The sequence below is a fragment of the Chiloscyllium punctatum genome, chromosome 2, assembly GCF_047496795.1.
Source record: "Chiloscyllium punctatum isolate Juve2018m chromosome 2, sChiPun1.3, whole genome shotgun sequence".
NCBI lineage: Eukaryota > Metazoa > Chordata > Chondrichthyes > Orectolobiformes > Hemiscylliidae > Chiloscyllium > Chiloscyllium punctatum.
Window position 1 is genome coordinate 10,812,142 of NC_092740.1, and position 144,179 is coordinate 10,956,320.

At 44.4% G+C, this 144,179-nt stretch overlaps 1 protein-coding gene across 3 annotated transcripts; it reads right to left on the minus strand.

Annotated features, from left to right (window-relative positions):
• Positions 1-9,851: 9,851 nt before the first annotated feature.
• LOC140494207 (polymeric immunoglobulin receptor-like) lies at positions 9,852-99,786 on the minus strand. Of its 3 annotated transcripts, XM_072593375.1 has the most exons (13): positions 99,508-99,786; positions 85,906-86,292; positions 77,151-77,498; positions 63,792-64,178; positions 54,517-54,864; positions 35,162-35,278; positions 32,221-32,260; positions 27,081-27,142; positions 22,851-22,898; positions 22,722-22,757; positions 11,566-11,619; positions 11,436-11,471; positions 9,852-10,912 (listed from the first exon to the last, which is right to left on the minus strand). In XM_072593375.1, exons 1-13 carry the CDS (start codon positions 99,566-99,568, stop codon positions 10,875-10,877), a joined length of 1,962 nt encoding a protein of 653 aa, XP_072449476.1. In that variant the 5' UTR covers positions 99,569-99,786; the 3' UTR covers positions 9,852-10,874. The 3 variants fall into 3 exon arrangements, with proteins under 3 accessions (XP_072449476.1, XP_072449492.1, XP_072449484.1); XM_072593391.1 differs by lacking the exon at positions 85,906-86,292; XM_072593383.1 differs by lacking the exon at positions 22,722-22,757.
• Positions 99,787-144,179: the final 44,393 nt, after the last annotated feature.

The window sequence follows — 144,179 nt, forward strand, 5'->3', positions numbered from 1 at the left end:
GTGGTCAGATGGGTCAGCCAAAATAATGAACTTATGATGGACAATAACAAACTTACCATGGAGTTACAAAAGATGGACAGTGATTAAAGCATGCTGGGAAATCGAACCCAGCCTTGACTAAAGTGACTGTGCTAATCCACATGCTGCAGGATCCAGACAGGCTACAGCTGCTCACAGACGGTTTATAAACAAACCTGACAGCTACAGACCCTGCAATACACACCTGAAGTTGGACTTGAATGGGACAATGGAATGTCCACCCTCGGGACAATTGGGAGCAGGGAGTCTTTCAATAGAAATGGAGGTGCATAGTACCCTTATTTGGAGGAGGCTACATGCACCCAGCACCGACCATAATGGACACCTAAGGGCCACCCTGGCATCAATGTGCCAACACCTGGTTGGGTCTGATTGATCAGGGCAATCAAACCTGGTCAATCCATTGGCAGATCGTCAAGACCCTCCCAAAAGGGCGGGATGGCTCTGAAGGATTAGAATCATCACAAAACCCCACTCAGAGCGGTAACCCGAGAATAACCACTGAAAGAGAAGACACCTCCAAGGCCATCGGAAGAAGAAGAAGACATCACCGTGTGGAGCACCGTTCCAGTGGGATGGGATACGGTCACACCAGGTTAAGCTAAAACATAGGATAGTTTGTTGTGGATTTTTTGTTAGTTTATGGTATACTTTATTGTTCTAATATTGATTGAGTTCAACAACCAAATATTTTTGTCTCGTAGGGTTAACTTCCAGTTCTTTTGCTGAATATAAGATTTTAAACACACTGTGTGGCAGGTATAACAAATTGGCACCCCAGATGGGACTTCGATATGTCGTGCCTTTGTTGCTCTGAAATCGAATCCTGTCCAACCTGACCCTCCGTGCGATTTTGCCTGAGCCAGTTGTTAAGAGGACAGCTGTCCCACACCAAGGTCAGGAATCCCAAGTGAATCAATCCGAATAGAAAGGTCAAAACTGAACTGTTCTTGAAAAGGTCAAGACAACAGGTTTTTACTTCTAGTCCAGCAAACAACTGTTTCTGTGTGTGTTTGGGGTAGGTCAGGTAAAACACCGAAAAGTCGGGAGAGACCCAGTGATATTCGGAGCAGGAAAGTTACAACAGCGGTACCCTCAGTCCATTCCACCCCCGATACTCTTTCTGTTTAATTGAAATGGCAAAGAAAGGGACCAGAGCAGAGGATTGTCCCGTATGGGAAACAAAACTGAGACAGTACGTCAATGACAAAAAGCAGCCGATTTGGGCAGAATGATGTAATGTTAAGATGGAACCAGGATCCCTCGGGCAGAAGTACTGGGATGGTCTTAGAAAAGCTCAAGGGAATCAGGTTTCCAGACTTAGTAGATCACAGTGATCATGTGCTGCTTAGGGCAGTTATTAGGGACAGAGCAGGAGTTAAAAATTGTCTGTAAGGAGCTAGAGGACGCTGCACGTGGAGCAATTTCAGCCCCAGTGTGAGCGAGGATATAGGATACTCAGCACGCAGTGTTGGAGAAAGAAGTAAACCAATGGAAGAGCAAATGTCTGGATTTACAAGCTGCAGTTAAAGTATGAGACCAGGCAGACACAAGAACGTAAGAACTCGGAGCAGGAGTAGGCTATCTGGCCCCTCGGGCCTGCTCCACCTTTCAATAAGATCATGGCTGATCTATTCATGGCCTCAGCTCCACTTACCCACCCTCTCACTGTGACCCTTAATTCCTTTATTGTTCCAAAAAAAATCTCTTCACTGTCAAAGTATTGATGAAGTCATGTCAACCACTTCACTGGGCAGGGGGTTCCCACAGATTCACAGCCCTCTGGGTGAAGATGTTCCTTCTCAATTCGGTCCTAAATCTGCTCCCCCTAATCTTGAGGCTCTGCTCTCTTGTCCTAGTTTCACCCACCAGTGGAAACATCCTCTCTATTTCTATCAGATCTATTTCCTTCATAATTTTTTAGATGTTTCTGTAAAATCCCTCCTTGTTCGTCTAAATTCTAACGAATATAATCCCAGTCTACTCAGTCTCTCCTCATAAACCAACCCCCTCAACTCCAGAATCAACTCTGTGAAGCTCCTCTGTACCCCCTCTAGTGCCAGTGCATCCTTCCTCAAGTAAGGAGATCAAAACTGCACGCAGTACTCCAAGTATGGCCTCACCAGCACCTTGTACAGCTGTAACATTACCTCCTTGCTTTTAATCTCAATCCCTTTAGTAATGAAGGACAAAATTCCATTTGCCTTGCTAATTACCTGTTTTACCTGCAGACTAAACTTCTGTGATTCATGTACAAGGACTCCCAGGTCCCTCTGCATAGCAGTATGCTGCAACTTCTCATCATTCAAATAATACTCCTTTTTCCCGTAACTCTTCCCAAAACGGGATGACTTCACATTTATTAACATTGTATTCCACCTGCCAGACCTTTGCCCACTTACTTAAGTATCTCTGCAAAGTTTCACAGTCCTCTGCACACTTTGCTCTGCCACACATCTTTGTGTCATCTGAAAACTTGGACACATGACACGTGGCCCCCAACTCCAAGTGAAGAAGCAGGCAGCTGCAGATCATATCAAGTGTCTGCAGGAAATTGACTAATTAAAATCACAGCTTTCCATTCGAAATGGGATAATGTGCCCATTCGGAGAGGTTAGAGAAGAAAAAGAATAAAGGATAGACTGGGATGAGCTCAGGGAAGACGGTCAACAGTGTACCAGGAGCACAGAGGTTTGGGGTCCATCCCCACCCTTCCCAGAGGAGTCTCCTCCTTCAATGCCCCTGGGAACACTCCCGGTCACACTGAACCTGATAACAATTGAAAGGCAGTTCGGGGACCCGAAGGACCTGCCCCCAATCACATACATCACCCCATTTACCGCTGCACAGTCTGCAGCGATCAGGGCAGCATGGTGGCTCAGTGGATAGCACTGCTGCCTCATAGCACCAGGGACCTGGGTTCGATTCTAGCCTCAGGCAACTGTCTGTGTGGAGTTGGCACATTCTCCCCGTGTCTGCCTGGGTTTGCTCTGGCTTCCTCCTGCAATCCAAAGATGTGCAGGTTAGCTGAATTAGCCATGCTACATTGCCCATAGTGGTCAGGGATGTGTAGGTTGGGTGTATATTGGGATGGGGTAAATATTGGGAAGGGGAATGGGTTTGATTGGGTAACTGTTTGGACTGTCAGTGTGGACTTGTTCAGCTGAAGGGTCTGTTTCCACATTGTACAAAGAACAAAGAAAATTTACAGCCCAGGAACAGGCCCTTCAGCCCTCCACGTCTGGAGAGGTCCTACTCTATGGGTGGCACGGTGGCTCAGTGGTTAGCACTGCTGCCTCACAGCACCAGGGTCCCAGGTTCGATTCCAGTCTTGGGTGACTGTCTGTGTGGAGTTTGCACATTCTCCCTGTGTCTGCGTGGGTTCCCTCCGGGTGCTCTGATTTCCTCCCACAGTCCAAAGATGTGCAGGCCAGGTGAATTGACTTTGCTCAATTGTCTATAGTGTTAGGTGCACTAGTCAGAGGGAAATGGGTTGGGTTGGGTTACTCTTCGCAGGGTCGGTGTGGACTGGTTGGCCCAAAGAGCTTGTTTCCACACTGTAGGGAATCGAATCTAATTCTAAAGATAGCAAAAAATATTCCTGAATTTGAACCATCCACTGATCCTTTTACATTCTATAAGAAGGTCAGGCAGCAGAACATTTTACAGAGTCTGGACGAGAGGCAGGAGGTGAAACTTATTGTAATGTGTTTGAGCCAGTCAGCACAGCCCATGATCCCAGCCCCAGCAAATGTAGGAGACAGAGCCCTTGTCAACATGAAAAAGCCAATCCTGACAGTGATCGGTTATAATAGAGGGGACCCCGTCGACGGATTGGATAAGGGTAGGCAAAAGAAAGGGACACACCCAACTGTCTTTGCCGCTTGCTTTGGTTACACATCACAGGGGTTTCTGGAGAGTTAGACAGGGGTCAGTTATCCGAGGCTGACTCAGCCAAGTGGGTGAGGACTTTAGTTTCCCAGGGCACTGAGGAGAGCAGGAAGGTGTGTGTGAACTTCAATGCTCCAGAGGCGAGACACAGTGAGGCATGGGTTCTGAGGAGAATGTCCTGGGTGTGGGAGATTAACCAACCCCGTACCCTCAATGCCAACCTTTGAGGCATCCGCACGACGGTGTCAGGCTTCTGCCTCCCTGATATAGGTCTGTGACACGAAGTGGGATGGTGCAGATTGGCCACTAGTCAACAGCGAGGTAGGAGGTCGCCCTGTCAAATTCCTTTGGGACACCGTAGATTCCGACACAACCTTGAACACCTCGAGATTTAAAAATATACCCTGGCGGACAACAGGGACTATTGCTTTAAATGGGTTGACGAGTCATGTACAGGAGGGGTACGTTACTGAATCGATAGAATTTAAACTGGGTGATATTACATGCCAGTGTCCTGCTATTTTAATCAACCTGGGGGGCGGTGGGGGTGGGCGGGGGGGGGAACCACATACTTGGCATCGATTATCTGATGAGGTGTAATTTTAGATTTGACCCAGTGAATGCCTGTATAGGGAAGTTACCTCCAGCCATTAACATCCCATCCATCATCTAAACATGTCCTTATGCTAATCGAGTCAGTACAACAGGAAAGTTCTGGTTTAATCCTCTGACAACGATCAAGGATCTGGCTGTGGGAGAGATAGCTACAAAACGCAAAGGCATATTGGCCCAGCACAAACATGACTGTGAGCATATCCCTGGACAGGTGATAATTGAGGGGCCCAACCCTGAAACCACAAAAACTGGTTTCCCCAGACAGGCAGAGGGGGAGGTGGCCAAGGTGATTGACAGTCTGTTACAGCAAAGAATACTGGGACCTGTAGCCTCCACTAATAATGTTCCCATTTGGCCAATCAGCAAACCAGATGGGTTTAACCATTGATTACAGACAGCTTCATAAAGTCAAACCCCCCCCCTTCACTGCACCAACAGTCACCACAATAATGAAGAAAGTCCCACAAGTGACGTACTTCACAGGACTTGATATCAGTCATGGTTTCTGGTCCATATCCTTAAATAGGTCCTGCCAGGACAAATTCACTTTGATCTTCCAGGAACAGTCGTACACCTGGACATTTCTATCCCAAGGATTTCATAGCTTGCACTCGATTTTTCACAGATGGTTAGCCAAGGGACGAGAGATGTTTTCCCGGCCTGATTGCCTCATACAATATGTCGAGTTTAGATCAGAGTGGTGCTGGAAATCCACAGCAGGTCAGGCAGCAGCTGAGCAGCAGGAAAATTGACATTTCGGGCAAAAGCCCTTCATCGGCTCTATTCCTGATGAAGGGCTTTTGCCCGAATCGTCGATTTTCCTACTCCTCGGATGCTGCCTGACCTGCTGCGCTTTTCCAGCACCATTCTGATCTAAACTCTAGTTTCCAGCATCTGCAGGCCTCACTTTTGCCTCATACAATATGTAGACGACCGACTTGTGTAAACAGAGACAAAGAAGGAGCACATTCAGCTCCGAGGTGAATTACTCGATCTATTACACAGGCTAGGATGCAAAATTAATCTGAAAAAGACACAAATTCTACAGTCTAGGGTCACATCCTTGTGAATGATAATCACCCACAGGAAAAGGGAAATAGACCAAAAGTGATTCGAGACCAAAGAACGACTCCCACTCCCCCGAGATGGTCATGGACTTTGATCCTTCCTTGGGTTAGTGGGATAGTGCAGGAACCACATTGATGGGTTCACCATCAAAGCAGCCCCAGTCTCAGATTTACTGATAAAGAACGCTGCCTGGAATTGGACTCCTCAACACACAGAGGAGTAACTGAGTTAAAACACGCCCTCACAACAACACCCGCCTGACTAGTTCCCAACCCTGATTTACCAGACGTCCTCGAAGCTGCAGCCACAGACCAGACGATAGCTGCTGTTCCACCGCAAGAGTGACACGGTAGGCAAGGGCCAGGAGCTTATGCCTCCAGGGTCCTACAGCCCGTGGAGCAAGGGCTTTCCATGTGGGAATGGCACCACCACACAGTCTTTTGGGCAGGCCAATACTTTGACTACATTATTGGTTTAAACCCACTGACCATACTGACTGAACATACACCAATCTAGCTCCTGCTAGACAGTCCAATCAAAGATGGCTCAGTGAGACAGATTCGAGCCACACGATGGACTCCACTGCTTCAGAGTTGGGACATTACGGTCAAACGTACCAAGGTGCCCAGCTTCCTAGCTGATGGCCTGAATTATGGAGGAGACCCACATGACTGTCAAATCACAGCCACGAAACATCCCACCAGCCCTTTTATGACCCAAACAGCAGGGAAAACGATTAGGGATGAGACAAGGGAATAACCAAGCAGACACAGCCATCGGAATTTATGTAGGTGGAGCCTCCACGGGACAGGATGGCATGTGGATCACCGGCTGTGGGATATACATGACCAACACTCAGGGACAGCTATTGGTTCAATTAGCCTGAAAATTACCCAGACAGCTCAGTGCCCAGGCTGTGGAACTAGCAGCTGTGGCTTATGTAGTTCGCCCACTCCAACCTGTTCCTCCACCAACAGATATATTTTCCAACAACATGTGGTGGGTTACGCTTCGGCGGGGCGGTGTAGACTTGTTGGGCCGTAAGTAATCTAATCTAATCTAATTTAATCTAAAACTGTGTTGGAACACACGTCCAGTGGAAGGGCCCTGGACAAACCTCCAAGTTGACTCTATAGGTGCCCTGCCTCCATGTGAAAACAGATACACCTCCATCCATGACATCATCGACACTTTTACAAAATGGATCAATACATTTCCCATTGGGACAAACACAGTGAGAACAACAGCCCAGATCCTCACACAACAGGGGTTCACGAGATGGGGTTTACCCTGCAGTATCGAGTCAGATCAGGGAACCCCATTTCACCAGCCGAGTAATGCAAAATGTGATGACCATGTTTGGTATCAAACAGGAATTCCACATCACTTACCACCCCCAATCCAGTGGGATCACAGACAGAATGAACTGCAGACTGAAAGGGATGATGAGGAAAACAGTACAACAGAATAACAAAACCTGGGAGACAGTGCTTCCATTTGTCCTCATGGTGAGGAGATACCACCCCCCCACCCCACCACCCCCCCCCAACTGATGACAGGCTGACCCATGAAAGGGGTTGTCTACCTGTTTGGACTTGACCTATCAGAGCCTGCCCCCACTGCCCTCCCCCACAAAAAGCCGGACAGCACCTCCCCCACAATAGCAAAGGCACTTAGCTGGCAGTAGCCGTCCAGTTAGGTACGAGAAAGAAACTAAGCAGGGTTTACTTCAATCGCAAAGTTAACCGTGTCGAGAATCCCCCAGGAGAGCAAGTAATGCTCCAGGTCTATGAGCCAAGTTCCTTCCTTTCCCCTAAATATTCCAATCCACTTATGGTGGCGGATTAAGCTAGCCCCTCAGTCTATAAGATTCTACTAGCCACGGGTAAAACTGGCTGGTACCACAGAAACCAGTTAAAAGCCTTTGGCACACAACACAGCCACTCTCACCACCTTAGTATATGGAAGGCAGATGACACAGTTTCAGACCAAATAACAAGACCAAGGACACCCCATAACACATCCTCAGGGCACCCACCCCTGATGGAAATGATACACTTCCATCACTGTCACCGGCAGCAGATTCCACATCCAAGGGACCCCCAACCAGTTTAAATGACCCAATAGGAGAGTGTCCAACAGATTGGCATCACACACTACTCAGTGACAACACGGACATGTCACAGATTCCCGAGACCCCCCGACAGATCGGCAAACTGAACATTCCTGACTCAGTATAACTCAGACACTTAACGGTATCCCCGCACCATGGACATGAGACTCACTCAGAACAGACTCACTCAGACTGTCAGGCAGCAGTTCCTGATGACTCCAAAAGGGGGAGTGACAGTAAACCAACAGGGAAACCCAGAGCAGGCAAGCTCAAACTCCCAGACGGTAATTCCAGATGTCTCCAATAGGGGGCATGGCACGGCCCATGTCTTGGAAGCGACAGAATGCCAGATTAAACAAAACTGACGCAAACTCCCAGGTGGCAATTCTACATTTCTCCAATTGGGGACTGAGAGCACCCCAATAGGAGAACAGAGAGTATTCGATACAGACACCCCAGAGACAAAGGATTCAGACTCTCTGTTTGGTGTCTCTTTGACAAAAGCACTGATTCAGTGATCCAAGTGATGAAACAGCTCCTGACAGCCACTCAAGGGAAGGTGCAACTGTTTCTGGTGATCAAAACTCTCATGCAGCTCACACCTCTTCCAGCTTTATTCCTCTGCACGCTGAGGAATTTAACCAAGTTATAATTCTTCAATTTTCTGCTCATTGGATAGAATCTCCAAGTCAGATTCTTCATGGTACCTTCGCTTTCATCTTCATTTCTATGACCCACATTTAAAGTGGTCTCTGTCAGTCAGGCCACCTTCATTTTGGTTTATATTTCAATGATTGATCTCTTGCAAGCCCCGACACATTCACTCGTCTTTGAAACATTGGTCTTCATGACCACCTCGTCTCAGATTTTGTTTTTCTCCTAACCACATCATGGTCAGGTCATTTAAACAGTCCAAACCTCTACCGCTAGAAACCAAGGTTGGAGCCTAATAGGCCTCGAAACCCAATCTAACATTCCACCTGGGATTCACATTACCAGGTTTTGTTTTTGTTGAAAAAAAAGTGGGAGAGGGTTAGGTCATATACATCCTGAGCATATCCATTGTATTGTGTCAAAACAGTTCAGCTATTAAACAAGGATAACAACAGATCTCTCCCCAGGGTAACCACAGACCGCAAGCAAGAGCTATTTCATCACATCAAACAATCCAGGATGCACTTATCAATTCATTGCCGCTTTCAGTGGTTGGGATAGTTTGTTTGTTTTTATCGTAAAGTACTTAAACTGACCCATTAAGAAAAGCACTTGAGAATTCTTTGTTCAGTTAAGTAGATCAGACCAGTGTAGACATCCTGTGGTTACCCCCCTGCAGTGCACTCTGTGTGGTAGGGTACTTGAAACTGACCCTTTAAGGCAAGTCCCCAATGACTCTGCTTCCACCACCACAACTGGCAATGCATTCCATACATTCACAACTCTCTGCGTAAAGAACCGGCCTCTGACGTCTCCCTTATACCTTCCTCCTTTATATCTTCAAACTATGACTTCTCGTACCAGTCAATCCTGCCCTGGGGAAAAGACTCTGGCTATTGCCTCTGTCTATTCCTCTCATTATTTTGTTCACCTTGATCAGGTCTCCTCTCTTCCTCCTTCTCTCCAGAGAGAAAAGTCCAAGCTTTTTCAACCTTTCTTCATAAGGCAAGCTCTCCAGTCCAGGCAGCATCCTGGTAAACCTTCTTTGCACCCTCTCCAAACCCTCTGTATCTTTACTATAGTAGGGCGACCAGAACTGGACACAATATTCCAAGTGTGGTCTATTACATATGGATGGATACTGTTATGCCTCACTGAGGTAGCATGTTGGAAATCAAGTTGCATTATTCCTTGTGTTGTCACAAAAGTTAGTTTCTCCTGAGTTTTAGACTAAAGATGACAGAAAGCACACACTCGGTTTCTGGACTTCACAAGGATTACTATTTATCACACATAAATAGACCTAATTCCACAGAAAAATGATGGACCACTGAGCTATAATGCCATTAATTAAAACTCTAAGATGCTCATGAACCAAGTCCCCTTAAAAGCAAGCACAAATTGTACACACACACACACACACACACACAGACACACACACAGACACACACACACACACACACTCACACACACACACACAGACACACATACACACAGAGACGCACACACGTACACGTGCACACACACACACACACAGACACACACACTCACTCACACACACACACACACACACACTCACTCACACACACACACACACACACACACACAGACACACACACTCACTCACACACAGACACACACACTCACACACACACACACAGACACACACAGACGTGCGCGTGCACACACAGACACACACACAGAAACTAAACATCAATCTTTGAGTGGAAGGAACACACAGAAAACAGTTTCGTCGATCCCTGTTCGCGGGAGTCGCTGAGATAATTCTTGTGCTGATCAGAATGCTGCTTCTCCAGATGCTGTCACTGGTTTACTAGAGATACAGTCTGTGGTTTATAAAAGGTCTGACTTACTCATTAAAGGTCAGAACTTTCTGCAGCTGCTGAAGGAAAAGACAATCAGCTGGTTATCCTCAGATTTCAAGTCGCTTTTCCTGCCAGGAACAGAGCTGATGATGAACAGGTCCTCAGATGGTGGAGGTCGGATGGCTTCTCCCTGTCATGTTCATATCCACAAACTGTTCAATTACCTGGGAACCAATCACATCGTCATTGGCAGCAAGATGGTCTTTGTCATTGATACTGGTCTTTAGTACAAAGACCAATCAGAAACTTGTTTCTGGCTGAATCACCATTTGTACATGGGCATGTCTCCAGTTCGTCTGCACCTTCTTCTGCTGCTGTCTGACCCAGCAGCTGTGTAAACAATACTTACAATGAGTGTCAGGTTACTTGCTTTCAAAGAGTGCAGTATCCCTTAAACAATCCTTGGTTTTCAACAATTCTGATGCGTTTCAGTCCACAATTAAAAATACACTAAGATAAAAAGGCACAAATGTTTAAAAAAAGTTTAAAAAACACTTTTGAAGAATAATAATGCCAAGTTTCTGAGCTGGTAAGTTCCATGATGTTCCTTGAATTTGATCTGAGAAACAATGCAACCTCAGTTACACAGGTTCAGTTCTTATTCGCTCCTAATGAGTCTTCACCACAGCTGCATAGGTTACATCCGCTAGAAAGAGACAGAAATCAGAGCTAATGATCATTATCAATTCAGTTTGAAGGTAAATACAGGAAAGGGGCATATTTACCCAAATATCAGTCCCATCACTATCAGAGTAGTTACAGGAAAGGGAAATATTTACTCCATCAGTTGTTCATTTTCCCCCTCATTCACTTTATGACGCTCACAAATACATTGGGGGAGACAAGCTTTTTGAGAGACAGTCAAGTATCATCCAATGGGATAATGGAGAGACTGTTTGCTTTCTGATTGGTGGAGTAAAGGAACACCCTAATAAAGATGAACAGACCGATGGGCCAATGACAACAGCATCATGGTGAGGGAATGGGACTTTAAGGTCATGTGATCAAATCTCCATAATGGCACCACCCAACGTTGGGGTCTCAAATAACAAGGAAATGGATCACCCAGGCCCAACTAGCACTGTCCCACACATTGGAGAATGGGCTTCAGGGATTGGGAAATGAGAAAAGATTAGAATTAGGATTCTGAAAGAACAAAACTGACTCACTCTCTTCTGAATCAGCAACCCGGAGAATCTTGCCACCTTGAAATGAAAGAGAATAGTCTGTTAGTGAGGAGGATGTATTTTAAATGTTTAGAAATACCACTATGTGGGAAAAAAGTATGTAGCTGGTTACCTTTTCTGTTGCTGTCAAACACGATGCTGGCATAGGTACAGGAATCAGGCTGAGCTGTAATACAAACAGTATTCACTCTGAAACTGCCTTACTGCATCAGCTTTCTGACTCTAGAATCAAAGAATCGTACAGAATCCTGGATTCACATCACAGCTTTACCATTGGAAAATGTTGAATGAACTGCATGAGAATCAGACATCAAACCATATTCGGAGTTATTTGGACAGGTGGTGTTCCAACACGCATGTCTTAAGGAGCGACTTAAAAGGGGGAAAGAGAGTTGGAGAGGTTTGGACAGGGATTCTCACAGTCTTGGAGATTGAAAATTAGACCCCAGTGATGTTACTATTACAGTCCGGTGAATCCACCACCACACATCTCTCTCTAATGAGTGTAGATCAGAGTGGTCCTGGAAAAGCACAGCATTCAGGCAGCATCCGAGGAGCAGGAAAATCGACATTTCGGGCAAAAGCCCTTCATCACTCTAATCTCGACTCTGATCTCCAGAACCTGCAGTCCTCACGTTTGCCGAGCTTTTCCTCTCTAATGAGAGAACAGCCCGATGCCCTCTGGGACTATGGTGAGTTTACATTTACAGGAAGGGATATGGAGGAGCCAGATTTGGAAATATTGTGAGTATATGAGGATGACAGACCCAATGCCGTGGAAGAATTTGAACCTGAGAAGGATAATCTTTAATTTTATTTCTTTTTCAATTCAGGAGCCGTTCTAGGCACCACACCTTGGGAAGGATATTCTGACCTGAGAAAGAGTGTGGTGCAGAATGATGACATCAGGTCTCACAGAGTTAAATTACAAGGTGTGGGAGCACAAATTATGTTTGTATCCTGTTGCACTGGAAGGTTTTGGATGATTTGATTGAAGTTCTCAACAAAAGAAGAGCATAAACGATCTTTCCACATTCTCCAAGTCGGGAAGTCTCAGATGCCTTCCCATGGAGGTTCCTGATTCCATGATTCCCAACCCTATCCCAGGGTTTCCAATTTTCCCACAGTCCCATGGTTCAGGTTATAAAACCCTGCACCCAGCACTCTGAGCCAATCCCCTCCATTGCAGAGGGAAACACATCCTGCTCCTCCACAATGTACACCCAGTCGGTCCATGATTTTAAAGAATCACGGTTCACAGTGTCTCAGAGATATTGTGGATCACAGTTTACATGAGGGAACTTATTGGAAGTTAAATTCAAAGTGTGCCCCTTACTCCGGCATACCTTTTATGCTACCCCTTCCAGAACCCACTTACCATCCCCTCACTATGCTAAGATATGGCACTTTGATGCCCATTGCCAGGTATTTCCAGTGAGTAATACTTTCCTGGAGATATTTTCCAAACACATTGATTAGAGATATTATTACACACCCATGGATCAAGTGGGACTTCATGGAGGCGTCCGGGCTTTGAAGGAGGGACATTACCACTATACCACAAGACCCCTAATGGTCTTAATCATAGAGTCATAGAGATCTAGAGCACAGTAAAAGGCCCTTTGGCCCATTGAGTCCATGCTGGTCAAAACCAACCATCTACCCATTCCAATTCTATTATCCAGCAGTTGCCCCAATGCCTTATACATCGACATTGCAAGTGCACACCTAAACAGGTCTTTAACATTATGAGGGTTTCATGTCTGTGTCACCCTTAAAAGCAATGACTTCCATTTTCCCGCCATTCTCCGAGTGAAAAGGTTTCCCTCACATCTCCGATAAACCTTGAACATTCATCAAAGATCCTCAGACATCACCTTCCCAACCCACGACCATCTCCAGCTAAACATTCAGTGGCAGCAGATAAAGGGGAACACCACCACCTGCAAATTCCCCTCCAAGGCACTCACCATCCTGGCTTGGAAATATATCATCACTCCTTCACTCTTGTTCGGTCAAAATCCTGGAATTCACTCCCTCAAGGCATTATGGGTCTACATCCAGCACGTGGACTGTAAGGGTTTAAGAAGGCAGCCCATCGCCATCTTCTCAAGAGGTCAACAAGGAATGGGCAATGAATGCTGGCCAGCCAGTGATATGCATGTTTCATGAATGAATAAAAACAATCGCCCTGCCCCATACCTTAAATTAATGTCCCAAGGTCACTGAACACTCTATCATGGGGAAACAATTTTCAATTCAACCGTATTTATGTCCCTCATAATTTTACGCATCTCAATCATGTCTCCTCTCAATCTCCTCCTCCCTGGAGAAAACAATCTCTCCAAATTCTCTTCAGAATTGAAACTCTCCAGCCCAGGTAACATCCTGGCAAATCTGCTCTGTCCCATAATGTGGATTCCTGAACTTCACACAATTCTTTAGCTGTGACCTAACCAATTTTTCACCCAGTTCCAACATACCCTCACTGCTCTGAATTAAGCTCTATGCTTCAACTAATAAAGGGAAGTATCCCATCGGGTTTTTTATCCATGTTATCCACCTGTCCCGATACATTAAGGGACTGGTGTACATGCACACCAAGGTCGCTCTGATCCTTGGTGTTTCCCAGGGTCCTATTGCTCATTATATCTTCCCTTCCCTTTTCCGTCCTGCCCAAGTGTATCACCTCACACTTATCCATGTTGGATACTGTTTGCTCCTGATCAGTCTATCTGACCAGCCCGTATAGATCCTCTTGTTGTCTAAGGCTATCCTCCTCAATATTTACCACCACAGCTATTTGTTTATCATCTGGGACCATATTAATCAACCCCTCTTCATTCAAGTCTAAATCATTTACGACAAACCGTAAATAGCAAGGGCCCCAACAGTGACCCCTGTGGGATTCCCCGGGACACACACTTCCAGTCACAAAAATGCCCCTCGACCATCACCCTCTGTTTCCTGCCAGTCAGCAAGTTGTGCATCCAATTTACCCCAAATTTCCTTGGATCCCATGGGCTCTCACCTTTGCTATCATTTTCCCATGTGGAACCTGGTCAAAAGTTTTGCCGAAGTCCAAGAAGACACAAGAACATAAGAAATAGGAGCAGGAGAGGGTTATCTGACCCCTCGAGGAGAATGTGAGGACTGTGAATGCTGGAGATTAGAGTCGAAGAGTGTGGAGCTGGAAAAGCACAGCTGGTCAGGCAGCATCTGAGATGCAGGAGAGTCGTCATTTTGGGAAGAAGCCTTCCATCAGGAAGAAAGATCCTTCCTGATGAAGGGCTTATACTCGAAACGTCAATTCTCCTGCACCACAGATGCTACCGATCTGGTCCTTCAACCCTGCTCCATCATTCAATAAGATCTCTTTTAAAATCTATCTCCCTTTGTATTAAAAAGATGCATCAAATTCATTCCCCGTGTCTTTACATCTGGAAACCTCTTCAAAAAAAATTCAGGGAAGTTGTAAAGATATCATTTCCTGAACAAATCCATGTTCATGATTGATCCCTGTTCCTCCAAATGCAGATCCATTCCGTCCCTCAGAATTACCTCGATCTGTTTCCACCCCACTGAGTATAGACTGAGAGAAAGTGAGGACTGCACATGCTGGAGAGTCAGAGTCAAACAGTGTGGCACTGGAAAAGCACAGCAGCTCAGGCAGCATCTGAGGAGCAGGAGGGTCAACGTTTTCGACATAAGTCCTTCATCAGCCTGACCTGCCACACGTTTTGACACCGAGTTGAGACTGACTAGCCTGAAGTTTCCTGGTTTATCCCTTGTTCCCTTCTTGAGGTACCACACTGGCTGTCCTCCTGTCCTCCAGCACCTCTCCTGCAGCCGGAGAGGAATGGATAATTATTTCCAAAGCCCCTACTATTATCTCCCCTGCCTCACTCAACAACCTGAGATACATTTCATCCTGCCTGGAGATTTATCTACTTTTTGCTGCCCATACCACTCAGCAGTTCCTCTCTATGTTAATTTCTTTCATCTTGTCACAGACTATCTCCCTGATTTCTGCACCAAAATCATCCCTCTCACGCCTGAACACCAACATAAAGTTGTCAATTACAGCCTGACGTACATCCTCTGGATTCAAGTTTCAATTACAACCATGGTCTTTGTTGTCTTTTTACCATGAATATTCCTTTCAATATTTTTGATGCTTCTTTATATTACCTGTCAGTATACATTCATATTTCCTTTTAGCACTCCGAATCTCTACTTTAATTTCCCACTTTCACATTTTATAATCCTTCAGAAATTGCTACTGTTTTGAATTCTCAGTACCTGCCATAAGCCTCCCTTTTCCCTTCATCCAGTGCTGTGTATTCCTCAGTATTCAAGGTTCACTGGATTTGTTGGTCCTACCCTTTAGCCCTGTACTCTCCTTATTTCCTTCTTCAATGCATCCCATTGCATACCTGGTCTGGCCTACATGTGACTCCAGTCCCACAAAAGGACACTGGTGTAAGGTACAGTAATTGTTGAAGAATGAGAGGGGCTGTCAGTGAGCAGATTTATACAGGGCTACAAGGTGCCACATGCTCAAAGAAGAAGCCAATGTTATCAGGAAGTGATGGAAAGCAGCAGCCAGTCTCAAAGATTGCACTGCAGCAAGTCTGCATTTAGAAACATTGTACAGGATGATTTTCCATTTATTTTGGTAAATGGAGGGTACAGAAACAGATATTTTAATAGAAAGAAACAGAGATTTGCCTCCTCTGACTCATCGAGGTGAGGAAGCACATTGTTGGGAGCTTGTACAGAATCTTCAGATTCTGTCTAGTCATAGGTCAGGTCCCAGGGCACTGGAGAAGAGCCCAACATTGTCCCTTTGTTTGAGGGCAATAGGGATAATACAGGAACTTACAGGCTGGTGAGCTTTACGTCCGTGGTAGGGAAAATATTGGAGTAGATTCTTAATGACTGGCTTTACTCAATTTGAAAAAATATCTTCGTATTAACACAAGGCAACATGGTTTTGTGCAGGAAGGTCATGTCACAGAAACTTGATTCAGCCTTTTGAGCAAGTTTCATGATTGACAACGACAGGGTGATAGATATTGTCCACATGGACTTTCATAAGGCCTTTGACAAAGTTTTTCATGGCAGGCTGATACTGAAATTGAAGTCACATGGATCTGCGGAGAGGTGGTAAGATGGATGCAGAATTGGCTTAGTCATAGAAGACAGAGAGTAGTGGTGGAAGGGTGTTTTTCTGACTGGAAATCTGTGACCATTGGTGATCCACAGGAGTCAGTGTTGGGACCCCTGTTAGTTCACAACATTTATAAATATTTTGGAGAATATTGTAGGTGGTATGATTACTAAGTTTGCAGATGACACAAAGATTGAGGGCGCTTTGGGATAGTGAGGAAGATTGCCAGACGATACAGCAGGACATATAAAGGTTGTAGACTTGGGCACAGAAATGGATGCTGAAAATTAATTTTGAGAGACATGTGGTGATGCGTAAGGTCTAATGCAAGAGGGAAGTATACAGTAAATGGTACAACCCTTGGAAGCATTGAAGAGATCTAGGGTAGTTTACTCACTCCTGGTTCAGTCCTTCCCTCACTCCTGGTTCAGTCCTTCCCTCACTCCTGGTTCAGTCCTTCCCTCACTCCTGGTTCAGTCCTTCCCTCACTCCTGGTTCAGGCCTTCCCTCACTCCTGGTTCAGTCCTTCCCTCACTCCTGGTTCAGTCCTTCCCTCACTCCTGGTTCAGGCCTTCCCTCACTCCTGCTGCAGGCCTTCCTTCACTCCTTGTGTGGACCTCCCTTAATTCCTGACATCTCACTGCAATTATATCGATCTTTGGTGAGATCCCATCTGGAATGTCGTGAACGGATCGGATTTCCATATCAACAAAAAGATTCACTTGTTGCAGAGTGAGTGTCATACACTGGCTTGAACCAGGGAATACAGTCTCAGAATGAGGGATAGGTGGTTGGAACTGAGATGAGGGGGAATTTATTGTTTCGAAGCAGTTAATCTTGGGAATTCTCTCATCAGAGAGCTGTGGAAGCTTAGCCATTGAGTATATTCATGAATGAGATTGATAGATTTCCCGGCATTAAAAACATTGAGGGGTAAGGGGATAGTGCAGGAAAGTGGTGTTGAACTACAAGCTCAGACATGATCCTCTTGAATGGTGGAGCATCTTGTCCTTAGTGGGGAACATCCTGATCCATATTCTCCCGACTCTCCTACTTCCTGTGGCTGTGGGAATCCTCCCAAAGACACACTACAGCTTTAAACCTTCCAATGGAATCTCCAACATGGCCTTTGTTGTCAGACAAATCCAAGTAAAATGTCAAACACAACACCAGGAACTCTGTATTACATTTCCCAACCTGATCACAGCAGATGACTCAGTAAATCACTTGATGAATCATACTCTTAAAAGTTGGAATGTCCAGAAACTTCTTCCAAATTTTGCAACTGCTTTGGGATGACTTGACATCTTCAGGAACGGATTTCTTCAAGGAACAGGACCAGAGTAAAGCAACGCTGTGTGATTGCTCCATATTATCTATAATCTACCAAACAGCAGCTTTGACTTCTGGTGTCAGGATTAAACACGGCCCAGATAGAAATCTCTTCAACCTCAGTCTCATCCATGCCAATAATAAAATGACCACAACAGACCCACATAAGATGCAGTATGCACTGATAACATCACTGTTGTTTTCACATTCTGCACCCGACGAGCAAGCCACCCTTGGTCTCTTCAATGCTGCAAACAAGGGACTTGGCCAATGCTTGAGTGTTGCCAAACCAAACCACAAATCATTGGTCAGTTCAATATTCTACCTCTTGTATATGCTAAGACTCCGGGATACATTTAGCACTCTCGAAAGCTTGGGAGGCACGTCCCTCAAAAGGGTGCCCGAGGCTGACATTACTGACTCTGCCCATCATTGCCAGTCTCAGTCCAGCCCATAGGTGACCACGAGGGCACTCTGCTTCTCAATGCCCATTGGGGAAGAGATCCAACACTGGATCAGCTGAGACAGCTCAACCTTCCAGAAACTATGGCAGTGACTGTTTGACAACAAAGTTCTCCACAAGGCAGCAAAAAGTCCTTGCTTTCATCATCAGTCCGTGTAAATGTTGGGAGACCCACAATGCCACTGGGGAGGGAATTCCAGGATTGTGACCCAGTGACTGTGAGTGAACGATAATATATTTCCATGTCAGTACAGAGTGGGTGGCTTGGAAGGGAACTTGGAGCTGGTGGTGATCCCATGTAACTGTAGTAAGGAACAGGAATGTAGTGACTGTATCCACACGGTCAGGAAACTGAACAGTGTTTGGACACATTCCCTGTTCTTCCAAAGATAAAAACTTCAAAATCTTTTGCCTCTGTATTTTTGAATCATTTCATTGTTTGTGTGTGTGTTTGGGACTTCTTCAATTCATTAACCAACTACTGCAGCTTGTGAACATTTGGTCATCTTGCAGGATGTTTTATAACGTTTCAATTCACAATCACCTTGTTAAATACAAATGGTTCTGAGACTCCGAGCTCATTAAGGGTTGGCACGGTGACACAGTGGTTAGCACTGCTGCCTCACAGCGCCAGGGACCCAGGTTCAATTCCCACCTCGGGCAACTGTCTGTGTGGAGTTTGCACATTCTCCCTGTGTCTGTGTGGGTTTCCTCCAGGTGCTCCAATGTCCTCTCACAGTCTAAAGATGTGCAGGTTCGGTGAATTGGCCATGCTAAATTGCCTGTAGTGTTTGGTGAATTGGTAAATGTAGGGGATAGGGTCTGGGTGAGTTGCTCTTCGGAGGGTCGGTGTGGACTTGTTGGGCCGAAGGGCCTGTTTCCGCACTGTAGGGAATCTAATCTAATCAATGAGATCCACCGGGCCCACATTTCAATTATATCACCAGCTCTGCACACTTCCCTCCAGTCTGAACTAAAACCACAGACCACAGCGCTCTGCTTCCTGGCCCAAAGCCAATTTCCAAACCACACAACCAGCAACTTTGAACCTCATCAGCTTCAATTTAAAGAAGATATGTACATCGTACTTCACAGCAGGAGCAAGCCCTATGGCCCATCGAGTTCTCTCCACAATTCATTAAGACCACAACTGATCTGGTTCTGTCTCAGTTTTGCTCTCCTACCTTGTCCCCACTCCTCTCGATAAGGCCAAAGGCTGGTAGTCAGACAGCATGTGTTAGCACCAAGGCTATAGGGATGAGAGGGAGTGATGGGACGGCATGGGGTCATTCATTGACACAAACAGTGAATGAGTTTCATCCTTTATGTTTTGAATCCACCCAGGATCACAGCTCTCTCCATGATGTCCATCACTCCTCAGACAGCTGCTCTCACCACATCCTGAGACCCACACTCAGTGCTATGTGCCATCATATACACACTCTTGAGCTTTCTCTCCATCAGCACCCCTTCACACTGTCTCAAAGCTGTCCTGAGCCCCAGTTCAACTTAATTCTCTGGCTCATTCACCCGATACCATGTACCCCCACCCTTCTGGAACCTTCCTCCACCCACTGTCCCACTTGTCTCTCCCCATTCTCCTCCCTCCACCTCTTGTTGGACATTCACTCTCCCTTCTCCGATACTGAGTACAGAACATTCAGCAAAGGTCTCAGTTTTAATCACTTTGCACTCCCACCTCACCGAAGTTCAGACACGACATGATGTTGATCTCTTCTTCCGTTGCCTTTGCCTCTGTGCCCATTTTTTTGGAGAGGAGTCCTCTGTCCATCCCACAGACCCCTTCACCCACCTCTAACTCTCTTCCTCCACCTGGACCCCTCCCTATGGCCTTTAAGCCGCACTTGACCTTTTTAATTGAGAACTGACACTGGTCTTTGTATTTCCCTGCCCTCCTCCATTCACTCCTATCTCCCACTGAACTGAATACTCTCAGGCTGTTCTGTCCACAACAGTCACTCATCTCATCTCAGATCGAGACAAAAGCTCAAAACCACCAAGGTGCAGCCATTTCCCTGTTCTGTTGCTGTCAATCTTGGCACAGAGTCTGGAATTGTCCTGATCTGTAACACAAACAGGAATGATAAGGGGATATTTATTGGTTGGTTTGTTGTTAGGTATCAACAACAGCTCAGTGGACACCACATACCCCTTGGGGTTAGAAGGTTGTGGGTTCAATCCCCATTCCAGTGGCTACATCGTAAGATCAATGCTGAGACTTCGGAGCAGTTCAAATGGAGCGCTACAATGTCTAAAGTGTTATCTTGTGGCTGAGATGTTAAAGGTTGGAGTGGTCTGCTCTCTCAGGTGGTTGTGAACAATTCCAAATGCGTTACTTCAATGACGAACAGAGGAGCTCTCTACTGTGTCCTTGTCACTCATCCCTCAACCCAGATCATTGTGTCCTCAACATCACTCACCCCTCAGAATACATCATGAAAATACACAGGCTAACTGATTGAGCACAGGGCTGTTTGTGGGACATTACTCTTCACAAACTGGTTGTTGCATTTCTCATTACAAGAATGAAAATAAATGCATTTATGCCTAACTTTTCATGATCTCAGGGCACTGAATAACCCCTTACAGCAGATGAAGCTCTATTTTTATGTTTGCAGTCAACTAATTTCTTACTGCAAGCTGCCACAAACCACAATGTGATCATGATGTCATAATCTGGTTAAAGCACTGAACAGGAGAGTTGGATTATCTTGTATTGATCACAGAGTACAGACCGCCCCGTGGCCCAACATTTCAACTCCCCCTCCCACTCTGCCGAGGACATGGAGGTCCTGGGCCTCCTCCATCCCCACTCCCTCACCACCAGACTCCTGGAGGAAGAACGCCTCATCTTCCGCCTCGGAACACTTCAACCCCAGGGCATCAATGTGGACTTCAACAGTTTCCTCATTTCCCCTTCCCCCACCTCATCCTAGTTTCAAACTTCCAGCTCAGCACTGTCTCCTTGACTTGTCCGGACTTGTCCGACCTGCCTCGCTCCTTTTCCACCTATCCACTCCACCCTCTCCTCCTTGACCTATCACCTTCATCTCCTCCCCCACTCACCCATTGTACTCTATGCTACTCTCTCCCCACCCCAACCCTCCTCTAGCTTATCTCTCCATGCTTCAGGCTCACTGCCTTTATTCCTGATGAAGGGCTTTTGCCCGAAACGTCGATTTTGCTGCTCGTTGGATGCTGCCTGAACTGCTGTTCTCTTCCAGCACCACTAATCCAGTATTTGCTTTTCAGCATCTGCAGTCATTGTTTTTACCTCAGCCTGTTCCAGACGTCTACCATTCTCTTTGTTAAAAGTTATCCTCACAAATAACCCTCAAATTTTTCCTCATTCACCTTCAATTTATGCCGCTTGTATATGACATCTCCACTCTTTGAAAGAAAACGGACTGTCCCCCCTATCCCTGCCTCTCATAAATTTATGTATTTCTGTTCGGTCTCCCCTCACCCTCCAATACTCTCGCAAAAATAAATCCAGGTTTGACCAAGTTCTCCTGATAGTTAACACACACCAAATCAGGGAACATCCTGCTCAATCTCTTCTGCACCTTTGTTTTGTGCACAAGTACCCCTATGTCCCTTCATGTTGTAGCTTTCTTCCATTTCTTTTCTCCAGACCTGCTGAGTTTGTCTGTTTGTTTCTCAATCATGACTCCTACAGACATGTCCAAACTTTGATAGAACCTGAACACTGAGGGAACTGGTTCTGAGTGGCACTCGGAACAGCATCGCAGTCACAAAACTACCCGCTCACAATAACTCAATGTCTCCCTGCTTTGGATCAATCTCGCCACTTTCCCCTGGATCCCATGAACCTTTGATTTTGTGACCAGTCTGCCTTGTGGAACTTCACCAAACACCTTGCTAACATCCGCATTGATGGACAATATCAAACACCCAATCAACCATCCTTCAATACTCCTTAAAAATTCGATCATGTTTATCAGACCCGACCACCCTTCAACAATCGTCTTCTGAGGGAATGGTACTGGGTCAGACTCGCATCATGAAGACCTCATCAGGGGAGAATTCAAGGTCAGTTAAAACTGAACTGGGAGTTCTCATTTGGGATGATTCTCTGACGGTGGCCAGGCACGAATTCTATGAGTTGACCAGTTTCCCACTGCAGCTTCAAACATCAACACTGCAACTCCTCCTCAGGAAACCAGACCCCCAGTGAAATCAGCTCTTAAAGATATGGGGGAGTGGGAGTGATCTCAAACGATACACTTTCTCAATATAGAAACAAATGTTGACTCACGGCCTTCTGACAGACTGTTTGTGAATCTCTTGCCACCTTTAACAAAGACAAAATGTTCTCTTAGTTTGATTATAGAATCTGATTATCAATTAGACAATTGCTCAAAACCTTTAAGGTGCAGCCATTTACCTGTTCTGTTGCTGTCAATCTCAGCATAGAGGATGGAACTGTCCTGATCTGTAACACAAACAGGAATGATAAGGGACCATGCATCGACAGGCTTGTCCTTAAATATCAGCAATGGCTCAGTGGACACCACATCATTCTCTGAGTTAGAGATGTGATTGGAGCAAGTGAAATATTGGACTTGCAGCATGGGTTGGTACCTGGGACTTCGATGTTGTGCTTAAAAATGTGTTGCTGGAAAAGCGCAGCAGGTCAGACAGCGTCAAAGGAACAGGAGAATCGATGTTTTGGGCATAAGCCCTTCTTCAGGAATCAAACATCCTGAAGAAGGGCTTATGCCTGAATCGTCGATTCTCCTGTTCCTTTGATGCTGCCTGACCTGCTGTGCTTTTCCAGCAACACATTTTTAAGCTCTGATCTCCAGCATCTGCAGTCCTCACTTTCTCCCACTTCGATGTTGTGGCCATTTTGGAGATATAGGTAGAGTCGGGACAGGAATGGTTGTTGCAGTTCCAGGATTTAGATGTTTCAGTAAGAACAGGGAAGACGGTAAGGTGGGGGGAGGGGGTGTGCAGTGGCATTGTTAGTCAAGGACAGTATTATGGTTGCTGAAAGGACATCTGAGGACTCTCTACTGAGGTAGTATGGGCTGAGGTTAGAAACAGGAAGGTTAGGTCACCCTGTCGGGAGTTTTCTATAGGCCTCCAAATAGTTCCAGAGATGTAGAGGAAAGGATAGCAAAGATGATTCTGGACAGGAGCAAGAGTGACACAGAAGTTGTTATGGGGGTCTTTAACTTTCCAAATATTGACTAGGAATACTATAGTTCAAGTACTTTAGATGGGTCAGTTGTTGTCCAATGTGTGCAGGAGGGTTTCATAACACAGTACACAGACAGGCCAACAAGGGACGAGGCCACGTCAGATTTGGTACTGGGTAATGAACCTGGCCAGGTGTTCAATTTGGAGGTAGTTGAGCACTTTCATGATAGTGACCACAAATTGGTTAAGTTTACTTTAGCAATGGAAAGGGATGGGTATATATTGCAGGACAAGAGTTATGAGCTGGAGGAAAGGCAACTACGATGTGATTAGGCAAGATTTAGGATGCATGGGATGGGCAAGGAAACTGGAGGGGATGGGCACAATTGAAATGTGCAGCTTATACAAGGAACAGCCACTGTGGGTCCTTGATACATATGTACATGTCAGGCAGGGAGGACGTTACTGAGCACGGGAGCCATGGTTTACTCAGGAAGTTGAATCTCTTGTCAAGAGGAAGAAGAAGGCTTATATTCAGATGAGATGTGAAGGCTCAGTTAGGGTGCTTGAGAGTGACAAGTTAGCCAGGAAAGACCTAAAGAGAGAGCTAAGAGGAACCAGGAGGGGACATAAGACATCATTGTCAGATAGGATCAAGGAAAACCCTCGGGCTTTCCATAGGGATATCAGGAATAAAAGAATGACAAGAGTAAGACTAGGGCCAATCACGGATAGTAGTGGGAAATTTTCCATCGAGACAGAGCAGATAGGGGAAGCAGTAAATGAATATTTTTCCTCAGTATACACACAGGATAAAGCTAATGTTGTCGAGGAAAATACTGAGATACAGGCCACTAGACGAAATGGGATTGTTGGTCACAAGGAGGAGGTGTAAGCAATTCGAGAAAGTGTGAAAATAGATAAGTTGGATAGGATTTACCATGGGTTCTCTGGAAAGCCAGGGAGGAGATTGATGAGCCTTTCACTTTGACCTTTATGTTGTCAGTGTCGACAGGAATGGAGCCAGAAGACTGGAGGAGGGAAAATGTTGTTCCTTTATTCAAGAAGGGGAATAGAGACAACCCTGGTAATTATAGACCAGTGAGTAACGAGGGTAACGTGTTGCAAAAGCTTATAAGTGATAAGATTTATAATCATCTGGAAAGGAATAAGTTGATTTGGGATAGTCAACATGGTTTTGTGGAGGGTAGGTCATGCCTCACAAACCTTATTGAGTTGCTTGAGAAGGTGAACAAACAGGTGGATGGGGGGGAAAGCTGTTGATTTGGTGTATATGGATTTCAATAAGGCATTTGATAAGGTTGCCCATGGTAGGCTACTGCACAAAATACAAAGGCATGCGATTGAGGGTGATTTAGTTGTTTGGATCAGAAATTGGCTATGTGAAAGGAGACAGAGGGTGGTAGTTGCTGGAAGATGTTTATCCGGGAGTTCAATTACTAGTGGTGTACCCAAGGAACTGTTTTGGGTCATGTTTGTGAATGACCCAGGTGAGGGCTTTGATGGATGGGTTAGTAAATTTGCAGATGACACTCAGGTTGGTGGAGTTGTGGATCATGTTGAAGGATGTTGTAGGTTACAGAGAGACATAGATAAACTGCAGAGCTGGGCTGAGAGGTGGCAAATGGAGTTTAATGTGGAAAAGTGTGAGGCGATTCACTTTGGAAGGAGTAACAGGAGTACAGAGTACTGGGCTAATAGTAAGATTCTTAGTAGTGTAGATGAGCAGAGAGTTCTCGGTGTCCATGCACATAGCTCTCTGAAAGTTTCTCCCCAGGTTGATAGAGTTGCTAAGAAGGCATACGATGTGTTAGCTTTCATTTGTAAAGGGATTGAGTTTTGGAACCATGAGGTCATGCTGCAGCTATACAAAACTCTGGTGTGGCTGCACTTGGAGTATTGAATGCAGATCTGGTCACCGTATTACAGGAAGGATGTGGAAGCTTTGGAAAGGGTGCAGAGGAGATTTTGAGGATGTTGCCTGCTATGGAGGGAAGGTCTTACAAGGAAAGGCTGAGGGACTTGAGGCTGTTTCCATAAGAGAGAAGAAGGCTGAGAGCTGACTTAATTGAAACATAAAATAATCAGAGGGTTAGATAGAGTGGACAGTGAGAGCCTTATTCCTCAGATGGTGATGGCTAGTACAAAGGGGCATAGCTTTAAATTGAGGGGGGATCAATATCGGACAGATGTCAGAGGCAGCTTATTTACTTAGAGAGTCGTATAAGAGTGGTACACACTCCCTGCAACAGCAGTAGACTCGCCAACTTGAAGAGCATTTAATGGTCATTGGATAAACATATGGATGAAAATGTAATAGTGTTTGATGGGCTTCAGATTGGTTTCACAGGTTGTCACAACATCGAGGGCCAAAGGGCCTGTGCTGCACTGTAATGTTCTATGTTCAATGTTGGACGCTGGTGGAGAGTTGAGTTGAGGCAGGGGGGATCATTGGAGGATGCAGGGATTGAGAAGAGAGTGAGAACAGATTCAGTAGTTTTCATATCCTTGCAAGGCACATGGGTCTCACAGGCAAGGCCAGCGTTTGTTGCCCATCCCTGAACACCCTTGAAGTGAGATGCTTGCTTGGCCATTTCAGAGGGCAGCAGGTCAGAGTCAGACACATTGCATTCAATCGGTCCTAAAAGGACAACTGAGGTTTGAAATGGGGATCTGAAGTCACCTGTCGGGCAGATTGGGTAAAGATGGTAAGTTTGCTTCCCTGAAGGAGACTGCCAAACAGAAACTTTTTTTAAGACAACAACTAATGTTAATTCAGATGGCCCCCATCACAGAGATGAGTTTACAATTCCAGATTTAATAATTAAATGTAAATTTTACAAGTTGCCATGGTGAAAATTGAACCTCTCTCCCCAGAGCATGAACCTGATCCTCAGGTTCCCCACAGCAGCCCAGCTACTGGGAGTCATTTGAGATGCGTGACACCCAACTGGACTGTTTTCCTTGACCCAAACCGAAGCAGCAGACAGACTGGCCGTGAACAGCTCGAGGCAGCAAGGACCGGGCCAAGTCAGTTACTCAGCCAGATGATTCAGGGAATCGGAAATGGTTATTGTCCAAGAATCCATCCAGGGTCAGTGACTGAGGAGAAGATTTCCATCTCCATTGCCCGAACAATAATCCAGAGTCTGGTCAGCTCCCTTAATGGAAACCCATAGCTTTTCATTCATTTACATTGAATGGTCTGAAAGTTAAAAGGTTCATCTATCAAAGACGTCAATCTGTGCAATAAGTGTGAAGGGTTAAGGATGGGGGTGGGGATAGTTTTCAACTGACGCAGACTCAATGGGCCGAAGGGCTTTATTCTGTGCTGGAGACCGGTTGAACTCAATGTAACAGTCTGTCCCTGAATATCTCTCCAGGATCCACACTCTCTCCATTCGAGTCTCTGAAGTGGACAATGATCGGTCAGTTCGAGTACAGACAGTACCTGGAGCAGTGAGCTGCTGGGCCTGATCAGTCCCGGGAATGCTGGATGAACCTGGATCATTCCTGGAAAATACACAAGGAAGATGAATATTCCAAGGAATCTAAATGCATTCTGCCAGGTCACAGAAAGGAGCATTCTGACTGTACATCAATCTCTTGCTTTGGTTACACAGAGAACAGATTCCAAAGAGTGATAAATACAGTTAATAGAATGAACTTTCCTAGAAATCACAGATACTCAGATGTCGACACAATCAGAAAAGCTATCCTTGAATAAATTGTCATGAGAAACAGTTTTGCCTTGGCATCAGAATATGGCTGGCACCCAGGGAACCCAAGGTGTAGTCAGCAGCTGTAACACAGAGAGGGCTGTGCAGACACTGTCAGGAATCACAGTGACAGATCATTCCAGGCAGCTCTGGCTCAGCTTGGAGCAACTAGTCACAGGGCAGGGAGGGAGGGTGTTGGAGCTGAGGGGAAAGTGCTTGCAGGGGCTTCCCATCTGCTGTAACTTTGGAGGATATTACAGGGCATGGAAATCTTGGAAAGTGGGGGATGATCAGAAATCACATTCCCATCCAATAGAAATTCAGCTACTTGGACAACAAGGGAGAAAATAGTAGGATACACAAAAACATCCTTTTTATCCTCAGCACTTGCTGCAAGTGATAATAGTTTAATCTTTCCCACCATATACATTCAATACAACTCAAAGTATCCACTGTGATAAAAATGAGCAACATTTCAGTTTTGATTGAGGATAAATTGCAGGTTAATTTGGCGACAGTGAATCAGGAGCAAGAGTTTTACAATTGCTGGAAATTGCTGCTCAGAAATCATTAATCTGTCATTTACCTCAGTCCATTGATCACTTTTCAACTCTGAGTGTTCGATCAGCTTTTTAAAAGGACAAACCACATTAGCAGCTCATCAGCAGGGACCTGCATTCTGTCTGTGAGCAAGAGATATTCAGGATTCTGGGTAATCCAAGATGGAGGACGGGAAAAACTTCAACTTGTAAGAGCTGCTCCTTTTTTGAGGTATTTTAGGTGCTGGAGGTGATTTCCTCAAATCCCAGGAGCAGCAATTACTGGTTTATATGCTGTTGCATTGTTTTGGAACTTTGGAAAAAAAGTCAAAAGTTAAATTAATAGCTATGGCTTATATTTTAAGTTTAATCAAGAGACTTATCTCCAAAAACATATAATCAAGAAAGAACCCACTGTACTCACTAATACAGCCTTTCTCTTGGACAGACCTAAAACAACAATTAACTTATCTGATTCTGTGCTGTGAACTTCGCCCAAAGTTCTTCCAAGATTAGTTGTGAAATTCACTGTTTGTTAATTTTCCCAAATGCACTCCGATGTCCAGCGACACATGAATTCAAAAGCAGCAAAGGCAGTAACTGTGCAGGTTCTCTGTGCAGGAAAATGTAAGGGTGTGATGGATTCTCAGGGGAACGTAGCACGAACAGCCAAGTCTCTGATATTGAGACTGGCTCTAATGCAACGAGGGCTGTCGGCTTCCAAGAGATCAATTGTGTTTGGGGATTCTGTGGTCCGAGGTACAAACAGACGTTTCTGTGGCCAGCAGAGAAAAAGCCGAATGGTTTGTTGTTTCCCTGGTGCCAGGACCGAGGATGTCTCTGAGAGGGTGCAGAATGTTCTCACGGGGGAGAGGGGCCAGCAAGAGGTCATTGTCCACATTGGAACCAACGATAAATGGAAGGGAAATGGTTGAGATTCTGAAGGGAGATTACAGAGAATTATGCAGAAACTTAAAAAGGAGATCCTCAACGGTAGTAATATCTGGATTACTCCCTGTGCTACGAGCTAGGGAGGGCAGGAATACGAGGATAGAGCAGATGAATGCATGGCTGAGGAGCTGGTGTATGGGAGAATGATTCACATTTTTGGATCATTGGAATCTCTTTTGGGGTAGAAGTGACCTGTACAAGATAGATGGATTTCACCTAAATTGTAAGGGGACTGATATACTGGCAGGGAAATTTGCGAGAACTGCTTGGGAGGATTTAAACTAGTAAGGTTGGGGGGGTGGGTGGCGGGGGGGGGGGGTGAGGTGATGGTGTGTGGCAGTGAGTGGGTGTGGAACCCAGGGAGATAGTGAGGAAAGAGATCAATCTGAGACTGGTACAGTTGAGAACAGAAGTGAGTCAAACAGTCAGAGCAGGCAGGGACAAGGTCGGACTAATAAATTAAACTGCATTTATTCCATTGCAAGTGGCTTAACTGGGGAGGCAGATGAACTCAGGGCATGGTTAGGAACATGGGACTCAGATATCACAGCAGTTACAGAAACATGGCTCAGGGATGGACTGGCAGCTTAATGTTCCAGGATACAAATACTACAGGAAGGATAGAAAGGGAGGCAAAAGAGGAGGGAGAGTGGCATTTTTGATAAGGGATAGCATTACAGCTGTGCTGAGGGAGGATATTCCCGGAAATACAAACAGGGATGTGATTTGGATGGAACTGAGAAATAAGAAAGGGATGATCACCTTATTGGGACTGTATTATAGACCCCCCAATAGTAAGAGGGAAATTGAGAAATAAACATGTAAGGACATCTCAGCTATCTGTAAGAATAAAAAGGTAGTTATTGTAAGGATTTTAACTTTTCAAACATTGACTGGGACTGCTATAGTGTTCAGGGTTTAGATGGAGAGGAATTTCTTAAGTGTGTACAAGACAATTTTCTGATTCAGTATGTGGACGTACCTGCAAGACAAGGTGCAAAACTTGACCTACTCTTGGGAAATAAGGCAGGGCAGGTGTCTGAGGTGTCAGTGGGGGAGCACTTTGGGGCCAGTGACCATAATTCTATTCATTTTAAAATAGTGATGGAAAAGCATAGACCAGATCTAAAAGTTGAAGTTCTGAATTGGAGGAAGGCCAATTTTGATGGTATTAGGCAAGAACTTTCGAGAGCTGGTTGGAGGCAGATGTTCGCAGGTAAAGGGATGGCTGGAAAATGGGAAGCCTTCAGAAATGAGATAACAAGAATCCAGGGAACGTATATTCCTGTCAGGGTGAAAGGGTAGGCTGGTAGGTATAGGGAATGCTGGATGACTCAAGAAATTGAGGGCTTGGTTAAGAAAAAGAAGGAAGCATAGGTCAGGTATAGACAGGATAGAACAAGTGAATCCTTAGAAGAGTATAAAGGAAGTAGGAGTATACTAGGGAAGAGGGAAATCAGGAGGGCAAAAAGGGGACATGAGATAGCTTTGGCAAATAGAGTTAAGGAGAATCCAAAGGGCTTTCACAAATATATTATGGATAAAAGGGTAACTAGGGAGAGAATCGGGCCCCTCAAAGATCAGCAAGGCGGCCTTTGTGTGGAGCCACAGAAAATGGGGGAGATACTAAATGAATATTTTGCATCAGTATTTACTGTGGAAAAGGATAAGGAAGATATAGACTGTAGGGAAATAAATGGTGACATCTTACAAAATGTCCAGATTACAGAGGAGGAAGTGTTGGATGACTTGAAACGGTTAAAGGTGGATAAATCCCCAGGACCTGATCAAATGTACCCGAGAACTCTGTGGGAAGCTAAAGAAGTGATTGCTGGGCCTCTTGCTGAGATATTTGTATCATCGATAGTCACAGGTGAGGTGCCGGAAGACTGGAGGTTGTCAAACGTGGTGCCACTGTTTAAGAAAGGCAGTAAGGACAAGCCAGGGAATTGTAGACCAGTGAGCCTGACCTCAGTGGTGGGCAAGTTGTTGGAGGGAATCCTGAGGGACAGGATGTACATGTATTTGGAAAGGCAAGGACTGATTAGGGATAGTAGACATGGCTTTATGTGTGGGAAATCATGTCTCACAAACTTGATTGAGTTTTTTGAAGAAGTAACAAAGAAGATTGATGAGGGCAGAGTAGTAGATGTGATCTATATGGACTTCAGTAAGGCAATCGACAAGGTTCCCCCCGAGAGACTGGTGAGCAAGGTTAGATCTCATGGAATACAGGGAGAACTAGCCACTTGGATACAAAATTGGCTCAAAGGAGAAGACAGAGGGTGCTGAAGGAGGGTTGTTTTTCAGACTGGAGGTCTGTGACCAGTGGAGTGCCACGGGGATTGGTGCTGGGTCCTCTAGTTTTTGTCATTTACATAAATGATTTGGATGCGAGCATAAGAGGTACAGTTTGTAAGTTTGCAGATGAGATCAAAATTGGAGGTGTAGTGGACAGCGAAGAGGGTTACCTCAGATTACAACAGGATCTGGACCAGATGGGCCAATGGGCTGAGAAGTGGCAGATGGAATTTAATTCAGATAAATGCGAGGTGCTGCATTTTGGGAAAGCAAATCTTAGCAGGACTTATACACTTAATAGTAAGATCCGAGGGAGTGTTTCTGAACAAAAGAGACCTTGGAGTGCAAGTTCATTGCTCCTTGAAAATGGAGTCGCAGTGAGATAGGATAGTGAAGAAGGCATTTGGTATGTTTACTTTATTGGTCAGAGTATTGAGTACAGGAGTTGGGAGGTCATGTTGCAGCTGTCCAGGACATTGGTTAGGCCACTGTTGGAATATTGTGTGCAATTCTGTTCTCCTTTATATCGGAAAGATGTTGTGAAACTTGAAATGGTTCAGAAAAGATTTACAAGGATGTTGCCAGGGTTGGAGGATTTGAGCTGTAGGGAGAGGCTGTACAGGCTGGGGCTGTTTTCCCTGCAGCATCGGAGGCTGAGGGGTGATCCTATAAAGGTTTACAAAATTATGAGGGGCATGGATAGGATAAATAGACAAAGTCCTTTCCCTGGGGTCGGAGATTCCAGTACTAGAGGGTGTAGGTTTAGGGTGAGAGGGGAAAGGTATAAAAGAGACACCTTTTTCACTCAGAGGGTGGTACATGTATGGAATGAGCTTCCAGAGGATGTGGTGGAGGCTGGTACAGTTGCAACATTTAAGAGGCATTTGGATGGGTATATGAATCGGAAGGGTTTGGAGGGATATGGGCCGGGTACTGGCAGGTGGGACAAGATTGGGTTGGGATATCTGGTCGGCATGGACAGGTTGGACCAAAGGGTCTGTTTCCATGCTGTACATCTATATGACTCTATGGCCCAGCGCATTTCTACAACCACGTTTATATCAGTCACTGATGACCTTACCTTTTCAAAACCGTGGTCGGATCCATTTGCTGTGAACCCCCTAAAAAGATAAAAATGATTCATAAATATGAACAAATTTGCCACATTGTCTCCACAGTTGGATGAGTCTCAAGCAAAACCATCCCTGACCAACAATACATATATTTTGCACAGTTAGATACAGTGATCTCTCGAATCTTATCTGATTGCTAAAGCTTTACTCAGGAGTGTCCTCCTTAGCCCAGTCCAATATCAATAATGGACCAACAACAAAAACAGAAGTTGCTGGAAAAGCTCAGCAGGTCTGGCAGCATCTCTGAAGAGAAATCAGAGTTAATGTTTCAGGTCCGGTGACCCTTCCTCAGAACTGACGGTAGCTCGGAAAATATTGGCTTAAATGCAGAAGATAGGGTGAGGGGAAGTGGTAAGATGTAAATGATAGTTGACCAAGTCAGATTGGAGTGTTTTACAATAATCAGTGGGAACAAGAGATCAGATGAAGGAAGATGTAGCACAAGTCATAGAGATGTACAGCACAGAAAAAGACCATTCGGTCCAACTTGTCCATGCTGACCAGATATCCCAAACCAATCTAGTCCCACCCACCAGCACCTGGCCCATATCCCTCCAACCCCTTCCTATTCATATACCCATCCATAAGACCAAAAGACAATAGGAGTGGAAGTAGGGCCATTCGGCCCATCGAGTCCACTCCACCATTTAATCATGGCTGATGGGCATGTCAACTCCACTTACCTGCATTCTCCCCGTAGCCCTAAATTCCTTGTGACATCAAGAATTTATCAATCTCTGCCTTGAAGACATTTAGCGTCCCAGCCTCTACCGCACTCCGCGGCAATGAATTCCACAGGCCCACCACTCTCTGGCTGAAGAAATGTCTCCACATTTCTGTTCTGAATTTACCCCCTCTAATTCTGAGGCTGTGCCCACGTGTTCAGTCAAAGAGCAGAAACAATAGAGAAAGGTATTAATATTGTTCTGATCCCAGTTGATGTTATTCCTGGACAAGTCAGGTCCCAGACTGAAACAGGTTTGCTCGAGCATATTTTGAGTTGTTTTTGTTTTTGATGAAATGGTCTCTCTCTGAAAGATAAGCGCACGATGCTGCAGAGTTTGCAGCATACTATAGCAGAAGCTCATTCCCAAAAGAAATGAAGATAAAACATGTGTCTACTTAAGACATAAGTTCAAAAAAGTTTAAAAATAGAGTCAAACTTTATCGTATTAATGCCAAAATACTTCTTTATAAATTAAAAATAATAAAAGCTCTGTGTCAACCCCAGCACTCATCCCCAGTACAGTACTCAAAAATACATCTTGTTTTATACCCAGAAAGACTACTTGGGCAAGACTAACCCCAGGGTCCATGTTTCGAACACACTGGGAGATTTAATTTTGATCATAAGCAGTCAATGAGCTAAAGTTCACTTATAAATTATGTGAAGGGAATGGTGAAGAGATACAGTTACAGATATCTGACGAGGAGTAATAGTTAACTGTAAAAAAATTAATGACATTGTCAAACTGAAAGAAAACACAAATATTTACACAAAATAAAGGAACAGGTGAGAAGATTGGACAGGATATAAAAATCATCAATCAAAGGCAACAAAATTCATAAGGAGGGAAACCTTACTGTCCAGAGAAAGTTAGGCAGTAATGTAAGAGTGGATAGTTAGAGTTTCTCGAGACATTTTGCAGGTAAGTTGGTGAAACAGCTGACTTGTGATGTTGAGCATGGATTCAATTACCACATTAGCTGATCTTACCACAAAGGTCCCATTTTTTCAACTTCAACTCTTACTTGAGATAAGATGATTATCAGGTTAAACACACCACCAGTCATTTGTTTTTTTCTCTCTTTCTCTCTGATCAGAGAACACCACTGTGGTCCTCTGGGAATATGGCAACGTTACACTGAGATGGTTTAAAAACAACAGGAGTTTGTAGAATTAGTCATGGAAATGGCAATTGCATTAAATGGGTATTTTGCATTAGTCTTCAGGATAAGGGATAAAAATAACATTCCTGATCATTATAAATCCGGAAATGAAAAGGAAGGAGCAACCCAGAAAATTCCAAACACCAGAGAAGTGGTCCTGAGTAAATCATTGATGTTGTGGACTGACAGTTCCCTGAGTCCCTGATGGACTTCATCCCAGGGTCTTTAAAGAGGAGCTGCTGGGAAAATTGAACAATTGCTTTATATTTCCCACAATTCCCAAGGTTCTGGGCTGGTCCCACTGCCTTCAACAATAGCAAATGTAACTCCTGTGTTCAAAAAGAGACTATGTTTTTAATTTGATCAACCAGTGCACAGGTAGGTCACGAGGTCAGCCCCAAAACAGATCAGTGCCTGAGCATTGCCCCCACTGCACAGGCCCGAACAGGAGCCATTGTTACCATTCCACCCCGAGATGTCTGTTACTCAGACTATCTGAGGCACCAGGTTGTCTTTTTGCAGCAAATCAATTTTAACAATAAAAACACAAAAAGGAATTGTTTCAAATTGCAGCTTCCTTTATGTTCCATCGAGATTCTGTACTGAGTGAGAATGAATGGAAAAGGTGTGGTCTGTTGGGATTCTGTCAAATGGAAGTGAATGAGAAGACATTTTGGTGCATTGAGAGTTGACAGTAATGGGGAGAAGAATGGGGATGAATCCATCAGAGTTTAATAGAATGGAGTGGAATGGCCTTGTTTGTGAAACAGCCTCAATCTTCAATCACCCATGAGTCAGACATCAGACAGTGGGTGATACTATTGAACAGGCCACCTTCACCCACCCTCCACCACCCACCAAAGACAAAGCCAGCGTTTTCAGAGAATGTACTGAAGAGGAGAGAGTCGGTGAGGGAAAATTAATCCAGGGTCATTGTTTATTGCTGTTTCAAAAACAGAACCATATTGTTTTATGAACCTCGTTCTCGACAGAACCCACCTCCTTTCTTCCTGAAGGTGATGAAGATGATGACAATGACGATGAGGAGGAGGAGGAGGATGAGCAGTGGAATGACCAGTGAATATACTGAGACATACTGAGCAGGCTGAGTCTTCACTGTAAAACAGCAAGAACAACATTGGTTAGGAATATCTCAATGTTGCTGCAGTGAAACCTGTAGCTGGGTGATAGAGTGTGAGATTAAATGTACACATTGGACATTCTTTGACAGAGCAATCCAGTTCCTCCCCCTCCCCCTGTCCATCACTATAACCCTGTAACTTGCTCCTTTCCGAATACTTATCCCTTGTTTCTGAAAGATGCCCCTGTTGAATCTGTTTCCATCGCCCTGTCAGGCAGTGCTTTCCAGATGAGGACAATTCTTGAAGGAGGCAGCTGCTTAATTCTGTGACACAGAATAGAAGTTTAGATGGATATTTCACATCATTCCACAGGGCAGTTGTTGGATCCGGTGCTGACTTGCCCGGTCTCAGCTGGATAATGGGAAGGACAGATTTAGCTCCAGCTACCCCCGGACTGAGGGTGAGAAGAATTGGTAATAGTGACTGTCCTCGGGATTTCGGCACACCAGATGTTGTCATGAAGGAATCAATAACAAATATTGCTGGAGAAACTCTGCAGATCTGGCAGTCATCTGTGGACAGAACTCAGAATGAAAGTTTTGAGTCCAGTGATCCTTCATCAGAACTGACAGCTGCTAAGGAAATGTGGTATGGAAACTGTTGACAGGGAATTGTGGGACCGGGATGGGAGTGGGGGGGAAATGAGTGAGAGGCTGGGTGGAGACTGAGCCCAGAAGGTGAGAAAGACAGTCACATAGACAAAGGGACACTGAATGGCCCTCCAGGGAGAAAGACAATGTGATAATGGGGACCAGGAAGTAGGTGAAAGCAGCTCATGTCATTACCAGGCCAGAGATGTGCTGTAGTGGGATTTGAACCCATGATCTGGGTGTCTGGATTGGTCACCCAGTGACAGTAGCAGAAAACCACCACCTTCCTTTATAACCCATGTGTGGATGCAGGACGAGGATTGGTTCCACATTGTTGTGCTTCCTCACACAGTCAGATGGACACTGGGGGAACATACTAGCATTGATGGAACTATTCCTGATGAAGGTGTGAACACTTTCATTGTAACCAAGAGGGACACATTAGGCTGTTGCACCTTCCTGCTCGAGGAGATGATCTCAGTGTCAGTATAACTTTGGTGCATTTGGAGATTGAACTGAATATTCTGAGTGTGTCAATGTCTTTCAATACTGACATCAGAATGAACCTCAAAGAATCAGCACATCAAATTACACTAAACATTGAAAAAAATCACATTTCAAACACAAAAGCAAAATATTGCAGATGCTGGGAATTTGAAATAAAAATCAAATAGTCAGCAGGCCAGCTAATACCTGTGGAGAGAAACAGTTTCATATTTTAGTTCAATGACCTTTCACTAGAAAATCAAATTGTAAAAAGTTCACACAATCTGTTCCACCCACACTCTCGACCCTTTACAGACTAAAGCCTTCATCATGGTCATTAAGTTATGAGGGTGTGACTGGCTCAGTCAGCCTTTATTGCCCATGTCTCATAGTTAAGAATCAGCCACATTACTGTGGGGTATGGAGTCACATGTAGGCCAGGCCAGGTTAGAATGGCAGTTTCCTCCCCTAAAGGACACCAATGATCCAGATGGGGATTTACAACAATCAACATTGGTCACACAGCCATCTTTAGATTCTTACTTTGACAATTTATTTGATTTCACATTGTACCATCTGCCAAGGTGGGATTTGAACCCTGGTCCCCAGAACATTACCTGGGTCTCTGGATTAACAGTCCAGCAATAATACCATCAGCTGTTGCCTTTTTTGCAGAATGATTTCTTACATGTACCAGTAGCCGGGTTTCCTTCAGGATCAGATACTGAGACTCAGGTTCTGACCTGTATTCCACCAGACACAGGTAAGTGTGATTGTCCCTCCCTCTCAGCTGGTTTATCCCAGTCAAGGCGTTTCCCTCCTCTGAGCTCGTACCGATTTCCACCGTGTACAGTTGTCCAAGTTCCCTGTGATTGGGCTCTAAATGTAATGACGTGTTGATAGGGCTTCTTCCTCATCCAGGTAACAGTGGTCAGTGTGTGGGAGTCCCAGATCCTGAAGATACAGGGTAAAGAGACTAAATCTCCCTCTGTCCCAGTCACCACTGAGACATTTCCCTGAGCAGCTGAGGAAAGGACAAACATCAGAATGGATGAGGTCAGTGCCCAGAAGTTCCAGATTCAATTTTTTACATTTCTTTCAACTTCACAATGAAATGAGTAATTAAATACCTCACGCATATTTCTCATGTGTCTGGACCAGACAATTATAGTTTCCTGAAGGATGCACCGTGTTGAAAATCACTTACGCTCCACCCCCTCATTTTGAGTTTCTCATTCGTGGGATAGTTCCAGCTTAGTAAATGGACTGAACCCACATCACTTCATTCATTCTGGGCCCAACATCCTTCCCACCTTCACTAAAACCTTTTGTTTTTCATTCCACAGCCCTATACTTCAGTCTGTGCTCCTTCACTCTGTGGAAGGGGGGGATGGGGGGGTGGTGCGGTGGGGCAGTGGTTAGGAATTAGACCCACCCTGCACCACCTTTATACATTAAAAATCCCATGAAAGAGGTAATCTCCCCCATCTCCGTCCTAATTTGAAATAAGTTTCAGATTCACCCACATCCTCTCAGCATCTACTCCCTCAAGACCCCTCAAGATCTTGCAAGTTTCAATAAAGTCACTTCTCAATCTTCAGCAACGAGCAGCCCCCATCTGACTCTGAACCAATCAGGATGGGCAGGTAACAACACTCTGACATTCTCAGCCAATGGGAGGTAGGGAGGTGACTCTTCACATATTCTCGGCCAATGAGACCTGAAGTTCCACCATGTGCTCACTCAGTGAGGGATTGGAAGATACTTGCCCTATCTTGTCCTCAGTCAATGCCAATCATTGGATTGACAACAAGAAGGAGGTCATTTTACCCATTGGGTCCTGGTTAGCTCCACATGGAACAATCCAGGTGAGACCCACCCATCTGTTCGAGTCCCCCCAAGTTCTGCCGGTTCACTTCCTTCAAGGACCTATCAGGTTTAATTCTGAGATCAATGACTGTTTCCACATGCCCCTTCGTTGCTGTTGGTGACTGTCAGTCATCAGCACTCACTTTGTAAACCTTTCCCTCTCACATTCTCTCTGTACCTCTGCCCCAAAATTTAAGGCCTGCATCCTTGTCCCAACAGTTAATGGATAGACCTTTTACTTGTTTACTTTCTCTTCACTTGTCACTGTCTCAATCAAATCTCCCCTCAATCTCCTTAGCTCCGAGGAGAATGACCCTTGCTTCTCAAAACTTACAACGAAAACCAGTCTCTGATCCCCTCCCTGAAACACCCCAAGCCCATCCCTATAATAATTCGGGTCACTCTGCAATCTCTCAAGGACATTCACATTCCTCTTAATGGGTGGTGACAGATCTGGACACAATACTCTCATTGGGGACCAGTTGGAGAGTTAACAATGTCCACAGTTGTTCGGCCCCTGAACTGCAAAGTCAGGAATGATGGGGCATAATTTTCATGTGAAAGCGAGTGTGATGAGAGGGGCTTTGCAGAAACGGTGATGGGAGTTTGGAATGCACTCCCTTGGGAGGGTAATAGAGGCGGAAAACCTGGCAACATTTAAAAAGTATCTGGATGAGCAGTTGAACCATCATAACATTCCTACCAGGGGAAAGCCATAGTGGCCAGGCCTCTGGCAATGAGCCTGGATCTGTGGCTCAGAAGGGAAGGGGGAGAAGAGAAAAGTGTTAGTGGCAGGAGACTCAATCATTAGAGGAACAAATTTTGATTTGAAGACAGCAGCTATGTTTAGTAAGTTTGCAGATGACAGCAAAATCGATGACGTCGTGAACAGCGAAGAAGGTTATCTTAGAGGACAACAGGACTTTGATCAGATGAGATGATGGGCTGAGGAATGGCAGATGGAGTTTAATTTAGATAAATGTGAGATGTTCCATTTTAGTAGGACAAATCAGTGCAGGGCTTACACACTTAATGGTCAGGTCCTGGGGAGTGTTGCCGAACAAAGAGGTCTTGGAGTGAAAATTCATTGTTCTTTGAAAGTCGAGTCACAGGTAGACAGGGTACTGAAGAGGGTGTTTGGTACGCTTGCTTTTCTTGGTCAGTGCATTGAGTATAACAGTTGGGGGGTCATGTTGTTACTCAACAGGTCACTGGTAAGGCCACTTTTGGAATATTGCATTCACCTCTGGTTTCCCTGCGATCGGAAAGGTTTTGTGAAATCAGAAAGGGTCCAGGAAATATATGGGAGGATGTTGCCAGGGTTGGAATATTTGAATATAAGGAGAAGTTGAATAGGTTTGGGCTATTTTCCCTGGTGCATCAGAGGCTGAGGGCTGAGCTTTTAGAAGGGGCATGGAGAGGGTGATTCGTCAAGGTCTTTTCCCCAAGGTATGGGAGTCCAAAACTAGAAGGCATAGGTTTAATGGGAGAGGGGAAAGATTTGAAAAGGGACCTTTTACATGAAGAGGGTGATGCCTGTATGAATAGGAGGGTATAGAAGGAAATGGGCCAAGTGCTGTCAAATGAGACTGGATTAATTAGAATACCTCGTTGCTGTGGACGAGTTGTGCTGGAGGGTCTGTTTCCATGCTGTACATATCTATACGGCTAATAACTATCACGAGAGAAAACCCGTGAAGGAAACTGACGGAGTTAAAGACCAATTAGTCCCCTGGACCTGACTGGGTGATTCTAGGGTATTAAAGGAAGTTATTGAAGAGACAATAAATGCACAGGTGAGAAGGCAAGTGATGAGGATGAAATAAAGAAGCTGCAAAGAAATGTCGTCAGTTAAATAAGTGGGAAAAACTTTGCAGTTGGAATATAATGTGGAAAATGTAAGGTTATACATTTAGCACAAAGAATAGAGAGGCTGAATATTAGTGAAACAGAGAAAGCCTGCAGAAAGTTACAGAACAGAAGAATATGGAGGTTTCACAAAAACATTCAGCAGAGAGTAGGGAAGGTCAATGGAATGCTGGCCTTTATTTCAAATGGAATAGAATTTTAAAGTGGGGAGGTTTTACCAGACACGAGTTAGCTCACAGCTGGAATATTGTGGATCGTTTTGGTCCCTTATCAAAGGAAAGTGAAACTGGCATTGGAGGCAGTCCAGAGAAGATTCAATTAGTTGATGCCAGGTCAGGAGGGGCTGTCTTATGGGCAGCGTTTGACAAGATTGAGCCTGTACTTGATGGATCACAGAAGAATGAAGAGTGACCAAATTGAGACATTAAAGATGCTTCGGGTGCTTGATAAGGTGGATGCAGCGTGGTTGTCCCCCTTGTCAGGAACAGAGGGCATCAGCTCAGAATGAGGGGTTACACATTTCAGATGAGAGGAATGTTTTCTCTCAGAGTGTAGTGAATCTCTGGGCTACTTTACCACAGACAGCAGTAAATGTTGGGTCATTAAGTATAGCCAAGGCTGAGATAGATAAATTTTTAATCATTCATGGAATCGAGGATTGTGAAGATAAAGCAAGAATGGGGAATTGACGTTTCTCATCTCAGTCATGATCTCATTGAATGTGGAACAGACTCAATGGGCTGAATGGCCTTCTTCTGTTCCTATGTCTTATGGGCTACCTGCCTCAGTTCTCAACACCTCCATTTCTGAAACCTGTAAATCCCATTTGCTTTTCCAACCACATTCTCAATATGTCCTGACATCTTTAAAAACTGAGGCACTCTGACCACCGACTTCCTTTATCCAGATCCATCCTTGAGATCCCTGTCATTGACTCCATATTGCCCATAGGGAACATGGAACCAGGTGGATCTTGGAGCTTGCATCCTTGGTGATGTTCTCTCTGGTCCCTACCTCAGAACACTGAAGCCAATTTGAACACAACAAATTAGGGTGTTGATGGGAGACTGTGGGAAGTTTCAGACACAGTGGTGGAATGGTCCATAAATCCCAGCCTCATGTCTCTCTCTCTCTTTCTCACTGTCTCCTGCCTGAGACCAACTGAAAGAGCCCAAGAAAGGGAGCCAACCCGAGTGCTCCCGGTCCAGGTGGACCCTGTTCCCATTGAGCTATCGGGATAGTGACACCATCCAAACATTGTTCCTTACCTTCAACTTCCTGCGTTGTTGGAGGCTTTGTTTGAAAACTATCAATATTGAGCTCCACACGACACTGATAGGAACTAGAATCCTCCTGGCTCAGTCCCTCCATCGTTACTGAGACATCTTTGTTGCTGAGGTTCCCCATGAATCTGAATCGATTCCCACAGTCCCGCTGTCGCACATTCTCACACAGCTCACCCTGGTAATGGTCTGGACCAGGATATGTACAGGTAAAGATAGCACCTTTGCCAGATTTGATCCGTATGATGGATCCGGTGACTGTGAGGTGAGTGTCAGGGTGGGTGAAGCTGCAGGGTAAGACAGCGGAGCCTCCTTCCTCAGCCCTCACTCCATCCACGTCTGTCATCGACCAATCAAGGGCCAATCAAGGACAATAGTGGGAAGTTGTGTGTGGAGTCAGAGGAGACAGGGGAAGCACTAAATGAATATTTTTCAACAGTATTCACTCTAGAAAACGACAATGTTGTCGAGGAGAATGCTGAGATCCAGGCTACTAGACTAGGTGGGTTTGAGGTTCACAAGGAAGAGGTATTAGAAATCCTGCAGAGTGTGAAAATAGATAAGTCCTCTGGGCTTGATGGGATTTATCCTGGGATCCTCTGGAAAGCCAGGGAGGAGATCGCCGAGCCTTTGACATTGATCTTTAAATCGTCATTGTCTGCAGGATTAGTGCCAGAATACTGGAGGATAGCAAATATAGTTCCCTGTTCGAGAAGGGGAGAAGAGACAACCCTGGTAATTATAGACCATTGTGCCTTACTTCAGTTGTTGGTAAAGTGTTGGAAAAGGTTAAAAGAGATAGGATTTATAAACATCTAGAAAAGAATAATTAGATTAAGGATAGTCAGCACGGTTTTGTGAAGGGTAGGTCGTGCCGCACAAAACCTTATTGAGTTCTTTGAGACGGTGACCAAACAGGTAGATGAGAGTAAACCAGTTGATGTGGTGTATATGGATTTCAGCAAAGCGTTCGATAAGATTCCCCACAGTAGGCTATTGCACAAAATGCGGAGGAATGGGATTGTGGGAGATAAAGCTGTTTGGATCAGTAATTGACTTGCTGAAAGAAGACAGAGGGTGGTGGTTGATGGGAAATGTTCATCCTGGAGTCCAGTTATTAGTGATGTACCGCAAAGGTCGGTGTTGGGTCCACTGCTGTTCATCATTTTTACAAATGACCTGGATGAAGGCGTAGAAGGATGGGTTAGTAAATTCGCAGATGACACTAAGGTGGAGTTGTGGATAGTGACAAAGGATGTTGTAGATTACAGAGAGACATAGATAAGCTGCAGAGCTGGGCTGAGAGGTAGCAAATGGAGTTTAATACGGACAAGTGTGAGGTGATTCACTTTGGTCGGAGTAACCGGAATGCAAAGAATTGAGCTAATGGTAGGATTTTTCCGCGTATGGAGTCAGCTGTTACTAGGGGACACAGCTTTAAATTAAGGGGAGGTTGGTATAGGACAGATGTTAGGGGAGATTCTTTACTCAGCGGGTTGTGAGTTCATGGAATGCCCTGCCAGTAGCAGTGGTGGACTCTCCCTCTTTATGGTCATTCAAGCGGGCATTGGACAAGCATATGGAGGTTATTGGGCTAGTGTAGGTTAGGTAGGCTTCGGTCGGCACAACATTGAGGGCCGAAGGACCTGTACTGCGCTGTATTTTTCTATGTTCTATGTTCTATGTTCTATTCTTGGTCGTGTAGATGAGCAGAGAGATCTCAGTGTCCATGTACACAGATCCTTGAAAGTTGCCACCCAGGTTGACAGGGTTGTTAAGAAGGCATACAGTGTTTTAGCTTTTATTAATAAAGGGGTCGAGTTCCGGAACTATGAGGTTATGCTACACCTGTACAAAACTGTGGTGCGGCCGCACTTGGAATATTGTGTACAATTCTGGTCACCACATTATAAGAAGGATGTGGAGACTTTGGAAAGGGTGCAGAGGAGATTTACTAGGATGTTGCCTGGTATGGAGGGAAGGTCTTATGAGGGAAAGGCTGAGGGACTTGAGGCTGTTTTCGTTAGAGAGAAGAAGGTTGAGAGGTGACTTAATAGAGAGACATAAGGTAATCAGAGGGTTAGATAGGGTGGACACGGAGAACCTTTTTCTAAGAATGGTGATGGCGAGCACGAGGGGGCATAGCTTTACATTGAGGGGTGATAGATATAGGACAGACGTCAGAGATATTTCCTTTACTCAGAGAGTAGTAAGGGTATGGAATGCTTTGCCTGCAACGGTAGTAGATTCGTCAACTTTAAGTGCATTTAAGTCCGTCATTGGACAAACATGTGGGCGTACATGGAATAGTGATGGTTAGATGGGTTCTGATTGGTATGACTGGTCGGCGCAATATCGAGGGCCGAAGGGTCTGGACTGTGCTGTAATGTTCTATGATCTATGTTCTAACCCTTAGCAGAAGCCGCTGTGAGGAGAAAGACAGGGAGAGAGAGGATATGAACACAGCACTGGGACAGATATCAGTGTGTGGGACTGAAACTTGGAGACTCTATTCTGAGTATGTTATTTTGTGAGAACAGGGTTCGCAGCTATAATGAGAGGTAATGAACAAATAGTAATGTAAATTCATGAGCAATCCAATACACTGGGGACAGAGTTTCAGTTCCCACCATGGAAGCTGCTGGAAATTCAATTCAGTTATTACATCAGGAATTAAACACCAGTCTAATGGGAACCATGAAACCATGATCTATTGTTGGAAAAAATCCATCGGGTTCACTGACATTCTTTAGGGAAGGGAAATACCGTCCTTACCCAGTCTGACCTGCATGTGACCCCAGTCCCACAGCAACAGATTCGACTCTGAAACTCCCACATCAATGGCAAAGGGAGACACTGAGTTGGACAAAACCAGTACAAAATGTGAAAGGAAAGTTATAGGTATGTGCAGCATAGAACCAGACCCTTCAGTCCAACTTGTCCATGCCCATCAGACATCCTGAATATCTTTTCTGAACTCTTTTGAGTTTCTCAGCATCTTTCCTCCAGCAGGGAGGCCAAAACTGAATGCAGTATTCCAAAAGTGTCTAACCAGCATCCTGTACAGCCATGACAAGACCTCCTCATTCCTATACTCAGTGCATTCAACAATAAAGGTGAGTTTACCAAATTAACCAGTCTACCCTTTGACTCCACTTTCAAAGAACTGTGAACCTGCACTCCAAGGTCTCTTTGTTTGGCAACACTCCCCAGTACCTTATCAGTAAGTGTATAAGTCCTGCCCTGATTTGCCTGAACAAAATGCAACACCTCAAATTTATCTAAGTTAAACTCCATCTGTTACTCCTCAGCCCATTGGCCCCTCTGATCCAAGTCCCATTCTACACTGAGATAACCCTCTTTGCTGTCAACTCCACCTCCAATTTTGGTGTCATCTGGAAACTTACTGACCATTTCTCTGATATTCCCATCCAAGCCATTTATATAAATGACAATAAGCAGTGGATCCAGCACCGATCCTTGCAGCACACCGCTGGGAACAGGCCTCCAGTCCAAAAAGTAATCCTGCGCCACCACACTCTGTGTCCTTTCTTCAAGCCAGTTATGTATCTAAATGGCTAGTTCCCCCTGTATTCCATGTGATCTCACCTTGTTAACCAGTCTATCATGCAGAACCTTGTCAAAGACCTTGCTGAAGCCCATTGAGGCCATGTCCACCACTCTCCATTCATCAATCATCTTCATCACTCCTTCATAAAACTCAATGAGTCATGCTCTGTCTGAACATGTCTTACTGCTCGACACATTATCAGGAGCTACACAAATGGACAAGAATCCCAGTAGGATCACCCTAACACCCAAAGTGCCTGACAGACTGTGACTCAGGACAGAAGTGAACCACACCAGGATTCTTCAGTAACAGTTAAAATAATTCCATTAATTAATAATTCCACTAATAAGAGCAGTGAAAGAAAAGGATTTTTAATTCATGCTCCTGAACCGCGCCCCTTCAAAACCACACACACACACACACAGGGACAACCACAATTAAGACAGAGAAAAGATAAATCATTTATATTTCTACCATGAGTGAAAAAAGAATGTAGACAGGGTAACAGGCTAAACAAAATGCTGAAAATAAAAGTCCTGACCACAAGATGGAAGGATCGCTCTCTCTCACAGTCCTTGTGTTGTTTCGCAGCAATGAGATGCTGTGTTCTGGACAGTGATGGGCATACTTCAAATCCAACGGCCAATCAGGTGAACTCAGGATGTTTCTTTCCAGATTACTTGTGTTTTCTCTGCTTTTCTCTACAATGATGGGGGAGACGCAGAGCTAGCTGCTTTCTCTCTGTAGGCTCTAGATACTTTACACTTTCAGACACTCCAGGAACGTATAGCTTTGTAACAGCACAGTTCAACCAATCAGACAGCAGTTGCTAAGCAGACTTTTCTTAACTCGAAACATTATCATGAAGTCCGATGGCATCAGGTCAAACATGAACAAGGGAATCTCTGGATGACTACCCACTTCCACAATCCCCCCACTTCTGATCATGTTTATCACCACTTGGAGGAAGCACTGAGGTCAACACTGGAACAGAATGTACTCTGGGTGGGAGAGGTCACTGTCCAACACCAAGACAGACTCAGCAGCTTTCCTACTGCCTGAGCTGGTGGAATCTGAAATGACATAGCTCTTGGACTGGGTCTGTGGCGGGTGGTGAGGGAACCAACAAGAGAGAAAAGCTTGACCTTGTCCTCAGCCGTCTATCTGCCTATTATAGGATTGGGAGGAGTAACTACCACACAGTCCCATGGAGACAAAGTCCCATCATCACATTGAGGTCCATCCCCATCATGTATGGCACTAGCCCTGTGTTAAATAGGACAGACTTTGAACAGATCGAGCAAATCAGTTCTGGGATCCCTGATGCACTGTGGGCCATCGGTACAGCAGAATTGGGCTGTAACACAACCTGTAAACCCATGGCCTGTAATATTCCCCCACTCAGCCATTAACATCAAGTCAGGACATCAATCCTGGTTCAATGAACAATGCAGGAGGGGACGCCAGGAACAGCACCATCAAACCTGAAAATGAGATGTCAGCTATAAAACAGGGTTACTTCCGTGTCAAACAGCATGAGCAGCAATTGATGCTCTGGGGTAAGTGATTCCACTGTCAGTGCATCAGATATAAACTCAGCAGACCTGTCACATGCAGTTATGAATGGTTGAGGACAATTAAGCAACTAACAGGAGTCTGAGTCTCCACAAATAGACAATAGACAATAGGTGCAGGAGTAGGTCATTCTGCCCTTCGAGCCTGCACCACCATTCAATATGATCATGGCTGATCATCCTTAATCAGTATCCTGTTCCTGCCTTGTCCCCATAACCCTTGATTCCACTATCCTTGAGAGCTCTCTCCAACTCTTTCTTAAATGAATCCAGAGACTAAGCCTCCACTGCCCTCTGGGGCATAGCATTCCACACACCCACCACTCTCTGGGTGAAGACGTTTCTCCTCATCTCTGTCCTAAATGGTCTCCCCCTTATTTTTAAGCTGTGTCCTCTGGTTCAGCACTCACCCATCAGCGGAAACATGTTTCCTGCCTCCAGAGTGTCCGATCCTTTAATTATCTTATCTGTCTCAATCAGATCCCCTCTCAGTCTTCTAAACTCAAGGGTATACAAGCCCAGTCACTCCAGTCTTTCAGTGTAAGGTAATCCCGCAATTCCAGGAATTGACCTTGTGAACCTACGCTGCACTCCCTCAATAGCCAGAAGGTCTTTCCTCAAATTTGGAGACCAGAACTGCACAGTACTCCAGGTGTGGTCTCACCAGGGCCCTGTACAGCTGCAGAAGAACCTCTTTGCTTCTATACTCAATCCCTCTTGTTATGAACAGCATGCAGTTAGCCTTCTTCACTACCTGCTGTACCTACATGCTTGTCTTCATTGACTGGTGTACAAGAACACCCAGATCTCTTTGTACTGCCCCTTTATATAAATTGACTCAATTTAGGTAGTAATCTGTGTTCCTGTTCTTACCACCAAAATGGATAACCATACATTTATCCACATTAAACTGCATCTGCCATGCATCTGTCCACTCGCCTAACCTGTCCAGGTCACCCTGTAATCTCCGAACATCCTCCTCACATTTCACCCTGCCACCCAGCTTAGTATCATCAGCAAATTTGCGAATGTTATTACTAATACCATCTTCTATATCATTAATATCTCTTGTAAAAAGCTGCGGTCCAGCACTGATCCCTGCGGTACCCCACTGGTCACTGCCTGCCATTCTGAAATGGAGCCGTTTATCACTACTCTTTGCTTCCTGTCAGCCAACCAACTTTCAATCCAAGTTAGTACTTTGTCCCCAATATCATGCACCCTAATTTGGCTCACTAACCTCCTATGTGGGACTTTATCAAAGGCTTTCTGAAAGTTCAGGTACACTACATCTACTGGATCTCCCTCGTCCATCTTCAGAGTTCCATCCTCAAAAAATTCCAGAAGATTAGTCAAGCAAGATTTCTCCTTCATAAATCCATGCTGACTCTGAACGATCCTGTTACTACTATCCAGATGTGTCATAATTTTGTCCTTTATAATAGACTCCATCACCTTTCCCACGACTGAGGCCAGACTAACTGGTCCATAATTGCCTGCTTTCTCTCTCCCACCTTTCTTAAAAAGTGGTCCAACATTAACCACCCTCCAATCCACATGAACTGATCCCGAATCGATCGAACTCCGGAAAATAATCACCAGCGCAAGCACGATTTCTCAATTCCTGGTGTTGGAATAAATTCCCTTCAGTTCAGGTCCTTCAGCTACTGTTACCTCAGGGAGATTGCTTGTGTCTTCCCCAGTGAACACAGATCTGAAGTACCAATTCAATTCTTCTGCCATTTCTTTGTTCCCCATAATATATTCCCCTGCTTCTGTCTTCAAGGGCCCAATTTTAGTCCTAAACATTTTTTTGCCTTTCACATACCTAAAAAAGCTTTTACCATCCTCCTTTATCTTTTTGGCCAGTTTACCTTCGTACCTCATCCCCATCTCCATCCTCAATGAGGGTGAGCTCTGCACATCAGTGCAAATGTTAGGGCTGAAGTATTCCCACATAACTTGACCCAGAAGATGTCCCCAGTATCATAGGTGATTCCTTACCCAGCCGGCAAATATAATTCAGTGGGTCAGCATTCACGTGTAGATAGGGCTAGGGACAGAAATCATGGGACCTAGTGCTGTTCCTCACACAGTCCCTGACCCAACCTCCAGGACCCACGCTCGCTTCCACTGACCTGACACAGTGAACACCCTTCTTCAATACTGATGTACTGTCAATCCCTGTCCTGGAGACCTGACCAAGTAAGGATGGCAGAGACAAAAACAGAAATTGCGGGAAAAACTCAGCAGATACAGTGGCATCTCTGCAGAGAAAGTAGTGTTAATGTTTTGGCCACTTCTTCAGAAATAAAATGATCAAAAACAGTGGACCGAGAGGAGTGTGGATCTTGCAGCTGCTCCTGAGATTCAGATTTACTTTCAGATTTCTTACGTTTATTAAATTTCAGGAATATAAGCTTTTTATTTGATTTATTTTTAGCTCTTTTCTGGTCAAAAATGCAAAAGAAGCAAAAACAAACTGACACAATGTTTTATGAAATGGAGTTTTCTGAATGGAAGTTTTGGACAGGCCCACATATGGACTGTTCAGTCTTTTTCCACTATGAAATTATGAGAGAGATGTTTTTAAACTCACTGAAGCAATTTTTAAAAAAATTGCTGAGGAATGTTTTGCTTCAAACCAAGTTGTGTTTATACACCTCTTGGACAGGCTGACACGTGGGATTTAATTTTTAATCAGAACATTGATACCTGTCTGCTGGACCACTTGTGTTTAATATTAACTCTTTGGATAAAGAAAGGTAGTTTATTTTAGAGATAATATGCTATTATAAGTTGCTTCTTTTTAGACTTAATGACATTGCAGGCATACAAGAGACGCAGAGTTAGATGGCCAGTAGATTTCGAGAGGTGATAACACAGCAGGATCAGTCAGATAGAAGGATAACTGTCAGGAAAGGGAAGAAGATAGTTCAGAAATCTCTCATACTTTTGAAAGGATAATCTCTCAGAGGAAATTAGAAGGGACAGTCAGACCTTGGGCTGTAAGAATGAATCTCATGTTTGGAGGGGTTTGACAAAATTTAAAAGAATAATTGTTGTCGGTGATTCTCCTGTCAAGTGCACAGACAGGAGGTTCTGCAGCAGCGAGCATGAATCTAGGATATTATACTGTTTTCTTGGTGCTAGGATTAAGGACCTTGCAAAATGTTTGACACATACTGTGAAAGGGAAGAGTGAGATACTGGAAGTTTTTGTACACATTGATGGGAATGACATAGTTAGGGAAAGAATAAAGGCTTTACAAAGTGAATATCAGAGGTTAGGGAGAAGATTTAAAAAACAGACCCTCAAAAGTAGTAATCTCTAACTTACTCCCAGGGCCAAGCTCAGATGAGGGAACAAAAGGATAAAGGAGACAAATCAATGGCTGAAGAGGTGGAGTAATGTTCAGGGATTCAGATTCTTGGATCACTGCGATTTCTTCTGAGACAGAAAAGACCATTCACAAAGGGCGGTTTCAACTGTACTGCTTTCGGGAACAATGGGTGAATAAAGAGATGGAGGTTCCAGTCAGGGATAAAAAACAATCATACACTAAATATAAACGACTGGGTCCAAATGGATCTCTTGCACTGTATAATGAGTGTCAGGCCATTCATAAGAGGGAGATCAGGAAGTCAAAGAAAGGATATGGGATAGCCTCGGCAAATAAGGTTAAGGATAATCCAAAGGGATTCTATAAGTACATTAAGACCAAGACAGCAACAAGAGATAGAGTGTAAGTCTCCTTAAAAAACAAAGAGGTTGCCTTTGTGTTTTCGATTCCCTATAATGTGTGTGGCACGGTGGCACAGTGGTTAGCACAGCTGCCTCACAGCGCCAGAGACCCGGGTTCAATTCTATGCCTCAGGCGACTGTCTGTGTGGAGTTTGCACATTCTCCCCGTGTCTGCGTGGGTCTCCTCCGGGTGCTCCGGTTTCCTCCCACAGTCCACAAAATGTGCAGGTTTGGTGAATTGGCTAAGCTAAAATTGACCGTAGTGTTAGGTGAATGGTCTGGGTGGGTTGCGCTTCGGTGGATCGGTTTGGACTTGTTGGGCCGAAGGGCCTGTTTCCACACTCTAACTAATCTAATCTAATCTAATGTGGAAACAGGCCCTTCAGCCCAACAAACCGTCACCGACCCTCAAAAGAGTAACCCACCCAGACCCATTTCCACTGACTAATGCACCTAACACTATGGGCAACGTAGCATGGCCAATTCACCGAATCTGCACATCTTTGGACTGTGGGAGGAAACCCTCACCACACAGGGAGAACATGCAAACTCTAGCTGCCTGAGGCTGGAATTGAACTCAGGACCCTGGTGCCACTGCTAACCACTGAGCCATCATGCCACCCCTCAGGAGATGGGAGAGATATCAAATGAATATTTTGTGTCAGTTTTTACTGTGGAGAATGAAGTGGAGGCCAGAGAACTCTGAGAAATAAATCTTGACATTTTGAAAACGGCTTGTATTACAGAAGAGGAATTGTTAGAGGTCTTCGAAAATATAAATATAAATCTCTGAGACGTGATCTACTCAGGACTTTGTCAGAAGTTAACAGGAAATTGCTGGGCCCCTGCAGGAACATTTGTATCGTCCATAAATAACAGTCAGGTGCTGAATGACTGGAGAGTGGCTCATGTTCAAGAAGGAATGTCAGGAGAAGCCTGGGAACTTCAGACCTGGGAGTCTGACTTCGGTGGTGAGTAAGTTGTTCTGAAAGTTTGGATTTATATGCATTTGGAGAGGCAAGGAATGATTCGGGATAGTCAGCATGGTTTTGTGTGAGAGATATCGTGTCTCACAAACATGATGGAGTTTTTTCAAGAAGTAAACAAGAAAATTGATGAGGGCAGAGGGGTTCACATTGTTTACTTAGACTTTGGTAAATCCTTTGACAAGGCTCTGCATGGTAGACTAATTAGTGAAGTTAGATCCCATGGGATTCAGGGTGAGCTTGGCAAGTGGATGCAAAATTTGCTGAAAGGCAGAAGACAGAGAGTGACGGTGGAGGGAGGGTTTTGTTCTGGAGGCCTGTGACCAGCAGTGTTCCACGGGGATCAGTGCTGGGCCCACTTTTGTCAGTCATTTATATGAACAATTTCGATGAGACTACAAAAAGCATGTTTTGCAAGTTTGTGGTTGATACCAAAATTAATAGAATATTGAACAGTGAAGAAGTTTATTTTAGAATACAAAAAGATCTTAATCAAATGGGTCAATGGGGTGAAGAGTGACAGATGGAGTTTAAGATAAGTGTGAGGTGTTGCACTTTGGGAAAACAAACAAAGGGGTGACTTACACAATTAAAAGTAGGGCCTTGGGTATTGCTGTAGAACAGAGACCGAGGGATTCAGGTACAGAATTCTTCCAAATTTGCATCATCTATATATACGGTGGTTCAGCACACTTGCCTTCATTGCTCAGACCTTTGATAATCGGAGTTGGGATGTTATGTTCAGGTTGGACAGGATACTGGTGAGGCCTCTATTGTGTCCAGTTCTGGTCACCCTGTTATTGCAAGGATATCATTTAGCTGGAGAAGAGATTTACCAGGATGTTGCAAATAAAGCAGGCCTTGAGTTATCGGAAGAGTTCGGAGCGACAAGGACATTTCTCACTGGAGCGTACAAGGCTGAGAGGTGACCTTATCAAGATCATTAAAGCATGAGGAATATAAATAAGGCGAATGGCAGGTGTCTTTTTTTCTCATGTGGGAGATTTTAAGACTGAGGCATATCTTTAAGGTGAGAGAAGAAAAATTTTAACAAGACATAACGAAGGAGGCTGAGGGGTGACCTTATAGAGGTTTACAAAATTACGAGAGGCATGGATCGGATAAATAGGCAAAATCTTTTCCCTGGGGTCGGAGAGTCCAGAACTAGAGGGCATAGGTTTAGGGTGAGAGGGGAAAGATATAAAACAGACCGAAGGGGCAACTTTTTCCCGCAGAGGGTGGTATGTGTATGGAGTGAGCTGCCGGAGGGAGTGGTGTAGGCTGGTACAATTGCAACATTTAAGAGGCATTTGGATGGGTATATGAATAGGAAGGGTTTGGTAGTACATGGGCCGGGTGCTGGCAGGTGGAACGAGATTGGGTTGGGATATTTGGTCGGCATGGACGTGTTGGACTGAAGGGTCTGTTTCCATGCTGCACATCTCTGTGACTCTATGCCTCTAAGGGGCAGTTTTATTTTACACAGAGAGTGGTTTATGTGGAATGAACTTCCAGAGGAAATGGTGGATGTGGGGACAGTTACAACGTTTAAAAGGCATTTAGATAATTTCATGAAAAATAAATGTTTGGAGGGATATGTACAAAGCGCAGGCAGGTGGGACTACTTTAGTTTGGGATTATGGTCAGCATGGACTCGTTGAACTGAAGGGTCTGCTCCTGTGCTGTATGACTCTATAACTGATTATAGCTGGGAAAAGGTTGGTATAGAGGCTGAAGATGGGGAGGGGAGTGAGGGGGCAGGAGTAAACACTCAGTGGAAACAGACCCCAGACAGAGAGAAAAGCAATTGGACAGACAATTGAAAGGGGAAAGGTCAGCCTGGGAGAATGAACAGCTGCTGATGGGGACCAATCGTCACTGACAATGGATTGTTTTGGTAGTAGCCCATGTGATGACAAGGCCTGGTGTGTGTGGGATGGGGGAAGGAGGTAGGAGAAGGTGCTGAGGCCCTAAAATTATTCACCTCAATATTGAGTCTAGAAGGTCACTGGGTCCCAAAAAGTGGAGTGTGGAAATGGCAGGCAACTGGATGCTGAGAATCATTTTTGTGGGCAGAACATTTCTGTTGTGCAAAGTAATCACCCAATCAGTGTTTTGTTTTCCCAATACAGAGTTAGAAGTGGACTGTGCAGAGTTGGTGGATTATGAGCAGCCCTGAGTCTGTGTGAGGTGGTGCTGATGGAGAGAGAGGGCTCAAGATTGTGCATATGGCAACACATGACACTGAGTGTAAATGGCAGATTTCATTCTCTAAATCAAGTTGCTATATTATTACCAGACCATGGGCTGCTTTCTCTTGAGAGAGAGAGAGAGAGAGAGAGACAACTGGTGGTGGTTTAACCTGAGGGCCACCACACCTCAGTGAGGGGAGAGTTGAGAAGGAGGGTCCTTCATGGTCACCTGAGCCAATGTGGGGATTGAACCCACACTGTTGGCATCACACTGCTTTGCAAACCAACCGTCCAGCTAACTGAATCAAACCCCAGTTCCCTGAAGTGTATGATTGAATCAGATCAGCTTTTCCAAATCTCAACAATGGTCACATGCAGCCATTAGGTTAGCTTTGTAAAAAAATCCTGATTAAAAATCAATTCACCTGCTGCTGTTGTGGGATTTGAACCCATGGCCCCAGGATTGGGTGTCTCGATTCGTCACCCAGTGACAGTAACAGTACACCACCAACTCCTGTTATAACCCAAGGCTGAATGCACGGTGAGGATAGGTCCCACATGGCTGGGATGCCTCACACAGTCAGATGGACACTGGGGGAATGTACTTGCATTGATGGAACTATTCCTGATGAAGGTTGGAACCAAGAGGGACACATTAGTCTGTAGCACCTTCCTGTTCAAGGAGATGATCTTAATGTCAGTATAACTTTGGGTCATTTGGAGATTGAACTAAATATTCTGAGTGTGTCAATGTCTTTCAATACTGACATCAGAAGCACCGAAAAATACCAGCACATCATAGTACATTAAATATTTTTAAAAATTTGAAACCAAAAGCTAAAACACTACAGATGCTGGACATTTTAAATCAACATCAAAATGTTGCAAACACTCAGCAGGGCAGACAATACCGATGGAGAGAAACAGGGTTAATGTTTTAGTTCCATGTCCTTTCAGCAGAAAATCAAATCACGAAACATTCACAGAATCTGTTCCACTCTCATTGTGCACCTTCTACAGGCTGAAGAATGTGTGAACGATTTCTTACCGTGTACCTGCAGCTGAGTCTCTTTCTGGATCAGATACAAAAGATTGTGTTTTGATCTGTATTCCACCAGACACAGGTAAGTGTGATTGTCCCTCACACTCAGCTGGTTTATCCTGGTCGAGGCGTTTCCCTCCTCTGGGTTCCCGATGAGCTCGTACCGATTTCCACCGTGTCCAGTTGTCCAATTTCCCTGTGATTGGGCTGTAAATGTAACGATGTGTTGGTAGGGCTCCTTCCTCATCCAGGTAACAGTGGTCAGGGTGTGGGAGCCCCAGCTCCTGAAGATACAGGGTAAAGTAACTGAATCTCCCTCTGTCCCACTCACCACTGAGACATTTCCCTGAGCAGCTGAGGAAAGGACAAACATCAGAATGGATGAGGTCAGTGTGCAGAAGGTCTTATTTCAATATGTTACATTCCTTTCAACTTCACAATAAAATGAACAATTAAAGACTCCACTCATATCTCGAACAGGTCTGTGCTGGACATTCCCCAAGAAGAGTCACCCTGATCAAAATGTCTCCTCGCCACTCAATTTGAAAACCTTGATTACAAGATTAAGAATCAGATATCACCAGGTTATAGTCCGACAGGTTTAATTTGAAGCACTAGCTTTCAGAGCGCTGCTCCTTCATCAGGTGATTGTGGAGTATAAGATTGTAAGACACAGAATTTATAGCAAATGTTTACAGTGTGATGTAACTGAAATTATAGATTGAGAAAGACCAGGATAGTTTGTTAAGTCTCTCGTCTGTCAGAGTGACCATGTTGGTTTCAGTTCTTTTATATGTAAATCACAATTTTCTTTTAAAAGTTACATTCACAAGAGAAGTTTAACAATTGGTGTCTGTCAGCCCAGATAATGTATTGAAGGTGTGAGCTCCCCTGAGTGATACTGTCTGTGCCACAATGTTTAGACTGAGTCTAATCTAAAAAATGACTTTCTAGAAACTTACATGGATTCATGCAGTTTTTGGAGCAAAGTATGATGAAACTCTGAATGTACAAATTCACCCCACAAACGTATATGTGTGTGTGTGTGTGTGTGTGTATGTATATGTATGTCTATGAGTGCAGGACCATTGAAGTGTTCTCTGACTGTGGGGGTGGGGGGGAGCACTCCTGTCTGTTGATTGTTGTACGGCGCCCATCCATCCGTTGCTGTAGCCTCTGCTTGCTTTCACTGAAATATATAATTTCAGTTACATCACAGTGTAAACGTTTGCGATAAATTCTGTGTTTTACATTCTTATGCTCCACAACCACCTGATGAAGGAGCAGTGCTCCAAAAGCTAGTGCTTCCAAATAAGCCTGTTGGACTATAACCTGGTGTTGTATGATTTTTAACTTTGTACATCCCAGTCCAACACCAGCATCTCCAAACCTTGGTTACAAGATATTTCCATGATGTGGAGATGCCAGTGTTGCACTGAGGTGGACAAAGTCAGAAGTCACACTACACCAGGACTTCACCTGATGCAGGAGCAGTACTCTGAACCTTGTTATTTCAAATAAACCAGTTGGACTATAACCTGGTGCCGTGTGACTGCTGAAGGTACTTCCAGATTGGGTCCATTGAACCCTCCTGAATTCATTCATGCAGAACCCTCCACCCATTGCTCAAAGTTAATTTTCTTTAAATGAGGTCAAGGATTTTACAGCCTTCCCCCTCACTCTGTCCAGCAAACACATTCAAAGTATTGACCACACTCTGTGTGAAGGAGAACCCCCTGGTGTCATTCCTAATGTAATCATTCACCAGCTCCAACCTGTGACCTTTGAAATGAGCACAGGGTAATTTAAACTCAGAGTCCAGATTAAACTTTTCTTCATTAAGTAAGATATTTGGGTGCAGGAGGAGGGGGATAATCAGCCATGTGGTTTTTTGCTTCATGAACTTAAAAGAGGAGCTGAGAGATTAAATGTTTCCTCATCTCAATTTACATAGAAAATCCGTTATTTTGCAATTGTTCCCCTGTTTGACTTCTGTTCACAAGAACAAATATCCTCTCAGAATCTGTCTTGTCAAACTCCTCAGCATCTTGAGGAAGGGTCACTCTGCCTGAAACGTTAACTCTGATTTCTCTCCACAGGTGCTGCCAGACCTGCTGAGCTTTTCTGACAATTTCCATTTTTGTTTATGATTTGCAGCATCTGCAGCTTTGTTTTTGGTTTTTCCTCAGGATGTTCTTTGTTTCATTAATTTCTCCTTTTGTTTTATTCCATCATGGGTATCGCTGGCCCAGATGATGTACATGTATTGTCCATCCTGATTGCCCAGGTGAAGCTGCTGTTACGAGACGGCGGTGAAGCCTTCTGCTAATTAAACCAAACCCCCAGAAAAGCTCACCTCGCATCGCCATCTGTTAAAGTATGAGGAACAGAGAACTCCCAAAATTCACTTTTATATTAAAAGAACAATTTATTCTTTGACTTGAATAGTGAATATTAAACGACAACTATTTCCAACTCTTAGCCTCCTTTCCCTAAACTGCTTGCTATCTGTCTCCAACTCTATAACAATATACTGTTCCAAGAACCACCCGTATTAAAGTTACATCAGCTTCATTACAAAACCACACAGTGGCTGTTATTGTCAGTGTGTTTCTTCTTTCGGCATCGATTGCAACTTTGATTGCAACATTTGGTGCAGCTAAAACTGGTGCCATGGTTAATGCAACTCTTACATTGTCAAGTGCCTCCTGGCTTTGTTCTATCCACTGAAATGTTGTGATCTTCTTCAGGAAATCCGCGAGTGAAGTCACTACCCTGCTGACATTTGGAACAAACTCCCAGTAGAATCCACTTAGTCCCCAAAATCAAAGCACTTCTTTCTTTGAGGTTGTTTGTGGAAATTCCTCGATGGTCTTTGTCTTTGCATTCCTGAGGGTCAACATTTCATGCCCGATGTATTGTCCCAATAATGTCTCCTCTGCCTTCACAAATTGTGTTTTCTTTAATTTTATTACCGCTTTGCTTCTCTTAATCGTTCAAAGAGCTGTGTGCCAACTGTACCATGTGATCTTTCCATGACTCACTAAAGATCACTGCATCATCCAGATATTAGATTAGATTAGACTTACAGTGTGGAAACAGGCCCTTCGGCCCAACAAGTCCACACTGACCCGCCGAAGCGCAGCCCACCCATTCCCCTACATTTACCCCTTACTTAACAGTTGCACAGTTTGTTAACACAGCCACACCTCTGTTCACGAGCCTTTTAAATGTGGCTGGTGTGTTCTTCATTCCAAAGGGCAGCACTTTGAATTGACATAACCCATTTGGGGTGACAAACGCAGAAATTTATTTCACTTTCTCTGATAAAGGGATGACAATACCCAAACAGTAAGTCCAACTTTGTGATGGAAGGGGCTTGTACAACTTTCTCTATACAGGCCTCCAATTTTAGTATTGATCTGAGTTTGATTTTGTAACGGCCTTAACCTTCCAATGGTCCACGCAAAATTGTTGAATCCCGTCAGGTTTGGCAACTAACACAATCATCGAACCCCACTTGCTTTGACTCAGTTCGATGATAGCTTCATTGAGCATTACATCCACTTCCTTCTGGACCTATGTGGCATTGAAAGAATTAAGCCTGTAAGTGTGTTGTTTTATTGGAACAGCATTTCCTTCTTCTACCTCATGCACAAGAGGATCAGGCCTCTCCATCTTATTCCTGCATATGTCCTTGTCCTGCTGGAACAATCCTTTCAACTGGTTCTTTGTTCCAGTTGACCTCTGACTTCAGTCCTGTCAATTTCTCTTTAATTAATTTCAAAGTACCTCTCACTTCATGTCCGAATATTAACTCAAAGGGAGTGAACTGAGTAGATTCATTTGAGCCATCTCTATTGGCAAACAATATGAAAGGGATACCTTCATCCCAATCATTCAGGTAATCCTGACAGCACACTCTTAACATGGTCTTCAGGGTCTGATGCTACCTTTCCAAAGCTCCCTGAGTTTCAGGATGATATGCACTTGGTTTAATGTGCTGTATGCCTAATCTATCCATGACTTCTTTAAACAGCTGAGCAATAAAATTAGACAATGGTCTGACTGAATCTCTCTGGGTAGCTCATACCAAGTGAAGAAAGCTACTAACTCCTCTACCACCCATTTTGTCTTAATGCTCCATAATGGAATTGCATCCGGAAATCTGGGAGACACACCCATTATGGTTAGCCAGTACTGGTTCCCACTTATAGGTATCGGCAGGGAACCTACACAATCATCATAACCCACGTGAAAGGTTCTTCAAATGTGGGAACTGGCAATAAAGGTGTTGGGTTTATTGCTTTGGCTCACCGACCACTTGGCCAGTATGACACAGATGGCAAAAGTTAACAACATCTTTGTGCATCCCAGGCCAATACAACTGCTTTTGTACCTTAATCTGAGTCTTCCTTACACTGAGGTGACCTCCTACTGGTAGTTCATGTGCTCCATGGAACATCTCCTGTCTGTATACTACCAGCAACATAATCTGGTGGAAGCTGAGTGATGTGAGTTTTTAAACTCGTCAGCAGAATAACCTCTCCTAGAGCCTCAAAGGTCCTATCGATCTTTAAAGCACGTACCCATCTGTCAAAATGACTGATTGATTCTTTCAAACTCAATACAAGTCTGACTTGGTTCCTTCTTTATATTTCTGAACCACTGTCTATACATTTCTGGCACCAATTCATAAGCACTCAAAATAGCATGTTTGACATCATCATAATTAGATTAGATTAGATTACTTACAGTGTGGAAACAGGCCCTTCGGCCCAACAAGTCCACACTGCCCCGCCGAAGCGTAACCCACCCATATCCCTACATCTACATCTACGCCTTACCTAACACTACGGGCAATTTAGCATGGCCAATTCACCTGATCTGCACATATTTGGACTGTGGGAGGAAACCGGAGCACCCGGAGGAAACCCACGCAGACACGGGGAGAACGTGCAAACTCCACACAGTCAGTCACCTGAGGCGGGAATTGAACCCGGGTCTCCAGCGCTGTGAGGCAGCAGTGCTAACCACTGTGCCACCGTGCCGCCCACTGACCCTTCTTGACCCCTCATCTGACAGCACTGCAAATACCTCACGAGCTCTGCCGACCAGCTTATTCCGAACTAGCATTACACAGAGATTCCCTGACCACTCCCTATGCCGAGCCAAATTGCCTAATGAAATAAAAAAGGCTTCAACATCTTTCTCATCAAAATGTAGCAGAGCTTTGACGTATTTGTATATATCACGACCTTCACTCTTCATCTCCTTCCTGTTAACTTGGCTTTCCTGATGAATTCACAACTTCCGAAGTTCAAATTCTCTCTCTCTTTCTCTTTTTCTTACTTCGCTTTCTCTTTGCTCTGCTAACAACATTCTCTCTCTTTCTTTTTCACTCTCTCTCTCTTCCTTTTTCCTTTCTCTTTCTTCTCTCATTCTCTCTCCCTTTCTTCTCTTTTTCTCTCTCTCTGTCTCTTTCCCTCCATTTATTCTATCTCTCTCTCTTCTTTTCATCTCTCATGGCTCTTCTTTCCTTTTCTTTATCTTGTAATTCCATTTTCCTCTGTTGTAAACTAAATTTTTCTAACTCTCCTGCACCTCTCTGTTTCTCTGACACACCAAAGTGCTTGACTAACTCCCTTACAATTTCAGCTTTCCCATGTCCCTGGTTAGATCCAATTCGAAGGGAGATTTAAACAATCCTTTGATAAGCACATGGATGATGATGGGATAGTGTAGGGGGATGAACTGAGAATAGTTCACAGGTCGGCACAACATCGAGGGCCGAAGGGCCTGTTCTGTGTTGTATTGTTCTATGTTTTTTGTTCTATGTTCTAACCTCAATGCTAATTCTAAAAGTATGGTCTTCTGCTGTCTTTCTAAACTTTCTTGGCAAATTTGGAACCATTTTCAAACCACAGAATGTCTTCCGCATTTTTAAGAGACATTTCTCTCACTTTTGATTTAACCAACCACAAATAACTGAAAATAAATCAATTCTCTCACCTGCATTTTCTTTAAAAACCTCGGACACTAATCGGCAAGTGTTTAAATCTGCTGGGATCTTTTGTAACCAAATCTTTCCAAATCTCAGACTGGATCTGTCTAAACCCGTCCAAATCGCAGATGAGCCCCCAAACTGTAACGACATGGTGGTGAACCCCTCTGCTAATTAAACCAAACACCCAGAAAAGCTCACCTCACATCGTAATCTGTTAAAGTCTGAGTGAGAGAGAACTCCCAAATTCCACTCCTTAAACAAAAAAATCAAATTATTCTTTAACTCTCAAAGTGAACATTAAACAACAACTATTTCCAACTCTAAGCTTCCTTTCCCTTAACTGATTTCACACACACACACACACACACACACACAATTTTTCACACTCACAACCCCCACCCCAGACAGACACACTCACACACAGACAGACAAAAACCCACATGCACACATATATTTTGTGGGGTGAAATTGGACTTGCAGAGTCACATTGCACTTTGCTCAAAGACTGCATACATTCATGTAGAACTCTGAGCTCAAAAACTGCATGAATTTATGTAAAACTCTGTTATCTCACTTTTTAGATTAGAAACAATCTAAACATCAGGTCATAGACAGAGAACACAGGGACTAACACCTTCAACATATTGTCTAGCTATCACCATTGTTAACAGCTAACCCGAGAATGCCCTTTAAATAAAAGGTTTTGTGATTTACACATGAAAGAAGTGAAACTATCACCGTATTCTAACAGATGAAAGGCTTAACAGACAATCAATTCTTCAATGTATAATTTCAGTTACATCACACGGCAAATTTTTGCTATAAATTCTGTGTTACGATCGAGCCCTCCACAATCACCTGATAAAGGAGTGTTGCTCCGAAAGCTAGTGTGCTTTCAATTAAACCTGTTGGAGTATAACCTGGTGTTGTGTGATTTTTAACTTTCTCTTAACTGCTTACTATCTGCCTCCAACTCTATAGCAATATACTGTTCCCATAACCACCTTTATTAAAATTACATCAGCTTCATTACAAAACCACAGAATGGCTGCTATTGTCAGTGTGTTTCTTCATTCAGCTAAAGATCTCCTGGGTCGACTTCTGTCTTTCACTGCAAAGATATTTCATATGAAGAAGGTCCCTTTGATTGAGAGTGTTTTGTACAGCAGTCTTTCAATGGCAGTTACTCTCTGTCTAACTTTCAAAATATCTCCTTTTTTTTAATATCCCAAACATCAGATTGTCTCATTAGTTTGAGGTTGGCAAAAACAATAAATTCTAACTCGATTGGGTTTTAGTATTCTGGTATCTCGTTTGCAGTGAAATGTTACATATTTTCAATTTGGCCAATTAAACTTCTGGAAGCTGTCAGTGACTGAATTGAATTGAAATGAATTGAATTGAATCAAATCGAATAGAATTGAATCGAATTAAATCGAATTGAATTGAATTTATTGTCACACATGCCAAGGCACAGCAAAAAGCTTTGTCTTGTGAGCAGTACAGGCAGATCACAGAGTTAAATAGCATAGATAGTAAATAATAGGTAAACAACGGAAAAAGCAAAAAGACAGGTACAGGCGAATGTGCCTGTTGTTAACATCAAGGCTGTATTTGAGCGAGTGTAGCATCAAGGAACCTGAGCAAAACTGAATCCAGTGGGAAGCCGAGGGGGGAAACCTCCATGGGTTTCAGTCAGACCTGGCACAGAGGAAGCTGGTTGTTGTTCTTGGAGATCAGTCATCTCAGCTCCAGAGCACATCTCTGCAGGAGTTCCTCAGGTTAGTGTGTCCTTGGTCTAACCATCTTTAGCTGCATCATCAATGACCCTCCCTCCACCATAAGGTCAGAAGTGGGGATGGTTGTTCACTGATGAACATGGGATACAGGAGAACATCTCCACCTACAAGCTTCCCTCCAAGACACTCACCATCCTGACTTGGGAATATTTCATCATTCCTTCAGTGTCACTGGAACAAAGCCTTGGAAATCCTTTCCCAACCGTATCGTGAATGTCTCTGCAGCTGAGGGAATACAGCAGTTCAAGAAGGCAGCTCACCATTCCTTCTCCAGGGCTGGCCAATAAAGGCTGACTGTGCATGGGACACCCACATCCCCTTGGACAATGAAAAGATAGTTCCAAGTCAGGATGGCCTGTATCCGATGTCATTGTTCACTGAGCTCTTCAAGGTCCCTACTTTGGAAGGTGCTGGTGGAGGAAATGTTGCTGTCTTGCTGCAGTGCATTTTATAGTTATTTTTATTCCCACAACGATGTTAGGGTGGGATTTCCAGGACTTTGACCCAGTAATAATGACAGAGCAATGATATATTTTCCTGCACTGTTCCAGGCAAGTGGGAAGTATTTCATCACACTCCTGACTGGCCAATAGGCTTTGGAGTCAGGAGGTGTGTAAATTCATAGGATTCTTAGCCTGTGACCTGCTCTTGCAGCCACAGTTTCATTTGCACTCCTGGGTTCACTCCTTATCCACAACTGAGGGGCAGTTAAGAGTCAAACACATAACTGTGGGTATGGAGTCACATGTAGGTCAGATCGGGTAAGGATAGCAGATTTCCCTCCCAAAAGGACATGATTAACCCAGATTCTTTTTTAATGGTGACGATTACACAGTCATTATTAGACTAGTTTTCAGTTCTAGATATTTTCAAATTCAAATTTCACAATCTGCCACAATCCCCAGGACATTAGCCTCTGGCAAGGACAGCTCCCCCCATTTTCTCCTCAGCCAATAGAGGTGGAGGATAGCAACAGTGAGGTTCTCAGCTCATGTGAGCTGAGGGTTCCTTCACCCTGAGAAGAGCTCATCCAATGAGGGTTCAGGAGGTGCCAGGTCTCTCTTGTCCTCACCCAATGCTGATAAAACTGCACACTCATTGGAGGGGATCTTGGAGCTTGGATTGTCAGTGATGTTTTATCTGTTCCCCATCCCAGAGCAATGAAGCCAGTTTGAACGTGATAATGACTGAGTGTAACTGTGGGAGGTTTCAAAGATGGTGATGGAATGGTCTCTAAATCCCAGTCATGTCTCTCTCTCTCTCTCTCTTTCTCTCATTCTCCCTCTTTGTCTCTTTCTCTCTCTCTCTCTCTCTCCCTCTTTGTGCCTCTCTGTCTCTGTCCTTCTCACTGCCTCCTGCCTGAGACCAACTGGAAGAGCCCATGAGAAGGAACCAACCCAAGAGCTCCCAGACCAGGTGGAGCCTGTCCCCATTGAGCTGTCAGGGCAGTAACACATCAGAACATTATTCCTCACCTTCCACTTTCAGGCGTGTTCCTTTTCCAGATCCAAACTTGTCAATATTGAGCTCCACACGACACCGATAGGAATCAGCATCCTCCCGGCTCAGTCCCTCCATCATTATTGAGGCATCTTTGTTGCTGAGGTTCCCCACGAATCTGAATCGATTCCCACCGTCCCGCTGTATCACATTCTCACACAGCTCACCCTGGGAATGGTCTGGACCAGGATATGTACACTTAAAGATTAAAGCCCGTGATTTCCCCTTGTACCATAAGATGGAGCCGGTGAGTGTGAGGTTAGTGTCAGGGTGGGTGAAGCTGCAGGGTAAGACAGCGGAGCCTCCTTCCTCAGCCCTCACTCTATCCGCGATTGTCATTGACCAACCATTAGCAGAATCTGCTGTGAGGAGAGAGAGAGAGAGAGGATATGAACACAGCACAGATACTAGACCGTGAGGTAAAATTGAATCTGTTATTCAATGAGAAAAGATATAATATGATACAATTGTGGTTTCTGAACAGACTAGTGACAGTGTGGAATGAGCTCTGGGCTGGATACAACACAGGTCTTCAGGTGGTTTGTAAACATCCTGAGGTTAGACTGTGGGGGGTTGTTGCTGTTGGTTGAAGAGAGGGTTTGGTACCTGAGAGTTTTCTGAACTCTCCATTGTTCCAGGAGACCCAGAGTGATCTGAAGAGCAGGACTCAGGACCCTCTCTGCAGAACCTTTTCTACTTCCCATCACTTTCTACTCTATTACCCAGCCAGCCTTCAGCAACCTGGCTCATTCATCAGTCATAGCAGAGGGATGGGGGATGCTGTGGGGGTCGGGGGGGGGGGGGGGCCATGGGTGGGGGTGGAGGTGGATACAGAGAGACATGAAGATGGAAAAAAAGTAAACTGAAGTAAAAAAGTAAACTCATCATTGTGCGAGAGAACTCCTGTCTCGTTAAAGGAAGTTATGACTGGTAATGATTTAACCTGAGGGTCACTCTGCCTCAGACAAGGGGCAAAGTTGAGAAGATTGGAACTTCATGGTCACCTCAGACAATATGGGAATTAAACATCCCTTGTTGGCACCACTCCACATCACAGACCAACTGTCCAGCCAACTGAGCTAACTGACGTTGAGAAGCTAATCCAAGTAAATCCAGAAGGCAGTGTGAATATCGTCAAGTGAGGGCATAAGGGAGTGTGGCATGGCTGGATGGCATTTACTTGTGAGTAAGGCAGACGAGCTGAGGGTGTAGATTAATGAGTGGGGATGAGATATTGTTGTTATCACAGAGACATGGTTGAGGGTGTGACAGGATTGACAGCACAATGTTCTGGGCTATCGAACTGTGAGATGAGGCATGTAGGGGTAGGGGGAATGTCAAAGAGGAGGGGGTGTTGCAACATTGATGAAGGAGTTAATCACTGACATAAGATGGATGATATCTTAGAATGTTCCTCAAATTAGGTCACATGGTACAATGTAAAAACAATCCCCCATCACGACACTCTGTCTCTTACCATCAAGCAAATTTTGTATCCAACTGGCATTCTCTCCCTGAATCCCATGCCACCTAACTTCACTAATTAGTCCACCATGTGGAACTTTGACAACAGCTTTACATAAGTTCATGTAAACAATATCTCCCCCTCTGCCCTCACTCGTCTTTTGGTAACATTTTCAAAAAGCTCAGTCAAGTTTGTGACACATGATTTTCCCTGCACAAAACCACTTTTATGTTTTTCAAGACCTCCAACACTTCCTCTTCAGTAAAGTGAGTTGCTTTCACGACATTAATATTTATTTGCCCGAGTTCCCTTGCGTCAATTTCTTTCTCCACAATAAAAACTGGTGCAAAATATTTGACAATAGACAATAGACAATAGACAATAGGTGCAGGAGTAGGCCATTCTGCCCTTCGAGCCTGCACCACCATTCAATATGATCATGACTGATCATTCCTAATCAGTATCCTCTTCCTGCCTTATCTACATAATCCTTGATTCCACTATCTTTGAGAGGTCTATCCAACTCTTTCTTAAATGAATCCAGAGACTGGGCCTCCACTGCCCTCTGGGGGAAAGCATTCCACAGAGTCACCACTCTCTGGGTGAAGAAGTTTCTCCTCATCTCTGTCCTAAATGGTCTACCCCGTATTTTTAAGCTGTGTCCTCTGGTTCGGCACTCACCTATCAGCGGAAACATGTTTCCTGCTGCCAGAGTGTCCAATCCTTTCATAAGTTTATATGTCTCAATCAGATCCCCTCTCAATCTTCTAAACTCAAGGGTATACAAGCCCAATCGCTTCAGTCTTTCCGTGTAAGGTAATCCCGCCATTCCAGGAATTGACCTCGTGAACCTACGCTGCACTCCCTCAATAGCCAGAATGTCTTTCCTCAAATTTGGAGACCAGAACTGCACACAGTACTCCAGGTGTGGTCTCACCAGGGCCCTGTACAGCTGCAGAAGAACCTCTTTGCTTCTATACTCAATCCCTCTTGTTATGAAGGACAGCATGCTATTAGCCTCCTTCACTACCTGCTGTACCTGCATGCTTGCCTTCATTGACTGGTGTACAAGAACACCCAGATCTCTCTGTCCTGCCCCTTTACCTAAATTGATTCCATTGAGGTAGTAATCTGTCTTCCTGTTCTTGCCACCAAAGTGAATAACCATACAATTATGGTAAAAACAATGACAGCAGATGCTGGAAACCAGATTCTGGATTAGTGGTGCAGGAAGAGCACAGCAGTTCAGGCAGCATCCAAGGAGCTTCGAAACCGACGTTTCGGGCAAAAGCCCTTCATCAGCAATTATTCCTGATGAAGGGCTTTTGCCTGAAATGTCGATTTCTAAGCCCCTTGGATGCAGCCTGAACTGCTGTGCTCTTCCATCACCACTAATCCAGAACCATACATTTTTCCACATTAAACTGCATCTGCCATCATCTGCCCACTCCCCTAACTTGTCTAGGTCACCCTGTAATCTCCTAACATCCTCATCACATTTCACCCTGCCACCCAGCTTTATATCATCAGCAAATTTGCTAATGTTATTGCTGATACCATCTTCTAAATCATTAACATATATTGTAAAAAGCTGCGGTCCCAGCACAGATCCCTGCAGTACCCCACTGGTCATTGCCTGCCATTCTGAAATGGAGCCGTTAATCACTACTCTTTGTTTCCTATCAGCCAACCAATTTTCAATCCAATCTAGTACTTTGCCCCCAATACCATGCGCCCTAATTTTACTCACTAACCTCCTATGTTGGACTTTATTAAAAGCATTCTGAAAGTCCCGTTACACTACATCTACTGGATCTCCCTCATCCATCTTCAGAGTTACATCCTCAAAAAATTCAAGAAGGTTAGTCAAGCAAGATTTCTCCTTCATAAATCCATGCTGACTCTGTCCTCTCCTGTTATTACTATCCAGATGTGCCGTAATTTCATCCTTTATAATAGACTCCAGCATCTTTCCCACCACTGAGGACAGACTAACTGGTCTATAATTTCCTGCTTTCTCTCTCCCATCTTTCTTAAAAAGTGGTATAACATTCGCCACCCTCCAATCTTTAGATTAGATTAGATTAGATTAGATTACTTACAGTGTGGAAACAGGCCCTTCGGCCCAACAAGTCCACACCGCCCCGCCGAAGCGTAACCCACCCATACCCCTACATCTACATCTACCCCTTACCTAACACTACGGGCAATTTAGCATGGCCAAATTCACCTGACCTGCACATCTTTGTGACTGTGGGAGGAAACCGGAGCACCCGGAGGAAACCCACGCAGGCACGGGGAGAACGTGCAAACTCCACACAGTCAGTCGCCTGAGGCGGGAATTGAACCCGGGTCTCCGGCGCTGTGAGGCAGCAGTGCTAACCACTGTGCCACCGTGCCGCCCACAGGAACCGACCTCAAATCTATCGAACTCTGGAAAATAATCACCAAAGCATCCACGATTTCCCGAGCCACCTCCTTCTGTACCCTGGGATGTAGACCATCAGGCCCCCGAGACTTATCAACCTTCAGACCTAACAGTCTCTCCAACACCAAATCCCGGCAAATATAAATTCCCTTAAGTTCAGGTCCTTCAGCCACTGTTACCTCAGGGAGGTGCTTGTGTCTTCCCCAGTGAATACAGATCTGAAGTACCCATTTAATTCTTCTGCCATTTCTTTGTTCCCCGTAATATATTCCCCTGTTTCTGTCTTCAAGGGCCCAATTTTAGTCCTGAACATTTTTTTGCCTTGCACATACCTAAAAAATCTTTTACTATCCTCCTTTATATTATTGGCCAGTTTACCTTCATACCTCATTTTTCCCCTGCGTATTTCCTTCTTAGTAATCCTCTGTTGATCTTTAAAAGCTTCCCAATCGTCAGTTTTCCAACTTATCTTTGCTATGTTATACATTTTCTCTTTTAACTTTATATGTTTTTTCACTTCCCTCGTCAGCTACGGCCGCCCATGCCTCCTCCTGGGATCTTTCTTCCTTTTAGGAATGAACTGATCCTGCAACTTCTGTATTATACACAGAAATATCCACCATTGTTCCTCCACGGTCATCCCTGCAAAGGTATTGCACCATTGAACTTTGGCCAGCTCCTCCCTCATAGCTCCATAGTTCCCTTTATTCAACAGAAGTCCTGTCACTTCCGACTGTCACTTCTGACTGGGAAGCTTTTAAAGAACAACGGAGGAGACAAAGGTTAATCCAGGATATTTAGCATGAATTTGTTTAGGATATCTCCCCCCTCTCCTCTGGTTCTACACATAGATGACCTCATTGATCTTGAAGAGGCCCAATTCCCTCCATGGTTGCTCTCTGGTTTCTAATGACTTTCTAGAATATCTTTGGCTTATCCTCAGCCTTATCTGCTGAGGTTTTCTGATGTCCACTTTTTGCCCTCCTGATATCCCTCATAAGAATGCCCCGATAGCCCTTACACTCTTCAAAATATTCACTTGATCCCAGTTGTCTACACCTAATACATGACTCTTCATATTCTTAACCAGAGCCTCAATATATTTACTCATCCATTGTTCCCTCATCTTACTAGCCTTACCCTTCACTCTAACAGGAGCACAGTATCTCTGAACCCTTGTTATTTCACTTGCCAATCATCCCTTTACCTGTTACCCTATTGTTCAAGGGTGGTAGTGATAAACCAGGAGAGTACAAGCCAGTGAGGCCAACATCAATGGTGGGGAAAATATTGGAAACAATTCTGAGGGACAGAATGAATCATTACTTGGAGAGACAAAGGTTAATCCAGGATATTTAGCATGAATTTGTAAAGGAATTTGATTGAATTGGATTTGATGGAATTTTAGAGGAGGTGACGAGGTATGAAGATGAGAATAATACAGTTGATGTCGTCAACATTGACTTCAGTAAGCTTCACTTAAGGATGTCTCACTCAACTGAATCTCAGCATTTTCACCAGATAGGATTCTCTCTGTCTCTCTATGAAATGCATTAACATAAACCAACTCATTTACTCTTTCTCTCCCTCTTCCTTTGAGTACTGAAACAGCTTCAGACTTATTTTCAATGCTGCTGATCTGGAGATTTTTTTACAACTCTCAACCTGGAGACTTTCGGAATTTTTTTAAAACAACTATTCTTCCAACTTCTGTTCTTCTGAACTCAGCTGACTGGTGGTACTCAAAAATCTGTTTGTATCGACTGTAAAACTCACCTTGGTAAATATTCAGCAATGAATGCTCCAGGTCACCTATCTCCAGGACACTTTCTCAGTGTCTTTACTTCAATGTTCCAGATCACATTCTGACCCTTTGTTTCAAATGAACAAGTCACTTTCACAGAACTGAAACCTAAAATCTCTTTTCACTCCACTTTTGAACCCACATTCTGAATGAACAATAATATTTTATAAACTGCCATCCCACTGTGCCCTCTAGTTCTTGATCCCTTCATGAGTGGGTACAGTCTCTCTCTATCTACACTATCCTGACCCTTCATGAGTGGGTACGGTCTCTCTCTCTATCTACACTATCCTGACCCTTCATGAGTGGGTACAGTCTCTCTCTATCTACACTATCCTGAGCCTTCATGAGTGGGTACAGTCTCTCTATTGACACTATCCTGACCCTTCATGAGTTTGAACATCTCAATCAAATCTTCCCTCAGCCTTCCCTTTGGCCCAAATCCATTCTGACCTCAGTTATTCTGATGTCTCCAATTGTGAAATTCAAGGGGAAACATTCTATCCACTCTATCTAAAGATTGCATGAATTGAAATATCTCTGTTCAATTATCCTTTTGTTATGTTCTTCTCTTTGATGCAAAAATAACAGGCACACACAGGGTCAGTGTGTGTGAAACAATAATGTGTGTTTTTATGTGAAGGGAATATTTTGATTGACTGGGATGTGATGTTTATTGTCAATCTGACTTCGATTTTGCTGCTTCAGACTGTCTAACAAGTCATGGGGCTGACCCATCATATGCTGATGAAGTAGGTAATGATTGACAGCAGTTTAAGGTGTATGTTGTCACAACATCTCCTATGTAATAAAGTGTTATAATTGACTCCCAACCTTCTCTTAAAGGGCCATCCAGTGAATTAGGATCCATTAATGATGACAATCACTGGTAGAGTCCTGAGTAGGCTGAAGGCAAAATGTGACTTGAAGTGGGGACACTCCCCACTGCACCACAACAATGTCCTACATATTGAACAGGACATAAGCTCAATGTCAAGATCACTTCGCTCACCAAGACCAGAATACTGACTCCCCGTGACAACCCAGCAATCCTCCCTCCCTTACGGCCCGATAGGTTACAGTGCTGAAGCCAGAGGCAGCTAAACCCAACGGCATTGGAAAAGCTTCAAAAAAAGATTGACATGAATTGTACGAGGTTGGAGTGGTTTACTAGGAGATTCCATGAGGGAAGATTATTGCTACAAAACCACATATTGAAGCAATGAAGAAAGACAGGAACAAGGTCATTGCTCAGTATTGTACTGAAAAGTGAAGATTCTGTGTGGTTCACTCAAGACAAGTGACTGCCATTACTAGGGGGTGCAATAGCAGAGTTGTCTTATCAGGAGGCTATAAATCTAGAGATCCAGGTCATTTTCTGGGGTAATGGAGTTCAAAGCCTTCCAGAGTAGAGTTTCATTTTATTTTAAATCTGGAATTAAGAATCTCATGATGACCATAAACTCTCGGGAAGGAAATTTGTTATTCTTACCTGGTTGGTTCACATTGATTAACGATGGAAAAAGAAACATTGCTATCAGCTATTCAACACTTTGAAATTTATGTCTGATATGGAATTAATGAGACAACAGTTTTTGCTAATTATAATCTGCTTATCTTGTAGAAAAGCTTGAAGATTAGACTTCAGGTTATACAGATGGAGCTTAGACCTGCAGATGGAGAGGTGCCAGAAGACAGGAGGAAAGCCAATGTGGTACCATGATTCAAGAAGTGAGCAAGGGATTAACCAGGTATCTACAGGCCAGTCAGTCAAACCTCAGTGGTAGGGAAACTATGGAAGCAATTCTGAGGGGCAGAATTCATCTACACTTAAGAGATGGAGATGGATCAAAGGCAGACAGAATGGTTTTGTTCAGGGTAGCGAGGCAGAAGATGGGATACGATAGGCTGTTTAGCCTGACCTCGGTTATTTGAAAGATTTTACAGAAATCATGGGACCTAGTGCTGTTCCTCACACAGCCCCTGACCCAACCTCCAGGACCCACACTCACTTCCACTGACCTGACACAGTGAACACCCTTCTTCAATACTGATGTACTGTCAATCCCTGTCCTGGAGGCCTGACCAAGGAAGGATGGCAGAGACAAAAACAGAAATCGCGGGAAAAACTCAGCAGGTACAGTGAAATCTCTGCAGAGAAAGTCGAGTTAATGTTTTGGGTCCAGTGACACTTCTTCAGAAATAAAATGATCAAAAACAGTGGACCGAGAGGAGTGTGGATCTTGCAGCTGCTCCTGAGATTCAGATTTATTTCCAGGTTTACTTTCAGATTTCTTACGTTTATTAAATTTCAGTCAGAAAAGCTTTTTATTTGATTCATTTTTAGCTCTTTTCTCGTCAAAAAAGCAAAAGAAGCAAAACAAACTGACACAAATTTTTATGAAATGGAGTTTTCTCAATGGAAGTTTTGGACAGGCCCACATGTGGACTGTTCAGTCTTTTTCCACTATGAAATTATGAGAGAGATGTTTTTAAACTCACTGAAGCAATTCTTTTTTAAATTGCTGAGGAATGTTTTGTTTCAAACCAAGTTGTGTTTACACACCTCTTGGACAGGCTGACACGTGGGATTTTATTTTTAATCAGAACATTGATAGCTGGGGCTGGACCACTTGTGCTTAATATTAACTCTTTGGATAAAGAAAGGTTTATCTTTGGAGAAAGAAAGGTAGTTTATTTTAGAGATAATATGCTATTGTAAGTTGCTTCTTTTTAGACTTAATGACATTGCAGGCATACAAGAGACACAGAGTTAGATGGCCAGTACATTTCGAGAGGTGATAACACAGCAGGATCAGTCAGATAGAAGGATGACTGTCAGGAAAGGTAAGAAGGTAGTTCAGAAATCTCTCGTACTGTTGAAAGGATAATCTCTCAGAGGAAATTAGAAGGGACAGTCAAATCTTGGGCTGTAAGAATGAATCTTATGTTTGGAGGGGTATGACAAATTTAAAAGAATAATTATTGTAGGTGATTCTCCTGTCAAGGGCACAGACAGGAGGTTCTGCAGCAGTGAGCATGAATCTAGGATATTATACTGTTTTCTTGGTGCTAGGATTAAGGACATTGCAAAATGTTTGACACATACTGTTAAAGGGAAGAGTGAGATACTGGAAATTTTTGTACAAATTGATGGGAATGACATAGTTAGGGAAAGAATAAAGGCTTTACAAAGTGAATATCAGAGGTTAGGGAGAAGATTTAAAAACTAGACCCTCAAAAGTAGTAATCTCTAATTTACTCCCAGGGCCAAGTTCAGATGAGGGAACAAAAGGATAAAGGAGACAAATCAATGGCAGAAGAGGTGGAATAATGTTCAGGGATTCAGATTCTTGGATCACTGCGATCTCTTCTGAGTCAGAAAAGACCATTCACAAAGGGCGGTTTCAACTGTACTGCTTTCGGGAACAACAGGTAAATAAAGAGATTGAGGTTCCAGTCAGGGATAAAAAAGAATCATATACTAAATATAAACAACTGGGTCCAAATGTATCTCTTGCTCTGTATAATGAGTGTCAGGCCATTCATAAGAGGGAGATCAGGAAGTCAAAGAAAGGATATGGGATAACCTCGGCAAATAAGGTTAAGGATAATCCAAAGGGATCGTGTAAGTACATTAAGACCAAGACAGCAACAAGAGATAGAGTGTAAGTCTCCTTAAAAATCAAAGAGATTGCCTTTGTGTTTTAGATTCCCTACAATGTGGGCGGCACGGTGGCACAGTGTTTAGCACTGCTGCCTCACAGCGCCAGAGACCCAGGTTCAATTCTATGCCTCAGGCGACTGTCTGTGTGGAGTTTGCACATTCTCCCCGTGTCTGCGTGGGTCTCCTCCGGGTGCTCCGGTTTCCTCCCACAGTCCACAAAATGTGCACATTTGGTGAATTGGCTAAGCTAAAATTGACCGTAGTGTTAGGTGAAGGGTTAAATGGACAGGCCCTTTGGACCAACAAGTCCACACCGACCTGCCGAAGTGCAACCCACCCAGACTCATTTCCACTGACTAATGCACCTCACACTATGGGCAACGTAGCATGGCCAATTCACCGAACCTGCACATCTTTGGACTGTGGGAGGAAACCCTCACCACACAGGGAGAACATGCAAACTCCAGCTGCCTGAGTCTGGAATTGAACTCAAGTCCCTGGTGCCACTGCTAACCACTGAGCCATCATGCCACCCCTCAGGAGATGGGAGAGACATCAAATGAATATTTTGTGTCAGTTTTTACTGTGGACAAAGAAGTGGAGGCAAGAGAACTCTGAGAAATAAACATTGATTTTTTGAAAACAGCTTGTAATACAGAAGAGGAATTGTTAGAGGTATTTGAAAATATAAATATATATCTCTGAGACGTGATCTACTCAATCCCAGGACATTGTCAGAAGTGAAGAGAAAATTGCTGGGCCCCCTGCAGGAACATTTGTATCGTCCATAAATAACAGTCAGGTGCTGAATGACTGGAGAGTGGCTCATGTTCAAGAAGGAATGTCAGGAGAAGCCTGGGAACTTCAGACCTGGGAGTCTGACTTCGGTGGTGAGTAAGTTGTTCTGAAAGTTTGGATTTATATGCATTTGGAGAGGCAAGGAATGATTTGGGATAGTCAGCATGGTTTTGTGCAAGGGATATCGTGTCTCACAAACTTGATGGAGTTTTTTGAAGAAGTAAACAAGAAAATTGATGAGGGCAGAGGGGTTAACATTGTTTACTTAGACTTTGGTAAATCCTTTGACAAGGCTCCGCATGGTAGACTAATTAGTGAAGTTGGATCCCATGGGATTCAGGGTGAGCTTGGCAAGTGGATGCACAATTGGCTGAAAGGCAAAAGACAGAGAGTGACGGTGGAGGGAGGGTTTTGATCTGGAGGCCTGTGCCCAGCAGGGTTCCACGGGGATCAGTGCTGGGCCCACTTTTGTCACTCACTTATATGAACAATTTCGATGAGACTATAAAAAGCATGTTTTGCAAGTTTGTGGTTGACACCAAAATTGATAGAATGTTGAACAGTGAAGAAGGTTATCTTAGAATACGAAAAAATCTTAATCAAATGGGTCAATGGGCTGAAGAGTGACAGATGGAGTTTAAGATAAGTGTGAGGTGTTGCACTTTGGGAAAACAAACAAAGGGAAGACTTACACAATTAAAAGTAGGGCCTTGGGTAGTGCTGAAGAACAGAGACCGAGGGATTCAGGTACAGAATTCTTCCAAATTTGCATCATCTATATATGCGGTGGTTCAGCACACTTGCCTTCATTGCTCAGACCTTTGATAATCGGAGTTGGGATGTTATATTCAGGTTGGACAGGATGCTGGTGAGGCCTCTATTGTGTCCAGTTCTGGTCACCTTGTTATTGCAACGATATCATTTAGCTGGAGAAGAGATTTACCAGGATGTTGCAAATAAAGCAGGCCTTGAGTTATCGGAAGAGTCTGGAGCGACAAGGACATTTCTCACTGGAGCGTACAAGGTTGAGAGGTGACCTTATCAAGATCGTTAAAGCATGAGGAATAAAGATAAGGTGAATGGCAGGTGTCTTTTTGCTCAGGTGGGAGATTTCAAGACTGAGGCATATCTTTAAGGTGAGAGGAGAAAGATTTTAAAAAGACATAAGGAAGGAGGCTGAGGGGTGACCTTATAGAGGGTTACAAAATTACGAGAGGCATGGAGAGGATAAATAGGCAAAATCTTTTCCCTGAGGTCGGAGAGTCCAGAACTAGAGGGCATAGGTTTAGGGTGAGAGGGGAAAGATATAAAACAGACCGAAGGGGCAACTTTTTCACGCAGAGGGTGGTATGTGTATGGAATGAGCTGCCGGAGGGTGTGGTGGAGGCTGGTACAATTACAACATTTAAGCGGCATTTGGATGGGTATATGAATAGGAAGGGTTTGGAGGGATATGGGCTGGGTGCTGGCAGGTGGAACGAGATTGGGTTGGGATATCTCTATGACTCTATGCCTGTAAGGGGCAGTTTTTATTTTACACGGAGAGTGGTTTATGTGGAATGAACTTCCAGAGGAATTGGTGGATGTGGGGACAGTTACAACGTTTAAAAGGCATTTAGATAATTTCATGAAAAAGAAATGTTTGGGGGGATATGTACAAAGCGCAGGCAGGTGGGACTACTTTAGTTAGGGATTATGGTCAGCATGGACTCGTTGAACTGAAGGGTCTGCTCCTGTGCTGTATGATTCTATAACTGATTATAGCTGGGAAAAGGTTGGTATAGAGGCTGAAGATGGGGAGGGGAGTGAGGGGGCAGGAGTAAACACTCAGTGGAAACAGACCCCAGACAGAGAGAAAAGCAATTGGACAGACAAACAAAAGGGGAAAGGTCAGCCTGGGAGAATGAACAGCTGCTGATGGAGACCATTCGTCACTGACAATGGATTGTTTTGGTAGTAGCCCATGTGATGACAAGGCCTGGTGTGTGGGGGTTGGGGGAAGGAGGTAGGAGAAGGTGCTGAGGCCCTAAAATTATTCACCTCAATATTGAGTCCAGAAGGTCACTGGGTCCCCAAAAAGTGGTGTGTGGAAATGGCAGGCAACTGGATGCTGAGAATCATTTTTTTGTGGGCAGAACATTTCTGTTCTGCAAAGTAATCACCCAGTCAGTGTTTTGTTTTCCCAATACAGAGTTAGAAGTGGACTGTGCAGAGTTGGTGGATTATGAGCAGCCCTGAGTCTGTGTGAGGTGGTGCTGATGGAGAGAGAGGGCTCAAGATTGTGCATATGGCAACACATGACACTGAGTGTAAATGGCAGATTTCATTCTCTAAATCAAGTTGCCATATTATTACCAGACCATGGGCTGCTTTATCTTGAGAGAGAGAGAGAGAGAGAGAGAGAGAGAGACAACTGGTGGTGGTTTAACCTGAGGGCCACCACACCTCAGTGAGGGGAGAGTTGAGAAGGAGGGTCCTTCATGGTCACCTGAGCCAATGTGGGGATTGAACCCACACTGTTGGCATCACACTGCTTTGGAAACCAACCGTCCAGCTAATTTCACCAAAACCCAGATTCCCTAAAGTGTATGATTGAATCAGATCGGCTTTTCCAAATCTCAACAATGGTCACATGCAACCATTAGGTTAGCTTTTTTTTAAAATTCCATTGGTGAATGCAGGGCTAGGATAGGTCCCACGTGGCTGGGATGCCTCACACAGTCAGATGGACACTGGGGGAATGTACTTGCATTGATGGAACTATTCCTGATGAAGGTTGGAACCAAGAGGGACACATTAGTCTGTAGCACCTTCCTGTTCAAGGAGATGGGTCATTTGGAGATTGAACTAAATATTCTGAGTGTGTCAATGTCTTTCAATACTGACATCAGAAGCGCCTAAAAAATATCAGCACATCATAGTACATTAAATATTGAAAAAAATTAAATTTGAATCCCAAAGTTAAAATACTACAGATGCTGGACATTTTAAATAAACATCAAAATGCTGCAAACACTCAGCAGGGCAGACAATACTGATGGGGAGAAACAGGGTTAATGTTTAAGTTCCATGTCCTTTCAGCAGAAAGTCAAATCACAAAACATTCACAGAATCTGTTCCACTCTCATTGTGCACCTTCTACAGGCTGAAGAATGTGTGAACGGTTTCTTACCATGTACCTGCAGCCGTGTCTCTTTCTGGATCAGATACAAAAGATTGTGTTTTGACCTGTATTCCACCAGACACAGGTAAGTGTGATTGTCCCTCACACTCAGCTGGTTTATCCTGATTGAGGCGTTTCCCTCCCATAGGTTCCCGATGAGCTCGTACCGATTTCCACCGTGTCCAGTTGTCCAAGTTCCCTGTGATTGGGCTGGAAATGTAACGATGTGTTGGTAGGGCTCCTTCCTCATCCAGGTAACAGTTGTCAGGGTGTGGGAGTCCCAGCTCCTGAAGATACAGGGTAAAGTAACTGAATCTCCCTCTGTCCCACTCACCACTGAGACGTCTCCCTGAACATCTGAGGAAAGGACAAACATCAGAATGGTTGAGGTCAGTGTGCATAAGGTCTTATTTCAATATGTAACATTCCTTTCAACTTCACAATAAAATGAACAATTAAAGACTCCACTCATATCTCGAACAGGTCTGTGCTGGACATTCCCCAAGAAGAGTCACCCTGATCAAAATGTCTCCTCGCCACTCAATTTGAAAACCTTGATTACAAGATTGAAAATCAGATACCACCAGGTTATTGTCCGACAGGTTTAATTTGAAGCACTAGCTTTCGGAGCGCTGCTCCTTCATCAGGTGATTGTGGAGTATAAGATTGTAAGACACAGAAATTATAGCAAATGTTTACAGTGTGATGTAACTGAAATTATATGTTGAAAAAGACCAGGATAGTTTGTTAAGTCTCTCGTCTGTCAGAGTGACCATGTTGGTTTCAGTTCTTTTAGATATAAATCACAATTTTCTTTTAAAAATTACATTCTCAAGTGAACTTTAACAATTGGTGTCTGTCAGCCCAGATAATGTGTGTCAGCCCAGATAATGTCTGTCAGCCCAGATAATGTATTGAAGGTGTGAGCTCCCCTGGGTGATACTGTCTGTGCCACAATGTTTAGACTGATTCTAATCTAAAAATTGACTTTATAGAAACTTACATGGATTCATGCAGTTTTTTGAGCAAAGTATGATGAAACTCTGAAAGTACAAATTCACCCCACAAACGTATATGTGTGTGTGTGTGTGTGTGTGTTGGGGGGTGGCTGTGAGTGTCTGTGAAAGAGTGTGCGCATGTGTGTGAGTATGAGTATAAAGGGATATAAGTCTGTAAGACGGGGCATGTGTGATTGTGGGAGTGTATTTGTGAGCTTACGAAAGAGCATCTGCGTCCGTGCATGTGTGTGTGTGTGTGTATGTCTGTGTGTGCAGGACCTCTGACAGTGGAGGTGGGGGGGAGCAGTTCTGTCTGTTGATTGTTGTCCGGTGCCCATCCATCCGTTGCTGTAGCCTCTGCTTGCTCTCACCAATGTAGCATGCCACAGGGCATCCTTGCCTGCAGCGAATGGGATAGACAACGTTGGCTGAGTTGCATGAGTACCTGCCACATACAGCAGTCTGGGACATTCAACCTTGGACTTTCAGGTGACCATCCTCCAAGGCGGACTTCGGGACAGGCAGCAACAAAAAGTGGCCGAGCAGAGGCTCTTGGCCAAGTTCGGTACCCATGGGGATGGCCTCAACCAGGATCTTGGGTTCATGTCACACTACAGATGACCCCATCTCGCTACACACACACACACACACACAGACACACACACACTCACACTCACACACACACACATATACACACAGACACACACACACACACACACACATACACACAGACACACACACACATATACACACAGACACACACACATACACACAGACAGACACAGACACACACACACACACACACACACACATATACACACAGACAGACACAGACACACACACACACACACACACACACACACTCCTACGGACGCACACACTGATGCAGACCCTCACTCATATGCTCACACATACACTGCTGCACTCACACATGCCCCTCTCACAGACTTTATACTTACACTCACATACAGGCACACACTCCTCACAGACATTCACAACCACCCCCTCCCCCCTTCCCCACCCCCGCCCCACACACACACATGCACACACACACGCACATGCACATATAAGTTTGTGGGGGTGAATTTGTACTTGCAGAGTTACATTTTACTTTGCTCAAAAATCTATGTAAGATTCTCGAACTTCATTTTTTTAGATTAGACTCAGTCTAAACATTGTGGCACAGACAGTATCACCCAGGGGAGCTCACACCTTCAATACATTATCTGGGCTGACAGACACCAATTGTTAAAGTTCAATTGTGAATGTAAGTTTTAAAAAAATGTTTTGTGATCTACATAGAAAAGAATTGAAGCCAACATGGTCATTCTAATGGATGAGAGACTTAACAAACTATCCAAATCTTTTTCAATATATAATTTCAGTTACATCACACTATAAACCTTTGCTATAAATTCTGTGAGTTACAATCTTATACTTCACAACCACCTGATGAAGGAGTAGTGCTCCAAAAGCTAGTGCTTCCAGATAAACCTGTTGGACTATAACCTGGTGTTGTGTGATTTTTAACTTTGTACACCCCAGTCCAACACCAGCATCTCCAAACCTTGGTTACAAGATATTTCCATGATGTGGAGATGCCAGCGTTGCAGTGAGGTGGACAAAGTCAGAAGTCACACTACACCAGGACTTCACCTGATTCAGGAGCAGTACTCTGAACCTTGTTATTTCAAATAAACCTGTTGGACTATAAGCTGGTGCCGTGTGACTGCTGAATGTACTTACATATCGGATCCATTGAACCCTCCTGAATTCAGTCATGCAGAACCCTCCACCCATTGCTCAAAGTTAATTTTCTTTAAATGAGGTCAAGGATTTTACAGCCTTCCCCCTCACTCTGTCCAGCAAACACATTCAAAGTATTGACCACACTCTGTGTGAAGGAGAACCCCCTGGTGTCATTCCTAATGTAACCATTCACCAGCTCCAACCTGTGACATTTGAAATGAGCACAGGGTAATTTAAACTCAGAGTCCAGATTAAACTTTTCTTCATTAAGTAAGATATTTGGGTGCAGGAGGAGGGGGATAATCAGCCATGTGGTTTTTTGCTTCATCAACTTAAAAGAGGAGCTGAGAGATTAAATGTTTCCTCATTTCAATTTACAGAGAAAATCCGTTATTTTGCAATTGTTCCCCTGTTTGACTTCTGTTCACAAGAACAAATATCCTCTCAGAATCTGTCTTGTCAAACTCCTCAGCATCTTGAGGAAGGGTCACTCTGCCTGAAACATTAACTCTGATTTCTCTCCACAGGTGCTGCCAGACCTGCTGAGCTTTTCTGACAATTTCCATTTTTGTTTCTGATTTGCAGCATCTGCAGCTTTGTTTTTGGTTTTTCCTCAGGATGTTCTTTGTTTCATTAATTTCTACTTTTGTTTTATTCCATCATGGGTATCGCTGGCCCAGATGATGTACATGTATTGTCCATCCTGATTGCCCAGGTGAAGCTGCTGTTCTGAGACGGCGGTGAAGCCTTCTGCTAATTAAACCAAACACCCAGAAAAGCTCACCTCGCATTGCCATCTGTTAAAGTATGAGGAACAGAGAACTCCCAAAATTCACTTTTATATTAAAAATCAATTTATTCTTTAACTCTCAAAGTGAACATTAAACAACAACTATTTCCAGCTCTTAGCCTCCTTTCGCTAAACTGCTTGTTATCTGTCTTCAACTCTATAACAATCTACTGTTCCAAGAACGACCCGTATTAAAGTTAGATCAGCTTCAATACAAGACCGCACAGTGGCTGTTATTATTGGTGTGTTTCTTCTTTCAGCTCAAGATCTCCCTGAGTTGTCTTCTGTCTTTCACTGTAAAGATGTTTCATATGAGAAAGGTACCTTTGATAGAGAATGATTTGAATCGCAGTTTCTCAATGGCAGTTACTCTCTGTCTAACTTTCAAAATGTCTGCTTTTTTTATCCCCCAAACATCAGGTGGTTTCATTGTTTTGAAGTTGGCAAAAACAATAAATTCAAGCTCGATTGGGTTTTAGTATCCTGGGGCATAATTTAAACTGATTGGTTAGATTTAAATTATGGTCAAAGCAACTCGTATCTAGTTTACAGCTAAATGTTACATATTTTCAATTTTCCAGTACACTCTGAGACTGCTCGTCAGTCACGTGACAGGTGCCTGCATGTTCTCAGTGCAGAACAGGTTTCACAAACGCTTAAAGGTACAGTACACACCTTCAACTTCATAACAAAATCCCCCCCAAAGCATAAAAAGAACCATCATAATGAAAAGATGTCTCCATTTTTTGCCTAATTCGTAACCCAGTGACAATGAAATGCATAGGATATTAATTTAAGTTCATATTAATTTCCGCACACATATGTATAATATTGTTATCTGTTCAACCTTATTTAAAATTTCTCCATTAAATTTGCGATAATGTTTTACGGCCAGTACCAAACTCAATAATTCCTTTTCGATGGTCGAATATTTTTCTCTGGTGGGTGTTGGGTTTCTTTGAAAAGTAACCAACTGGCTATTCAATTCCATCATCATCTTCCTGTAGCAGTACAGCCTCAAGACCAATATCATGAGCATCGATTGCAACTTTGATTGCAACATTTGGTGCAGCTAAAATTGGTGCCACGGTTAATACAACTCTTACATTGTCAAGTGCCTCCAGGCATTGTTCCATCCACCGAAATGTTGTGATCTTCTTCAGGAAATCCATGAGTGAAGTCACTACCCTGCTGACATTTGGAACAAACTCCCAGTAGAATCCACTTAGTCCCCAAAACCAAAGCACTTCTTTCTTTGAGGTTGTTTGTGGAAATTCCTCGATGGTCTTTGTCTTTGCATTCCTGAGGGTCAACATTTCATGCCCGATGTATTGTCCCAATAATGTCTCCTCTGCCTTCACAAATTGTGTTTTCTTTAATTTTATTACCGCTTTGCTTCTCTTAATCATTCAAAGAGCTGTGTGCCAACTGTACCATGTGATCTTTCCATGACTCACTAAAGATCACTGCATCATCCAGATGTACTGCACAGTTTGTTAACACAGCCACACCTCTGTTCACGAGCCTTTTAAATGTGGCTGGTGTGTTCTTCATTCCAAAGGGCAGGACATTGAATTGACATAACCCATTTGGGGTGACAAACACAGAAATTTATTTCACTTTCTCTGATAAAGGGATGACAATGCCCAAACAGTAAGTCCAACTTTGTGATGTAAGGGGCTTGTCCAAAGTTTTCTGTACAGTCCTCCAATTTTAGTATTGATCTGAGTTTGATTTTGTAACTGCCTTAACCTTTCAATGGTCCAAGCAAAATTGTTGAATCCCGTCAGGTTTGGCAACTAACATGATCATCGAACTCCACTTGCTTTGACTCAGTTCGATGATAGCTGCATTGCGCATTGCATCCACTTCCTTCTGGACCTGTGTGGCATTGAAAGGATTAAGCCTGTAGGTGTGTTGTTTTATTGGAACAGCATTCCCTACTTCTACCTCATGCACAAGAGGATCAGGCCTCTCCATCTTATTCCTGCATATGTCCTTGTACTGCTGCAACAATCAGTTCAACTGGTTCTTTGTTCCTGGGACAGATTGTTCACTAACCTATCCCACTCCTCAAGGACTTCTTCATTGTTTAATGTATTTTCAGGCAATCAAACTGCACAGCATGAGATTTGATTCCTCACTCTGTGGGCCAGTAACTAACACTGTTCCTCCAGTTCCCCCTCTCTCTATTATAATAATGTTTCAACATATTCCCATGACATACCCAATATAGTTTTTTCCTGTCCAGCATCTTTACCAGATAGTTTACCTGACTCAACTTTTTTCTCAATTTGTCAGGGACCACAGAACCTGACTTTGAAAGGATATCCTGCCATTGGTAACAATACTAACACGTCATCCCCACGGGAAAATGTCTGAATTCCGGAGTTTTTATCTGCCACCTGCTTCAATCTACACTGCACCCTCTTTCAGTGCTGTTTAGCTAACTCACCTGCCTGATTTGATCTCTCTCTCACCTCTGATACACAATCCAAGGGTGTGACCTCCGACTTTTGATTTAAACAACCACAAATAACTGAAAATAAATCAATTCTCTCACCTACATTTTCTTTAAAAATCTTGGACACTAATCGGCAAGTGTTTAAATCTGCTGGGATCTTTTGTACCCAAATCTTTTCAAATCTCAGACTGGATCTGTCTAAACCCGTCCAAATCGCAGATGAGCCCCCAAACTGAAACTTTAACTGCGACTTCAACCAAACACCCAGAAAAGCTCTTCTCACATCGTAATCTGTTAACGTCTGAGTGATAGAGAACTCCCAAATTCCAATACTTAAACAAAAAAATCAAATTATTCTTTAACTCTCAAAGTGAACATTAAACAACAACTATTTCCAACTCTAAGCTTCCTTTCCCTTAGTTGCTTGCTTTCTGCCTCCAACTCAATAACAATATACTGTTCCAATAACCACCTGTATTAAAATTACATCAGCTTCATTACAAAACCACACAGTGGCTGTCATTGTCAGTGTGTTTCTTCTTTCAGCTAAAGATCACCTGGGTCGACTTCTGTCTTTCACTTCAAAGATGTTTCATATGAAGAAGGTCCCTTTGATTGAGAGTGTTTTGTACAGCAGTTTTTCAATGGCAGTTACTCTCTGTCTAACTTTCAACATATCTGCTTTTTTTTTATATACCCCAAACATCAGATTGTCTCATTAGTTTGATGTTGGCAAAAACAATAAATTCAAACTCGATTGGGTTTTAATATTCGGGGGGATAATTTAATCTGATTGTTTAGATTCAAATCATGCTCAAAACAACTGAGGTATCTCGTTTGCAGTGAAATGTTACATATTTTCAATTTGGCCAATTAAACTGCTGGAAGCTGTCGGTGACTGAATTGAATTGAATTGAATCGAATCGAATAGAATTGAATCGAATCGAATTGAATTGAATTTATTGTCACATGTACCGAGGCACGGCAAAAAGCTTTGTCTTGTGAGCAGTACAGGCAGATCACAGAGTTAAGTAGCATAGATAGTAAATAATAGGTAAACAACGGAAAAAACAAAAAGACAGGTACAGGCGAATGTGCCTGTTGTTAACATCAAGGCTGTATTTGAGCGAGTGTAGCATCAAGGAACCTGAGCAAAACTGAATCCAGGTGGAAGCTGAGGGGGGAAACCTCCATGGGTTTCAGTCAGACCTGGCACAGAGGAAGCTGGTTGTTGTTCTTGGAGATCAGTCATCTCAGCTCCAGAGCACATCTCTGCAGGAGTTCCTCAGGTTAGTGTGTCCTTGGTCTAACCATCTTTAGCTGCATCGTCAATGACCCTCCCTCCACCATAAGGTCAGAATGGGGATGGTTGTTCACTGATGAACATGGGATACAGGAGAACATCTCCACCTACAAGCTTCCCTCCAAGACACTCACCACCCTGATGGGAATATTTCATCATTCCTTCAGTGTCACTGGGACAAAGCCTTGGAAATCCTTGACCAACCGTATCGTGAATGTCTCTGCAGCTGAGGGAATACAGCAGTTCAAGAAGGCAGCTCACCATTCCTTCTCCAGGGCTGGCCAATAAAGGCTGACTGTGCATGGGACACCCACATCCCCTTGGACAATGAAAAGATAGTTCCAAGTCAGGATGGCCTGTATCTGATGTCATTGTTCACTGAGCTCTTCAAGGTCCCTACTTTGGAAGGTGCTGGTGGAGGAAATGTTGCTGTCTTGCTGCAGTGCATTTTATAGTTATTTTTATTCCTACAATGATGTTAGGGTGGGATTTCCAGGACTTTGACCCAGTAATAATGACAGAGCAGTGATATATTTTCCTGCACTGTTCCAGGCAAGTGGGAAGTATTTCATCACACTCCTGACTGGCCAATAGGCTTTGGAGTCAGGAGGTGTGTAAATTCATAGGATTCTTAGCCTGTGACCTGCTCTTGCAGCCACAGTTTCATTTGCACTCCTGGGTTCACTCCTTATCCACAACTGAGGGGCAGTTAAGTGTCAAACATAAAACTGTGGGTATGGAGTCACATGTAGGTCAGATTGGATAAGGATAGCAGATTTCCCTTCGAAAAGGACATGATTAACCCAGATTCTTTTTGAATGGTGACGATTACACAGTCATTATTAGACTAGTTTTCAGTTCTAGATATTTTCAAATTCAAATTTCACAATCTGCCACAATCCCCAGGACATTAGCCTCTGGCAAGGACAGCTCCCCCCATTTTCTCCTCAGCCAATAGAGGTGGAGGATAGCAACAGTGAGGTTCTCAGCTCATGTGAGCTGAGGGTTCCTTCACCCTGAGATGAGCTCATCCAATGAGGGTTCAGGAGGTGCCAGGTCTCTCTTGTCCTCACCCAATGGTGATAAAGCTGGACCGTCATTGGTGGGGAACTTGGAGCTTGGATTGTCAGTGATGTTTTCTCTGTTCCCGATCCCAGAGCAATGAAGCCAGTTTGAACATGATAATGAATGAGTGTAACTGTGGGAGGTTTTAAAGTTAGTTATGGAATGGTCTCTAAATCCCAGTCATGCCTCTCTCTCTCTCTCTCTCTCTCTCTCTCTCTGTCTCTCTCTCTCTCTCTCTCTTTGTGCCTCTCTGTCTCTGTCCTTCTCACTGCCTCCTGCCTTAGACCAACTGGAAGAGCCCAAGAGAAGGAACCAACCCAAGAGCTCCCAGACCAGGTGGAGCCTGTCCCCATTGAGCTGTCAGGGCAGTGACACATCAGAACATTATTCCTCACCTTCCACTTTCAGGCGTGTTCCTTTTCCAGATCCAAAATTGTTAATATTGAGCTCCACACGACACCGATAGGAACCAGCATCCTCCCGGCTCAATCCCTCCATCATTATTGAGGCATCTTTGTTGCTGAGGTTCCCCACGAATCTGAATCGATTCCCACCGTCCCACTGTATCACATTCTCACACAGCTCACCCTGGGAATGGTCTGGACCAGGATCTGTGCACTGAAAGATTAAAGCCCGTGATTTCCCCTTGTACCATAAGATGGAGCCGGTGAGTGTGAGGTGAGTGTCAGGGTGGGTGAAGCTGCAGGGTAAGACAGCGGAGCCTCCTTCCTCAGCCCTCACTCCATCCGCGATTGTTATTGACCAACCATTAGCAGAATCCGCTGTGGGGGGAGAGAGAGAGAGAGAGAGGATATGAACACAGAACAGACACCAAACAGTGAGGTAAGACATTGAATCTGTTATTTAGTGAGAAAAGATATAATATGATACAATTGTGGTTTCTGAACAGACGAGTGACAGAGTGGAAGGAGCTCCGGGCTAGATACAACAGAGGGCTTCAGGTGGTTTGTAAACATCCTGATGTTAGACTGTGGGTGTTTGTCGCTGTTGGTTGAAGAGAGGGTTTGGTACCTGAGAGTTATAGAACATAGAACATAGAACAATACAGCACAGAACAGGCCCTTCGGCCCACAATGTTGTGCCGAACATCTATCCTAGATTAAGCATCCATCCATGTACCTATCCAAATGCCGCTTAAAGGTCGCCAATGATTCTGACTCTACCACTCCCACGGGCAGCGCATTCCATGCCCCCACCACTCTCTGGGTAAAGAACCCACCCCTGACATCTCCCCTATACCTTCCACCCTTCACCTTAAATTTATGTCCCCTTGTAACACTCTGTTGTACCCGGGGAAAAAGTTTCTGCCTGTCTATTCTATCTATTCCTCTGATCATCTTATAAACCTCTATCAAGTCACCCCTCATCCTTCGCCGTTCCAACGAGAAAAGGCGGAGAACTCTCAACCTCTCCTCGTACGACCTATTCTCCATTCCAGGCAACATCCTGGTAAATCTTCTCTGCACCCTCTCCAAAGCTTCTACATCTTTCCTAAAGTGAGGCGACCAGAACTGCACACAGTACTCCAAATGTGGCCTAACCAAAGTCCTGTACAGCTGCAACATCACTTCACGACTCTTGAATTCAATCCCTCTGCTAATGAACGAGAGTAGACCATAGGCCTTCTTACAAACTCTATCCACCTGAGTGGCAACTTTCAAAGATCTATGTACATAGACCCCAAGATCCCTCTGTTCCTCCACCTGACTAAGAACCCTACCATTAACCCTGTATTCCGCATTCTTATTTGTTCTTCCAAAATGGACAACCTCACACTTGGCAGGGTTGAACTCCATCTGCCACTCCTCAGCCCAGCTCTGCATCATATCTAAGTCCCTTTGCAAATGACAAATGCCCTCCTCACTGTCCACAACTCCACCTATCTTTGTATCATCTGCAAATTTACAGACCCAACCTTCGACTCCCTCATCCAAGTCATTAATAAAAATTACAAACAGCAGAGGACCCAGAACTGATCCCTGCGGAACCCCACTTGTAACTGGACTCTCCATTATCTGAACTCTCCATTGTTCCAGGAGACCCAGAGTGATCTGAAGAGCAGGACTCAGGGCCCTCCCTGCAGAACCTTTTCTATTTCCCATCACTTTCTACTCTATTACCCAGCCAGCCTTCAGCAACCTGACTCATTCATCAGTCACAGCAGAGGGATGGGGGATGCAGTGGAAGCATTGTCGGGGTGGGGGGGCAGGGGGGGTGGGGGGGGATACAGAGAGACATGAAGATGGTAAAAAATAAACTGAAGTAAAAAAGTAAACTCATCATTGTGCGAGAGAACTCCTGTCTCGTTAAAGGAAGTTATGACTGGTCATGATTTAACCTGAGGGTCACTCTGCCTCAGACAAGGGGCAAGGTTGAGAAGATTGGAACTTCATGGTCACCTCAGACAATATGGGAATTAAACATCCCTTGTTGGCATCACTCCACATCCCAGACCAACTGTCCAGCCAACTGAGCGAACGGACGATGAGAAGGCAATCCAAGTAAATCCAGAAGGCAGTGTGAATATCGTCAAGTGAGGGCATAAGGGTGTGTGGCATGGCTGGATGGCATTTACTTGTGAGTAAGGCAGACGAGCTGAGGGTGTAGATTAATGAGTGGGGATAAGATATTGTTGTTATCACAGACACATAGTTGAGGGTGTGACAGGATTGACAGCACAATGTTCTGGGCTATCGAACTGTGAGATGAGACATGTAGGGGTAGGGGGAATGTCAAAGAGGAGGGGGTGTTGCAACATTGATGAAGGAGTTAATCACTGACATAAGATGGATGATATCTTAGAATGTTCCTCAAATGCGGTCTGATGGATCAATGTAAAAACAAACCTCCATCACTACACTCTGTCTCTTACCATCAAGCAAATCTTGTATCCAACTGGCATTCTCTCCCTGAATCCCATGCCACCTAACTTCACTAATTAGTCCACCATGTGGAACTTTGACAACAGCTTTACACAAGTTCATGTAAACAATATCTCCCCCTCTGCCCTCACTGGTCTTTTGGTAACATTTTCAAAAAGCTCAGTCAAGTTTGTGACACATGATTTCCCTGCACAAAGCCACTTTTATGTTTTTGAAGACCTCCAACACTTCCTCTTCAGTAAAGTGAGTTGCTTTCAAGACATTAATATTTATTTGCCTGAGTTCCCTTGCATCAATTTCTTTCTCCACAGTAAAAACTGATGCAAAATATTTGTTTAGGATATCTCCCCCCCTCTCCTCTGGTTCTACCCATAGATGACCTCATTGATCTTGAAGAGGCCCTATTCCCTCCCTGGTTGCTCTCTGACTTCTAATGACTTTCTAGAATATCGTTGGCTTATCCTCAGCCTTATCTGCTGAGGTTATCTGATGTCCACTTTTTGCCCTCCTGATATCCCTCATAAGAATGCCCCGATAGCCCTTACACTCTTCAAAATATTCACTTGATCCCAGTTGTCTACACCAAATACATGATTCTTTCATATTCTTAACCAGAGCCTCAATATATTTACTCATCCATTGTTCCCTCATCTTACTGGCCTTACCCTTCACTCTAACAGGAGGACAGTGTCTCTGAACCCTTGTTATTTCACTTGCCAATCATCCCTTTACCTGTTACCCTATTGTTCAAGGGTGGTGGTGATAAACCAGGAGAGTACAAGCCAGTGAGGCCAACATGAATGGTGGGGAAAATATTGGAAACAATTCTGAGGGACAGAATGAATAATTACTTGGAGAGACAAAGGTTAATCCAGGATATTTAGCATGAATTTGTAAAGGAATTTGATTGAATTGGATTTGATGGAATTTTAGAGGAGGTGACGAGGTATGAAGATGAGAATAATACAGTTGATGTCGTCTACATTGACTTCAGTAAGCTTCACTTCAGGATGTCTCACTCAACTGAATCTCAGCATTTTCACCAGATAGGATTCTCTCTGTCTCTCTATGAAATGCATTAACATAAACTAACTCATTGACTCTTTCTCTCCCTCTTCCTTTGAGTACTGAAACAGCTTCAGACTTATTTTCAATGCTGATGATCTGGAGATTTTTTTACAACTCTCAACCTGGAGACTTTCGGAATTTTTTAAAACAACTACTCTTCTGACTTCTGTTCTTCTGAACTCAGCTGACTGGTGGTACTCAAAAATCTGTTTGTATCGACTGTAAAACTCACCTTGGTAAATATTCAGCAATGAACTCTCCAGGTCATTTATCTCCAGGACACTTTCTCACTGTCTTTACTTCACTGTTCCAGATCACATTCTGACCCTTTGTTTCAAATTAACAAGTCACTTTCACAGAACTGAAACCTAAAATCTCTTTTCACTCCACTTTTGAATCCACATTCTGAGTGAACAATAATATTTTATAAACTGCCATCCCACTGTGCCCTCTAGTTCTTGATCCCTTCATGAGTGGGCACAGTCTCTCTCTATCTACACTATCCTGACCCTTCATGAGTGGGTACTGTCTCTCTATTGACACGATCCTGACCCTTCATGAGTTTGAATATCTCAATCAAATCTTCCTTCAGCCTTCCCTTTGGACCAAATCCATTCTGACCTCAGTTATTCTGATATCTCCAATTGTGACTCCCCGTGACAACCCAGCAATCCTCCCTCCCTTACGGCCCGATAGGTTACAGTGCTGAAGCCAGAGGCAGCTAAACCCAACGACATTGGAAAAGCTTCAAAAAAAGATTGACATGAATTGTACGAGGTTGCAGTGGTTTACTAGGAGATTCCATGAGGGAAGATTATTGCTACAAAACCACGTATTGAAGCAGTGAAGAAAGACAGGAACAAGGTCATTGCTCAGTATTGTACTGAAAAGTGAAGATTGTGTGTGGTTCACTCAAAACCAGTGACTGCCAATACTGGGGGGGCAAGAGTGGAGTTGTCTTGTCAGGAGGCTATAAATCTAGAGATCCAGGTCATTTTCTGGGGTAATGGAGTTCAAAGCCCTCAATAGTCGAGTTTCATTTTTTTAAAATCTGGAATTAAGAATCTCATGATGACCATAAACTCTTGGGAAGGAAATTTGTTATTCTTACCTGGTTGGTTCACATTGCTTAACGATGGAAAAGGAAACATTGCTCTCAGCTCTTCAACACTTTGAAATTTATGTCTGATATCGAATTAATGAGACAATAGTTTTTGCTAATTATAATCCTCTTATCTTTGTAGAAAAGCTTAAAGATAAGACTTCAGGTTATACAGTTGGAGCTTAGATCTGCAGATGGAGAGGTGCCAGAAGACAGGAGGAAAGCCAATGTGGTACCATGATTCAAGAAGTGAGCAAGGGATTAACCAGGTATCTACAGGCCAGTCAGTCTAACCTCAGTGGTAGGGAAACTATGGAAGCAATTCTGAGGGGCAGAATTCATCTACACTTAAGAGGTGGAGATGGATCAAAAGCAGACAGAATGGTTTTGTTCAGGAGAGGGAGGCAGAAGATGGGATACGATAGGCTGTTTAGCCTGACCTCCATTATTTGAAAGATTTTACAGTCCATCATTATGAATGAGATTGTGGAGAAGAACACGTTATTTGAGGAGGTCACAAGACAGGTCGACAAAGGTCATGCAGTTGATATGGTGTATATGGACTTCAGCAAGGCATTTGATAAGGTTCCGCATAGTAGGCTCATTCAAAATGTCAGGAAGTATGGGATACAGGGAGATTTGGCTACCTGGAGTCAGAATTGGTTGGCTAACAGAAGGCAGAGAGTGGTTGTAGATGGAAAGTATTCTGCCTGGAAGACACTGATGAGTGGGGTCCTGCAGGGGTCTGTTCTTTGTAGTTTTTATAAATGACTTGGATGAGGAGGTTGAGGGGTGGGTTAGTAAATTTGCAGATGACATAAAGTTTAGAGGTGCCATTGATTGTATTGAGGGTTATTGCAGGCTGCAGCGCGACATAGACAGGATGCAGATCTGGGCTGAGAAATAGCAGATGGAGTTCAACCTGGATAAATGTGAAGTGATGCATTTTGGAAGGTCAAAATCGAATGCTGAATATAGGATTAAAGACAGGATTCTTGACAGTGTTGAGTAACAGAGGGATCTGGGTGTGCAAGTACATAGATCCCTCAAAGTTGCCACCCAAGTGGATAGCAAAGCATATCGTGTTTCGGCTTTCATTAACAAAGGGGATTGAGGTGAAGAGCTGTAAGATTTTGCTACAGCTCTACAAGTCCCTGGTGAGACCACACTTGGAATATTGTGTCCAGTTCTGGTCACCCTACAACAGGAAAGATACAGAGGCTTTGGAGAGGATGCAAAGAATAGACAATAGACAATAGGTGCAGGAGAAGGCCATTCTGCCCTTCGAGCCTGCACCACCATTCATTATGATCATGGCTGATCATCCTCAATCAGTATCCATAACCCTTGATTCCACTATCCTTGAGAGATCTATCCAACTCTTTCTCAAATGAATCCAGAGACTGGGCCTCCACTGCCCTCTGGGGCAGAGCATTCCAAACACCCACCACTCTCTGGGTGAAGAAGTTTCTCCTCATCTCTGTCCTAAATGGCCTACCCCTTATTTTTAAGCTGTGTCCTCTGGTTCGGCACTCACCCATCAGCAGAAACATGTTTCCTGCCTCCAGAGTGTCCAATCCTTTAATAATCTTATATGTCTCAATCAGATCCCCTCTCAGTCTTCTAAACTCAAGGGTATACAAGCCCAGTCGCTCCAGTCTATCAGCGTAAGGTAATCCCGCCATTCCAGGAATTGACCTCGTGAACCTACATTGCACTCCCTCAATAGCCAGATTGACTTTCCTCAAATGTGGAGACCAGAACGGCACACAATACTCTAGGTGTGGTCTCACCAGGGCCCTGTACAGCTGCAGAAGAATCTCTTTGCTTCTATACTCAATCCCTCTTGTTATGAAGGCCAGCATGCTATTAGCCTTCTTCACCACCCGCTGTACCTGCATGCTTACCTTCATTGACTGGTGCACAAGAACACCCAGACCTCTTTATACTGCCCCTTTACCGAACTTGACTCCATTTAGGTAGTAATCTGCCTTCCTGTTCTTGCCACCAAAGTGGATAACCATACATTTATCCACATTAAACTGCATCTGCCATGCATCTGTCCACTCGCCTAACCTGTCCAGATCACCCTGTAATCTCCTAACATCCTCCTCACATTTCACCCTGCCACCCAAGCTTTGTATCATCAGCAAATTTGCTAATGTTACTATTAATACCACCTTCTATATCATTAATATATATTGTAAAAAGCTGCTGTCCCAGCACTGATCCCTGCGGTACCCCACTGGTCATTGCCTGCCATTCCGAAAGGGAGCCGTTTATCACTACTCTTTGTTTCCTGTCAGCCAACCAACTTTCAGTCCAAGTCAGTACTTTGCCCCCAATACCACGTGCCCTAATTTTGCTCACTAACCTCCTGTGTGGGACTTTATCAAAGGCTTTCGGAAAGTCCAGGTACACTACATCCACTGGATCCCCCTCATCCATCTTCAGAGTTACATCCTCAAACATTCCAGAAGTTTAGTCAAGCATGATATCTCCTTCATAAATCCATGCTGACTCTGACCTATCCTGTTACTACTATCCAAATGTGTAGTAATTTCATCCTTTATAATTGACTCCCCAGCATCTTTCCCACCACTGAGGTCTGACTAACTGGTCGATAACTTCCTGCTTTCTCTCTCGCTCCTTTCTTAAAAAGTGGTACAACATTAAGCACCCTCCAATCTGCAGGAACTGATCCTGAATCTATCAAACTCTGGAAAATAATCACCAACTCATCCACGATTTCTAGAGCCACCTTCTTCAGTACCCTGGGATGTAGACCATCAGGCCCTGGGGACTTATCAACCTTCAGACCTAACAGTCTCTCCAACACCAATTCCTGGCAAATATGAATACCCTTCAGTTCAGGTCCTTCAGCCACTGTTACCTCTGGGAGATTGCTTGTGTCTTCCCCAGTGAACACAGATCTGAAGTACCAATTCAATTCTTCTGCCATTTCTTTGTTCCCCGTAATATGTTCCCCTGTTTCTGTCTTCAAGGGACCAATTTTAGTCTTAACCATTTTTTTCCCTTTCACATACCAAAAAAGCTTTTACTATCCTCCTTTATATGTTTGGTCAGTTTACCTTCGTACCTCATTTTTTCTCTGCATATTTCCTTCTTAGTAATCCTCTGTTGTTCTTTAAAAGCTTCCCAGTCCTCCGTTTTCCCATCTTCTTTGCTATGTTATACTTTTTCTCTTTTGACTTTATATGTTTCTTAACTTCCCTCGTCAGCCATGGCCACCCATGCCTCTTCCTAGGATCTTTCTTCCTTTTTGGAATGAACTGATCTTGCATCTTCTGCATTATACCCAAAAGTATCAGCCATTGTTCCTCCACTGTCATCCCTGCTAAGGTATTGCACCATTGAACTTTGGCCAGCTCCTCCCTCATAGCTCCATAGTTCTCTTCATTCAACTGAAATATTGTCACTACCGATTGTACCCTCTCCCTTTCAAATTGCAGATTGAAGCTTATTGTATTATGGTCACTACCTCCTAATGGCTCCTTCACTTCGAGGTCCCTGATCAATTCTGGTTCGTTGCACAATACCAGATCCAGAATTGCCTTCTCCCTGGTAGGCTCCAGCACCAGCTGCTCTAAGAATCCAACTCGGAGGCACTCCACAAAGTCTCTTTCTTGAGGTCCAATACCATCCTGATTCTCCCAGTCTATCTGCATGTTGAAATCCCCCATAACAACTGTAGTAACATCTTTGTGACAGGCCAACTTCAGCTCCTTATTCAACTTACACCCGCCATCCATACTACTGTTTGGGGGCCTGTCTTTGTGGGTCTTTCTACCCTTAGAATTTCACAGCTCTATCCATACTGACTCTACATCCCCTGATTGTAGGTACCCCCCGCGCAAGGGACTGAATATCATCCTTTACCAACAGGGCCATCCCACCCCCTCTGCCCATCAGTCTGTCCTTACGATAGCACGTATAGCCTTGAATATTCATTTCCCAGGCCCTGTCCACTTGAAGCCACGTCTCAGTTATCCCCACAATATCGTAGCTGCCAATTTCCAAAAGAGCCTCAAACTCATCCATCTTATTTCTAATACTTTGTGCATTCATATATAGTATTTTTAATTTGTTACTGCTCTCACCCTTCCTATCAACCCCTATTTCACTCAACCTTACGGCATGATCCCTTTTAGAATTTTCTGCTTCATTGATACCGTTGACTTTCTTGACTTCCCTTGTTCTAACTTTCCCTTCAATTTCCTTCTTAAACTTCCAGTTTGCCCCCTCACCCCCCGCTATTGAGTTTAAATGCAGCTGTGTTGCAGTAGCAAACCTGCCTGCCAGAATGCTGGTCCCCAACCTATTAAGGTGCAAACTGTCTCTTTTGTATAATTTATGCTGACCACAAAACATACCCCAGTGATCCAAGAATTTAAATCCTTGCTTCCTGCACCAGTTCCCCAGCCACATGTTCAAGTCCATTATCTCCCTGTTCCTGGCCTCTCCAACCTGAGGAACTGGAAGCAAACCGGAGATAACCACCCTGGATGTCCTGCTTTTCAGCCTTCTTCCTAGTTCTCCGAAATCCCACTGCAGTATGTTCCTCCTCTTCTTCCCGACATCATTTGTGCCGACATGTACCACCACCTCTGGCTCTTCACCTTCGCCCTTGAGGATTTCCTGCACTCTGTCTGCGATGTCCTTAATCTTGGCACCAAGAAGGCAACACACCATCCTTAAGTCCCACCTGTTTCCACAGAAACCCCGTTCAGTTCCTCTCACTATGGAGTCCCGTATTACCACGGCTCTGTGCGATGTCTGACTCCTCGGCTCTGCCTCCACTCCAGCTTTTGATTGACAGACCTGACCACCTCACGGATTGGCAGTATCATCTGTCTCTACTGTTTCCAAAAGATTCAACTTGTTCCTGACAGGTACTTCCCCCGCGGTCTCTTGCACCTGTCTCCTCTCTGCCTTCCTCATCATCTTCTCGCTTCTGCTCTCTTCTGGTATGGTCGGTGTACATAGATCCCTCAAAGTTGCCACCCAAGTGGTTAGGGTTGTTCAGAAAGCATATGGTGTTTCGGCTTTCATTAACAGGGGGATTGAGTTTAAGAGCTGTAAGGTTTTGCTACAGCTCTACAAGTCCATGGTGAGATCACACTTGGAATATTGTGTCCAGTTCTGGTCGCCCTACTATAGGAAAGATACAGAGGCTTTGGAGAGGGTGCAAAGAAAATTTACCAGGATGCTGCCTGGACTGGAGGGCTTGCCTTATGAAGAAAGGTTGAAAAAGCTCGGATATATCTCTCTGGAGAGAAGGAAGAAGAGAGGAGACCTGATCGAGGTGTACAAGGTAATGAGAGAAATAGATAGAGTCAATAGCCAGAGACTTTTCCCCAGGGCAGGATTGACTGGTATGAGGGGTCATAGTTATAAGATATTAGGAGAAAGGTATTGAGGAGATGTCAGAGGGAGGCTCTTTACACAGAGAGTTGCGAATGCATGGAATGCATTGCCAGCGGTGGTGGTGGTGGAAGCAGAGTCATTAGGGACATTTAAGCGACTGCTGGACATGAACATGCATAGCAGTGAGTTGAGGGGTGTGTAGGTGAAGTTAGTATAATTTACATTAGGATTAAACTTCGGCACAACATCGTGGGCCGAAGGGCCTGTTCTGTGCTGTACTTTTTTATGTTCTATGTTCTAAGTTCTAAGTACAGTTGGCAGTTCAGAAAACAAATGCAATGTTAGCATTACATTCGAGAGGGTGTAAATTCAAGGCTAGGGGGTGTATGGCCTATGCTGTATAAGGCTCTATCTGGCCAGACTACATTTGGAATATTGACAGCAGTTTTGGGCCCCAAATCTGAGGATGGAGCTGTTGACATTGGAAGAGATCGAGGAAGTTACAAGAATGATCCAGGGGGCGAAGACTTGTTATGATGAGTACAGATTCTGGGTCTGTACTCAAGGAAGTTTAGGAGGATGAGGGGGATCTGATTGAAACTTACAGAATACTGAGAGGCCTGGATATCATGAACGTGAAGATGTTTCTACTCGGGGGAGAGATGAGGACCCAGGGGCACAGCCACAGAGAGCAGGGTTAGATTTGAGACGAGGAAGAATTTCTTCAGCCTGTGGTGAGAATTCTGTTGAACTCATTGCTGCAGAGGACTGTGGAGGCGAAGTCATTGAGTGTATTTCTGACAGGGTTCTTGATTAGTCAGGGGTTCAAGGGTGTTATGGGGAGAAGGCAGAGAATGTGTTTGAGGAACATATCAGCCATGATCACAAACAGAGCAGACTTGATGGGTCAAATGGCTTAGCTCTACTCCAATATCCTACGGTCTTACATCTGACCAATAATTGAATTTGTTTGAAGCAAAGACCAGGTGTGCAGATGAGGCAATGATTTTGATGTTGTCTACTTGGACTTCAGCAAGGCTTTTGTCAATCTCCACATGGGAGACTGATAGTAAAGGTCAGAACCCATGGGATCCAAGGACATTTGGGAAATTGGATCCACAATTTGCTGACAAGCAGGAAGTAGAAGATGAAGGATGAGGGACCCTTTTCCGACTGGATGTTCTTGTCCACTAGGAGCCCACCGGGGTAGGTGTTAGGATCCTTGCTGTCTGTGGTTTATATCAATGATATAAACTTATATGTCGGCAGATTGATCAACAAGTTCCCAGAGGATAAACAACTTGGTGGGGTGATCAATAATGAGGAGGATAGCCTTAGGCAGAAAGAAAATATGGACAGGCTGGTCATGAGGTATGTGAGGGCAAGGGCTGGATAATCGGATTAGAATAGATAGGTGACCAGCACAGACTCAGTGGGCTGAATGGCCTTCTGTGCTGTTAACTTCTGTGAGCTGATCACCATGTAAATCTAAATTATCTACCATTTCCCTGTTCCATGTTTTAAATTCCCAACTTTCTCCCTCACATAGTTCCACAATTATTTTCTTTCTCTGTATATGCCCAGAGCATCGATTGCTGTTAGTTTTTCTATTTCTTGTCCAGTTACTGTCATCCCAATTGTCTCCACCTTTACGATCTTTATTGGTATCTGCTGTTGGTTTAGAATCACAGAATCAGATGGTGCAGAAGTGGCCCTTCAGCCCATTAAGACTGGACCATCAAAATATATACTACTGCTGACTAATGCACCGATCACAATGGGCAATTTAGCATGACCAATTCACCTGACCTCTCCATCCTAGGATTGTGAGAGGAAACTGGAGAACCCAGAGAAAACCCACACAGACATGGGGAGAATGTACAAACTCCACACAGACAGTCGCCCGAGGTGGGAATTGAACCCAGGACCCTGGCGCTGTGAGGCAGCAGGGCTAACCACTGAGCCACTGTGCAACCCAGATGAAGCATATTCATTTAACGCCACTCCTATCTCTTCAGACTCCACACACAACTTCCCACTACTGTCATTGACCTGCCCTAATCTTTCTCTAGTCATTTTTTTTATTCCTGATACACCGAAAGGAAGCTTCAGAGGTTTCCTTGATCCTACCTGCCAAAGAATTCTCATGTCTCCTCCTGACTCTTCTTAGCTCTCTCTTTAGGTCCTTCCTGGCTAACGTCTAACAATCAAGTGCCCTATCTGAGTCTCCCATCTCATCTTTCCATAAGCTTCCTTCTTCCTCTTGACAAGAGCTTCAACTTCTTTCGTAAATCATGGTTCCTTCACTCAACCACGTCCTCCCTGCCTGACTGGTACATACTTATCAAGGACACGCAGGAGCTGTTCCTTGAACAGGCTCCACATTTCAATTGTGACCATCCCCTGTAGTTTCGTTCCCCATCTTATGCTTCGCAAATCTTGCCTCATTGCATCATAATTGCCTTTCCCCCAGCTATAACACTTGCCCTGCAGTATATACCTGCACCTTGCCATCGCTAAAGTAAACTTAACCAAATTGTGGTCACTATCATCAAATCTAACAGCTGGCCCAGTTGATTGCCCAGTACCAAATCCAATGTGGCCTCGCCTCTTGTATCTTTGTCCGTACATCTCCGACCCCTTCCCATCACACTTTGATTATCATTCACCTCTTCACTACCCTGCATTCTCTGCTCTCTTTTTTTTTATTGTTTGACAGGAAAACTAATAAAATATGGAGAATTATGAGTGCTCAGATAGGATAGGCAAGAAGGTCCTTTCTTCATTCATACTGTGGTCAGTAAACAGAGAATATAGATTTAAGGTCGGAGATAGAGGGTGAGAGGAGACTTGAACAGATTCTTCCTCAGGTCGAGGTTAATACGACTCTGGAACACACTGCCTGAAAGGGCGGTTGAGTTATAAACACTGGTAACATTTGTACTTCGATGTTCATTTGCATTTCTGTTTGCCTCTTCAGTAGCCTGCACCTCTGCTCTGTCATTTCTATTTTTCCGAATCCCTGCAGTGTGAAAACTGGAGATTTGACCCAACAAATCCACATTGACCCTCTGAACAGCATCCCTTTTTGATTTTCAAAATTCCCCCCAACTGAATCCCACCTCCCACCATGATCTCCATCCCACTAATTACATTAAATCCCTCAATAAGTTGGTTAAGAAGGCTTTTAGATGGAGAGCTGCAAAATGGGAGAAGTAGAGTGAAATCATTGTTGACTGATACAGACATGATCACCCAAAATGGCCTCCTTTTACGCTGTAAATGTCTAAGATTCATGAATCTACAAGGAAAACATGAAGGAATAAATCATCATGCTCGGAATAGTCAATTGTCACTGCTTTCATTTTTGATAAAACAAATGATTTTTCCCTGATGTAGAAACCGCAGTGAAGGAAAAGGCACATCGTGCTGAGCAGGAACAGTTTGGGAACTAAATACCAGACAGTAAACAGAGGAGGAGGCAATTCCATGATGAACAAAGTGGATTTGAAAGTTCAGTATTAGAAAGTACTTACTGTGACCCCGTACTGAGACTGACAGCAGGACTGCAGAAAGACAAACATAGAGAGACCTCATCGTTAATACTTCACCATTTCATCATTCTCACTCCCTTACTCTTGTCGTTTTACAGAAAAATACAGAAGTTACTTGACTTCCTACCAAATAAATGTGAGGCAATCATACACGATACGAACAACAAACGGGAAGTCTGTGTACGGTCAGTAGGAGCTGAGAGAATGACAAAGCTATTATAAAACTGAGGCACTGCAACCGTTGAGAAAAGGGGATGTTACTTCAGCTTCCAACACAAATCTCAAAATCAACAGCGTCAGCATCAAACACTCTGTGAGCTGGGGCAGGACAGTGTTAGAGACAGAGTAAAGCTCTTTCAACACCATCTCCATCAAACACTCCCAGGACAGCCACAGCTCGGGGTTGGATCCAGAGTAAAACTCCTTCTACTTTTTAACATTGAAAATAACCAGAAGGAAAGCACCTTGACATTATCCCCCCGAATGGATACAAAGACTCAGGAGGCAGACAGGATTCAGGCACGTGGCCAACGTTTATTCAAGTAAAAACCAGTTCGTGCAGGGAGACGACCAAAGGACCCTTTCTCATACACCCGCTCTCTCTCAGACACACACACATACACTCCCCACACTCACACCCAAGCAAAAATCCTCTCACAGGCTTATGCACCGTCACACTCACACACACACACTACCAAGTACGCACACACGCAAACACACACCCTCAAGCACTCACATTCACATCCATACATACACACTCAAGTGCAAACACTCACACTCTCTCGTTCCCTCACTCACACACATACACATACACACCCACTCTCTCTGTCCGTCACATGCTCACACACATTGATATTGGGTGAATGTGAATTTGCAAAAGTGCAGGGACATTCCATTTTGTCAAAACGTCCACAACCTGCAGGCAGTCAATGCAGGCAGCCAATCTATGTAACATTTTATAAGTTCCTACTTTGGAAATAGAACCAGTCTGACTCAAGATTGGAATACATACAAACTCTAACCTCACACCTTTAATGCATTGACTGAACTAAGATGTCACTTTTTACACTAAAACTGTAAGTTATCTCAAGAATGTGATTTATTTTTTTTTAACAGTACAGCACAGAACAGGCCCTTCAGCCCACGATGTTTTGCCAACCATTGATCCTCATGTAAGGTAAACCTAATGTATAAACCCTCAAATTTCTGTGACCATATGCATGTCCAGCAGTCTCTTAAATATCCCCAATGACCTCACTTTCACAACTGCTGCTGGCAACGCATTCCATGCTCTCACAACTCTCTGCATAATGAACCCGCCTCTGACATCCCCGCTATACTTTCCGCCAAACAGCTTAAAACTATGATCCCTCGTGTTAACAATTTCTGCCCTGGAAAAAGTCTCTGGCTATCAACTCCACCTATGCCTCTCATTATCTTGTACACCTCAATTAGGTCCTCTCTCTTCCTTCTTTTTTCCAATGAAAACAGTCTGAGCTCAGTCAACCTCTCTTTGTAAGATAAGCCCTCCATTCCAGGCAGCACTCTGGTAAACCTCCTCTGAACCCTCTCCAAAGCATCCACATCTTTCCTATAATAGGGCAACCAGAACTGGACACAGTATTCCAAGTGCAGTCTAACCTAAGCTTTATAGAGCTGCAACAAGATCTCACGGCTCTTAAATTCAATCCCCCTGTTAATGAAAGCCAAAACACCATATGCTTTCTTAACAACCCTGTCCACTTGGGTGGCCATTTTCAGGGATTTATGTACCTGCACACCAAGATTCCACTGTTCGTCCACACTGCCAAGAATCCTATCCTTAATCCTGTACTCAACTTTCAAGTTCGACCTTCCAAAATGCACTAATTCGCATTTATCCAGGTTGAACTCCATCTGCCACCTCTCAGCCCATCTCTGAATTCTGTAAATGTCCCGCTGCAGCCTACAACAGTCTTCTATACTGTCAACGACACCTCCAACCTTTGTGTCGTCTGCAAACTTGCTAATCCATCCTTCAATCTCCTCATCCAAGTCATTAATAAAAATTACAAAGAGTAGAGGCCCAAGAACAGAGCCCTGTGGAACACTGCACACCTCCAGGTAGAATACTTTCCTTGCACTACCAGCCAATTCTGTATCCAGACAGCTAAATTTCCCTGTATCCCATTTCTCCTGACCTTCTGAACGAGCCTACCATGGGGAACCTTATCAAATGCCTTACTGAAGTCCATATACACCACATCTACCACTCAACCCTCATCAACTTGTCTAGTAACATCCTCAAAGAACTCAATAAATTTTTTGAGGCATGACCTGCCCTCACAAAGCCGTGCTGGCTGCATTTAATCAAGCCATGCTTTTCCAGATGGTCATAAATCCTATCCCTTTCTAACACCTCGCAGACGTGAGACTGACTGGTCTGTAATTGCTGGGAATTTCTCTGTTTCCCTTCTTGAAGAGAGGAATTACATTTGCCTCTCTGCAGTCCTCAGGTATGACTCCTGTGGAGAGCAAAGATGCAAAGATCTTTGCAAGCGGTGAAGCAATCACATTTCTCGCTTCCCAAAGCAGCCGAGAACAAATCTGGTCTGGCCCTGGTGACTTGTCAATCTTAATGTTTGTCAAAATTTGCAGCACATCAGCTTCCTTGATCTCTATCTGTTCCAGCATGCTTACCTGCTCCTCAATGATTTCATACACTACAAGGTCCTTTTCTTGAGTAAAGACAGAAGCATAAAAGTCATTTAGGGCCTCCCCTACCTCCTCAGACTCTATACACAAGTTCCCTACGCTATCCCTGATCGGCCCTACTCTTTCTTTGATAATTCTCTTATTCCTCACATTCATGTAAAATGCCTTTGGATTCTCCCTAATCCTTCCTGCCAAGCCTTTCTCGTGCCCACTCCTGGCTCTCCTCAGACCATTTTTGAGCTCCTTCCTCGCCTGCTTGTAATCCTCTAGAGGTAAAAATCAACGAGGCTTTTGCCCGAAACGTCGATTTCGAAGCTCCTTGGATGCTGCCTGAACTGCTGTGCTCTTCCAGCATCACTAATCCAGAATGTAATCCTCTAGAGCTGAGCAAGACCCTTACTTCCTCCATCTTATGGAAGCTGCCTTCTTTCTTTTGATGAGAAGCGCCTCCGCTCTCGTCATCCAAGGTTCCTTTATCTTAGCCCTTCTTGCCTGTCTCAGAGGAACACATCTATGCATCACTTGCAACAACTGTTCTTTAAACAGTCTCCACATGTCTATAATGCCCTTTCTATGGGACAATTGCTCCCAGTCCATGCTCCCCAAATCATGCCTGATAGCATCATAGTTTCCTTTTCCCTAATTAGATATCCTCCCATTGTGCCTGCTTCTCTTCTTCTCCACAGCTATGTAGAATGTGAGGCAGTTGTGGTCACTATCACCAAAATGCTCTCCCACCGCAAGATCTGACACCTGCCCCAGCTCATTGCCGTGCACCAAATCCAAAATGGCCTCTCCCCTTGTCGGGCCTGTCAATGTACCGAGTTAGGAAACCCTCCTGAACACACCTTACAAAAACAACAACTTCCAAACCATCTGCTCAAAGGGGGTTCCAATCAATATTGGGAAAGTTAAAGTCACCATTACAACAACCCTACTACATTCACACTTTTCCAAAACCTGCTGACCTATGCTTTCTTCAATCTCCCTGGTGCTATTGGGGGGCCTGTAGTAAATCCCTAATGAGGTGACTGCTCCCTTACTGTTCCTAACTTCCACCCATACTGACTCAGTAGGCAGACCCTCCTCGACAATGGTAACTTCTGTAGCTGTGATACCCTCTCTGGTTAGCAGTGCTACACCCCCTCCTCTTTTTCCCCCCTCCCTATTCTTTTTAAATGTTCTAAACCCTGGAACTTCCAGCAACCATTCCTGCCCCTGAGAAACCCACATCTCTGTTATGGCCACAACATCATAGCACCAGGTACTGATCCATGCTCTAAGCTCATCACTTTTGTTCCTGATACTCCTTGCATTAAAGCAAACATACTTTAATGAATCCCTTGTTTCTTTCCCAGGAAATCCCTTCCCACTGGCTGCGCTACCTCTTGCTATTCCCTCATCTCCATCAACTCTCACCACCGGTATATAGCTCAGGTTCCCACCCCCCCTGCCATACTAGTTTAAACCCTCCTGAACCACTCGAGCAAACCTTCCACCCAGGACATTGGTCCCCTTCCAGCTCAGGTGCAACCCGTCCTACATTCACAGGTCCCACCTTCCCCAGAAGGCATCCCAATTATCTACATATCTGAAGCCCTCCCTCCTAAACCAGCTGCGAAGCCATGGGTTAAGCTGTGCCAGCTTCCTGTTCCTCACCTCTCCAACTTGTGGCACCGGTAGTAAACCTGAGAACACTACTCTGTTCGTCCTGCTCTGCAGCTTCCACCCTAACTCCCTGAAATCACTTTTTATATCCTCAATCCTTTTCCTGGCTATATCATTGGTGCCAATAAAAAACACGATTTCTGGTTGTTCGCCCTCCCCTTTCAGAATTTTATACACCCGATCGGAGACATCCCGGACCCTGGCACCAAAGAGGCAACATACCTTCCGGGAATCCCGATCCTGACCACACAATCTCCTGTCAATTCTCCTAACAATCAAGTCTCCTACCACGAGCACTTTCCTATTCTGCCCCCCTTCCCTTCTGGGCCACAGTGTCAGGCTCAGTGCCAGAGAACTGACCACTATGGCTTTCCTCTGGTCGGTCACCCCCCCCAGCAGTATCCAAAACGATATACTTATTGCTGAGGGGAATGTCCACAGGGGATCTCTGCACTGTCAGTCTGTCCCCTTTCCTCCCCCTGACTGTAACCCATCTATCCTTATCCTGAGACTCAGGAGTGACCAACTGCCGGTAACTCCTCTCAATTCCCCCCCTCAGCCTCCCGAATGATCCGCAGTTCATCCAGCTCCAGCTCCAATTCCCGAACACAATTTTCAATGAGCTGGAGTTGGGTGCACTTCCCACAGATGGAGCCAGCGGAGACATGTGTCATGTCTCTCACCTGCCACGTTCTGCAGGAGGAGCAAGCCGCCTTGCTAATATATATGGTCACTTACTTTCCTTCCCGACAGCCCCTCTGATCTCGGTCACTTCCCCCGCTGCTCCCACACCGACTGTGGAGGATAAACACCACTGGTGACTCCCGTTAAGTAATGTTAAAAATCTCCTTTACCTTAACTGGACCCTTCCTGGTTTGCCTTACCTCCGCTGCTGCTCTCACTCTAAAAGGTCGCTGGTGTCGAAGGGTAAGTACTTATACTCACTCCTTTCCTCTGAGAGAAGTTCTGGGATTTACATCATAATGAGCCTAAAACCGTAACCCATTCTAAAAGGTGAAAGACTTAACACCAATCTCGGTTTGATCAATCTATCGTTTCAGTTGCATGACGCTGTGATCTTTTGCTATAAATTCTATGCCTTCTGATCCTGCTCCACAGCTCCCTGATGAAGGAGCAGAGCTCCGGAAGCTCGTACTTCCAAATAAACCTGTTGGACTCTAACCTGGTGTTGTGTGATTTTTAACTTTGTCCCATGTAAGACACTTCCCGTTTGCTGAGCTGTGCTTTCTTTGGTTTTATTTTTAATCCAGAAGCTACAATGGTTTTTAACGTTTTCAGTTCTGTCTTGTAGTGTTTTCCCTCAGTAGTAGAAGCAATCAGCATCTCGTCAACCTGTTATAATCTTACACACTCTGTTTTGGGACCTTTTGCGATTACATCAGCCATTGCAGAGCTAATGAAGAGCCCTTGTGGTCCTCTTGTCCAGGTGTACTGTCAGTCACCTGTGGGAAAGGGAAATGTATATTGGTGTTTGGGGTCTATAGGCAGAGTCCAGAACCCGTTTGCTGTGTCTAGGATTATAAAGGGCTTGGTTTCTGACCCTATATTGTTTATTATCGTGTTGGGATCTGCATCACCAGGCCCCAGTTTATCTGCATATTTCTTTAGACTGCTATAGTCAGTCATTATTCTGTATGATCCTTCAGGTTTCTTCACTGGCCAATTTTGGGAGTTTGTGGTGCATCCCTCAATACGTAGTCCTGTACCTTGGAATGTGCCACTCTGCAACACTCAATCGGGGTCAACTCCTTCAGCTGGAAGATCAACAGGTTTCGGACCGCCCAGAGAGCATCCTTCACCGAGTTGATGATCCTCCAGGCACAGTTGATGTTCGTCTCGGTGTGCGTCCCAGGGAACAGACCGTAGAGCACGGAGTCCCGCGTCACAGCGCTGCTCGGGACGAACCTCGACAAACACCACTGCATTCCTCTCCAGACTTCTTCTGCGTAGGCAAATCCCAGAAGGAGGTGTGTAACAGTCTCGTTCCCCCCCGCAGCCGCTTCGAGGGCAGCGTGCGGTGTTGCTGAGAGTCCAGGCGTACATAAAGGATCTCACAGGCAGAGCCCTTCTCACCACCAGCCAAGCTATGACTTGGTGCTTGTTGGAAAGTTCTGGCGATGATGCATTCTGCCAAATGGCTTTGACAGTCTGCTCAGGGAATCGCTCGATAGGATCCACCCTCTCCTTTTCCCTAAGGGTCTCAAGCACACTACGTGCTGACCACTTCCTGATGGACTTGTGGTCAAAGGTGTTTTTCTTCATAAACTTCTCCACGAAGGACAGGTGATACGGAACGGTCCAACTACTCGGAGCATTCCGTGGCAGCGAGGCCATGCCCATCCTTCACAAGACCGGGGACAGGTAGAATCTCAGTACGTAGTGACACTTGGTGTTTGCGTACCGGGGATCCACGCACAGCTTGATGCAGCCACAGACAAAGGTGGCCATCAGGGTGAGGGTGGCATTGGGTGTATTATTTCCCCCGTTGCCCAGATCTTTGTACAGCGAGTCCCTTCGGACACGGTCCATCTTTGAACTCCATATAAACTGGAAGATGGCCCGGGTGACTGCAGCGGCACAGGTTCTGGGAATAGGCCAGACCTGTGCCACGTACAACAGCGATGACAGTGCCTCACACCTGATGACCAGGTTTTTTCCTGCAATGGAGAGTGACCGTAGCTTCCATCTGCCCAGTTTCTGCCTCACTTTGCTGACACTCTCCTCCCAAGTCTTGGTGCACGACCCACTCCCCCCGAACCAAATACCCAGCACCTTCAGGTGGTCGGTCCTGATGGTGAAGGGGATTGAGGATTGGTCGGCCCAGTTCCCGAAGAGCATGGCCTCACTCTTGCCTCGGTTTTCCTTGGCCCCCGAGGCCCGTTCAAACTGGTCACATATGCACATGAGTCTGTGCACGGACAGCGGATCCGAGCAGAAAACGGTGACATCATCCATGTACAGGGAGGCCTTAACCTGCAGGCCCCCACTGCCAGGAATAGTTCCCCATCTCAGGCTCGCATCCTTCCTGATGGACTCGGCAAATGGCTCTATGCAGCGCACAAACAAGGCAGGAGAGAGAGGGCAGCCCTGCCTGACTCCAGATCTGACTGGGAAGCTATCTGATTCCCACCCATTGATTGAGACTGTAATGACAGTGTTGGTGTTGAGCAGATTCCCTCCCCAAAGCCCATTTTACCCTGCGATAATACCACTCAGCCACTGTGTACTAGCTCCTTCCTAGCCCAATTGAGTACTCTCTTAACTTGTGTTAATTTCTTAATATTTTTATCCTCCAGTCTCTATTTACAGGTCCCTTCACCCAGTAGCAATAAAATAACATCATCCATGGATTCAAAATTCCTAAAGGAAGTATCCATCCATTCCATGAGAAGTAGAATGGGTTAATTAGTTTTCAACGATGGAAAAAGGGGAGGGGGGCACAATCTCTTGCAGGTAATTAAATCATCCATCATTCCTCCTCCTCCAAAATAAATGTTATACTTTAGGAAAAAACCCACCTCCTTTGTTAAATTTGCCTTTCCTAATTATTTTATCAGCTTTATCAGATTTTAGAACAGACCATCAGAATTTTGATCAAAGAGAATTGTATTTCCAAGATTCCACATTTCAAATTTTTTTGGATTGTCTCACACCAAAGTACCTTTACAATGAGCAAATCTTATCATCTGGAATTAAAGATTCACTCATGTGTTAGAACAGTGTTTGGAAGTTCATTCTGGCAAGAAACTGTAATCCCAAATATTGGTAATTTCTGGAATGAAAATTTTACCCAAGTCCAAACACAGCACGGAGCCAATTCCAAAAGCTTTTACCAATCCTGATGAACCAACTTCTTAAATCAACATTTTGTCGCAGACTTCTGCCATGCACAACCACTGATAGTTTCTTAAATGGACATTATATTAACCAGACTGGCTCACATATGGCACATATCACACTTCTAAATCACCCAACATTTCCAAAATGCAAACTAAGTTCAACATATCCCCAGATCTAAAGTTCCAAGAAACAAAAACACACAAATTGCACAAGAAAACATTTTGCAAACAACACTCGTGCATTCAAACCAAACCACAAAGAGTTAACCCTTCTCCAAGGTTCAGTGAACCAGCCCGGTGCAGAAATTCAGTCTTCCTCTGTCACTTTTTCAGTTATGAACACTGCAGCTATTTCAGCTTAATTCTGTTCCTCTTTTGTATTCTGCTTGAACAGACCCACAAAGCTGATTAACTCATTGGTCGATTTCTCTTTCTTTGACCCAGCCACCAAGCTTCCTGTTCTGATTCAGTTCCCTCCCTATTCCAACTATCCTCTATCATATCTTTAATTAAGGTTTTATTTTTCTCAAACACAGACTGGTCTGGAACCCAGTGGGTTTTTCTTTTCAGTTCTGTTCTGCCATTGTCCTCGACTCTATGTCGGGCTGTGTCTGATTCCATTTGGAGTCATAGAGTCATAGAGATGTACAGCAGAGAAACAGACCCTTCGGTCCAACCCGTCCATGCCGACCAGATATCCCAACCCAATCTAGTCCCACCTGCCAGCACCTGGCCCATATCCCTCCAAACCCTTCCTATTCATACACTCATCCAAATGCCTCTTAAATGTTGCAATTTTACCAGCCTCTACCATTTCCTCTGGCAGCTCTTTCCATACATGTACCACCCTCTGTATGAAAAAGTTGCCCCTTAGATCTCTTTCATATCATTCCCCTCTCACCCTAAACCTACGCTCTCTGGTTCTGGACTCCCCGACCCCAGGGAAAAGACTTTGTCTATTTATCCTATCCATGTCCCTCATAATTTTGTAAACTTTGATAAGGTCACCCTCAACCTCTGATGCTCCAGGGAAAACAGCCCCAGCCTGTTCAGCCTCTCTCTATAGCTCAAAACCTTCAATCCTGGCAACATCCTTATAAATATTTTCTGAACCCTTTCAAGTTTCACAACATCCTTCAAATAGGAAGGAGACCAGAATTGCATGCAATATTCCAACAGTGGCCGAACCAATGTCCTGTACAGCCACAACATGACCTCCCAACTCCTGTACTCAATACTCTGACCAATAAAAGAAAGCATACCAAACGCTCATTCACTATCCTATCTACCTGCGACTCCACTTTCAAGGAGCAATGACAAGGAGACTCCAAGGTCTCTTTGTTCAGCAGCACTCCCTAGGACCTTATCATTAAGTGTAGAAGTCCTGCAAAAATTTTCTTTCGCAAAATGCAGCACCTCACATTTATCTGAATTAAACTCCATCTGCCACTTCTCAGCCCATTGGCCCATCTGGTCAAGATCCTGTTGTAATCTGAGGTAACCTTCTTCACTGTCCACTACACCTCCAGTTTTGGTGTCATCTGCAAACTTACTAACAGTACCTTTTATGTTCGCATCCAAATCATTGATGTTAATGACAAAAAGTAGTGGACCCAGCACCGATCCTTGTGGCACTCCACTGGTCACAGGCCTCCAGTCTGAAAAACAACCCTCCACCACCACCCTCTGTCTTCTACCTTTGAGTCAGTTCTGAATCCAAATGGCGAGTTCTCCCTGTATTCCATGAGATCTAACCTTGCTAATCAGTCTCCCATGGGGAACTTTGTCAAACACATAACTGAAGTCCATATAGATTACATCTACCGCTCTGCCCTCATCAATCTTCTTTGTTACTTCTTCATGCTTTAGGGTCTCCCTTGCTCTCTTTGTTTTCACATTGTCCCTTGCTGAAGACTCTTGGTCTCTCTTTATCTTGCATTCTCTCACCCAAGTCTCTTGGTGTCTCTTTGTCTCACGCTGTCGCGTGCCGGGCACCCCCAGTCCACCCCGACCTGTAATTCTGTCTCCACCTGCTCACTCCAATTAAACGTTTTTTTTGCCCTGGCTTTTCACACACCAAGTGTCTTATATTCTAAGAGGGGTGGTACATAAAATTTTGCTCACCCACATCTCGGCTTCAAGCTGAGACTCCTCATTGTATCGTCAATCTGTAGGAGCGAGAACCCAGACTGGAGACAAAGAGTCAGGAGACAGACAGGATTCAGGGACGTGGCTGACTTTTATTCAATCAGAAACTGGTGAATGCACGGAGAGGGCCAAAGGATCATCCCCGAATCTGTCTTCAACATGAGAACACAATCGATCCCTGAACCTGCAGCTCAGGCCGGAAGAGAGATCAATGACACACTCTGATTTTTGCAGTCAAAAACAGTCTTTTCATACAATGTGTTTCCACAATGATCATACCCAAAATTGTTGCTGTGCCCTCCTTTTCCCCTCCATCGGACCATTCCTGTAAAACACCTGATCAATGATGGGCATTCCTATAGATAATCCTGGGTTTCTTTTGTCTTTTAACAATCATTGTTTTCTCTAGGCTTGGGATTTTTCAATGTTGTATTCCAAAGTTAATAGCTGTTCTCTTTTGGTCATGTCCCAGGTTTGTTTATCTCTGAGAACTCCTTGAATTCTATTGTTCATTGTATTTGCGATCTCTATCAAATTGTATTCTTCTTTTTCAATAAAATACAGTTGATTCTGTTATAAAATTTGCAATATTCAAATGTTGTCCTTCCTCCTCCTGGTAACACTCTTTAGCGAATGAGACAAGATATGCCAAGCATTTCCTCAATGTTTTCTCTCAGTGTCTTTATTATAAAGTTTTATAATTCTGTTTAAACACACCCAGCACAGGGTTGGATACAGAGTCATGTTCCTTCTACTTTTTAAAACTGAAAATAACCTGAAGGAAAGCACCCTTGACATTATCTCCATCAAACACTCCCAGGGCAGGAACATCACAAGGTCTGATACAGAATGAGGCAATCCCTACTCTTTCAAAACTGAAAGGAAATGGAAAATAAAGATCCCTTATAAATGTCCCCATCTAAGAATCCCAGGACAGGAAGAGCACAAGATCAGATAAAGAGTTTCGCTCCTTCTCTCTGGTAACCCAGATCCCCCTGTATTGCTGAAGGGACAGTGACTAGGGACACAGATGGAGGCTGCTATCCTGGACTGTCCGTCCTGAGCACACATTGTGGGGATAAGGGGTGAGCCAGGGTCACAGATCCCTGCTGAGTTAATCACTAATCCGGGTGGAGAAAGATACAAATTCAGTGAGTCTGGTTTGACTTTAAAACCAAGCACAGGTCTTCATAGAACAAAGAAATCAGTTGTGGATGCTGAAGCCTGTGTGTGGTTTGCATGTTATTTCTTTAGTTTCTATACTTTCCTTCTCAGACCCCTGACGCTTTGGGCTGTATCTTGTGTCTTTTTGGTAAGTCCAAGCAGCACTAAGTTTTTTTGAGCATTGTTACCTGGCTCTCTCTCATTCCAGGAGAAAAACAGCCTGCAAAGGGGCAGAAAGAGTCTAGACGGAGAGTGTGCTGCTGATTATTCGGTTCCTCATCCCTTATATGGAGACCATCCTGACTCTGACTGCCCCGAGCAGGGCCAGGACAGATCGGAGGCTGCACTCGGCTGAGTGCACCAGGGGCCCCTGAGAAAGGCTGTCTCCCTGACTCAACTGTGGATGGCTGACAACTGTAAGAAGCTTCCTGTGTCTGTGAAAAATGCTAAATGTGACAGGTAGGAGGGCACTATCTCCACCACAATGACATTATATTGATAATTTTAAAACAATGACGAGAAAGAGACATTGCAATACCCACATCGATATGTCCAGCCAGCTTTGAACACTCGGCATTGCAGGAGCTGCAGTACATCATTCAGGGGATGACATTTTAATGACAATCAGCACACTTCCTTTGGAGATTTGATTTTTATTTTTCCAACATTCTTGGGTTGTTACTTAAATCAATTTGATTTCATGGATTGTCATAAAGAAAGAGCACAAAGGTTAATTTGCTGAAAGCATCTGGGTGTTCAGACTTTATGCCGTCCATGGGAAAATGCTGAGATCCATTAGGAAGGAGGTGGGATCAGGATTTAGATAATCAGAATGCAATCAGGCAGAGTCAATGTGGTTTGTTGAAAGGGAAATAATGTTTTATGAATTTATTCGAGTTCTTTAAGGAAGTGACAATCAACATGGAGAAAGGGATCGCTGTAGAATACCAGGATTTCCAAAACGTGTTCAGTAAATGTTTATTATGTGTTGATGGGATATGGGACGTGGGTTGGGCCAGCATTTATTGCCAATAGGTTCATGAATGTCCTTCAAGGAATAGAATCTGCTGTCTTTCCCAGGTCAGGCCTGTGTCTGGATTTGGTCCTACACAATGTGGTTAATTGTTTGAGCTGAATCTTGCATTGCTTTGTCGGTGTACAAGTTGCTTCAGGATTTTTGGAGAGACTCCCGCTGTGAGGACAAATGAGACTTCTCACTTAATCTTACCAAATGTTCATCATTACCTACCCCGTTCCTATGGCATCCCGCACATCCAATTCTATCCCAATTTTACCAAGGGCTATTCCTGAAACAACTCACCACTCACCAGGGAACCACTGAAAGACCAGGATCCCATGTGCCCTCGCCGCATTCAGTGCAGACGATTGTTAAATAAAACCTGAAAGAACTGTGGATGCTGTAAATCAGAAACAAAAAAGGGAAGTTGTTGGAAAAGCTCAGCAGGTCTGACAGCATCTGTGAAGAGAAATCAGGGTTAATGTTCCGGGTACGGTGACCCTTCCTGAGACTATTGTTACACTGACGTGAGAGATGATGTCAGCACCATTGGGTGTTGCACAAATAATGGTTCATCTTAGGCCAACATTCACCTCTTTCTAAGTCTGAGACAATAAGCATCTGCATCATTGAGGAGCCAGTGTTCAATTGGCAACACCAATGGCAAGGTGCCAAATACTCTGACCCAGCAGATGACCCCTCTCCATCTGTGCTCTCCATGGTTTGCAAATGGATGATGAAATGACTGCAAATTAAATGTAACTGGAGTTTGCAAACACCTGCTACATGTAATTGATCCTTCAATGTCCTGGCATCCAGTAGAGGTGGATCCCAGGCTTTTACTGTCAGAGAGACATTGTCCCCATCTATCCTGGGTCACTGGCCCAGCCATTTCCCAGTTCCATTTCATATTTAGAGAGTGGTAAGTGCTGGCAGGGAATGCAGTTCACGGTGGACACTGTCAGCATTGGGCTCTGCCAGATCACGAGGTACACGGTCTCACACCTCCATGTCCCCTTTATACCTCACACTACCTGACAGACCCTGTCCACACATTTTCGGACGTCAATCCCCACTACAATGAACTTCACCAATGACTGTCCTCCCTGCCCTGAGCCCTGACATTACACCTTAGTGATGTCTACTCTGCCCCTTTACATTCCCCACGTGGAGACCATGATGGTGGTCACTGGCAATGCAAACCACTCCCCCACCCCATGGCCTGACATACCCTCCGGTGCTGATCCATATTCATCCCCCTCCCCCCATACACCTTGAGATGCCCTCGCCGATCATCATTCTTGTCCCAACCTCGACAAGTCCCTCTGCCTTTCCCCACCAGGCCTCAACTCCCCCACCCCTTTCAGCAATGATTCCACCACTGTGCCTCCTGAACAATCAATGGACCGGTCCCCAGGACCGTATTCACCCCAAATCTCTGAGTGACTTTGACTGACAGCCCCTGGAACATGACTGGTCAGACCCCTGACCACTCCCAGACTAACAACACGAGGTTCTCCTGACTGAAGCTGCTGGCCCCACAGCACTGACTGTCGCCCTCTCCCTGAACTGCAGGCAGACAGATTTGCTGATGGTGCCTGGCCTGAGCAGGTGACTCCTTCATTTAACTGGCCTGAGGTCCAGCCCCCACCCAGTTTCTGACAAGGCCATCGAGTTGAATAGACATGCAGTGTGTTTGCTTGTGTGGGCAGCTGGCACATGCTGCAGGTGTTAGACTGAAGGGTGCAGCATCTGTGGAGAGAAAGCAGAGTTAATGTTTCAGGGCCAGTGATCATTGTTCAGAACTGATTACAGCTGGGAAAAGGTTGGTATGTCTGTCAAAGAAGGGCTGGAGGGAAGGAGAAGGAGTAAATGATAGCTGAAGATAGAACCCAGAGAGAGAGAGAGAGAGCGAGAGAGTGAGAGAGAGAGAGAGAGAGAGAGAGAAAGCTGGACAGACAAAGGGAATGGTAAAGGTCAGCCTGGAAGAATAAACAGCTGCTAATGGGGACCACTAGTGACTGACCATGGATTATTTGAGGACGTAGTCTATCTGCAAACAAGGCTTGGTGATTAAAGCCCGAGATGGAGCCTGGTCCAATCAAGGAGCTGCGTGCCTGTCCCTCTGCCTGCAGTAACCTTTCAATGTTAATTGCCCTCAATATGGATCTGTGCTTCCAAAGTGACCCATCAATGTATCGGAGAGCTGCTGTGAAGATGGAGAGGGGTTGGTAAATGTTGGGATGCCAATGTCTGTGGATGATGGGTGTGTGTGTGGATGATTCCTGTGGATCATTCCCTGAGACGCTGTTTGGTGCTGAGCAGCGTGGAGACTCCTCACAGCCAGCGGTGAGCTGAAGTCTCCAGGTACCTGCTCTGTCCTCCTCCATGTAGAGGATTCAGGGTCTAGATTAGAATGGTGCTGGAAAAGCACAGCAGTTCAGGCAGCATCCGAGGAGCAGTAAAATTGAGGTTTCGGGCAAAAGCCCTTCATCAGGAATACAGGCAGAGAGCCTGTTTTTACCTGAGGATTCACCATGGAGAAAGTGAGGGCTGCAGATGCTGGAGATCAGAGCTGAATAATGTGTTGCTGGAAAAGCGCAGCAGGTCAGGCAGCATCAAAGGAGCAGGAGAATCGATGTTTCGGCAATAAGCCCTTCTAGCTTGTTCGGCATGTTTGGTAAGACAGGAAGCTGAATGTTAGTCAGTACGGTTCGGGCAGTAATAAGACATTTAAAAAGTTATAATGCCCCTTAATTCCTAATTTGCTGCTGCCCAGTGAGAGACCTGCCTCACTGCTCAGCAAATCCATAAAAGATGCAGCGAGATGCTCCCGATACTGAGATAGACCTCAGCGCACTTCTCATCTGATTCCACCACAAATTTGATCTTGGCTCATCATTCAGGCCCCTGTAAGATTCCACTCATAATCTCAGCAGCATTAGCTGTGACAACAGGGGTAGGCCCACATGAACCAGTGGTGACTATTCAAAGTTCTCCCTGGTGACCTGCTCAATGTCTATCCATGAATCAATGTCATAGAGTCACAGAGATGTACAGCATGGAAACAGACCCTTTGGTCCAACCCGTCCATGCTGACTAGATATCCCAACCCACTCTAATCCCACCTGCCAGCACCCGAACCATATCCCTCCAAACACTTCCTATTCATATACCCATCCTAATGCCTCTTAAATGTTGCAGTTGTACCAGCCTTCACCACTTCCTCTGGCAGCTCATTCCAGACACGTACCACCCTCTGTGTGAAAAAGTTTCCCATTAGGTCTCTTTTATATCTTTCCCCTCTCACCCTGAAACTATGCCCTCTCGTTCTGGACTCCCCGACCCCAGGGAAAAGACTTTGTCTATTTATCCTATCCAAGCTCCTTATAATTTTGTAAACCTCTGTAAGGTCACCCCTCAGCCTCCGACATTCCAGGGAAAACAGCCCCAGCCTGTTCAGTCTGTCCCTGTAGCTCAAATCTTCCAATCGTGGCAACATCCTTGTCAATCTTTTCTGAACCCTTTCAAGTTTCACAACATCGTTCTGATAGGAAGGTAACCAGAATTGCACGCTATATTCCAACAGTGGTAACACCAATGTCCTATACAGCTGCAACATGACCTCCCAACTCCAATACTCAATGATCTGCCCAGTAAATGAAAGCATACCAAACACCTTCTTCACTATCCTATCTACCTCTGACTCCACTTTCAAGGAGCTGTGAACCTGGACTCTAAGGTCTTTTTGTTCAGCAACACTCCCCAGGACCTTACCATTCAGTGTATAACTCCTGCTTTTCCAAAATGCAGCACCTCGCATTTATTTGAATTAAACTCCATCTGCCACTTCTCAGCCCATTGGCCCATTTGGTCCAGATCCTGTTGTAATCTGAGGTCACCTTCTTCGCTGTCCACTACACCCCCAATTTTGGAGTCATCTGCAAACTTACTAACTGTACCTCTTATGCTCACATCCAAATCATTTATGTAAATGACAAAAAGTAGAGGACCCAGCACCGATCCTTATGACACTCCACCTGTCACAGGCCTCCAGTCTGAAAAACAACCTTCCATCACCACCCTCTGTCTTCTACCTTTGAGCCAGTTCTATATCCAATTGAGTATCTCTCCCTGTCTTCCTTGAGATCTAACCTTGCTCACCAGTCTCCCATGGGGAACCTTGTCGAACGCCTTACTGAAGTCCATATAGATCACATCTACTGCTCTGCCCTCATCAATCCTCTTTGTTACTTATTCAAAAAGCTCAATCAAGTTTGTGAGACATGATTTCCCACGCACAAAACCATGTTGACTATCCCGAATCAGTCTTTGCCTTTCCAAATACATGTACATCCTTTCCCTCAGGATTCCTTCCAAGAACGTGCCCACCACTGAGGTCAACCTCACTGGTCTATAGTTCCCTGGCTTGTCTTTACCGCCCTTCGGAAACAGTGGCACCATGTTTGCCAATCTCCAGTCTTCCGGCCCCTCACCTGTGACTATCAATGATGCAAATATCTCAGCAAGAGGCCCAGCAATCACTTCTCTAGCTTCCCACAGAGTTCTTGAGTACACCTGATAATGTCCTGGGGAGTTATCCACCTTTATGCATTTTCAAGACATCCAGCACTTCCTCCTCTGTAATCTGGACATTTTGCAAGGTGTCACCATCTATTTCCCTACATTCTATATCTTCCATGTCCTTTTTCACAGTAAATACTGCTGCAAAATACTCAATTAGTATCTCCCCTTTTTTCTGCGGCTCCACACAAAGGCCGCCTTGCTGATCTTTGAGGGGCCCTGTTCTCTCCCTAGTTACCCTTTTGTCAATAAAACTAATAACTGGTTGTTTGCATATTGCTGTTTGTTGAGAAATGAAAACAGAAGAAAGAGACTGAAAGGAATAAATGTTTTTTTAAACTTAAATTGGAAGTTTACAAATTGTCTGGAACAATTTAAAATCTGCAAACTAAGACTCAGTGATTTTAATTACTGCCTTTCTAGGTCAGAGGGATTGAGGATCAACCTCATTAACATGATATAAATGTGAATGTTTCCATTTCTTCATGTTCCCTGAGTGATCCAGAAAACCATTATTAAAAACACCCTCCACACAGCTGGATATCCAGCACAATCTTCTCAAGGAATAAGCAATAAAAGCTGACCCACATCCTGATTGTAGGAAAAGCATCAATTGTTGTTTACTTGGATGATGTTGTAATACATAGTACAACGTGGAAAATTACACCATTTTACAAATATTCCACAGCTCCAGTCAGCGGGGTTGGTGTTAAATCCGGGAACAAGTGAATTTGCGAAAGCCAAGATGATGTTGTGGGATGTGTGTGGGACAAGGACAGGTGTCACACAGAACAGGAAAAACAAAAGCTTTCATTGACTTTCACACGAAATGAGAGAAAATGAGGCATTTGGGCACGTGTGGATTTTTTCAAAATTTCGATTTAAGTTTAGGACAATAGACGCACCCTTGATGTATTGATTGGAAGGAGGTCAGCCTGGTGGACCTCATAAAATATGAGTTCCCTGATTGGGGCTGTTAATCTGGTCTAATCAAGGAGCCCTGGTTGACAGATATAAACAGGAGAGTCAAATATCCTGTTCATTCTGAAAGTTGGCTCTGAGAGAGGATCAGTGTGAAGGACTTTCCACAAAGGGTGACTTGGTGAGGGATTCCAGTCTCTGTGGAGTTATTTCAGTGGTGTTGAGAGAGAAGTATGCTCCTGAAAAAAAACATCGCTTGTCACAGTCATCTTTGAGTTGGGGTAAACATTTCTGACATCATCCTGTTATTTCTGAAGATTGACTCATTTTATCCTACTGTCAAAGAGTAGGCCCCAGGATGTGGAAAAAATGTGTTATTGATTCTGGCCAAATTCTTTCGGGGTGGTTGAAAAGCAATCAATAGTTCTCCTGACAGCTTGTGGAGCCACAGTTTGTTTTGTTCTGAGGAGAGTAACTTTCCCTGAGGCATCAGATACAAAAACCTTTCAAGAGTTTGTGGATTTAGTTAAGAGAAATTATGATCCCAAATCTCTTCTAATTCTGAAATGCTCCTGGTTTGGCAATTCAAGAACCCGGGGAATCCATATCAGGATTTTTTACTGGGCTAAGACAACTGAAAGTGGCATGTAACTTTGGTTTAACCCTTAAGGAGGTGTTAAGAGACCATTTGGTATTTGGGATTAATGATGTAACCATGCAAAAGCCCGACTGGAGTTCAAAGTGCACAACAACTGGCTTTATCATGGAAAATGTGTCAAGTTGGGCAAGCGTGTTGCAAGGCGTCCTGATGGAAATGATCCCCCGCACCAGGCCGATTGAGCTTAGGGAACACTACTTAACTGAAGGCAATTGCATAGCGTCACTCAGGGCATATCCTGAACAGAGGGACTCGAGATCAGCCCACAGTAAAACCCCAGAACAAAGCCAGGCCTCAGCCAAACAATTAAAATTGTCTTCAGGATCCGGGCCAACAGGCCACTATAGTTGCTGCCAGTATTCGACTCGAAACAGAAAAAGAGTCCCACTGGACCTAAACTGGGTAAGAGAGCTCATAGTCCAGGAGAGTGAACACCTTGGGAAAATCCACCTACATCTGGTTTGGAACAGTTACGTTTATTGGCAACATCCAAATCAGAACCAATCAAAATAAACATCTGGTTAAATGGTCCCCCGCTTCTAAAGGAGCCCGATACTGGTGTGGGTGTTTCAGTGATGACAGAACCAGTGTTTAACATTATTCACTCTGGACTCCAACCCATAAGTTTGTGCAAGACCTCAGCTAGACTAACAAGTTACACTGGGTAACCTTTACAGATTAAGGGCCTCTTATGAGAACCAGTTGGTTCATTTGCCACTGACTATAGTATGCAGCAAGCTTAATGGGGCTAAAATTGGTTGAGAAAGATTCACCGAGATTGGCTCAATATTCTCCAATTGGAAAATGGCTGCCTGAGTCCGAATGAAACACCTGACATTTTTCAGGAAGCTCTCGGGATTAACAGGGGAGACAAGGCCACTGTGCATGTTGACCTGGAAGTAATTCCAGAAGGCTGCAAGGCCCAGCCTGTGCCATTTGCCTCAAATTGGAGGCAGAAATCAGATGGCTGGAAGGCAAGGAAGCATCAGACCAGTGCAGTTTACAGAATAGGCAGCCCCGGTCATACCAATTGTGAACCCCTTTGGTCAGTTTGCCATTTGTGGGTATTTTAAACAAATGGTAAACAGCTTTTCACAGCTGGATAAATACCCAATCCCTCACAGTGAGATATATTCACAAAGCTGGAAGGGGGCACTGTCCTTCATGAAGCTGAACATGACCCGTGTGTATTTGTAATTGCAGTTAGATGAGGATTCCCAGAAATATTCTACAATTAATACCCATAAAGGTTAGTACCAGTACACGATACTGCCATTTGGAGTAACATTAGTCTGGGTAGTTTCTCAATGGACAATGGAGAACATGTTAAAAGTTCTCACCACATTGTGGCATTTATCTCGATGACATGCAAATACCAGGGAAGATGAACAAGGAGCACTTAAAGAACTTGGACACAGTCCTTAGATGTTTCTCCCAGGTGACCATGCACCTTAGAAGGGAAAAATATGAATTCCAGGAACCCCAAGGGACCTACTTGGGCTCCAGAGTCAACAAGACCAGGTCACACCCATTGGAAGATAAAGTGAGATCAAGCAATTGTGCCCTGGTGTCATCTGACTTCTGACCTTCTTCAGGGGATGAAGTTTGGTCGAGGAACCACAGGAATGGCTCTGCATGGGTAAGCTACATGGTCAACACGAGGTCAGATCCTGTGATGTATAAAGTTCTGGTCAGTCCAATGGTCCTGAACAAGGACATGGACCATATGAAAGCTGCAAACTCACAAACAGTGCAGAAACAATCCATGCCCGGCTCCTTGGCAGTGTTTCTAATTGTTCAGGAACCCGTGCATTCTGCCTGTCCATCAAGCATGGGGCGGCACGGTGGCTCAGTGGTTAGCACTACTGCCTCACAGCACCAGAGTCCCAGGTTCGATTCCAGCCTCGGGTGACTGTCTGTGTGGAGTTTGCACATTCTCCCCCTGTCTGCGTGGGTTTCGTCCGGGTGCTCCTGTTTCCTCCCACAGCCCAAAGATGTGCAAGTCAGATGAATTGGCCATGCTAAATTGTCCATAGTGTTAGGTGCATTAGTCAGAGGGAAATGTGTCTGGGTGGGTTACTCTTCGGAAGGTCGGTGTGGATTGGTTGGGCCGAAGGGCCTGTTTCCACACTGTAGGGAATCTTGCTTTGAAGATCCTTCGGAATCTGAATTGGACACAGCGGATGTCGCTGCCTCAGTGCCTTTGATGCCTGGAGAGGAGAAGGAATTTCTTCCAAGACAATCCAGGCACAAGAGGTGAGCGGCTGGGTGTTCCACACCGCCCATTTCGGGGGCAGAGTTGGAGGGACCTGACCCAGTGCTCAAACATTCCAGAAGGATCTACGAAGAAAAGAACTGGCTTCTGTCCTCGGATTCAGGCGGGGAAGGATGGAGTGATTGTAACGAGGTCAGCCAGGTGCACCTTATAGAATATCCGTTCCCCGACTGGGGCTGTTAATCTGGGCCAATCAAGGAGACCTGGCTGACTGAAAAAACAGGAATGTCAGAGGTTCTGTTCACTCTGAGAGCTGGCTCTGAGGGAGCTGGATCAGTGTCATGGATTGTCCACATGTAAATAAAGGGGGACTTCATGATGGATACCAGCCTCTGGGGAGTTATTTCACTTGAATAATTTGTTACAAAAATGAATAAAGATGGAATGGTCTACAGAATGATGCCAGGCAGCCTTTGAAAAACAAAAAGTAATTTGAACAACTGAATCTGTATTAAGTGTGTTGAAGTGTAATGGACCATTTCAATTCGCAGGAGATGTGAGTGATTTGGGGATTAGAGCAGCTCTCTTACAGGACGATGAGGCTGGAATGGAGTGGCCTGTGGCCTATCTTTCAAAAACGTGGAACCAACATCAGAAATGCTGCTTGACGACAGAAAAGGAAGCATTGTGATCAGTTCTTCAACACGTTGAAGATTATGTTTGACATGGAAACACTGAGACTGTGTGTTTTTTCCTAATCATAATCTGCTTACTTTTGAACAAAAAAAATTAAAACTAAGACTCCAAGGTTGTGCAGGTGGAGCTTAGATCTGCAGCTGTCAAAAAGTTGTACAAATTGTTGGGAAAGCAAAACTAATTGTTGATGCTTTATCCTGAATGTTCAGAGTGGTCTGGCAGGCTAAAAACTAAATATCCAAGGCTGGATTAAATATGTCCCAGGTTTATGTGTGAAGCGAAAGAGGAAATAGTCAGGATGTTTGCAAAACATTTCACTTCTTCTCTGGCTACTGGAGAGGTATAGTTAAACAGACAGCACGGTTTTGTTAAGGAGAGGGAGGCAGAAGACAAGAAAGTATCGGCTGGTTCACCGGACCTCAGTCATTTGTGAGATTTTAGTTTCTATATTATCAAGAATAAGATTACAGAGCACTTGGAAATACATGATGAAATTCACCTGGGTCAACATGACTTTGTTAAGGTGAGGTCATATCTGGCAAATCTGTTAGAATTCTTCGAGATGGTAACAAGTAAGTTAGACTAAGGACAGCCAGTGGATATGGTCTATTTGGGAGGTTGCAGAAGGACTTGGACAGGATACAAGAGTGGGCAAAGAAGTGACAGATGGATGATAATGGGGAAATGTGAAGGGTTTTGTACTTTGTTTGGAAGAAAAGAGTTGTAGATTTTGGAATCCTGATTCAGGATTCCCTTAAGGGCAGCATGCAGGTTCACTTGGCAGTTAGGAAGGCAAATGCAACATCAGCATTCACCTTGATAGAGCTGAATATAAGAGTCTGAGATGGTAAGAGGATATAGATGAGCTGGTCTGATAGATTGAGCAGTTACAAATGGAATTCAATGTGGATATATATGAGATGATGCACTTGGGCAGGACAAACAAGGCAAGGGAAGACATGGTGAACAACAGCACCTTGAAAAGCACAGAGGATGAAAGGGACATTGGTCCATATGTACTGGTCACTTAAGTTAGCAGCACAGGGGGATAAAGAGGTTCAAAAGGCAGATGGAAGGTTTGCCTTTATTATTCTCACTTCTCAGTCAGTTCTGTCCCAGTATCCCTCTGAAACCTGGGTGTGCCTGCAGTGTTCTGTATCTCCCCTCACTCTCTGGAAAGTCACATGAGTTTCTGTGGGCTCTGTCCCACACGGAGCTCTGATGGGAATGTTTTGGCAGCTTCAGGTAAGCGACGTTATCCTGCCTTCATTTTTTTTAAAAAGGAAGTTATTTCTCCCTGATGAAGAAACCAAGGGGAAGGAAAAGGCTCATTGTGGTGAACAGCAACAGCTTTGGGAAATAAATACCAGGCAGCAGACGGGTCATCAAGGAGGAAGCAAATCCATGATTAACAAAATAGATTAGAAAGGTCAGTGTTAGAAAATACTTAATGTTTCCCTGTATCGAGAATGCCAGGAGAACTGCAGAAAGACACACATAGAGACACCTCATCATCAATACTGCAGCATTTCACCCTTCTCACTCGCTTCCTCTTGTCCTTTCACAAAAAACTACAGAAGGTACTTGACTTCCTGTGCACTGCCAAAGGAATGTTGATCAATCTTACATGAAAGGAACCAGAAAGGGAAGTCTGTGTACAGTCAGTAGCAGCTGAGAGAGTGAAAAGACTGTTTTGAAAGTGAGGCACCAACCATAGCCACTCCAGAAAAGGAAATATTGTACCAGTTTCCAATAAATTTCTCAAAATCCTCAGTCCCAACATCAAATGCTCTGAGAACTGGGGAAGCACTGGGTTAAATACACAGTAAAGCTCCTCTGCACATTACTGCCAGCACGGTGGCTCAGAGGTTAGCACTGCTGCTTCACAGCACCAGGGACCTGATTCAATTCCACTCTTTGGCAACTGTACAAACCCTGCAGAGACATTCTCCCTGTGTCAGCATGGGTTTCCTCTGGGTGCTTTCATTTTCTCCTACAGTCCAAAGGTGTGCAGGTGAGGTGTATTCACCATGGGAAATGCAGGGATAAGGGAGGGGGTTGGATACAGGTGTGATGTCTTTCAGAAGGTCAGTGTCGACTTGATAGGCCGAATGCTGTGCTTCCACACTATAGGGATACTATGATTCCATGAGACATTGTCCCTGTCAAACACTCCCAGGACAGGAGCACCCCTGGATCAGACAAAGGATAATATGGATCCCTCTTTATTGCTGAAGACAGAGGGACTGGAGACACAGACGCTGGCTGCTGTCCTGGACCTTCTGAACTGAACACACCTGGTGGAGCTAAGTACTGACCCAGGACCAGAGATCTCTGGTGAGTTCATCACCACTCCCAGGTGTAAAAAGATGCACAGAGAGTCTGGGTTGTATTGACACTGCTGACATACACACACAGAGGAACGTCAATTATCCGGCATTCAATTATCCGAATTTCAGATTATCCGAACAAGGTCGCAAAGACCTGATGCTTGGCTAAACTATGTCATCCACCATGAACAGAATCAATTAACAGAATGAAACACTCCCTGCCTGTGTCATTAGGATATTTATTTCTGATCCATTTAGAACCAAATATAGAACTGAACAGAATGAGGGAGATTTGCAATATTTGTTGTGGCTGCTGAAGCCAGGGTGTGGTTTGCATGTTATTTCTACAGGCCCCACAATTGCCTTCTCAATGCTCCAAAGCTTGGGGGCTGTCTCTTGTGTTTCTTTGGCTCGGTCCAAGCTGCACCAAGTTTGTTGGAGTATTTTTACATACCTCTGTCATTCCAGGAGGAAAACAGCCTGGGATAGAGCAGAAAGGGTCAAGACAGAGAGTGTGCTGCTGATTATTCGGTTCCTCATCCCTTATATGGAGACCATCCTGACTCTGACTGCCCCGAGCAGGGCCAGGACAGATCGGAGGCTGCACTCGGCTGAGTGTACCAGGGGCCCCTGAGAAAGGCTGTCTCCCTGACTCAACTGTGGATGGCTGACAACTGTAAGAAGCTTCCTGTGTCTGTGCTAAATGCTGAATGTGATTAGTGAGCATGAGATGGGCTGGAGGGCACCATCTTGGCCCACAATGACATTTTTAATTTAAGTTTAAATTTGCTCTGAATTTTGTGACAATCCCCAAGTTATGGTTTGGTTCTTTATTTTTGTTAGTTGTTTCAGAACCACAACTCCAAAAAAATGTTTCAGTATCAACTTGCTGACCTCCAGTCCCCACATCTGTAGTGATTGGAACCAGGTTGACCTCACTGCCCACCAGGTCCTTGATTGGGATTGTTAACCCAGGACAATCAGGAGAACCCTGGCTGACCTCGGAGATCAGAAGCTCTGAGCTGGTTGGCCACAGCCTGTGTACTGTGCACAGGGAACTGAAGGGTGACTCAGTAACGGGATCCCGGTCTGTCGGCAGTCATTTCCACATCATTAATTACCGACCTGCTCCTTGTGGCATCCCCCACATCCAATTCTATCCCAGTTTTACCAAGGGCTATTCCTGAACTAATTCACCCCTCACCGGAAAACCACTGAAAGTCTGATATCCCTTGTGCCCACAACATCTTGTGGTCAGATGGGTCAGCCAAAATAATGAACTTATGATGGACAATAACAAACTTACCATGGAGTTACAAAAGATGGACAATGATTAAAGCATGCTGGGAAATCGAACCCAGCCTTGACTAAAGTGACTGTGCTAATCCACATGCTGCAGGATCCAGACAGGCTACAGCTACTCACAGACGGTTTACAAACAAACCTGACAGCTACAGACCCTGCAATACACACCTGAAGTTGGACTTGAATGGGACAATGGAATGTCCACCCTCGGGACAATTGGGAGATAGACAATTCAATAGACATGGAGGTGCCTAGTACCCTTATTTGGAGGAGGCTACATGCACCCAGCACCGACCATAATGGACACCTAAGGGCCACCCTGGCATCAATGTGCCAACACCTGGTTGGGTCTGATTGATCAGGGCAATCAAACCTGGTCAATCCATTGGCAGATCGTCAAGACCCTCCCAAAAGGGCGGGATGGCTCTGAAGGATTAGAATCATCGCAAAACCCCACTCAGAGCGGTAACCCGAGAATAACCACTGAAAGAGAAGACACCTCCAAGGCCATCGGAAGAAGAAGAAGACATCACCGTGTGGAGCACCGTTCCAGTGGGATGGGATAAGGTCACACCAGGTTAAGCTACAACATAAGATAGTTTGTTGTGGATTTTTTGTTAGTTTATGGTAAACTTTATTGTTCTAATATTGATTGAGTTCAACAATCAAATATTTTTGTCTCGTAGGGTTAACTTCCAGTTCTTTTGCTGAATATAAGATTTTAAACACACTGTGTGGCAGGTATAACAAATTGGCACCCCAGGCGGGACTTCGATATGTTGTGCCTTTGTTGCTCTGAAATCGAATCCTGTCCAACCTGACACTCCGTGCGATTTTGCCTGAGCCAGTTGTTAAGAGGACAGCTGTCCCACACAAAGGTCAGGAGTCCCAAGTGAATCAATCCGAATCAAAAGGTCAAAACTGAACTGTTCTTGAAAAGTTAAAGACAACAGGTTTTTACTTCTAGTCCAGCAAACAACTGTTTCTGTGTGTGTTTGGGGTAGGTCAGGTAAAACACCGAAAAGTCGGGAGAGACCCAGTGGTATTAGGACCAAGAAAGTTACAACAGTGGTACCCTCAGTCCATTCCACCCCCGATACTCTTTCTGTTTAATTGAAATGGCAAAGAAAGGGACCAGAGCAGAGGATTGTCCCGTATGGGAAACAAAACTGAGACAGTACGTCAATGACAAAAAGCAGCCGATTTGGGCAGAATGATGTAATGTTAAGATGGAACCAGGATCCCTCGGGCAGAAGTACTGGGATGGTCTTAGAAAAGCTCAAGGGAATCAGGTTTCCAGACTTAGTAGATCACAGTGATCATGTGCTGCTTAGGGCAGTTATTAGGGACAGAGCAGGAGTTAAAAATTGTCTGTAAGGAGCTAGAGGACGCTGCACGTGGAGCAATTTCAGCCCCAGTGTGAGCGAGGATATAGGATACTCAGCACGCAGTGTTGGAGAAAGAAGTAAACCAATGGAAGATCAAATGTCTGGATTTACAAGCTGCAGTTAAAGTCTGAGACCAGGCAGACACAAGAACGTAAGAACTCGGAGCAGGAGTAGGCTATCTGGCCCCTCGGGCCTGCTCCACCTTTCAATAAGATCATGGCTGATCTATTCATGGCCTCAGCTCCACTTACCCACCCTCTCACTGTGACCCTTAATTCCTTTATTGTTCCAAAAAAATCTCTTCACTTTCAAAGTATTGATGAAGTCATGTCAACCACTTCACTGAGCAGGGGGTTCCCACAGATTCACAGCCCTCTGGGTGAAGATGTTCCTTCTCAATTCGGTCCTAAATCTGCTCCCCCTAATCTTGAGGCTCTGCCCTCTTGTCCTAGTTTCACCCACCAGTGGAAACATCCTCTCTATTTCTATCAGATCTATTTCCTTCATAATTTTTTATATGTTTGTATAAAATCCCTCCTTGTTCGTCTAAATTCTAATGAATATAATCCCAGTCTACTCAGTCTCTCCTCATAAACCAACACCCTCAACTCCAGAATCAACTCAGTGAACCTCCTCTGTACCCCCTCTAGTGCCAGTGCATCCTTCCTCAAGTAAGGAGACCAAAACTGCACGCAGTACTCCAAGTATGGCCTCACCAGCACCTTGTACAGCTGTAACATTACCTCCTTGCTTTTAATCTCAATCCCTTTAGCAATGAAGGACAAAATTCCATTTGCCTTGCTAATTATCTGTTTTACCTGCAGACTAACCTTCTGTGATTCATGTACAAGGACTCCCAGGTCCCTCTGCATAGCAGTATGCTGCAACTTCTCAACATTCAAATAATACTCCTTTTTCCCGTAACTCTTCCCAAAACGGGATGACTTCACATTTATTAACATTGTATTCCACCTGCCACACCTTTGCCCACTCACTTAAGTATCTCTGCAAAGTTTCACAGTCCTCTGCACACTTTGCTCTGCCACACATCTTTGTCTCATCTGAAAACTTGAACACACGACACGTGGCCCCCAACTCCAAGTGAAGAAGCAGGCAGCTGCAGATCATATCAAGTGTCCACCCCAACACACACAAACAAAGTTGCATCAGGACACTATTCAAAAGGGCCACAACACACTGCAGCACACCAGAACTGCAAAAAGAGGAAGAGGAACACCTATACAAGGTATTCGCCAAAAATGGATACCCTCGCAATTTCATCAACAGATGCCTAAGGGAGAGACAACGGAACGAGGACATGCCGCAACCCAAAGGACTAGCCACACTACCATACATCAGGAGCATTTCTGAACTGACAGCCAGACTACTGCGACCACTAGGACTCATAACAGCACACAAACTAACAGCCACGCTCAGACAACAACTCACCAGAACGAAGGACCCGATACCCAACATGAGCAAAACTAATGTAATGTACAAAATCCCATGCAAGGGCTGCACAAAACACTACATCGGACAAACAGGAAGACAGTTAACGATCCGTATACACGAACACCAACTAGGCACGAAACGACACGACCAGCTATCCTTAGTAGCCACACACACAGACGACAAGCAACATGAATTCGACTGGGACAACACTACCGTTATAGGGCAAGCCAAACAGAGAACAGCCAGGGAATTCCTAGAGGCATGGCACTCATCCACAGACTCTATCAACAAACTCATCGATCTGGACCCAATATACCAGCCACTACAGCGGACAGCTCAAACTGACAACCAGAAGCGGCAGAGACAGGCCACTATAAATGCCGGAGAAAACAGCACAGAAGCGCTTCACAGGAGGCCCCCAAGCACTGAGGATGTCACCGAGACAAGGGACGAAACGTTTGCAAGACAAATTCCCAGCTCGGCGAACAGAATCACAACAACGAGCACCCGAGCTACAAATCTTCTCCCAAACTTTGTCTGTGTGGAGTTGACACATTTTCCCCGTGTTTGCCTGGGTTTGCTCCGGCTTCCTCCTGCAATCCAAAGATGTGCAGGTTAGCTGAATTAGCCATGCAACATTGCCCATAGTGGTCAGGGATGTGTAGGTTGGGTGTATATTGGGAAGGGGAATGGGTTTGATTGGTTTACTGTTTGGACTGTGTATGCAACAGCCTCACTGAATTCTTACCACTCTGGGAAGCAAAGGGTTAATTTCTGCCAATGGGAAATGACTACCACCAGCCCCCTTTATTTCAGTACGGACTGCAGTCTGCCCGTGGAAGGCAATACAGTATAATTAAAGTTAAACACCACCACAAGACATCCCCAGAAGGTAACTACAGAGCAGGTGAATTCTCCAAAAAATGTTGCTCATGTTGGAACATTGTGGTAGTTACCCATTGGTGAGCAGGCCAATGCAGTCACTGTAAATCAGACTAACGTAGAAGACCTTAGACAAGAGCAGCATCGTGATGACCCGTTAAAACAGATTGTGGCAGGGATTTATCCAGATGCCTAAGCTTGGTGGAAAGATTCCCTGCAAGTATGTGATGGGTTAGTCCAAAAGGCAGGATTCTATGTAGTCCTGACTCAGGACAGGAACCACATTATTTACCAATTCCATGAAGGGCATGGGCACCAGGGAATAGAGGCTGTGACAGAACACTTGAAGAACTGTGTTGGCACACACGTCCAGTGGAAGGGCCCTGGACAAACCTCCAAGTTGACTCTATAGGTGCCCTGCCTCCATGTGAAAACAGATACACCTCCATCCATGACATCATAGACACTTTTACAAAATGGATCGATGCATTTCCCATTGGGACAAACACAGTGAGAACAACAGCCCAGATCCTCACACAACAGGGGTTCACGAGATGGGGTTTACCCTGCAGTATCGAGTCAGATCAGGGAACCCCATTTCACCAGCTGAGTAATGCAAAATGTGATGACCATGTTTGGTATCAAACAGGAATTCCACATCACTTACCAGCCCCAATCCAGTGGGTTCACAGACAGAATGAACCACAGACTGAAAGGGATGATGAGGAAAACAGTGCAACAGAATAACAAAACCTGGGAGACAGTGCTTCCATTTGTCCTCATGGTGAGGAGATACCACCACCCCCCCCAACAATGAATGACAGGCCGACCCATGAAAGGGGTTGTCTACCTGTTCGGACTTGACCTATCAGACCCTGCCCTCACTGCCCTCCCCCACAAAAAGCCGGACAGCACCTCCCCCACAAAGTCAAAGGCACTTAGCTGGCAGTAGCTGTCCAGTTTTGGACGAGAAAGAAACTAAGTAAGGCTTACTTCAATCGCAAAGCTAACCGTGTCGAGTACCCCCAGGATAGCAAGTAATGCTCCAGGTCTATGAGCCAAGTTCCTTCCTTTCCCCGAAATATTCCAGTCCACTTATGGTGGGGGATTAAGCTAGCCCCTCAGTCTATAAGATTCTACTAGCCATCGGTAAAACTGGCTGGTACCACAGAAACCAGTTAAAAGCCTTTGGCACACAACACAGCCACTCTCACCACCTTAGTATATGGAAGGCAGATGACACAGTTTCAGACCAAATAACAAGACCAAGGACACCCCATAACACATCCTCAGGGCACCCACCCCTGATGGAAATGATATACTTCCATCACTGTCACCGGCAGCAGATTCCACATCCAAGGGACCCCTGACCAGTTTAAATGACCCAATAGGAGAGTGTCCATCAGATTGGCATCACATACTACTCAGTGACAACACGGACATGTCAAAGATTCCCGAGAACCCCCCTGACAGATCAGCAAACTGAACATTCCTGACTCTGTATAACTCAGACACTTAACGGTATCCCTGCACCATGGACATGAGACTCACTCAGACTGTCAGGCAGCAGTTCCTGATGACTCCAAAAGGGGGAGTGACAGTAAAATCAACAGGGAAACCCAGACCAGACGAGCTCAGACTCCCAGACAGTAATTCCAGATGTCTCCAATAGGGGGGATGGCACGGCCCATGTCTGGGAACCGAGAGAATTCCAGACGAAACAAAACTGACGCAAACTCCCAGGTGGCAATTCCACATTTCTCCAATAGGGGGACAGAGAGCACACCAATAGGAGAACAGAGAGGATTTGATACAGACACCCCAGAGACAGAGGATTCAGACTCTCTGTTTGGTGTCTCTTTGACAAATGCACTGATTCAGTGATCCAAGTGATGAAACAGCTCCTGACAGCCACTCAAGGGAAGGTGCAACTGTTTCTGGTGATCAAAACTCTCATGCAGCTCACACCTCTTCCAGCTTTATTCCTCTGCACGCTGAGGAATTTAACCAAGTTATAATTCTTCAATTTTCTGCTCATTGGATGAATCTCCAAGTCAGATTCTTCATGGTACCTTCACTTTCATCTTCATTTCTATGACCCACATTTAAAGTGGTCTCTGTCAGTCAGGCCAGCTTCATTTTGGTTGATATTTCAATGATTGATCTCTTGCAATCCCCGACACATTCACTCGTCTTTGAAACATTGGTCTTCGTGACCACCTTGTTTTTCTCCTAACCACATCATGGTCAGGTCATTTAAACAGTCCTAACCTCTACCGCTAGAAACCAAGGTTGGAGCCTAATAGGCCTCAAAACCCAATCTAACATTCCACCTGGGATTCACATTACCATGTTTTGTTTTTGTTTTAAAAAAAGTGGGGGAGGGTTAGATCATATACATCCTGAGCATATCCATTGTATTGTGTCAAAACAGTTCAGCTATTAAACAAGGATAACAACAGATCTCTCCCCAGGGTAACCACAGACCGCAAGCAAGAGCTATTTCATCACATCAAACAATCCAGGATGCACTTATCAATTCATTGCCGCTTTCAGTGGTTGGGATAGTTTGTTTGTTTTTATCGTAAAGTACTTAAACTGACCCATTAAGGCAAGCACTTGAGAATTCTTTCTTCAGTTAAGTAGATTAGACCAGTGTAGACATCCTGTGGTTACCCCACTGCTGTGCACTCTGTGTGGTAGGGTACTTGAAACTGACCCTTTAAGGCAAGTCCCCAATGACTCTGCTTCCACCACCACAGCTGGCAATGCATTCCATACATTCACAACTCTCTGCGTAAAGGACCGGCCTCTGACGTCTCCTTTATACCTTCCTCCTTTATATCTTCAAACTATGACTTCTCGTACCAGTCAATCCTGCCCTGGGGAAAAGACTCTGGCTATTGCCTCTGTCTATTCCTCTCATTATTTTGTTCACCGATCAGGTCTCCTCTCTTCCTCCTTCTCTCCAGAGAGAAAAGTCTGAGCTTTTTCAACCTTTCTTCATAAGGCAAGCACTCCAGTCCAGGCAGCATCCTGGTAAACCTTCTTTGCACCCTTTCCAAACCCTCTGTATCTTTATTATAGTAGGGCGACCAGAACTGGACACAATATTCCAAGTGTGGTCTATTACATTTGGATGGATACTGTTATGCCTCACTGAGGTAGCATGTTGGAAATCAAGTTGCATTATTCCTTGTGTAGTCACAAAAGTTAGTTTCTCCTGAGTTTTAGACTAAAGATGACAGAAAGCACACACTAGGTTTCTGGACTTCACAAGGATTACTATTTATCACACATAAATAGACCTAATTCCACAGAAAAATGATGGACCATTGAGCTATAATGCCATTAGTTAAAACTCTAAGATGCTCATGAACCAAGTCCCCTTAAAAGCAAGCACATATTGTACACACACACACATACACACACACAGACACACACACACAGACACACACACACAGACACACACACACACACACACTCACACACACACACTCACACACTCACACACACACACACTCACACACACACACAGACACACACACTCACACACACACACACAGACACACACAGACACACACACGCACATACAGACACACACAGTCGTGCGCGTGCACACACAGACACACACACAGAGAATCTAAACATCAATCTTTGAGTGGAAGGAACACACAGAAAACAGTTTTGTCGATCCCTGTTCGTGGGATTCACTGAGATAATTCTTGTGCTGATCAGAATGCTGCTTCTCCAGATGCTGTCACTGGTTTACTAGAGATACAGTCTGTGGTTTATAAAAGGTCTGGCTTACTCATTAAAGGTCAGAACATTCTGCAGCTGCTGAAGGAAAAGACAATCAGCTGGTTATCCTCAGATTTAAAGTCGCTTTTCCTGCCAGGAACAGAGCTGATGATGAACAGGTCCTCAGATGGTGGAGGTCGGATGGCTTCTCCCTGTCATGTTCATATCCACAACCTGTTCAATTACCTGGGAACCAATCACATCGTCATTGGCAGCAAGATGGTCTTTGTCATTGATACTGGTCTTTAGTACAAAGACCAATCAGATACTCGTTTCTGCCTGAATCACCATTGGTACATGGGCATGTCTCCAGTACGTCTGCACCTTCTTCTGCTGCTGTCTGACCCAGCAGCTGTGTAAACAATACTTACAATGAGTGTCAGGTTACTTGCTTTCAAAGAGTGCAGTATCCCTTAAACAATCCTTGGTTTTCAACAATTCTGATGTGTTTCAGTCCACAATTAAAAATACACTAAGATAAAAAGGCGTAAGTTTTAAAAAAAATTTTAAAAACACTTTTGAAGAATAATAATGCCAAGTTTCTGAGCTGGTAAGTTCCATGATGTTCCTTGAATTTGATCTGAGAAACAATCCAACCTCAGTTACACAGGTTCAGTTCTTATTCGCTCCTAATGAGTCTTCACCACAGCTGCATAGGTTACATCCGCTAGAAAGAGACAGAAATCAGAGCTAATGATCATTATCAATTCAGTTTGAAGGTAAATAGAGGAAAGGGGCATATTTACCCAAATATCAGTCCCATCACTATCAGAGTAGTTACAGGAAAGGGAAATATTTACTCCATCAGTTGTTCATTTTCCCCCTCATTCACTTTATGACGCTCACAAATACATTGGGAGAGACAAGCTTTTTGAGAGACAGTCAAGTATCATCCAATGGGATAATGGAGAGACTGTTTGCTTTCTGATTGGTGGAGTAAAGGAACACCCTAATAAAGATGAACAGACCGATGGGCCAATGACAACAGCATCATGGTGAGGGAATGGGACTTTAAGGTCATGTGATCAAATCTCCATAATGGTGCCACCCAACGTTGGGGTCTCAAATAACAAGGAAATGGATCATCCAGGCCCAACTAGCACTGTCCCACACATTGGAGAATGGGCTTCAGGGATTGGGAAATGAGAAAGGATTAGAATTAGGATTCTGAAAGGACAAACCTGACTCACTCTCTTCTGAATCAGCAACCCGGAGAGTCTTGCCACCTTGAAATGAAAGAGAATAGTCTGTTAGTGAGGAGGATGTATTTTAAATGTTTAGAAATACCACTATGTGGGCAAAAAGTATGTAGCTGGTTACCTTTTCTGTTGCTGTCAAACACGATGCTGGCATAGGTACAGGAATCAGGCTGAGCTGTAATACAAACAGTATTCACTCTGAAACTGCCTTACTGCATCAGCTTTCTGACTCTAGAATCAAAGAATCATACAGAATCCTGGATTCACATCACAGCTTTACCATTGGAAAATGTTCAATGAACTGCATGAGAATCAGACATCAAACCATATTCGGAGTTATTTGGACAGGTGGTGTTCCAACACACATGTGTTAAGGAGCAACTTAAGGGGGGGGGAAAAGAGTTGGAGAGGTTTGGACAGGGATTCTCACAGTCTTGGAGATTGAAAATTAGATCCCAGTGATGTTACTATTACAGTCCGGTGAAACCACCACCACACATCTCTCTCTAATGAGTGTAGATTAGAGTGGTGCTGGAAAAGCACAGAAGGTCAGGCAGCATCCGAGGAGCAGGAAAATCGACATTTCAGGCAAAAGCCCTTCATCACTCTAATCTAGACTCTGATCTCCAGAACCTGCAGTCCTCACGTTTGCCTAGCTTTTCCTCTCTAATGAGAGAACAGCCCGATGCCCTCTGGGACTATGGTGAGTTTACATTTACAGGAAGGGATATGGAGGGGCCAGATTTGGAAATATTGTGAGTATATGAGGATGACAGACCCAATGCCGTGGAAGAATTTGAACTTGAGAAGGATAATTTTTAATTTTATTTCTTTTTCAATTCAGGAGCCGTTCTGGGCGCCACACCTTGGGAAGGATATTCTGACCTGAGAAAGAGTGTGGTGCAGAATGATGACATCAGGTCTCACAGAGTTAAATTACAAGGTGTGGGATCACAAATTATGTTTGTATCCTGTTACACTGGAAGGTTTGGGATGATTTGATTGAAGTTCTCAAGAAAAGAAGAGCATAAACAATCTTTCGACATTCTCCAAGTCGGGAAGTCTCAGATGCCTTCCCATGGGGTTCCTCATTCCATGATTCCCAACCCTATCCCAGGGTTTCCAATTTTCCCACAGTCCCATGGTTCAGGTTATAAAACCCTGCACCCAGCACTCTGAGCCAATCCCCTCCATTGCAGAGGGAAACACATCCTGCTCCTCCACAATGTACACCCAGTCGGTCCATGATTTTAAAGAATCACGGTTCACAGTGTCTCCGAGATATTGTGGATCACAGTTTACATGAGGGAACTTATTGGGAGTTAAATTCAAAGTGTGCCCCTTGCTAAGGCATACCTTTTATGCTACCCCTTCCAGAACCCACTTACCATCCCCTCACCATGCTAAGATGTGGCACTTTGATGCCCATTGCCAGGTATTTCAAGTGAGTAATACTTTCCTGGAGATATTTTCCAAACACATTGATTAGAGATATTATTACACACGCATAGATCAAGTGGGACTTCATGGAGGCCTCCGGGCTTTGAAGGAGGGACATTACCACTGTACCACAAGACCCCTAATGGTCTTAATCATAGAGTTATAGAGATCTAGAGCACAGTAAAAGGCCCTTTGGCCCATTGAGTCCATGCTGGTCAAAACCAACCATCTACCCATTCCAATTCTATTATCCAGCAGTTGCCCCAATGCCTTATACATCGACATTGCAAGTGCACACCTAAACAGGTCTGAAACATTATGAGGGTTTCATGTCTGTGTCACCCTTAAAAGCAATGACTTCCATTTTCCCGCCATCCTCCGAGTGAAAAGGTTTCCCTCACATCTCCGATAAACCTCTAACACTCACCAAAGATCCTCAGACATCACCTTCCCAACCCACGACCATCTCCAGCTAAACGTTCAGTGGCAGCAGATAAAGGGGAACACCATCACCTGCAAATTCCCCTCCAAGGCACTCATCATCCTGGCTTGGAAATATATCATCACTCCTTCACTCTTGTTCGGTCAAAATCCTGGAATTCACTCCCTTAAGGCATTATGGGTCTACATCCAGCACGTGGACTGGAACGGTTTAAGAAGGCAGCCCATCGCCATCTTCTCAAGAGGTCAACAAGGAATGGGCAATGAATGCTGGCCAGCCAGTGATATGCATGTTTCATGAATGAATAAAAACAAACACCCTGCCCCGTACCTTAAATTAATGTCCCATGGTCACTGAACACTCCATCATGGGGAAACCATTTTCAATTTAACTGTATTTATGTCCCTGATAATTTTACGCATCTCAATCATGTCTCCTCTCAATCTCCTCCTCCCTGGAGAAAACAATCTATCCAAATTCTCTTCAGAATTGAAACTCTCCAGCCCAGGTAACATCCTGGCAAATCTGCTCTGTACCATAATGTGGATTCCTGAACTTCACACAATTCTTTAGCTGTGACCTAACCAATTTTTCACCCAGTTCCAACATAACCTCACTGCTCTGAATTAAGCTCTATGCTTCAACTAATAAAGGGAAGTATCCCATAGGGTTTTTTATCCATGTTATCCACCTGTCCCGATACATTAAGGGACTGGTGTACATGCACACCAAGGTCGCTCTGATCCTTGGTGTTTCCCAGGGTCCTATTGCTCATTATATCTTCCCTTCCCTTTTCCGTCCTGCCCAAGTGTATCACCTCACACTTATCCATGTTGGATACTGTTTGCTCCTGATCAGTCTATCTGACCAGCCCGTAAAGATCCTCTTGTTGTCTAAGGCTATCCTCCTCAATATTTACGACCCCAACTATTTGTTTATTATCTGGGACCATATTAATCAACCCCTCTTCATTCAAGTCTAAATCATTTACGACAAACCGCAAATAGCAAGGGCCCCAACAGTGACCCCTGTGGGATTCCCCAGGACACACACTTCCAGTCACAAAAATGCCCCTCGATCATCACCCTCTGTTTCCTTCCAGTCAGCAAGTTGTGCATCCAATTTACGCCAAATTTCCTTCGATCCCATGGGCTCTCACCTTTGCTATCATTTTTCCATGTGGAACCTGGTCAAAAGTTTTGCCGAAGTCCAAGAAGACACAAGAACATAAGAAATAGGAGCAGGAGAGGGTTATCTGAACCCTCAAGGAGAATGTGAGGACTGTGAATGCTGGAGATTAGAGTCGAAGAGTGTGGAGCTGGAAAAGCACAGCTAGTCAGGCAGCATCTGAGATGCAGGAGAGTCGTCATTTCGGGAAGAAGACTTCCATCAGGAAGAAAGATCCTTCCTGATGAAGGGCTTATACTCGAAACGTCAATTCTCCTGCACCGCAGATGCTTCCGATCTGGTCCTTCAACCCTGCTCCATCATTCAATAAGATCTCTTTTAAAATCTATCTCCCTTTGTATTAAAAAGATGCATCAAATTCATTCCCCGTGTCTATACATCTGGTAACCTCTTCAAAAAAAATTCAGGGAAGTTGTTAAGATATCACTTCCTAAACAAATCCATGTTTATGATTGATCCCTTTTCCTCCAAATGCAGATCCATTCCGTCCCTCAGAATTACCTCGAACAGTTTCCACCCCACTGAGTATAGACTGAGAGAAAGTGAGGACTGCACATGCTGGAGAGTCAGAGTTTAACAGTGTGGCACTGGAAAAGCACAGCAGCTCAGGCAACATCTGAGGAGCAGGAGGGTCGATGTTTTGGGCACGAGCCGTTCATCAGCCTGATCTGCCACACGTTTTGACACAGAGTTGAGACTGACTAGCCTGAAGTTTCCTGGTTTATCCCTTGCTCCCTTCTTGAACAATGGTACCACACTGGCTGTCCTCCTGTCCTCCAGCACCTCTCCTGCAGCCGGAGAGGAATGGAAAATTATTTCCAAAGCCCCTGCAATTATCTCCCCTGCCTCACTCAACAACCTGAGATACATTTCATCCTGCCCTGGAGATTTATCTACTTTTTGCTGCCCATACCACTCAGCAGTTGCTCTCTATGTTAATTTCTTTCATCTTGTCACAGAATATCTCCCCGATTTCTGCAACAAAATCATCCCTCTCACGCCTGAACACCAACATAAAGTTGTCAATTACAGCCTGATGTACATCCTCTGGGTTCAAGTTTCAATTACAATCATGGTCTTTGTTGTCTTTTTACCATGAATATTCCTTTCAATATTTTGGATGCTTCTTTATATTACCTGTCAGTATACTTTCATATATTCTTTTAGCACTCCGAATCACCACTTTAATTTCCCACTTGCACATTTTATAATCCTCCAGAAATTGCTACTGTTTTGAATTCTCAGTACCTGCCATAAGCCTCCCTTTTCCCTTCATCCAATGCTGTGTATTACTCAGTATTCAAGGTTCACTGGATTTGTTGGTCCCACCCTTTAACCCTGGACTCTCCTTATTTCCTTCTTCAATGCATCCCATTGCATCCCTGGTCTGGCCTACATGTGACTCCAGTCCCACAAAAGGACACTGGTGTAAGGTACAGTAATTGTTGAAGAATGAGAGGGGCTGTCAGTGAGCAGATTTATACAGGGCTACAAGGTGCCACATGCTCAAAGAGGAAGCCAATGTCATCAGGAAGTGATGGAAAGCAGCAGCCAGTCTCAAAGACTGCACTGCAGCAAGTCTGCATTTAGAAACATTGTACCCGATGATTTTCCATTTATTTTGGTAAATGGAGGGTACAGAAACCGATATTTTAATAGAAAGAAACAGAGATTTGCCTCCTCTGACTCATCGAGGTGAGGAAGCACATTGTTGGGAGCTTGTACAGAATCCTTGGATTCTGTTTAGTCACAGGACAGGTCCCAGAGCACTGGAGAAGAGCCCAACATTGTCCCTTTGTTTGAGGGCAACAGGGATAATACAGGAACTTACAGGATGGTGAGCTTTACGTCCGTGGTAGGGAAAATATTGGAGTAGATTCTTAATGACTGGCTTTACTCAATTTGAAAAAATATCTTCTTATTAACACGAGGCAACATGGTTTTGTGCAGGAAGGTCATGTCACAGAAACTTGATTCAGCCTTTTGAGCAAGTTTCATGATTGACAACGACAGGGTGATAGATATTGTCCACATGGACTTTCATAAGGCCTTTGACAAAGTTTTTCATGGCAGGCTGATACTGAAATTGAAGTCACATGGATCTGCGGAGAGGTGGTAAGATGGACGCAGAATTGGCTTAGTCATAGAAGACAGAGAGTAGTGGTGGAAGGGTGTTTTTCTGACTGGAAATCTGTGACCATTGGTGATCCACAGGAGTCAGTGTTGGGACCCCTGTTAGTTCACAACATTTATAAATATTTTGGAGAATATTGTAGGTGGTATGATTACTAAGTTTGCAGATGACACAAAGATTGAGGGCGCTTTGGATAGTGAGGAAGATTGCCAGAGGATACAGCAGGACATATAAAGTTTGAGACTTGGGCACAGAAATGGCTGCTGAAAATTAATTTTGAGAGACATGTGGTGATGCGTAAGGTCTAATGCAAGAGGGAAGTATACAGTAAATGGTACAACCCTTGGAAGCATTGAAGAGATCTAGGGTAGTTTACTCACTCCTGGTTCAGTCCTTCCCTCACTCCTGGTTCAGGCCTTCCTTCACTCCTGATGTGGACCTCCCTTAATTCCTGACATCTCACTGCAATTATATCGATCTTTGGTGAGATCCCATCTGGAATGTGGTGAACGGATCAGATTTCCATATCAACAAAAAGATTCACTTGTTACCGAGTGATTGTCATACACTGGCTTGAACCAGGGAATACAGTCTCAGAATGAGGGATAGGTGGTTGGAACTGAGATAAGGGGGAATTTATTGTTTCGAAGCAGTTAATCTTGGGAATTCTCTCATCAGAGAGCTGTGGAAGCTTAACCATTGAGTATATTCATGATTGAGATTGATAGATTTCCCAGCATTAAAAACATTGAGGGGTAAGGGAATAGTGCAGGAAAGTGGTGTTGAACTACAAGCTCAGACATGATCCTCTTGAATGGTGGAGCATCTTGTCCTTAGTGGAGAACATCCTAATCCACATTCTCCCGACTCTCCGACTTCCTGTGGCTGTGGGAATCCTCCCAAAGACACACTACAGCTTTAAACCTTCCAATGGAATCTCCAACGTGGCCTTTGTTGTCAGACAAATCCAAGTAAAATGTCAAACCCACACCAGGAACTCTGTATTACATTTCTCCACCTGATCACAGCAGATGTCTCAGTAAATCACTTGATGAATCATACTCTTAAAATTTGGAATGTCCAGAAACTTCTTCCAAATTCTGCAACTGCTTTGGGATGACTTGACATCTTCAGGAACGGATGTCTTCAAGGAACAGGACCAGAGTAAAGCAACGCTGTGTGATAGCTCCATATTATCTATAATCTACCAAACAGCAGCTTTGACCTCTGGTGTCAGGATTAAACACAGCCCAGATAGAAATCTCTTCAACCTCAGTCTCATCCATGCCAATAATAAAATGACCACAACAGACCCACATAAGATGCAGTATGCACTGATAACATCACTGTTGTTTTCACATTCTGCACCCGACTAGCAAGCCACCCTTGGTCTCGTCAATGCTGCAAACAAGGGACTTGGCCAATGCTTGAGTGTTAGGTAAAAACCAAACCAAAACACAAATCACTGGTCAGTTCAATATTCTACCTCTTGTATATGCTAAGACTCCGGGATACATTTAGCACTCTCGATAGCTTGGGAGGCACCTCCCTCAAAACGGTGCCCAGGGCTGACATCACTGGCTCTGCCCATCAATGCCAGTCTCAGTCCAGCCCATAGGTGACCACGAGGGCACTCTGCTTCTCAATGCCCATTGGGAAAGTGATCCAACACTGGATCAGCTGAGACAGCTCAACCTTCCAGAAACTATGGCAGTGACTGTTTGATAACAAAGTTCTCCACAAGGCAGCAAAAAGTCCTTGCTTTCATGATCAGTCCGTGTAAATGTTGGGAGACCCACAATGCCACTGGGGAGGGAATTCCAGGATTGTGACCCAGTGACAGTGAGTGAACGACAATATATTTCCATGTCAGTACAAAGTGGGTGGCTTGGAAGGGAACTTGGAAGTGGTGGTGATCCCATGTAACTGCAGGAAGGAACAGGAATGCAGTGACTGCATCCTCACAGTCAGGAAACTGAACAGTGTTTGGACACATTCATTGTGCTTCCAAAGATAAAAACTTCAAAATCTTTTGCCTCTGTATTTTTGAATCATTTCATTGTTTGTGTGTGTTTGGGACTTCTTCAATTCATTAACCAACTACTGCAGCTTGTGAACATTTGGTCATCTTGGAGGATGTTTTATAATGTTTCAATTCACAATCACCTTGTTAAATACAAATGGTTCTGAGACTCAGAGCTCATTAAGGGGTGCCATGGTGGCACAGTGGTTAGCACTGCTGCCTCACAGCGCCAGGGACCCGGGTTCAATTCCTTGGGCAACTGTCTGTGTAGAGTTTGCACATTCTCCCTGTGTCTGTGTGGGTTTCCTCCAGGTGCTCCAATGTCCTCCCACAGTCCAAAGATGTGCAGGTTAGGTGAATTGGCCATGCTAAATTGCCTGTAGTGTTTGGTGAAAGGGTAAATGTAGGGGAATTGGTCTGGGTGAGTTGCTCTTTGGAGGGTCGGTGTGGACTGGGTGGGCCGAAAGGCCTGTTTCCACACTGTAAGTAATCTAATCTAATTAACTGTTCCAGTCTCTGACAGGTACAGATCAGAGTTAACTCTCTCATATCACATGTGTCTCTTATGGAATGCCACTCCAGTGTGGCAGCAAAACAGGAAATATTGTCTTCCCGTTGTACAGTATCATACATAACAGGAGAAGACCACTCAGCCCCCCTGTGCCTGGGCTGGCCCTTTGAAAAAGCTATTGAAATTCGTCACACACCCCGTGTCCTTTCCTGGGTCTGGATTTAATCTGTCATGTGACCTCTGGTTCTTTCATCAACACCTTAACCTGGATCCATTTACTAACTGACTTTCCTGCCATTGGAAACAGTTTCTCATGACTTACTTTTGAAAGACTGTTCTTGAATTGGCACAGCCCAACCAAATCTCCCCTGAATCTTCTCTGCTGTAAAGACAACACCAGTTCCTCCAAAAAACTGAAGTCTCTCTTCCCTGGAACCATTCGATTCATCTGCTTTGCACAAAAACATCTTCCTTAAAGGATAGTGCTCAGAAGTGGTCATGTGTCGAACTGATGTTTTGGAAATGTCCATCCTTGCTTTTCTACTCCATGTGCCATTCAATAAAAACAAACATTTCTTTTGCCTTTTTTGATCCATTTCAATGAAACCTCCAAGCTTCAAAGACTTCTCAATGTGCATTTCTGCTAACTTTCTGTTCCTGTAACCATTGTAAAATTGCACCATTTATCACACCTCTCTTTGTTCTTCCTATCATGATGTGTCACTTCACTCTTCCCAGTGTTAACTTTCATTGGGCTGGCCATTTCACCAGCCTATATGCCCCAGAGCCTGTGAGCACTTTCCTCACTCTTCACTGTGTTTTTGAATTTTGTGTCATCTGCAAACATTGGAGTTTGTCCTGTATCCCTGAGTGCAGATCATTCACAAAGATCAAGAAGAGAATAATATCACCAGCTCTGCACACTTCCCTCAAGTCTGAAATAAAACCACAGACCACAGCGTTCTGCTTCCTGGCCCAAAGCCAATTTCCAAACCACACAACCAGAAACTTTGAACCTCATCTGCTTCAATTTCAAGAAGATATGTACATTGTACTTCACAGCAGGAGCAAGCCCTATGGCCCGACGAGTTTTCTCCACAATTCATTAAGACCATAACTGATCTGGTTCTGGCTCAGTTCTGCTCTCCTACCTTGTCCCCACTACTCTCGATAAGGCCAAAGGCTGGTAGTCAGACAGCATGTGTTAGCACCGAGGCTATAGGGATGAGAGGGATTGATGGGACGGGATGGGGTCATTCGTTGACAAAAACAGTGAATGAGTTTCATCCTTTATGTTTTGAACCCACCCAGGATCACAGCTCTCTCCATGATGTCCATCACTCCTCAGACAGCTGCTCTCACCACATCCGGAGACCCACACTCAGTGCAACAGCTCAGTGGACACCACATACCCCTCAGAGTTAGAAGGCTGTGGGTTCAATTCCCCATTCCAGTGGCTACATCGTAAGATCAATGCTGAGACTTCGGAGCAGTTCAAATGGAGCGCTGCAATGTCTAAAGTTATCTTGTGGCTGAGATGTTAAAGGTTGCACTGGTCTGCTCTCTCAGGTGGTTGTGAACAATTCCAAATGTGATACTTCAATGAAAAACAGAGGAGCTCTCTACTGTGTCCTTGTCACTCATCCCTCAACCCAGATCATTGTGTCCTCAACATCACTCACCCCTCAGAATACATCATGAAAATACACAGGCTAACTGATTGAGCACAGTGCTGTTTGTGGGACATTACTCTTCACAAACTGGTTGTTGCATTTCTCATTACCAGAATGAAAATAAATGCAGTTATGCCTAACTTTTCATGATCTCAGGGCACTGAATAACCCCTTACAGCAGATGGAGCTCTATTTTTATATTTGCAGTCAACTAATTTCTTACTGCAAGCTGCCACAAACCACAATGTGATCATGATGTCATAATCTGGTTAAAGCACTGAACAGGAGAGTTGGATTAGCTTGTATTGATCACAGAGTACAGACATTGGGCAGGGCAGACACACTAAACACAGGGAAAAAGTAGAGAAATATGTGAATGAAGAACCACTGCAGAATTCTAACATGTGGTGGGAATCAGGTCACAAAGGTAGGTACACTCTTACACCATGGAATCAGGAAGGTTAATAAAATGCTATCCTTGAATAAAAGAGGAATTGGATATAAACGTAAACATGTTATTTTAGATATACAAGGCAGTTCTGAGATCACATCTCAAATGCTGTACATAATGAAGGATATTGGTGCTGGCTCAAAGGAGGTTTCTGAGATTGAGAAGCAGGTTGTCTCATGAGGAGAGGGAGGACAGGCTGGGTTTGTTTCCCCTGGAGTTTAGAATAATGAGGGACTGTGAGAATGTAAACTTCAGAACTTTGGTAATGATTCAGAGTTTGAATGAATCAACAATGATTTTTTCTGAAATGCAGTGGTACTGAGATGAAAGGGACAAGGAGAAACTGTAATCAAGGAATTAAAAGTAACATGTTAATTAGCCATCCCTGAGAAGAAGGAGTCAACGCAACATCAAGGATCTGTTCCTGGGAGACAGGAGAGAGTTACCACTGAATGTAACAAGGAACAAGGGAGCTACTCCTGATAAGAAGGCAAGCTACAGACTTAATGACTCAAGAAGAGTAATCTATGTTGTGGTTGAACGAATTGAAATGATCATCAATAATCTCACACCGGAAATTTTGCCTGTCCATCGAGAACTGCTAACATTACATGGGTCATTTTAGTTTCTCTGCCCTCCTCCATTCACCCCTATGTCCCCTAAACTGACTGGTCTCAGGCTGTTGTGTCCACAACAGTCACAAAGTTCATCTGATACAGGATCTGCCCACTGCCCTCACAGCCTCCAAGCTCACATTCCCCCAATCCTGACCTGCCCACTTCTACCTTCTCCCCAAAATCTATAGCTGG

Coding starts and splice junctions, on each gene's coding strand:
- LOC140494207 (XM_072593375.1), bottom strand. CDS start 99,568: ATGAGGTCTCTCTATGTTTGTCTTTCTGCAGTCCTGCTGTCAGTCTCA. Junction 27,143..32,220: donor CCGACCACGGTTTTGAAAAG/GTAAGGTCATCA, acceptor TGTATTTTCCAG/GAATGATCCAGGTTCATCCA. Junction 10,913..11,435: donor GGTTGCTGATTCAGAAGAGA/GTGAGTCAGTTT, acceptor GTCTCTTTCTAG/CGGATGTAACCTATGCAGCT.